This window comes from Zootoca vivipara, chromosome 7 (assembly GCF_963506605.1).
Source record: "Zootoca vivipara chromosome 7, rZooViv1.1, whole genome shotgun sequence".
Classification (NCBI taxonomy): Eukaryota; Metazoa; Chordata; class Lepidosauria; order Squamata; family Lacertidae; genus Zootoca; species Zootoca vivipara.
The window spans coordinates 88,663,238-88,781,628 of NC_083282.1; the positions used below are offsets into that span (position 1 = coordinate 88,663,238).

Genomic DNA, 118,391 nt, shown 5'->3' on the forward strand with positions numbered 1-118,391 from the left:
GGTCAGCACCAACACTTTGAACTGTGCTTGGAAATGTCCACCTCCTAGACGGGCTCCCTTCCCAGGTTGACGAGCCCCATCTGCCCCTCCCATCCCTCTACAGCATTTGCAGAAGCCATCTTCTTCACTGTTGGATCCACTCTTGGTCTCGTCCGCTCTATCCAGCTTCAGCGATGGTGCTAATGTCATTTCCTCTTAATTTAACATGGTGGCAAAGATGGACCAGAAACTGTTCCTTTATGCTACTACCGCGGCCAGACTATTACTAGCACAGAAATTGAAACCACATGAAATACCCACAGTTGAAGAGTGGCAGTGGAAACTTATGGAGTATGCAGAAATAGCAAAATTGACTGGAAAAATCCGAGAGCAGGGCGACAAAATATTCTAAAGAGAAGGGATGAAGTTTATAACATACATAGAGAAGAACTGTACACAAATAAAGACACACGCAGGATTGAAACAGACCTCATAATGTTTATTAAGAACCATTTGGTCGGACTTTGAGAATTGAAAGAATATAATACAACAACAAAGGATGTACATTAATAAAACTTAGACAGTTTTATCCTATAGTATTACATTTACATAGCATGTAAATATAACAAATGAGTAAAGATAAAAGGAAACACAGGGGAACCAGAAGGAGGAGGGAGGGAAGTACAAGCGCGATAGAGTAAAAGCATAAAGGTTAAAAGAAATAAGATATGCACTATGATTGTGAAACTTGTAAAACCAATAAAGATTGTTCAAAAAATAAAATTAAAAAATAACATGGTGGTGATTGCCAAGACCCCTGGCCCTCAAACAGTCGGTGCCCTGTGTGTGCTGGATTCTGCCGGCCTTTGACGTGACGAAGTGAGGCCGTATCATAGACGGCAGCAGGAACATCTGAGTTTTCGTGTGCTTCAGGCCTTCCTTCCTTCCTGCGGGAGAACAGCACCACACCTGGGCTCGCTCGGTCACGCTTGATTTTAAATTACTGCCCCTCAGCTATCAGGAGGCATTAAGCATAGCGCAGCTTGCTTATAATGCACATCTGGTGTTTCAAGCGCCTAAGTACCGTAGTCGACATGTTGCTGTCATCTAGTGACTTAAAACATGTATCGTGGGACATGTATCTCCAGTCAGTTCTTAATGCAGTGCCGGCCCTTTCATTAGGCAGAGTGAGGTGGAAGATCAGGGGTGGGCGCAAGGCTGGATTTAGGTTTGATGAGGCCCTAAGCTACTCAAGGTAATGGGGCCCTTTATATGCCCAGCTTTTTCCTTTGTCAGCAACAAATTCTTGCTGTTTTTGTATGTGTTGAATATATGCTATATGGTAATCTATGGAACTAATAGGTATCTAAAGCCATTTGCACATAACAAAATACGTATTTTATCAAAGTAATTGTTGAACTGAAATACAATTAAGAAGAAGTATATTAATAGTGAAATAAAATTAAGTAGTATATTAATAGTGAAATATAATTATTAAGCTCTAACTTAAAATTATTTTTCTATTCATAAGAAACTTAATAATGCAAACACATTGGCATTTGGCCATAACAAAACTTCCTTTAGAAACACAATTTACAAAGGCTCATAATCTAGTCTCTAGAAACTTGCTATAACATGAAATAAGACTGAGTTTTCTGAGTGCATGTTCTGGAAGTTGGGCAATAGGGGCAGTACAGGATTCCTTTTGGTGTACCGACCTCCCCGCTGCACCAAGGATTCCCTGCCCGAGCTGCTTCAGGTCGTGTCGGATGTGCTCCTGGAGACACCTAGCTTGGTTGTCTTAGGGGATTTTAACATCCATGCCGATACGACCTTACAAGGTGCCGCTCGGGACTTCGTGGAAAGCATGGCCACCATGGGGCTGTCCCTGAATAAGTCTGGCCCAACTCATAGCCGCGGACATGCCTTGGACTTGGTGTTTACCTCTATGGATGTTGGTGATCTGACATTAAGTAAAAGCGAAACAAAAGAAGTGCCATGGTCAGATCACTTTCTGGTGCAACTGGACTTCTCCGCAACCCTTCCCCTCTGCAGGGAGGTGGGACCGATTCGGATGGTCCGCCCCCGCTACTTAATGGATCCAATTGGCTTCCAAAGAGTGGTAGGGGATGTTTTATCCCATGTCGATGGCCTTTCAGCTGATTCCCTGGTGGCCCGCTGGAATGCGGAGTTAACCAGCGCTATTGACTGTCTGGCTCCGAAGCGCCCTCTCAGATTGCATGGAGCCCGGACAGCCCCGTGGTTTTCCCCGGCGCTGAGGGCGATGAAACAGTCATTGAGACGGCTAGAGCGCCGGTGGCGGAAAACTCATTTTGAATCAGACCGGACACGGGCTAGAGCTCAACTTCGAGCCTACCAAGTGGCAATGGCGACGGCGAAGAGGACCTTCTTCACCGTCTCCATCGCATCTGCAGAAAACAGCAGCAGGAGACTCTTCCAGGTGGTTCGCAATTTAGCGGAACCACCTGCTCCATCCGGGCCCAGTACGGGCCACATGATCTCCTGCAATGATTTTGCAAAGTTTTTTGCAGATAAAGTCGCTCAGATTCGGGAAGAGGTAGACTCCACCGTGGGAGCAGGGCCGGGGCGGGGGAGTGCTAGAGTCCTGTCTAGTCAAGTTTTGTGGGATCAATTTCAATCTGTTACCTCCGAGGATGTGGACAGGCTGCTTCGACGAGTGAAACCAACCACCTGTCTCCTTGATCCTTGCCCATCCTGGCTTATAAAAGCTAGCCGGGAAGGGCTGGGCGATGGGCTTCTCTCCATGAGGGAGCCTTCCCAGACCCGCTGAAAGAGGCGGTTATTAAACCGCTTCTTTAAAAACCATCTTTAGATCCGGCCAATATGGCCAACTATCGCCCAGTCTCAAATCTTCCATTCTTGGGCAAGGTGATTGAGCGAGTGGTTGCTGAACAACTTCAGGCACGCCTGGAAGAAGCGGACCATTTGGATCCCTTCCAGTCAGGATTCAGGCCTCATCATGGGACTGAAACTGCCTTGGTCGCACTGGTCGATGATCTCCGGCGGGCTAGGGACAAAGGTAAGAGCTGTTTCCTTGTTCTGCTGGATCTCTCAGCGGCTTTTGACACCATCGACCATAACATCCTTCTGGACCGTCTAGAGGGCTTGGGAGCTGGGGGCACTGTCATGCAGTGGTTCCGCTCCTTCCTCCTGGGCCGTGTTCAGAAAGTGGTGGTGGGGGATGAGTGTTCAGACCCCTGGGCTCTCACTTGTGGGGTGCCTCAGGGTTCTGTCCTCTCCCCAATGCTTTTTAACATCTATATGCAGCCGCTGGGAGAGATCATCAGGGGGTTTGGGCTGGGTGTCCATCAGTATGCTGATGATACCCAGCTCTACCTCTCTTTTAAATCAGAACCAGTGAAGGCGGTGAAGGTCCTGTGTGAGTGCTTGGAGGCGGTTGGAGGATGGATGGCGGCTAACAGATTGAGATTGAATCCTGACAAGACAGAAGTACTGTTTGTGGGGGACAGGAGGCGGGCGAGTGTGGAGGACTCCCTGGTCCTGAATGGGGTAACTGTGCCCCTGAAAGACCAGGTGCGCAGCCTGGGAGTCATCTTAGACTCACAGCTGTCCATGGAGGCACAGGTCAACTCTGTGTCCAGGGCAGCTGTTTATCAGCTCCATCTGGTACGCAGGCTGAGTCCCTACCTGCCCACTGACTGTCTCTCCACAGTGGTGCATGCTCTAGTTATCTCTCGCTTGGACTACTGCAATGCGCTCTACGTGGGGCTACCTTTGAAGGTGACCCGGAAACTACAACTAATCCAGAATGCGGCAGCTAGACTGGTGACTGGGAGCGGCCGCCGAGACCACATAACACCGGTCCTGAAAGACCTACATTGGCTCCCAGTACGTTTCCGAGCACAATTCAAAGTGTTGGTGTTGACCTTTAAAGCCCTAAACGGCCTCGGTCCGGTATACCTGAAGGAGCGTCTCCACCTCCATCGTTCTGCCCGGACACTGAGGTCCAGCTCCGAGGGCCTTCTGGCGGTTCCCTCACTACGAGAAGCCAAGTTACAGGGAACCAGGCAGAGGGCCTTCTCGGTAGTGGCACCCACCCTGTGGAATGCCCTCCCACTAGAGGTCAAAGAGAACAACAATTACCAGACCTTTAGAAGGCATCTCAAGGCAGCCCTGTTTAGGGAAGCTTTTAATGTTTAATGGATTTCTGTATTTTAATGTTTGATGGATTTCTGTATTTTAGAATTTCTGTTTTGTTGGAAGCCGCCCAGAGTGGCTGGGGGAACCCGGCCAGATGGGCGGGGTATAAATAATAATTATTATTATTATTATTATTATTATTATTATTATAGGTGTAAATATATGGTACAAGCTACTAATCATTATAAATAGCTTTATTAATATGAAATTAAGTGTTATAACCTGTATAAGGTTAGCATTCGGGGCCCATTACTTACATCATAGGAGCCTACACAAAATACTGTTGCTGTATGTAGGTTTTATTTTATTTGTTTTTTTATCTTATATTTTGGAAATGTAGATCCAGTTTTTAAAATTTGTTGGGGCCCCCAAGAGAGTGGGGCCCTAAGCTATAGCTTGTTTAGCTACTAATATCAGTGTACTGGAAGAAGCAAAGATCACCAGTGTTGAAGCAATGATTCTTCAACATCAACTTCGTTGGTCTGGTCATGTTGTGCGGATGCCTGATGATCGTCTTCCAAAGCAACTACTTTATTTCGAACTTAAAAATGGAAAGCGTAATGCTGGTAGTCAACAAAAGTGGTTTAAAGACCATCTCAAGGCAAATCTTAAAAAATGTAGTATAAACACTGACAACTGGGAAACCCTGGCCTGCGAGCGCTCCAGTTGGAGAACAGCCTTTACCAAAGGTGTCATGGGCTTTGAAGAAACTCGATCTCAGGACGCAATGGAGAAACGTGCTAAGAGGAAGGCACGCTTGGCAAATCCACACCATGATCAACTCTGGAAACCAATGTCCCCACTGTGGAAGGATGTGTGGATCCAGAATTGGCCTCCACAGTCACTTACGGAGCCATTGTTAAAACCGTGTTTATGGAAGACAATCTTACTTGGCTACGAGTGATCGCCAAAGAAGAAGATACGTAAATCCGGCACTGGGTGGATGGGGAGTAAAGACAGCAGCAAGATACTGGGGGAGAGAGTTTGTGAGCTATCCATGGCTCCCCCTGGAACTCCTAAGCCCACCTGCTACCTTTGGGTGCTGTGGAAGCTGCAGCATCTCACCATCAATGCTGAAGGAAGGTTCAGTTGCCATATCAATTCCCCCCCCCCTTATACTGAAGGTGGGCATCTGCAGGGATTTTTCCAGAGGGGGGTAGTAAACTCAAACACTGAAAGGGGGAGCAGGCAACCCCCCCCACAAAACTACGAGAAGAAATGTGCCGGGACATTTTGCTTCATAAAGTCTACAAATACTAGACACATTCTTTAAGAAAAAAAGAAAGCTGGAAATCGGGGGATTATTTATTTCTAAAAATTAGACACTGCTCGATTGAAAAAAACAACAACAACATACAACTCAAAAAACCCTCAAGTTGGTTAATTTTTTTTACAACAATAAAACATTTAAAAAATAAAAAATAAAACTAGCAATAAACTAAAAACAGATTAAAATGTGCATCAATATTCTAAACATCTGGATAAGCTTGTCGAAAGAGAAATGTTTTTAGTAGGCACTGAAGAGAGTACAGTACAGTGAAGGCAGCAGCCTGATATCAATAGGCAGGGAGTTCCGAAGTGCTGGTGCCGCCATGCTGAAAATTTGAGTTCTTACAAATGCAGAACGGGTATGTTGTGATTAATCCAGGGAGGCAACTGTGGTCAGAGCCACACATTGCATCTCTCTAACAGTCAAGGAGAATCCTGGCAAGTTGTTTGTTAATGCCGACGGCAAATAGAACTCTGTAAAACCAGCACCCTTAAATTATAGTATAGAGAGGGTTATCTATGACTGTTGTCTATGGAGTTTTCTTGGCAGGGATACTGGAGTGGCTTGCCAGTTCCTTCTCCAGGTGGATCACGTTTAGTCAAAACTCTCCACTATGACCTGTCCATCTTGGGTGGCCCTGCATGGCCTAGCTCATAGCTTCTCTGAGTTATTCAAGCCCCTTCGCCACGACAAGGCATTGATTGGGCTCCTTGATCACTGCAGATGGTGACAGCAGTCACGAAATTAAAAGACGCCTGCTTCTTGGGAGAAAAGCAATGACAAACCTAGACAGCATCTTAAAAAGCAGAGACATCACCTTGCCGACAAAGGTCCGTATAGTTAAAGCTATGGTTTTCCCAGTAGTGATGTATGGAAGTGAGAGCTGGACCATAAAGAAGGCTGATCGCCGAAGAATTGATGCTTTTGAATTATGGTGCTGGAGGAGACTCTTGAGAGTCCCATGGACTGCTAGAAGATCAAACCTATCCATTCTTAAGGAAATCAGCCCTGAGTGCTCACTGGAAGGACAGATCGTGAAGCTGAGGCTCCAATACTTTGGCCACATCATGAGAAGAGAAGACTCCCTGGAAAAGCCCCTGATGTTGGGAAAGATTGAGGGAACTGGGAGAAGGGGACGGCAGAGGACGAGATGGTTGGACAGTGTTCTCGAAGCTATGAACATGAGTTTGACCAAACTGCGGGAGGCAGTGGAAGACAGGAGTGCCTGGCGTGCTATGGTCCATGGGGTCACAAAGAGTCGGACACGACTAAACGACTAAACAACAACAACAATCTATGACTGTTGGCGTGGTATATAAATGGATGCTGCGGATGTGACCTGCCTTTTTTTGCAAACCCACCCCACCCCACCCCCACATGGAAAAGGAGGGGCCACCATATTGTCCTTGGGTTACTGGTTTGTTTTTGTATGTTTGCTATGTATTTTGTGTTCTCATTTTGTATATTTATGCTGTGAACCACCCTCTGATCTTTGAACGGCGGTATACAATTTTTAACAACAACAATTGTTATTATTTCTGGGGCTGGTTCTGCTTAATGTTGGACCTCAGTATTGATTAGCCACATCCATGATTTGATGTCCAGTGTCACCCCAGAGATGCACTTTATCCCGTTAAACACTTGGGCTGAGGGTCTTCGCATAGGCAACAGGTATTTTGCCTTCATGATGCTCTCTTTTGTACATGTTAGGTCTTCGTCATGCTTGTTCCTGACTGTTTCTGGATTTCCTGCATAATGCTGGCAACTCACATCACCTTGCAGGCGTGTGGTCAAGGTAAGGAGAGAACCCGACCTTTTCTTCTTCTTCAAATCATGTGCTGGAGGTGACCAAAACTGGGGTAAGAAAAAATAATCTCTCTCTTGAATTCATACCTGCCAAGTCCTGGACTGCAGAATCTGGGACCGGCAGCCGCGTGACACCAGAAGTTGCGTAGACGCAACTTCCGGTGTCGCTTTGCCCATCTATGGGCACCAAAAATGGCCGCCACCGCCACCGGAAGTTGTGTCTACGCACTTCCGGATATGCGTAGACGCGACTTCTGGCGCCGGCCATTTTTGGTGCCCATAGATGGGCAAAGCAGGAAAAAAAAAAGGCCACCGGCAAGAGCGAAATAAGGGAGAATAATGGGAGACGAACTGGTACGGGGGACCGCCGGGAAATGGTACAATAAAACGGGGGTTTCCTGGGGAAAACGGGGTACTTGGCAGCTATGCTTGAATTGCATAGTTCAAGGGTGTCTTAAAGGCAACAAGGGATCCTTTGAGCAAGGGCTGGATTTAGCTTCGTGACCTAGGCCTATTTCCCACCTGTTGTTCCATGGAGATGGACCATCGATCAGCATTGGAAGGTCTCAGGTTCTATCATGGCACCTACCATGGTAGCACAGAGATGGGCAACCTGCGGTCCTTCAGAAGTTGTTGGGCTGCCATGGCACAACCTAAAAGAAGATTTACAGGATCTCAAAGGGCTGCAGCCTGTTTACAAGCTGGTCATCGGGAAACACTGGGAAAATATATTCATTTTCATAATCGGCATCCAACATTCCTGCCTCTTCATTTTGGGGATCCCAGAGTGACAGCTTGGAGTCTGGTAAGAGCGAGCTGAGCAAAAATAGCCTCTCCTTTGATCAGGAAATGAATCCCCTCTTTGTCTGGCTTCCTGTCCCTGTTTTTGCTCCAGTGTGGTGATGCCAATGGGCCCCTCTGAAGTCGCTCCCCCAGTCCTTAAGGGGGGGGCGGAGAGAATGGAATGCCCTTCACTTCTGCTTCGGCCAGGGCGGCCTGTGAATCTCAGCTTTGTTTTCCCCCAAAATAATTTCCTTGCAGGAAGCTGGCAGTGTGTCTCGAAAAGCACACAGATGTGAGGCTTAGTTGTTATGTCCTGTTGGACCACTGATAGTCTATTCAGGTGGCACCAAGATGGTAACTTTTCTGAAGCCTGGGGGCTTCATTGCAGAACTGCAATACACCTGGATATTTCTTGCATGCAGAGATATTTTCAAAAGAGGTGTGGCTGTAGCACACGACAGTGCCGGGTTTACGTATAAGCCAAACAAGCTATAGCTTAGGGCCCCACTCTCTTGGGGCCTCCAAAAAATTTAAGGGGAAAAACAACTGGATGTACATTTCCAAAATATAAGATAAAAAACAAATAAAATAAACCTACATACAGCAACAGTGTCTTGTGTTGTGTAGGTGATGTAAGTAATGGACCCCGCCTGCTAGCCGACTCCCTAAAATAACACTGGTTCGCTCATTTCTATATATAGGGTGCCTACATTCTGCACGGACCGGTTGCATGGCAACATGTGGAAATGGCTTTAGATACCTATTAGGTCCATAAATTACCATATAGCATACATTCTACACAAAAAACAGCGACCATTTGTTGTTGACACAGCAGGACATATAAAGGGCCCCATTACCTTCAGTAGCTTAAGGCCTCATCAAACCTAAATCCGGCCCTGCTGGGGGAGGATGTGCTTGCATGCCAAAGGCCCCATGTTGCCTAGCTAGTCTTTGGCATCCCCAGTAAAAGAATTTTCAGTAGCAGAGGAGGAGTAGGAGGAGGAGTTTGGATTTGATATCCTGCTTTATCGCTACTGAAGGAGTCTCAAAGCAGCTAACATTCTCCTTTCCCTTCCTCCCCCACAACAAACACTCTGTGAGGTGAGTGAGGCTGAGAGACTTCAGAGAAGTGTGACTAGCCCAAGGTCACCCAGCAGCTGCACGTGGAGGAGCAGGGAATCGAACCCAGTTCACCAGATTACGAGACTACTGCTCTTAACCACTACACCACACTGGCTCTCAGTGGAGAAGACCCAAATGCTCTTAAACATATGTAGATGTGCATTTCTGTGTTCTTGTGTGTGCTTGCGTGTTTTCAAGCACATGATTCCTGCCCCCTCCCGCCTCTTGCACTCTCAAGAGGTTCAGTCCGGGTACAGGAAGAGTTCAAGCACATGATGAACTGTTTCTAGGGTGGCTGTGTGTCTTGTTTGAAAGAGGATGGGCCTCTATTTGAAGGGCTTCCTTGTCCAAGCTTGCCTTGAAGATAAAGAGCAGGAAAGCAGGAAGAGACTGGAAGATGCCCACCCTCAGACAGAATCAACTGGTCAGCAGATGGATCATGTCATGGAATTCTTCTCAGTATTGATCCAAAGCAGATTCCAATGTATAGTTAGCAGAGTAAAAACTTAAACATGTTGCAGGATTCCCCCCCAAATAGACCAGAGGCAATTGTATTTCATCCAGCAGAGCTTTACTGATACTGAAGGCAAATAAGCATAATGGTCACAAATCCAATACATTCAGGACTAGCACTGTCCACAAGAAATCCAGTTGCAGCAGATTTATCTTAAATTTAAAATAACTTATAATAAGTCTAAACCTTAATACTAAGCATACTATGCACAGAACACTAGAAGAAAAAGAGATAGAAAGAGAAAGTGAAACTCAGGCTCCTTCCAGCCTTATTATCATAGTCAGCATGACCTTGACAGAAGAGATAAGAGAACCAGTTTATAGCAGCTGTACTCAGCCTCTCTGAAGGTATAACCATAGCTGCCAAGTCTCCCGTATTCCCCGGGAAAGCCCTGTTTTTCCAGCTGTTCCCAGCCGAAAAAATGGATTTTTTTGTTTTCCCCCGGTTTATTCTGGCGCGACGGCCATTTTGGAACTGGGCGGAGCATGCTCAGAAGTGACTTTTGATGCTGCTTTGCCCAGTTCCAAAATGGCTGCAGCGCGACTTCTGGTGCGACGGCCATTTTGGAACAGGGCAGAGCAGCATCAAAAGTAGCTTCTGAGCATGCTCCGCCCAGTTCCAAAATGGCGGCAGCGCTACGTCCGGCCTGCACTTCCGGTCCAGTCCCTTATTTCTCAGGCCGGAACTTGGCAGCTATGGGTATAACCCAAATACCATGAACCTTCGGCTTGTTTCTATCACACAGAGAAGCATCCAGAACCCTCTTGAATCAATTAGAATAGGAAAGATCTCTACACATCAGATCAATGCTTTCTGCACTAAGAAATGCAAACTGACAGATCAAAACCCACATGCCCCTGATCGCAGCCTCCCACACTATGGAAAGATATATCATACTTACATACTTTAATTTTTGCTAATTATTTCCAAATAATTTGCATCTGTACATATAAACTTCGATTTGCACATTTTATGCAAGTCATTGCCATCTTCTTTTGCTGATGTGTGACTGTTCAACACAATTGTTTGTCCAAAGCAAAAAAAGATTCCTTATTCCCTTATCTCTTCCTTCCTTTCTCTCTCCCTCTTCCCTTTCTCTTTTTTGCCTCTGGATTAATATTTTAGTTTGGACTAAAAAAGATACAGACAACAATCTTGGTATTTCTCTTTATAAATTCTAAATAATAATAATAATAATAATAATAATAATAATAATAATAATATTGTTCAAAGCATGTATTGTAATCAGCTGGTGGTGGATTGGCAGGGTGTTGTATGAGACACAGGTGAAATAATTGTGGGGTTTTTTTTCAGACGGAGGGTAACATTCCCTTGGGGCTGAGAGGAGTTGCTCGCCCAAGGATCTTAGCAACCGGGGAGGTTCCTATAGGGAGATACAATCCTTCAATTAGCCTGGGTCCAAGCAGGGCAGTCTCGAGCAGGTCGGGCACCCTGGCGCTAAAGGGCAGAGACCACTCTGGCGCCCCCGCCCTCGCAGGGCGCAGCATGGCTTCTGCGCGTCTTTGCCGCGCAGCGCCCCTCCTATCGGCCCGGCGCCCTGGCGCCCTGCACCACCGAGAGTCTACCTAGAGCCGGCCCTGGGTCCAAGGCATATAGGGTTTTGTAATTCACAACCAGAACTTTGAAAATGTGTCAGCTCAACCATTACAGCAGATTTCCACGACTGGTCCACCCACTTTTAAACAGATGGCCTGAGATTCTCCATTTCTTTCCCAAAAGAATTTAAGAAGCCAGTCCTTTCTCTTAGCTTAATCCTGCATTTCTCGATTCAGCAGCTTTTCTCTCTGCAAAGTAGCTGAAGGGAGCTTGTGCACAGTCACGCACCTGCTGCTCTTCCTGAGCTAGAGGCTGTCGGGTGCTGTTACTTACACTTTCTCTAGTTTTGCATTTTTCCAAACAGGTGGCCTCAATGCTGCCAGCTAAAGTTGCACGCTCAGCAGGATAACTGGAACTGCTGCATCTCCCCAAAATGTTTAATTTAAAAGGATATTTTGGAATTCCTAGCATGATGCTGGTTCACCTCTTTTTCCAGGCACTTGATGCCTTTGGCCTTTTTCCTCACTCAGGTGGCAAACCTGCTGTGTCTGGGGGCTCTTGGAGCTGCAGGTGGGGGCTTCTGCAATGGAATACTCCCCTTTCCATAAATATTTCCTCCCTATCAAACCAGGATGTCTGAGAGCCTGAGGAGGATGCTCTAATAATTCTTACACAAGCTTTCCCCAGGTTTTTCAAGTTTTGAATTATTGCAACTCCACACACCTGCCTCAATGTTTGGATGTATGTTTGTATAGAGTGCTCTACTCACACATGTATTTGCTGGAGATTTCAGCTACTTCATGTTTTTACACTCCTAATTCCCTTACGACATTATAGGTAAAGGGACCCCTGACCATTAGGTCCAGTCGTGACTATAGCTGCCAAGTCTCCCGTTTTCCCTGGGAAACCCCCGTTTTTCCAGCTGTCCCCAGCCGAAAAAACAGATCTTTTTGTTTTTCCCCGGTTTATTCTGGCGCGGCGGCCATTTTGGAACTGGGCGGAGCATGCTCAGAAGCGACTTTTTATGCTGCTCTGCCCAGTTCCAAAATGGCTGCAGCGCGACTTCTGGTGCAATGGCCATTTTGGAACTGGGCACATGAGCATCAAAAGTCACTTCTGAGCATGCTCCACCCAGTTCCAAAATGGCCGCCGCGCTACTTCCGGTATGCTACTTCCGGTCCAGTCCCTTATTTTTCAGAGAGGAACTTGGCAGGTATGGTCGTGACTGACTCTGGGGTTGCGGCACTCATCTTGCTTTACTAGCTGAGGTAGCCGGCGTACAGCTTCCAGGTCATGTGGCCAGCATGACAAAGCCGCTTCTGGTGAACCAGAGCAGCACACGGAAACGCCATTTACCTACCCGCTGTAGCGGTACCTATTTATCTACTTGCACTTTGACGTGCTTTCGAACTGCTAGGTTGGCAGGAGCTGGGACCAAGCAATGGGAGCTCACCCCGTCGCAGGGATTCGTACCGCCGACCTTCTGATCGGCAAGCTCTAGGCTCTGTGGTTTAACCCACAGCGCCACCTGCATCCCATACGACATTATAGATGAGCATTAATTAAAATGCAATCTTGATGTTGATCTTTAAAGCCCTAAACAGCCTCTGACCAGTATATCTGAAGGAGTGTCTCCACCCCCATCATTCAGCCTGGACACTGAGGTCCAGCTTTGAGGGTCTTCTGGCAGTTCCCTCGCTGCAAAAAGTGATGTTACAGGGAACGAGGCAGAGGGCCTTCTCGGTGGTGGTGCCCGCCCCATGGAACGCCCTCCCAACAGATGTCAAGTAAGTAAACAACTATCTGAGTTAGAAGACATCTGAAGGCAGCCCTGTTGTTATTCTGTTTTTAGTGTTCTGTTGGGAACTGCCTAGAGTGGCTGGGGAAACCCAGCCAGATGAATGGGGTATAAATAACAAAATTGTTGTTGTTGTTGTTGTTAAAGGCATTACATGCTGATGGGGTTTCCCTCCTGCCAGCAACCATGCTGCAGCACTTTCAGATGAAGTTCAAGGGAAGCCCCACATAGAATGCACTGCAGAAATCCAACTGGCTTGGTGTCTGTTAGAACTGGCTGCAGAGAATGTCATATGCCCCCAAACTGGTTCGAGCATATTGCAGATATTAATATTGCACAGCATGAATCAATTGGATTCATAAAAAACTGACTCCTTTTTTGGAATAAAAATTGTCCAGACCCATTAGATTGATTCAAAACTTTACTTGCTGAACTTCCTTCAAACAGAACAAAAAACAGTAAATGCTACATCCAAACAGTTGTAAATATCTTGTGCATGTCCAACAGAGGCTTAGCATCTTATAAGCAGTAAAATAACTTATAATCAGAGATGACAAACATAGCTTTCTCTCTCTCAGGCTCCATTAGCCTGCATTCTAACCCCTAAGGCTGTTGAGATACTGGAGAGGAATCTCCCTCTCACAGAGCCTGAACAAAGACTAAAGGCAATTCCCTTCAAAATGGCAATTGGAAATCCAATACATTTGTATCCTGATCTAAGGTTAAACACTCACATGTTAGCTAGCAGAGAACAACAACTGTTAATTATCAACCCATCAGGGAGCTGAGAGAGCACTTAGTATACTTCAGGGGTATTTCCCCAATTAAACGACAAAACACCTCAAGGACTAAAGAGCACATGGAATGGGACCCGATTCCATGCATGTACATGCTCACTTGCACGACCTTCACCTTTAAAGGCAAGCAGCCAGCCAGCAATCTCATCCCAGGCCAAGCACACACACAGCCTTGCCTGATCTGCACCTTCTGCTCTCGGGCCAAGTTCAAGGCATTACTTTCAATATATAAGCTTGAGACCAGTTTCCCTGCAGGATCGCCTTACCCTACGCTTCCCCAGAGTATGAAAGAAAGCACCTTTCTGTCTCCAGTTTAAAAAGGCGTTGATGCTTTCCTCCCCAGGCTCAAACCGCTTGAAACTGACTGTCCTCTCAGAAGACAGGTTGCAGATGAAATGGAAAGAAACGGAAGGAAACGCCAACGGATACAAAGTCCGCGTGAAGCCCATGGCAGGTACATGGTGAGGAGGTCAGGAAAGATACAAATTGTGAACAGGGGTGTGTGCACTTGTCTGTCACAACAAAGATGGTTGATATTTCAAAACAAACAAAAAAAAAAACCCCGTTCCTGTGCACTCCTACATTTGAGCAGGCTATCGTTCTCCTCTTTCAGATCTTATGGTTTCTCCTGTGCTCTCTCGGGACTATTAAGGAAGAAGTGGCTGCATGCCCACTGTACCTTTAAAGCACATCTGAAGAACATTCCAGACCCCTCCAAGAATTCTGTGTTCTGTAGTTTGCTATTGGTTGCTGGGAATTTTAACTCTGCGAGGGGTAAAACTGCAGTGCCCAGAATTCTTTGAGGGAAGGAATGTGCTTTCAATGCATCTGAAACATATGCTGTGGGTATGTAGGGTGTTCAATGGGACTTAGTCCCAGATAAGAAAAGAATGGGTTTTGAATAGACTTTAACAGTGCTTTTTTTCTGGGGGGATGCAGGGGTATGCACACCCCTAAACATTTTGTGAATCTAAGTTTGGCCTCATATTTCAATATGAGTAGGAAAATGAGAGTACCCCAAAACATTTTTTTAAACAAAAAAGCACTGTCTTTAAAGGTATCGTGCATACATAGCTGTAGTCGGTGGTGGAATGGCTCTGTGTTTTCAAAGTTTCCCCCTATCCGCTTGGATCGTTACCCCTCCTGTTTTTAATTCCGACAAGTGTGGAAAATATGCAGGCTTGTCATTCCAGCCCCTTGAGCTAATAATAATAGGTTTGCAATATCAGATACAAACTTCCTCTGGGTGCATTCCAAGACTTTTGTGAGTGCTACCGCATTCCTGATCATTCCTGAGCACATTATCTGTGATGTAATTAACTCAGCTGCTTAATTGTGCTTGCCTTTAGAAAAAAAAATGCTTGCAAGACAGTGAGACGTGTTCATAGCTTATATCTGTCGTGTTTGCTGTGAAATGAGAAAGCTAATGGGCTTAAGAGCATAAGCATTGCAGCCTTAGGAGTGGTGATGCCTCTGAGTAACATCTGCTTAGAACTGCAAGTGGTTCTAAGTCCTTCTTGTGGGCTTCCCGTAGTAACCTAGTTGGACACTGCAAGATTTCCTCTTCTGTTCATACGTGCATCATCTAAGGCGGTAGGGTCTGTAGCTGTGGGATAGCTCTTCTCCTTTTGATGCTTTGGAATATAGGAAGGGATGATCCAAAGAAGAGTTAATTATAGTGGCCAGGGTTGCAAAGGCTGGTCTATTCTCTTTGCCTGGGGTTTCTCACAAAGCCAACTTCCGGAGCTTCAGGACCTTTTTGAAAAAGCATGTAGACTTGCAGACAGAAGCTTCAGGTTCTAAGATTAAGTCTGCGTATGTACTCCAGCCTTTGAAGCTCTGTGGTTTGCGGGTTTTTAAAAAGCGCTTTTGTAGACGTCGCTTTGGAAGTGTCCATATCGGCAAGCTCTGCGGCAGCCTGAGCAGCTGTTAAATCATTGCCTTCTTGACACAAGGGGTATGTGTCCTCTGCCGGTTTCACTGTTCCCTCCCCTTTCAATACCCCTGCATTCTTGTTTTACGTTTTCCCCATCCTCCGAGAGTTTATTGATACACCTGAAGTCTGGTAACTCAGGCTTCTCGGGTTGCACTCAGCATATGCCCAAAGGCTTCCTTCCCTTGTCTCATTCAGGTGACTTCATCACTACATTCCTCCTTTGTTTGTTTTTTTTGCAAGGCTCTCTGTGTATGCTCCTTCCCCTTTCAACACCCATCACCTTACCTTCCAAGTCCCGGACTGCAGAATCTGGGACCGGCAGCCGTGTGACACCGGAAGTTGCGTCGACGTAACTTCCGGTGTCGCTTTGCCCTTCTATGGGCACCAAAAATGGCCGCTTGTACGCATGTCAGGAAGTGCTTGTACGCATGTCAGGAAGTGCGTCGACGCAACGTCCGGTGTCGCTCTGCCCATCTATGGAAGTCGCGTCTATGCACTTCTGGACATGCGTGGATGCGACTTTTGAAGCCAGCGGCGGCCATTTTTGGTGCCCATAGAAGGGCAAATCGGAAAGAAAAAAAATGGCCACCGGCAGGAGAAAATACCAGAGAAAAATGGGAGACGGGAAAAGGTAAGTAAAATCGGGGTTTTCCCGGAGAAAACGGGGTACTTGGCAGCTATGCCCATCACATTGTTTAAATAAAAAATACTCCAAGTTGACTGATCCATCCGAAGTCCAATAGAACATAGTGTGCAGCCTCATGATTGAACATCTCTTTTCTTTTGGCAAGGCGCTCTGAGTATGCTCATAGGCTTCCTGTTCAGGCTTTTGCTCCAATTAATTCTATGGGAATCGTTGTGGTTTATTAAAGGGCAACATTCACCTCTCTTTCGCTAAAGTCAACACGCAAAGTGGATGTGCCTCAAATCTCCCACCGTAAAGAGTCAGACAATATGTTATAAAGAATTGCAGAGTTCAAAGGGACCACATGCGTTGTCTAGTCCACCCCCTGCAATGCAGGAATCTTTTGCCCAACTCCCACAATCAAGAGTCAGGCAATATGTTCCTCGTTGAAAAAAGTTCACGGTCCTCTCTTCCGACTGCTCCAGGTGACTCTGAGCAGGAAGTCATGCTGAAAACCAAGACCGCCAAAGCGACAGTGGGAGGGTTGAGTCCCACGAAAGAGTATACTTTGCAGATCTACATCCTCAATGGTTCTCATGAGGCCCTCTTTGTCAAGAGGAAATTTGTGAGTAAGTGTGGCTTTTGCTCTCTTGATCTCTCGGTGCTGCGGACTGTGATGCTCATGTCTTGGCTAGGTGGAATTTCAGGTCCAGAGCAGAAGCAAGGCTGACCTAGAAGCACAAGGACAGAGTGGGGATCCTTGGATCAAACAAACAGAGTCACTGCTTCAGAACTGGCCAATGGAGGCGAACCCACTGTGATTGGTGGGGTGGAAGGCAGGGAGATAAACCATAGGTGGGACCACAACAAAGGGTGGGCAGAGCCAATTAATTCTAGTTTGCCCCCATCCACCTCCCTGCTGGATTCTACAAGGGCAGCACTGGAACTGAGGAAGCTGTTAGGCAGCACTGCCCCCTAGTTGTATTCTTATTCTTTTATTTATACCCTGCCCATCTGGCTGGGTTTCCCCAGCCACTCTGGGCGGCTCCCAACAGAATGTAAAAAATACGATAAAACACCAAACATTAAAAACTTCCCTAAACAGGGGTGCCTTCAGATGTCTTCTAAAAGTCAGATAGTTGTTTATTTCCTTGACATCTGATGGGAGGGAGTTCAACAGGGAGGGCACCACTACCGAAAAGGCCCTCTGCTTGGTTCCCTGTGACCTCATTTCTCGCAGGGAGGGAACCACCAGAAGGCCCTCGGAGATGGACATCAGTGTCTGGGCTGAATGATGGGGGTGGAAGTGCTCCTTCAGGTATAAACAAGGAGGCAGGCAGGTGGGGGCTGGCCGAGGTTTGCAAGGCAGTGTCCCATTCTGTGAACTGCCCTGAGTCCCCCTGGTATAGGGGCAGTATATAAATAATAATAATAATAATAATAATAATAATAATAATAATAATTGCCCATAATGCACCAGGCTCCACTAGATGGAAGCAGAATCCAGGTGTGAGGAGTGGTCAAGGACCCCCACCACCATCTCAAGCAAAGACTGTGTGAAGGTGCTGTTCAGACTATGCCTGAGACCTGTTTTTTAGGGAGTATTTATCAATGGCTGGGGTCCAGCAGGAGTGGAGCCAGTGGGGAGGGGGAACACTGGGGAGTGCAGCTCCAGCCCTTTTGTCAGAGTGAGCCACTCCCCAAAAGAGCCAGCAAGTTTTTTGTTTTCCAATGCCGCCGCCACCACCGCTTTTGCCATTGCAGTTGAGGAGCTGAAGAACCTCTCCCAAGCCAGAAGTAACAGGAAGCACCCAACAAGCGCCCCAGAAAAGGCAGAGGCGCCTTTAGAGACCCCAGCAGCTGAATACACCCTGGAGACTGAAACCACGTCACCACCCGCCCGCAGTGAGACGCCAACTGTGCTAAGTATGTGGAGAGGTCAAAGAGGAAAGCAGGTTTGAACTACACCTGGGCTGAAGGTTCAAAAATTGGACATTTCTGACATTTGGGGGATAGGGTGAAGGGGAGGGGAGTCACATTCTCCTTGCTTTCTTACATTTTATGGAGGCAGGCAGGTGTATCTTGGAGGGATGAGGCAAAACTCACCATTACCCTTTTTGCCCCATGAATGCTGGCGGCCATTTTGTTTTCCCCTTGGATTTTTTTTGTGTGTGTGTGATTATTATTCTTATCATTATTTATTACTTTATGTCATGGCACAGCATTGTTGAAAGGTATTCCAGGAAAACAAAATGCCAGCGGCCAAGAGAGAGGCGTTTTTCTTCCCTAGTGTGCCCCAACTTCCCCTGAAAATCGCTTCAGATCCGGCACTGTTAGGGGGATGCCGTCCAAAGATTGTCTATTCCTGTGTGGGATAACTCTTTTTTCTTTTGGTGCTTTGGGAAACAGGAAGAGAAGAGCCAGAGAAGAGGCGGCAAAAAGCCATTTCCAAAGGGGCGAGTGAATATTTGCCAAATGCCGAGCCGACTGTGATGTTGGCGGCACCAACAACTGTGAAGACAACCCTGTCAAGCCTAGTGGAATTTGAAATGGACTATCTGGCCCGAGAGAAAACACCCAGAGAAAGCTCACGGAGAGGTGAGGTTTGTTTCTTAGGCTCCTTCACACGGCTGTTTTTTCAAGTGTAACTCTTACGTGTCGTCCAGCTCTAAAAGGTCCCTTTGATGTAAAATTGATGAGTAGTATGCACGCTCAGTGGTCACTTAGTCAACCCTCTGGCAATGCCGGAAATCTACTCCTACAGAATCCCTCCAAAGTCGCATCATCCTGCATTGATGTTCTCCTCTAGTCCCCCTTATTGCATCCTGGGTAGCTGCAGTTTTAGTGAGCCCTGGGTAAGCTCAGCCGGTAGAGCATGAGGCTCTTAATCTCAGGGTCATGGGCTCGAGCCCCACGTCGGGCAAAGATTCCTGAATTGCAGGGGGTTGGATATATCATCCAAAGGCAGTTTGAAGTCCATACTGTGGTATCAGGGACCTTGTGGTCCCTTACAGTTCTAGGATCTATACTTGCAGCCCTTTTAGTAAGTTCACCTGGTTTTCAGGAATATGCATTCACTGTAATGCCTTATTACCTGCCATAACTGGAAGAAAAAGCAAAGCCGTCAACATGCAGGCTAGAGGGTGGGTTAACGCACGGGATTTGGAAGGCACAATCTGGAAAGAGACTGGATCTGATAAGGAGAAATCACCGGAATAATTCCAGCCCAAGGGGTTAAATGATTGTTAACATTGCGCTAGGCAACCACGCAAGCCTTGCTGGGATACAGAAACAAAGAGCTGGATTAGAGCGGTGATGGAATTGACCTGACAGCAGCACACACACAAATCACATCACGGCAGATTCCCTAAGAGGTCTTTGTTTCAGGAGGTTGCCATATTGCCCCCCGGCGCACCGTTGGTCTATGCGCAATGCGAGCTGGTGCTTGATTAGGAGCCATCTGTCACCATTATTTGATTGTAAATTTCTGCTCTCCATTTGGGGGTGCGGTTGCATTTCCACCTGTGACAAGCCGTTTCACGAATGTCCCAGTCAAAGCCCCATGCCGAATCCCTACCTCCTCTTCCACATACCTGAAAGGCCATACAGGGGGATAAGGAACCCGTGGTCCTCTAGATCAGTGTTTCCCAACCTTGGGCCTCCAGCTGTTTTCGGACTACAATTCCCATCATTCCTGACCACTGGTCTTGCCAGCTAGGGATGATGGGAGTTGTAGTCCAAAAACAGCTGGAGGCCCAAGGTTGGGAAACGCTGCTCTAGATGTCGGTGGACTACAGATTAGGGCTGGGTGATATCTGGTTTTCAACATCATGATGTATCGCCAGCTAAATTTCTGAATGTCTGAAATAAGGATGGAGCTATGTAGAAGCATTGAGTGGCTCAAGAGACTGTTCTGAGATTAAAAAGGGTTCCCCCCACATTGTGATTATGGACCTAATAGGTATCTAAAGCACATAACAAAATATGTATTTTATCAAAGTAATTGCTGAACTGAAATGCAATTAAGAATTATATCAATAGTGAAATACAATTACGTAAGAGGAAGTATATTAAGAGTGAAATAATTATTAAGCTCTAACTTAAAATGTTAGAATCTAGAATCTTGCAATAAAATGAAATAATAATAGGTGTAAATATATGATGCAAACTACTAGTAATTATAAATAGCAGAATGTAGGCACCCTATATATGTTGTTGTTTAGTCGTTTAGTCGTGTCCGACTCTTCGTGACCCCATGGACCATAGCACGCCAGGCACTCCTGTCTTGCACTGCCTCCCGCAGTTTGGTCAAACTCATGTTCGTAGCTTCGAGAACACTGTCCAACCATCTTGTCCTCTGACGTCCCCTTCTCCTAGTGCCCTCAATCTTTCCCAACATCAGGGTCTTTTCCAAGGATTCTTCTCTTCTCATGAGGTGGCCAAAGTATTGGAGCCTCAGCTTCACGATCTGTCCTTCCAGGGAGCACTCAGGGCTGATTTCCTTCAGAATGGATAGGTTTGATCTTCTTGCAGTCTATGGGACTCTCAAGAGTCTCCTCCAGCACCATAATTCAAAACCCTATATATAGAAATGAGCAAACCAGTGATACTTTAGGGAGCAGGCTAGCAGGCAGGGCCTATTACTTACATCATAGGAGCCTACACAATCCAAAACACTGTTGCTGTACTATGTAGGTTTTATTTTATTTGTTTTTTTATCTTATATTTTGGAAATGTACATCAGGTTTTTTTCCCTTTACATTTTTTGAGGCCACCAGGAGAGTGGGGCCCTAAGCTATAGCTTGTTTAGCTTATACTGTACATAAATCCGGCACTGGGTGGAGCTAATGTGAATTGGAGTCCAACAACATCTAGAAACCTACATGTTCCCTGTTTATGCTCTTCAGCAAAGGTTGGTGTGCCAGAGATCACAGCCCCTCTGTAGGTTTTTCCAGAGAAGGTGACTGCCTGCGTTATCCGGTGGATAGGTTTTGGGCTGCTACTCTTCCTGCAAAGGTTAACTACGCATGAAGTTGCAGGTTCTTTTCGTTCTCGTATTTAAATGAGGAGCACACCTATGTACCCCCTTTCTCAACCCGCCCTGTCGTCACAGTTTCTCACTTTCATTGTGACACCTCTGCAATGACCGACATCGTTCTGCTCGTGGACGGATCCTGGAGCATCGGGAGAAACAACTTTGGGCTCATCCGAGGATTCCTGGCTGGTTTGGTTGCACCTTTCAACATCGCTCAGGACAAGATAAGAGTGGGTGAGGAGCCGCCATGTGTGGGGAACGTTTTCATAGCGGGACAGTTAGGGCCAGAGGTGCCAGCTTGTGAGGGCGATGGGGGACGTCATGTGCTTGAGCATCTCACCTCCTTCCCTATGCCGGGCAGAAGCTTCCTGGGCCTTGGGAAGAAGGCATCAAGGAAACATTTAGGGTTCTCACCGAGTTCCCCTAGTCCCCTGACCTCACGCCACTGGCAAGGAGCTTTTACTCTGCCAAGTATTCCAGTTCAGAGACAATGCAAAACATTGCATCCCTTTTCTATGGGAATCAGGGCTACCTAATGGTTAGCTGTGGGACCCAGGTGGCACTGTGGGTTAAACCACTGAGCCTAGGGCTTGCTGATCAGTAGGTCAGCAGTTTGAATCCCTGTGACGGGGTGAGCTCCCGTTGCTTGGTCCCAGCTCCTGCCAACCTAGCAGTTCGAAAGCACGTCAAAGTGCAAGTAGATAAATAGGAACCGCTACAGCGGGAAGGTAAACGGCGTTTCCATGTGCTGCTCTGGTTTGCCAGAAGCGGCTTTGTCATGCTGGCCACATGACCTGGAAGCTATACGCCGGCTCCCTCGGCTAATAATGCGAGATGAGCGCGCAACCCCAGAGTCGGTCACGACTGGACCTAATGGTCAGGGGTCCCTTTACCTTCCTTTAATGGTTAGCTGACCCAAAGTCTTCTTCATCTTTTTCATTTCCAAAAAATAAATAAATGTTATTGCAGAAAATATGGTCATATTCAAATATAGAACGCAGCCACAAAATTAAAAGTTAGATAAAATATTGCTAATACAAGCCATAGTAGGGAAATCTGTCTGTTTCAATGTCTCATTTTTCCAGTTTTAGATTCACTTCCTACATTTTTGCATCGGTTTGCTTTTTAAAGTTTTAATTCTCAGCATTTCAGTGCATATTCCTCCTGGCACATATGTTTCAACAAGCAACTTTCCCAGTATAATGTATTTATGTATGCTATTTTCACTAATAAATGTATTTTTGTACACATTTTTTGTGGGGGAGGCTTGGAAAACTATCACAAAATTTGGATAGGTGCAAATTTTGAAGGATGGAATTTTGGTTCAATGAAGTTCAAATTAGATAGGTTCACATTAAAATGCAAAACTCAACCAAATTCCTTCCTCGTCCCTAAGTCACAGGGTATTAAAAATACATAGACATATCAAAGGGAAGGGAAAAGAACAAAAAACAAAGGCCTACAGACATCATTTGTAGTGCAATCTGATGCATGTCAACTTAAAGTAAGACCCATTGAGCTCAACAGGGCTTGTGAGAAGACATTTGAGGATGCACTGATACAAAACATCTAGAATCTGAAATATAAAATTGAACAACAACTTCTAGATACAGATAGCTTGTTATAATGTCTTATTGGAAACAAACTTGCAAACAACTATTCCAACTGATTTTAATTTTTAAAAATGTTTTAAATAGTTGATTCTATCTGTTTTTGCCAATAATTTTATTGTTTTATTATTTTTGTAAACCATGTTGAGGGCTTTTGCATGTTTGTTTGTTTTAACAATCAGGGAGTATATAAAATTTTATGAAATAAAGGAATAAAATAAAAGTGTTCGGTGCAAAAATATAATTAACTGAGAGCTGAGCCTGCTCATCAAACTACAATTACTAGAATTCTATGGATGCAGACATGACATTTGCTCATATAGCTGTTTTGGACCCAACAAAAAATAGAGATGGAGACACTTCAGTCTATACTAGGCTTTAAACCTGAGAAACTTCGCATACTCTTGCTTGTTCCTCTCTGCAATACTTCAATGAGATTGGTTCCTGTTGCTCCTGTCTTGCAAATGATGAGCTAGAAGTCACAGATGGTGACCTCCCAAGGCCACCTGGAGAAACCACAACAATTTCCCATATTTTACAACCAAAGCCAGAGTCCTGTCTCCACTGCGCCCCCTGCAGGCTTGTTCTCTGACCACTTCCTGTCGACTTCCTTGTCCCCTTCCAGCCTTATCCCAGTACAGCAGTGACCCACGTACAGAATGGGACCTGAATACATACTCCACCCGGGATGAGGTCTTAGAGGCCCTGAGGAGCTTGCAATATAAAGGAGGCAACACATTCACAGGTAAAGCCCGCTGCCTCTCTGGGTTAGTTGGAGCGGTCCATTAGGCATCGTCAGAAAAAGAAAAGAGGATTTGCATCACACCCTCCTCACCCTGAAAAAAAAAGGATTTGCATAATATTTGCATGACACAATTTATGTGCATTGACACAGATTTGGAAAGAATTTTTTGTAACATAACAATACATTTGTACCATAATGGGTGAGATGTCAGCCACAGCTCCCCTGCATCTGGTCGGTCCATGATTAAGATGGAGAGCACATGAAGGGAGAAATTGAGTGTTGCTCCATACACCACTTCCAGTTCTTGCTTGCATCCTCTAAGCTGAGAGCCAGCGTGGTGTAGTGGTTAAGAGTGGTAGACTCGTAATCTGGTGAACCGGGTTCGCGTCTCCGCTCCTCCACATGCAGCTGCTGGGTGACCCTGGGCTAGTCACCCTTCTTTGAAGTCTCTCAGCCCCACTCACCTTACAGAGTGTTTGTTGTGGGAGAGGAAGGGAAAGGAGAATGTTAGCCGCTTTGAGACTCCTTCGGGTAGTGATAAAGCGTGTTATCAAATCCAAATTCTTCTTCTTCTTTTGTTTAACCATGTCAGCCCCCCAACCCAAGCCTTCTGCCTTTCATCTTTTCTTTTCCCAAGGACTGGCGCTGACGCATGTCCTGGAACAGAACCTGAAGCCCGAAGCTGGTGCGCGGCCAGAAGCCCCCAAGCTGATCATTCTCTTGACTGATGGCAAGTCTCAGGATGATGCCAGTCCGTCTGCCCAGACCTTGAAGGATATGGGAATAGAGATCTTTGCTGTTGGTGAGTTCATGTCTCCGACTCCGTGGCCTTCTGATTTGTTTTATTCAAAGTGCTGACCTTTAAAGCCCTAAACAGCCTCAGCCCAGTATACTTGAAGGAGCGTAGACTGGTGACTGGGAGTGACTGCCGAGACCACATAACATCGGTCCTGGAAGACCTACATTGGCTCCCAGTACATTTCCGAGCACAATTCAAAGTGTTGGTGCTGGCCTTTAAAGCCCTAAATGGCCTCAGCCCAGTATACCTGAAGGAGCATCTCTACTCTTATTGTTCAGCTGGACAGCGAGGTCCAACTCCGAGGGCCTTCTGGTGGTTCCCTCACTATGAGAAGTGAAGTTACAGGGCACCAGGCAGAGGACCTTCTCAGCAGTGGTGCCCTCCCTGTGGAACGCCCTCCCATCAGATGTCAAGGAAATAAACAACTATCTGACTTTTAGAAGACATCTGAAGAAGGCAGCCCTGTTTAGGGAAGTTTTTGCATGTTTGATGTTTAATCATGTTTTTAATATTCTGTTGGGAGCTGCCCAGAGTGGCTGGGGAAACCCAGCCAGATGGGCTGAGTATATATAATATATTATATTATTTTTATTTATTTATTTCTTAATTTATTTTTTTCTGTCTGACCCTCAGAAATCTCCACAGGCCACACACCCTCTCTCCAGGCCACACCCCTCACCTGTCCTACTTTAGGAGGATAAAAGTCAAATGACAAATTTGCATTTGTTGGTCTGCCCGCTTTTGCACCCATTACTGGCATGTGGTGAGTGTGGAGCCCAGCACGGTGCTGCTTACTCTCTTGCACTGTGGAGGAGCAAGCCATCGAACAGCACCGCACTTGGCTTCCTCTGGCCACTCAGTATCAGCCCCTGCCAGCAAATGTAGAGGGGGCCGAAGACCCCTCTACTTCCATAGTTCAGCCACGCACTGCAGTTTTAGTGAGCTCTGGGGTAGCTTCCTCCTTATTACTACTACAACTTCCTCCTTACTACTACTACAACTACTACTTCTACAACAACTACTATTATTGTTATTATTATTTGCAATTTAAAAAACTGAACGAGTTTTTTTTTAAAAAAACATTTTTATTAAGGGTTTTCTTGCTTTACAAAGATAAGAGCAATGTCTCTCTTAAGATTTTTACAACTCAGTTTCGTTTGTTGAGACATTGGTGAGGGGAGGGGAAGGATAGTAGGTGGAGGGTGGGTGGGTGGGGTGGGGTGGGTTTTTTCTTGTCAGCGACACTTGCATAGGTTCTCTGTTGTTCGCTTGTTTTCCTTTGGTGGTGAGAGATGCTGGGGTTGGCCTAGGATATGGTTGTTCCTTTGTGGTTAGCTGTGGTGGTCTTTGTTTTGTTTGTGAGCAAGGGGGTGAGTGTTGTGGGTCAGGTTAACCATATTGATTTGTATGCTGTTGGTGGTTTTTTGTCGTTGTCTTGTTGGCTGTGTATGTGATAAAGGGGAACCATACCGGGGTGAAGCCGTCTTCTTCTATTTGTCCCCGTGTCAGTTTCAACTTGTTGGTTAATTTTTCTAGTGTTTTGATGGCATGGGAAATGTCAAGAACCGGAGACTTTTAATTCTTCCTGAATGCTTTAGAATTCTAGTACCAAAAAGACGTACTTCACCAGACCCTCTGTTGCAATCTCATACTGACAGCCCCTTAGTATCCACCCAAAGTCCAGAAGGCCTGGTCATGATTTGCTATGCCTGCTCACTGTTAGCCATTACATTACAGGGCCCTGTGGACATAAGCGGAAACACACACAAGGGGGGAGCTCGCTGCAATACAGCTTCCTGCCCAACAGCTGTGGAGCGGGGTAGCACAGCAGCAGTGAGAGCTCCCGTGCGCCATTTTGGAGCCCTTAGAATATTCTTTTCTAGACTTTTCTCATCCTTTTCGGGCTTTGGGGAGGGTCTACCCACGAACCACGAGGACTTTCGAGCTCTCTTCTACCATTTCAGGTTAGAAAAACATTGAATTATTTATTTCCTGGCTCTGCACATATACACAGTTGTGTGTGAGTCAGTTGTGTGTAAGTGGGGGGAATGCCTGTATACATTTTTGGGTGTTCCAGGCACTTTTCATACAGTGTTTTCTTATACTCACAATGGCCCTGTAAGTATTATCAGTCGCATATTGTAGATCAGGGTTTCCCAAACTCGGGCCTCCAGCTGTTTTTGGACTACAGCTCCCATCATCCCTGATCACTGGTCCTGCTAGCTAGGGATGATGGAAGTTGTAGTCCAGCAACAGTTGGAAACCCAAGTTTAGGAAACCCTGCTGTAGATGGAGGGAAGGCTCAGGGATAGTGTTGTGCCCAAGGTCAGCTAGGTGACTTTGTGGCAGAGAAACCATTCGATCCAGGATGTCTCAGTTCACGACTCTTACTGCCCAGCTGTCAAGTCATTTGTGCACCTGGTACCTACTTAATTTGCACATGGGACTCAGAGGTTTACTTTGATTTTCTAGGAGTGAAAAATGCAGATGAGGCAGAGTTGCGCCATGTGGCCTCTGAACCTTTGGAACTGACAGTGTACAATGTGCTGGATTTCCCTCTGCTTAGCTCTCTGGCCGGCCGGCTCACCCGAGTCTTGTGTTCCCGGATCAAGGAGATGAATAAGGAAGAGAACACAGGTGATGTGAACACCGCTTCCTTGTTGGGTTTCACGACTTCTAAGGAAGACTCCACACTGTCAGGGTTTTGTGGGACAGATTCAAGCACATATCCAGAAATCTAGTTTTGTGTAATTTAAACAGATTCACGGGCCCTGTCACCCTAGCACAGCAACTCCACTTTAAAAAGGAAGCAGGCTTTTTAAAGGAAATTTAAATCAGACAGAGATATGCATAGAAAAGTGGGGGGACGGACGGACACATGTAAGACATGTAAACGCCTTGCAAGCAAACAAGGGTGAATGCAGGATGAATGTTCATTCACCCTTCAAATAAATCAGAACAAATGCTCAATATTGACTGGTTGGTTGATTGAGTGCTGAGATTTCTGACTTACCCTTGACCATAAGGTCCTAGGGTGGGTTGCGACAGTACAACCATTATAAAACAAATGAAGACCAGTTATAATCTAATTTGGTGGGAACAATTTGGGATGAATGCTTAATTGTCTGGAGGAACCCTTAGACAATTCTTTCTTCAAAACATTCTCTGTTCCTGTATGAGAGTCTACCACCCTTCTAGGCCATTGGCTCCATTGTCATACTGCTTTCACTGTCGGGAAGTTCCTTCTAATTTTCAACCAGAACCTACCCTCTTGTAACTTCAAATCAAGTCCTGTGCTCTGGGACAGCAAAGAATCTTTGACCTTGTCTATGTGGCAACTACTTCAGGTATGCGAAGATTGTTGCCATGTCTTCTGTCCTCCAGGTGAAACATGAATCTATCTTACACCTCCAATCTGCTTCACTGCACAACCATGATGGAAACCTATAGCTTTCCAGATGTTGCTGGACTCCATCTCCCATCAGCCCCACCCAGCAAGGGCCATGGTCAAGGGTGATGTGATTTGTAGTCCAGCAACATCTGGAGGGCCAAAGGTTCTCCTCCTTTGCAATTATAAGGCCCCCTCTCCCTTTTTAATCTCAGAACAGTCTCTTGAGTTACATTAGGTTGAGAGGTATTTACTGGCCCACAGTTTTGGCCCACAACCTTCATGTCCATGTGATGACTTCAGATCAGATCACCCTACTCCAAATTCAGAGCTCTTTCTGCTACATCACATAATAAGAAATGGTTGCCAAATTTGCAGGTGATGACCCTCTCAAAGCCATTCTGGTGAATACTGGAGCCCACCTGAGCCCAACCAATCTTGCTATAAAGGAGGTAACATCCAGAAGTATACGCCTCATCTGGAACCCCCCTGTGATACCACCTAAAAAATATAGGGTGGTCTATTACCCCTCTAGGGGTGGGATTCCCAAAGAGGTAAGTGGTCCTGTCTCTGATATCTTAAACTTAGCTGGATCAACCAGGTGGGCACTAGCAATGGCACATTCCTAACAGTCCAAATCAGAGAAGAACTCCTGGGACTGTACTGCTTGCCTCTGATTGAAGGCAAGCAGCATGAGTTGCTAGGAATGGGCAAATATGTCAGTTTTGTTTGCTTTCAGCTTCTCATCTTTCCGATCTTATAATTCAGTCCTCCACATTTCCACATCAGTTAGCGATTTCAGGGGGGTGGAATCCTGGTGAAAATTTGTGTGCGTGAATTTTGTTTTTGTGTGAATTTCTTCTGCTGTGCACATTTTTATATGGAATTTTTTTGCCAGATATGCACATTTCCCCAATGCACATTCCCCCAACTATAATGCATTTTTGGTACATGATTTCCACCAATATATGTATTCTTAACTTAGCATATGCAATTTTGTACACGTTACTTGACTGGAGAATTGTACTACAAAATTCAGAGTCACACAAATTTCTGAGGATTGCTGTGTTTTTGTACTCGTATTGCTCTGTTAAGTGTGAACTTGGTAAGCTGGCCTTTAAATGTGAATGGAATCGAGTTTCTGAAACCTTCGGGTATAAGGCAGTATAGAAATAAAATTAAAATTAATAATTCTCCATCCTTATGAGTTGCAGAGGTTTTTATGCCAAACCAGGCTCTGGCAATATCAGTACTGGAGACCACCCTATGATCCATTTGTGTATGCTGTTTTCACTCAAGTGCATATTTAGGCACATTCCCCTCTAACATATGCATTTTTGTAAACACTAGTTAGAGAACTGCATCACAAAATTAAGAGGTGTGTGATTTTCAAAGGACAGTTGCATTTCGGTTCATGTAGTGATTTGAAATGTACAAATTAAGTAATTTCTCATTGAAATGCAAACAAAATCAGATATTTTTGAAAATAAATTTATTTATTTGGTTTTTCAGATTAAAATTTCACACATAGCCAACATACAACATAGAGACAAGATTCCAAAGAATCTCCTGGACTTCCTTCCTCCCCTTTGTGGGTCCTCTTGTTAAAAATTTCCTCCTGCATCTTTTATAATAATCCAAATCTTTTGCCTATCCATTGTGTCTAAAATTCACCATTAAACTACAAGTGTTATTCCAATCCTACTAACGATTTTGACTGTTTGCAATGGTTTTTAAGATAAATTATAAATTTTCCCCATTCCTTATTAAAATTTTGGTCTTCCTGATTTCTGATTCTTCCGGTCATTTTAGCCATTTTGGCACAATCCATCAACCTGACCTGCCATTCTTCTCTGGTAGGGACTTTATCTTCTTTCAAACAAAATCAGGTTCCTTCCTCATTCCTAGACCATCCTCAGTGCAACTTCTGTGTATATTTTCAGGTTGTTTTAGATGGGGCAGCCTCGGCTGTGCAGCTCCTCAACTTGACATCCCACACAGAATATCTGGTTTCAGTGTTTCCTATTTATGAGAATGCGGTTGGAGATGGACTCAGAGGCATCACCTCAACGTGTAAGCCAGGAATTGACTGACTGGTCTTCAGCTTAATTGTGTTCCAGGTGCTAGTTTCATAGCCATGCCCCTTATACCAGCCAGAAGGTTTTGCTCTGAGATCTTGGCTCAGATTATCTTTGAACCAGACATTCATGGCTAATAAAAGACCACTATCTAATAAAGAGAATATTGAATAAAATTTGCTTAATATTCTTAGCCTTGAGATATTGTAAGCCTGTTATTTGCCTAATGGTTAATAGATATTTAATCTGCATGATTTATACACTGTGCAGATACGTCTATTTATTTCCAGAGCAACGTAAGATGTCATTTTGCTTGGCACATGTTCACATTGGGCAGCTGCTTTGGGTGAGGAAACTTACTTCCCTTTGATAATTTCTCTTTTAATGTTTTGGCCCTGTAGTGCCTCTCTCTGCCCCTGGGTCTCTCAGAGTTTCTGAAATCAGCCACAACAGCATACGGCTGAGCTGGGAGCCAGCAGATGGAGCTGGCCAATATCTGGTTCTTTGCTCCTCAGCACCCAATGGAGCAGAAGATGATACCAAAGAGGTAAAGGATATTGACAGTAATCACAATGGTTGGGTTTTTTCGAGGGGGGGGTATTTAAATGCTTGGAGATAAGATGCCTCCCCTATACCAGGCATGCCCAGCTCCCAAGAGACTACAATCTACTCAGAGTATATATAAAAAAAAACTTGCGGTGATCTACCCATTGTCATTGGAGGGAGGAGGAGTGTGCATTTTTTAGGGGGGAGTGCCAAGAGTTGTTGAACTTATTTTGGGGAGAATGGCCAAAATCGCTCACCCGAAAGTCCAGAGCTAACAATCACAAGCAGTGCTAAAGCCAACATTACTTCCACTTGCCACCTTGCCCACCTTTCACTGTTGCTGCGGTGCCGGCGGACGGACCTAGCGATGGGGGTGCTGACATTACTTGCCCACGATCGACCACGATCCTGGGATCCACCAGGAATACCAAGGCGATTTACCTTTCGATCGCGGTCGACCGGTTGGGCATGTCTGCCCTATAGAAATCAAAATTAGATTTTGATGTTGGGATCACCCCTGAGTGGACAGGTGAGTTTTACTCAGGTGCCTGGATGCGAGTGCTGTTAGCGCCTGCCTGATGTTCACTTGGGAGCACATTCCAAAGGGGAGATGCCAGCACACTAAAAGCCCTGGTCTTAGTGGACATAAGACAAACCATGAGAGCATGCAGAACTCCTAGGAGTGTCTCTCCCAAGGATCAAAGTGACCAGGCAGGGTGTGTGCAATGCAATACGGAAAGGTAGAATCTGATCCTCAAACTCCAGTTAGCAAAAAAACTAAACAAAAAGAAGAGCATAGAGCAGGCATCCTTAAACTGCGACCCTCCAGATGTTTTGGCCTACAACTCCCATGATCCCTAGCTAACAGGACCAGTGGTTGGGGAAGATGGGAATTGTAGTCCAAAACATCTGGAGGGCTGAAGTTTGGGGATGCCTGGCATAGAGTCATAGAACTGTAGAGTTGGATGGGACCAATTGGGTTGGAGTGTGGTGCTCACAATGCCAAGGTTACATAGAATCATGGAATTGTCTAGTTGGAAAGGACCGTAAGGGCCATTCAGTCCAACCCCCGGCAAATGCAGGAATCTTTTGCCCAACATGGGGCTCGATCCCACGACCCTGAGATTAAGAGTCTCATGCTCTACCTACTGAGCTATCCCAGGTTATGGGTTTGATCCCCATATCTGTGTATTCCTGCATGGCAGGGGGCTGGACTCGAGGATCCTCAGGGTCCCTTCCAACTCTACAATTCCATGATACAACTGTATCATAGAATTGTGGGGCTAGAACCCTCGACCTTCAGATTCGGAATCCCATGCTGCAGTGACTGAGCGACTTCACCAGCTACATGAGACTCTTTAAGCACAGGGCTGCATGTTTGAGCCACGTTGGGCGGAAGATTCCTGCATTGCAGCAGTTTGCAGTAGATGACCCTCCTGGCCCTTTCCAACCCTACAATTCTAGGATTCTAACCTCCCCAAAAAGTTTGGGAATCCACTGGCAGAAATCATGTGCGGTGCTCATGTAGTTCTGCCAGATGGGCAGAAGGTGGCAGCAGACTCACTGTAATGAATATTTGGGAGAGTTAAAATGCAGAAAGGCAAGAAAGGCTTTCCTCCACTCTCCAGTTTGCAGACAGATGTGCCCAGGTGAACAGGGACCCTCCTCTATCCCTTGTTTAAGGGCTCACCTTTATGAACACTCCCAACCCCTCCTCTCCTCCTGTTTGTTCTGCACAGTGCGAAATGTTTTGCATCACAAAGGCAGGGAGCGCTCTCTCTGGCCAGCTGTTCCCCTTTCCTGTTACTCTTTGTTCTTCTGTTGGGGCCTCGTTCGCTTGAGGCTGAGAACTTTCCCTGCTCCCAAGAATGCTCCTGGGAGAGCTCTTCCGTATGTTTCGCACTCGGCTCGGGTGCTTTGAAAAGCTTTCCCCTGCCCATTGCGAGGGTCAAATGCCCGCAAATATATTTCTGGTGCTTGTTAACGACTCACAACCCTTACGAGTGTCAGCAGGAGGCACTGTGAAGCTCATTGCGAAGTACAAGGAATGGTGTCAATGGCTGGAAATATCCTGGTACCAAGGATCAGTTGAATTCAAGAGTGGGGATAAGATGGTTAAACTGCTAAATTTAGAAGCTTAGGAGATCAGGTTAGATTTTTTGGGGGGGGGTTCGTTTTTGCTTTCACTTTTCTCCCCAGCATCTGGAAATCAGGCAAACTGCCTTGACAAATGGAGGCAAAAAATAGCTCCTGTGGCTAATAGCTACCAGTAGTCTTATACTCTGTGAATTTGCCCAGTTCTCTTTCAAAACCCTCCAAGCTGGTGAATGTCGTCATCTCCCGCTCAAGCCAATTCTGTAGTTTAACTGTGTACCAGGTGAAGAGGTATTTTATTTTGCCTGTCCTGAATATTTTAACATCCAGCTCCTTTTTGCCTTTTTAAATGTGCCTGACAGTGGTGCTTGGTGCTGCAAATAGCTACTAATAGTAAGCAATGTTGTCCCGTCCTGTGGTTGTCATGACAAAATGGCAATCAAAATGGACATCGGAGATTGTCAGGAGAAAATAGTCTTGTGCAAGGGGCAATTTTTTGCAGACTGCTTTAATTTCCAAACTTGATCAGCAAACACTTGGAATATATATATGTGGGCTAAGCTTTTCTGTCATCCCTTGGTTGAGTTAGATTTCCTTAGCTTTTATTTCCCCCTGAACTACTGTTGGTCTTTTTCTGTGTGCCCTGAAATTAAAACATAGGAAAGGGAGCTACCAACAGTTGTTTAAGAATATTTCAGTCCTTGTACTTATGTGAATCCCTAGTTGAGGAAGCCCAGAGTCAATATTGTTTGATTTTATTAGTATTATCATTGGATTGTTTTAACTATTACCTGTGATACATAAGTTGTGCTTTATTTTTTTGTACAGAAAACCCAATACAATTTATTTACGGGACCGCCTCTCCTGGTATGCCCTGCGGAGGACCTTAAGGTCCACAAATAACAACATTTTGGAGATCCCAAGCCATAAGGTGGTTAGATTGGCCTCAACGAGGGCCAGGGCCTTTTCAGTACTGGCCCCGACTTGGTGGAACGCTCTCTCACAGGAGACCAGGGCCCTGCGGGATTTGACATCTTTCCGCAGGGCCTGCAAGACGGAGCTGTTCCGACTGGTTTTGATTTGGGCCATTTTAAAATGAGGCTGCATTTTAAAAATTTACATTTAAATTGCATTTTAACCTGTATTTTAATTAATTGTTTTTCTTTCTTCTACATTCTATTGTAATTTTATTGGTGTCAGCCACCCTGAGCCCGGTTTTGACTGGGGAGGGCGGGGTATAAATAAATTTATTTATTTATTTATTTATTTATTTATTTATTATTAAAAAAAACAGGAAGGAAGGAAATGGGTAGACAACAGCAAGGTCAGTGTGGTCAGTAAACACACCAGCAGGAGTGGCCGATTGACTCTGCCACAGAGTTTGCACCTCACCTGGTCAGCTGCTTCAGTCTTATTTGTTGGGGTTTAAAATCACCCACGTCTCTCTTCGCACTTTCTTACCCCCCTCTCTTTCCAGGTGAAAGTAGAACAGCCTGATGTTCTTCTCGAGGGCTTGTCCCCCAACACCGAATACTCGCTGGCCGTTTATGCAATGTATGGAGAAGATGCTAGCGATCCGGCGAGTGTACAGGAAACCACTTGTAAGTCCCAGCGGTGTGATTTAACGTCGGCACGGCTGGGATAGGGTTCTCTGGAGGCTGGGGAGAAGTTCTGGCTAAGACCCCATTCACACAATACGCTTAAAGCGCTGCGATGCCACTTCAAACAGCTGTGGTTTCCCCCAAAGAATTCTGGGAAGTGGCTTCGCAATAAATCCTTATTCACAGGGGGACTCTGGAAATTGTAGCGCTGTGAGGGAAATAGGGGCCTTCTGACTACAGCTCCCAGAATTCTCTGGGTGAAGCCATGTCTGTTCAAAGTGGCATAATAAACTAAATCTAGCAGTCCAACAGAGTAGCCACTGATCATCGTTTGGTAGTCCATATCTGGATCTGTAGGGAGAAGGAGCAAACTTTGCGGCACTTTAAGGAAAACACCCTTAAGGAAAACAGGAAAACTATTAATCTTGAAAGTGGATTAACAGCCATGATTATGGGAAATGGGAATATTTTTTTCCAGGATTCTGGAAATTGTCTAAGTCCTAGGAGATGTCCCTATCCTCTCTGGGGAACAGGAATTTCCTGGTCGTTTGGGGAGAGATGCCATGAAATTAAATTGGGCTTCTGTCTTTAGTGCAGACATCCCATAAGTCCCCATGGTTATGTCTTGCAGTGGCCCTGAGCCCTCCACAGTTCTTGCATTTCTCCAACATCAGCCATGCCTCGGTCAGGGTCAACTGGGAAGCGCCTTCGCATGCCGTGAAAAAGCACCGCGTAACGTACATCTCCAGCAGGGGGAGCAACACTGGAGAGGTGAGTAAGGCTGTAAGAGCCGCTTTGCAGTACCCGAACAAGGTCCGTTGTTCTGCACCAACAACAGCTAGCTAGACATGTCGAAGGAGACAAAGAGACAATTACTCAGCGGTGCAGGCAATGCCAAAGACTTTCCTTACAGAGCAGAAGTTATTATATCATCTTCCAGACAGCGAGGGCAATTAATGGCCTCTGCTGCTGGCGTCACACAGCGAAACCCTACTAGAAGACACTCTGCAACCCTAACACTTTCTACCTTTCAGGTGGACGTTCCTGGCAATGCATCCTTTGCTGTGCTGAAGCCTCTCTCATCGTTGACGCAGTATTTTGTCAGCGTGATTTCCGTTTATGACGAAGGCGACTCCTTCCCTGTGACGGCCAACGTCACCACATGTAAGCAAGGGTGGGTCAGCTTGGGGAAATGCAGCCGTAGGAAGTCCAGGTGGTCCACAAAGCTGCGGTTGGATCCTGAAGTTCTATATAATGTTGAACCACGCATAACTGGAAACTGGGCAGCTGGAACACCATCGGAGGTGTTGTGTTCTTTCTGCTTGCTGGCAGGATGGAAATTGACCATATTAACCACAGTCGATAGCCCAGGGTTAACCACAGCCAAAGTGACACAAAGATTCTCCAGCTGGAAATGTCTATCTTGCCACAGGCTTTTCTAAGCCTTTAAGGCAGGGATGTGAAACCTCTTGGTTCTTCTGGTGTTGCTAGACGACAACTCCCATTAGCTTCACCCTCAAGCTCTGGGGCAGCAGTGGAGGCAGCGAGAGAGGCAGAGTCTTCAAGCCCTGAGAGGAAATATTTCCACCGTGTGGAGCAAGGCTTGTGTTTGTGTAGTCGCTGAAGTACTAAGGATGCCAAGAGGAAGGGCTGTAGCTCAGTGGCAGAACACATACTTTGCAGGTCCTATGTTCCAGGTTCAACCCTCAGGGATTGCTGGAAGAGACCCCCACCTGACACTCAGTGTTGACAGCACTGAGCTGGTTAGCCAAATGGTAGATGTGATTTCATACGTTCCTAATTGGAAGCGGAGGTCAAACCTCCGCCTTGGAAGACAATTAGAAGGCGAGGCTGGAAGCCCATTGCAGCAGATGCTCCGGCACAGAAGGAAATCAAGAATAACAGTTAGGTTACCAGCAGACCCTGCTGATAGGTTTTAACTTGTACAAGCAGAGGCAAAAGCAGTAGTTTATATAGGTATATGCACTTCATTAGCATAATGCCATCTTGTACAAAAATTACTTGTCAAATACAAAGTTTTTTTTAAAAAAACAAAACATTGCAAGGTGAGTTTATATAATTCCATATAAACACCACTAAACTAAATGCTGACATTCATGTGTTATATTAGTACGTGCCTACTAAGCCTAATAGAGATATGTAAATATTTTCATTTAAGTATTAACTTCAGAGCAAGAGCGAGTACGTCTTCTGCTTCCCTTTCTTTCTATTTTAATGTTGCAGATAATCTATTCCTTGTCCTGATTTTCTAAATTAAAAAAAAAATCCTCTGCGGTTCCATTTGGAAATTGGGAACAAGGCTTCTCTGGAACTTTGAGCACGAATCAGCTTGTAAAATTCCCGAGTCTCCAGCACATCCATGAGAAACAATCTCTTCTCCAACCCCCCCCCTCCCCACTTTCCTTTTTGATAATATATAATTATTTTCTCCTTGAATGCCCTTCCTGGCTGAGTTTCTTTGCAGTTGCAAATGCCAAATGGAACCTCTCTTCTCGCTCAAATGAAATAACAAGGCTTTAATTAATGGTTGCAGAAATGTGACTTACCAGCCCTTCAGGATGGGCCTTTGTCATTTGGGGTCTGGAGAAGCAAAAGATGTGATGCTTAAGGAAGCTGCCCGGTTGCCGCTCGACTCCCTTGCCATCTGCTCTGCTAGCTTGGTGGCAAGATGGCTTTGGCTCCTTGTGGCTGGGACAGAACGGACAGAAGCTGAACTTCACTTTGTTCCTTCCCTCAGTAAAGGTGCCCCCACCAAGCCACCTGAAGGTCACCGAGCTCTCGCAAGGGGAGGTCCAGCTCGAATGGGAAGCATCTGCAGCGTCCGATGTGGTTGTCTACCAGATCAAATGGAACATGATTGGGGAAAAGAGGGCGCAGGAGGTATGTCGCCACTCTGGGCAAGGCGGAGTAAGTTGAACTGGGTGAAGTCAGTCAGTAGAGCATGAGGCTCTTGATCTCAGGGTTGTGAGTTTGAGCCCCACATTGGGCAAAAGATTCCACCTGGTTGGAATAGATGACAGTTGTTACTGTCAGGAAGAACTTTCTGACAGTAGCAACTGTTAGACAGTGGGACGGACTCCCTTGAGAGGTGGTAGACTCTCCTTCCTTGGAGCTTGGGTGGCCATCGGTCATGAATGCTTTAGCTCAGGCATGTCAAACCTGCGGCCCTCCAGATGTTTTGGCCTACAACTCCCATGATCCCTAGCTAGCAGGACCAGTGGTTGGGGAAGATGGGAATTGTAGTCCAAAACATCTGGAGGGCCGCAGGGTTGACATGCCTGCTTTAGCTGATATTCCTGCATTGCAGGGGGCTGGACTAGAGGACCCTTGGGGGTCCCTTCCAACTCTACAATTCTATGATTCTAAGTATCTTTGCATGCTTCCATTTGTTAACAATACCAAATTGCCCAATATGGCGGCCTTTGCCAGTGCATTTAATATATGTATATGTCACACGGGATGGGACCCAGGTGGCGCTGTGGGTTAAACCACAGAGTCTAGGGCTTGCTGATCAGAAGGTCGGCGGTTCAAATCCCTGCAACGGGGTGAGCTCCCGTTGCTCGGTCCCAGCTCCTGCCCACCTAGCAGTTCGAAAGCACATCAAAGTGCAAGTAGATAAATAGGGACCGCTCCGGCGGGAAGGTAAACGCCGTTTCCGTGCACTGCTCTGGTTCGCCAGAAGCAGCTTTGTCATGCTGGCCACATGACCCGGAAGCTATCTGCGGACAAACGCCGGCTCCCTCGGCCTATAGAGCGAGATGAGCGTCGCAACCCCTGAGTCGGACACAACTGGACCTGATGGTCAGGGGCCCCTTTACCTTATGTCACACGGGAAGGCTCTGATTTTGATAGGCAAAGTAGACCTGTGAGAATAGGTGTATAGATCTCCCCTTTCTAAATTGACCCACCCAGATGCTATTAGGAGAAGTACTATATTCTACCCCCTCCCACTGTGGGGCCAACAGCATTGCCAAGGGGGAAGTTGAGATCTGGATGATGCCATGGGGGAAAGGGTTAAGCACCCCCTTACTCAGCACTGGCAGTCTCACCCAACTTTGAAGCTTCTTGCTAAAGGTTTTTAAGTGGCCAGGAGATCCCATCAGGAAAGGGCTCTTTTGCACCACTTGTGGTGGTTCGACTCCCAGAAGGCATTATGCACCAACAGCCTCCTCTTCATAAAAACATCGGCCAACTATGCAGATGCCTAGAATTCGGTTTGCCTTTGTTCCTCTCTCCCATAGCTGTCTGTTGCTGGAAATTTGGCGTCTTCTATTCTTCCCGGCCTGAAAAAGAACACCGAGTACCAGATCTCAATATGGGCTTATTACAGAGATGGGGCTCGGAGCGATACCATCTCTGTCCGGCACAAGATCAGTAAGTGAGCAGGAACAAGCAGTCTGTGTGATCTTGGGAGCTGGGACCTGACGGTGCTGGATAGCGTATAACTAAGCCATGAATGTGCCATTGAAGTGGAAAGCCATGATAATTGGGAGTCAGGTGCTGCAGCAGAATGCCTGGGGGCTGAGGGGGACTGGCTCTCTCGCAGCCTGTGTCTATGGCGATTTGAAGCAGTGGCTGGAAAAATGCCTCTGAGTCGCCGTGACTGTAACCATGGAGGGAAATGCTGTCATGCTGTCGCATGGAAACAGAACTACCAGCTGCTAACTCACATACGCACACATTTTGAGGGCGACCTGTTTGTTGAGGGTTGCAGCCAGTGTCGTTGGCTATTTAACTGGCATTCATTCTGATCTGTTTTGTGGGGAGGTGTTGCAACGTCATAGCAAGGGTTATCTCACACTTCCCAGTGCATCCCCCCCCCTCTTTCCTTATTGCAAAAAGTTCTTTTTGGGAGAAGCTGGTTTGTCTTGAGAGAGCTGCTAAGCAACTGCGACTGCGCTAGTTGATGCTTGGATCCTGTCTGGAAACGGCATCACAATCTACAGCTGCTTCTTTGAAACTGCACCAAGTCTGATACAACTATTTCTCTGTGAAGCGGTTGCCCCAGATCTTATTTATGCGGTTGGAACAGCCAGGGTTGATTACTGCAAAGTGTTGATATGTGGTGCTACCCTTGAAGACTGTGTGAAAGTTGCAGTTGGTTCAAAATGCAGCTGTGCTCAGTGGGAGCAGGTGTTGGGATTTTGCTACACCAGGGCTTAAAGAGCATTGCTATTTGCTTGTCCATTTCTGATCATAACGAAAAGTTTCATAGAACCGTAGAATCGTAGAGTTGGAAGAGACCACGAGGGCCATCCAGTCCAACCCCCTGCCGAGCAGGAAACACCATCAAAGCATTCTTGACATATGCCTGTCAAGCCTCTGCTTAAAGACCTCCAAAGAAGGAGACTCCACCACACTCCTTGGTAGCAAATTCCACTGCCGAACAGCTCTTACTGTCAGGAAGTTCTTCCTGATGTTTAGGTGGAATCTTCTTTCTTGAAGTTTGAATCCATTGCTCCGTGTCCGCTTCTCTGGAGCAGCAGAAAACAACCTTTCTCCCTCCTCTATATGACATCCTTTTATATATTTGAACATGGCTATCATATCACCCCTTAACCCAGGGGTCAGCAAACTTTTTCAGCAGGGGGCCGGTCCACTGTCCCTCAGACCTTGTGGGGGGCCGGACTATATTTTGAAAAAAATTATGAATTAATTCCTATGCCCCACAAATAACCCAGAGATGCATTTTAAATAAAAGGACACATTCTACTCATGTAAAAACACCAGGCAGGCCCCACAAATAACCCAGAGATGCATTGTAAATAAAAGGACACATTCTACTCATGTAAAAACACACTGATTCCCTAACTGTCCGCGGGCCGGATTTAGAAGGCGATTGGGCCGCATCCGGCCCCCGGGCCTTAGTTTGGGAGCCCCTGCCTTAACCTTCTCTTCTCCAGGCTAAACATACCCAGCTCCCTAAGCCGTTCCTCATAAGGCATCGTTTCCAGGCCTTTGACCATTTTGGTTGCCCTCTTCTGGACACTTTCCAGCTTGTCAGTATCCTTCTTGAACTGTGGGACACAGTACTCCAGGTGAGGTCTGACCAGAGCAGAATACAGTGGTACTATTACTTCCCTTGATCTAGATGCTATAGGGATCTATATATAGTTTCAGTGGAGATTACTTTTTCTTAAACCCCTACACTAGCTTTCCCCAACCTAGATCGCAAACTGGAGTATATGGGGCAATAATAATAATAATAATAATAATAATAATAATAATAATAATAATAATAATAATATATTTATACCCTGCCCATCTGGCTGGGTCCCCCCCCAGCCACTCTGGGCGGCTTCCAACAAAACATTAAAATACAGAAATCCATCAAACATTAAAAGCTTCCCTAAACAGGGCTGCCTTAAGATGCCTTCTAAAGATCTGGTAATTGGTGTTTTCTTTGACCTCTGGTGGGAGGGCATTCCACAGGGTAGGTGCCACTACCGAGAAGGCCCACTGCCTGGTTCCCTGTAACTTGACTTCTCGTAGCGAGGGAACCGCCAGAAGGCCCTCGGCGCTGGACCTCAGTGTCCGGGCAGAACAATGGGGGTGGAGGCGCTCCTTCAGGTATACTGGACCGAGGCTACCAGTATGTTTTCTGCTGATGACCTAAGTGGTCAGGCATATCTGTGCAAGGGAACTTGTTCTTTCAGATAATCTGTTCCTGAATCATTCAGGACTTTATTTGCCAGGAACAAGACCTTGAACACGGCCTGGTAGCTATTTGACAGCTGGTGAGCCATTGGCAGAATTAGTAAATATGAGAATGGAATAGGAGAAGGGGCTGGGTGAGGCCTTGTGCCACTTATTTCAGATTAATGAAATGATAGTATAAGTGTAGAATCATTTGCTGGCAGTTCAAGGGCAAAAAAAGGAGGGATAAAATTTAATACATTTTCTTTGAGCTGCTGAAGTCACACAGTACAGAGGGATAATCATGTTACAGCAACCCCCAAAAGGAGTCTTTTAAAAATAATTTTTTAAATTATCGTTGTGCAAAATATGCAAAACTTACAAAATGCATTGCATACAGTTCATGCACATTTCTCGATGAAAGCACAATAGCAGAGGAAAAAATGCAGATGGTTGTACATTTATTGTTCCAAAATGCCGCAGGATAAAATCCACTTTCTCCTGAAACCACCAGCATTTGCCTCCCCTTGATTTCTCAGACATAGCGGCAATGTGCCAAATCTTCAGATACCAATTTTTGGGCAAGGGCTGTAGCTCAGTGGCAGAGCATCTGCTCTGCATGTACAAAATCACGTGTTCAGTCCTAGCACCTCAGAGTTGGACTAGAAATGTACTGAGTGTACTGGGCTAGGTGGACCAATGGCCCGACTTGGCATCAGGCAGCTTCCTACACCTGCCTGTTCATACTTGTAAACCATTTAGCAGCCATTCTGGCATCTAATGTAGTGCCTTCCAGAGTTGGACTCCAGCTCCCACCATCCCTGACCATGTTGACTTGGGGCTGATGGGAGTTGGACTCCCACATTTGCTACTAGGGTTACCAGATCTCCAGGTCTGACCTGAAGTCCAGGTTTGCCTGTCCAGGTGACAGGTGAGGGGATTGAAGCTCCAGGTGGGTGAGAGTACCTTTAATTTAAAATAAATAAATAAAAGAAGACTGTGCACACGTTGCTTGCAAGCTTCAGCCTGGCAGGAGCTAGCTGCAAAACATACCCTGCCTACATCTGCACTCCTCCGTTCCCCTCTCCCAATTAACCTCCATCACCAGGAACCTCTTCTCCTGAAATCACCAGCTGCCACCCCTGACTCCCAGCTTTGGGCCCTGAAATCTCAGGCTCTGGGATACTCCTGACCTAGCAACCTATTCACTACCCCTACCTTAGAAAGAGGAGAGTGCAAAATATGGTCTGAAGCTCAACATCAAAAAAACTAAGATCATGGCCACTGGTCCCATAACCTCCTGGCAAATAGAAGGGGAAGAAATGGAGGCAGCGAGAGATTTTACTTTCCTGGGCTCCTTGATCACTGCAGATGGTGACAGCAGTCACGAAATTAAAAGACACCTGCTTCTTGGGAGAAAAGCAATGACAAACCTAGACAGCATCTTAAAAAGCAGAGACATCACCTTGCCGACAAAGGTCCGTATAGTTAAAGCTATGGTTTCCCCAGTAGTGATGTATGGAAGTGAGAGCTGGACCATAAAGAAGGCTGATCGCCGAAGAATGGATGCTTTTGAATTATGGTGCTGGAGGAGACTCTTGAGAGTCCCATGGACTGCAAGAAGATCAAACCTATCAATTCTGAAGGAAATCAGCCCCGAGTGCTCACTGGAAGGACAGATCGTGAAGCTGAGGCTCCAATACTTTGGCCACCTCATGAGAAGAGAAGAATCCCTGGAAAAGACCCTGATGTTGGGAAAGATGGAGGGCACAAGGAGGAGGGGACGACAGAGGACGAGATGGTTGGACAGTGTTCTCGAAGCTACGAACATGAGTTTGACCAAACTGCGGGAGGCAGTGGAAGACAGGAGTGCCTGGCGTGCTCTGGTCCATGGGGTCACGAAGAGTCGGACATGACTAAACGACTAAACAACAACACCTTAGATCATGCAGCCATTAAATCTGCTTGCTCACCACTTGCTGCAAGGCTCAATGTTGCATTTGCACTGACAGATTAGTCTTTGGACAGAGTGGACTCCTTGTTTACAATGATGCAGCAGTCTTTCAAGGCAGGGGAGCACACACACACACACACACACACACACACACACACACACACACACGAGCGCCTATCCGGAGTGCTGAATCACCCTTCACAAGCAGCACTCTCAGAAATGAAAGAGAAGTTCCAGCCAGACCATGTGTCAAGGTAGAGGCTGATCCTTGCTTGGTACAAAAGGATGAGAGGTTAGAAAGGGCCCACCCTGGAAGTCCTCCCTTAATTAATACTTCCTGACTAATGGCTTTGCTGGCAGTGAGCAGAACACAATCTACTTAATAGCCACCCTCTATTCCTCTCATTTAGCCAGGTTTTTACGTTTTGGGGAGTTAGCTGAGACTCAGATTACCAGCTATCCTGGCACCAGCACCCTTTGCTTTGAGTCATATTTACTTATCTAGATTCTGCTTTTCGACTCCAGTTCTCAAAATGGATCACGACAGGCAAAAATAGCAACCGCTGAAAGTGTCTTTTAAAAATACATATTAAAGAAGAATGAACTTTGCACAGAATCTTCAGAATAGCATAATGCGGGAGGAAACACTCTGCCAATCACTAGCAAGGCCAAAGAGTTTTCCTGTAGAACAAAGTGTTCAGAGCACTCCAGAAGGGCCAAGTATATCAGATGGGAGGGAAATCCCAGCAAGCTCTTTTACCGGTAGGTTATTTCTGATTAGGGCGCCTGCTTGCGCACTGCCAGAACAAGAGGAAATGCACCATTGAAGAAGCGGACAAAAGGAGACACCGATTTGCATAAAATTTGCACATTTTAATTAGGTGTGCCGCAGAATTCTGTCAGAAGTGCGAGTGGAAATTGCTGGTGTTCAGTTATCTGTTCCATGTCTAGGAAATCAGCCCAGTGAATATGACCGAGAGCAGAGCAGATTTTGGGGAGGTGTGGTGTGGTTAGATGGGTATAAAATTTCACTACGCGAGGATAAATCCTTGCACTAACTAAACAAGCATCCCATATACTTCCCTCAAGCGCCTACAAGTGGTTTTCTGCGCTGCTAACTCACTTCCCAACTGCTATAAATTTTTTTCTTAAAGAATCTTTTACTCTTAGTTGTGCAGCCTGCTTCTGTTAAATGAGAACTTTTGACAAAAGATTCTTTACTTCTCTGAACTAAGTTTCTTATTCTCCTGCCAGGCCCTAAAAGAGTTTTTTTTTCTTTCTTTCCAAAAGCTGTAAGCATCTTGGAATATTCTATACGTTTCTGTTTTGCACCCATTGTTTAATTTACTCTTCCTCGACCTTATAATTACGGCCTCTCCCTAAGGTTCTGGGTTGTGTCCTTTCAAAAAGGATAGTTTTTTAAAAAAAAGAAAAGAAAAGGAAAAGGAAATGTGATATCAACTTCAGTTTGCGAGGCACTTGAAAACAGGCAGAGAGATTCTCTCAAGAATTGGTGAACTTCAAAGGTCATCGTTGAAGTGTTCCAGAAGTTGTAAGCTCAGCAGGAGGCAAGACAATGCAGGCCTCCCCCCCCCCCCGCACTTGGTTGTCCCAGGAGAAAACATTTCTCACTGAAGTTTCTGAATAAAAGTGAGGGTTGCCCAAAGACTGGCTTTCTGATGTGGAACAGAATAGCTGCTCTTTGAGTCTGAAGCTAAATTCTTTGCAGGGAATTGAATTGAATCCTTGGCAATGGAGAAAGCATTTTATTTATGTAACAATATTAACATGTGGCTTACTTGACTGAAGATTGCTTAATGCAGTGTTTCCCAACCTTGTGCCTCCAGATGTTTTGGGACTACAACTCCCATCATCCCTAGCTAGCAAGACCAGTGGTCAGGAATGATGGGAATTGTAGTCCGAAAACAGCTGGAGGCACAAGGTTGGGAAACACTGGCTTAATGGTTTGCAAAAGGCAATCTGAAAGACCCAATGACCTGGCTACAAAGTTACCTGTAAGGTAGATGGAATATTGAAGAGCGAGAAGGATGATAATCACCCAGAAACATTCTCCAACCATATCTTCTCCCTTTCATTGCTCACCATACTGTCTACTTCACTTGAGGACTTGTGGTTCTTCTTGTTTGGCTCGTGAATTTGGATGCTGAGTTTTGCCTGCGAATCCAAGGGAGAAAGTTGCTTAGCCCTCCTGAAAAGAGAAGGAGGGAGAAGGGAGAGCTTGTTTGCTTTTTTAATCAAGGCAGATTCAAGACGCCTGGCACAGATGGCACCCCTTGTGCCAGGGAACATTTGTTCCCTTCTGGGCAGCCTCAAACCCCTGACCTTTCTTTCCACCTGTCAAAATCATGTTGTCAAGATTCTGCAGGGCCTGCGGGACCTTTCAGAGCAAATCCCTCTTCCAAGAGCTCTGCTTACTTTCCCTCAGCTTGTTAGGATTTCCTGGGATGTGTCTCGAGGGCTGCTGCAGATTGAGCCAGATGCCAGTTGCTGCCAAATGATCGATTTGTTCATCTCCTCCTTGACACATTCACAGGAGATGAGTGTCTCCACAAAAGTGGAAGCCACATTGTCTTGCAATGTGCATGTCACGCTATCGTTTTTACATCTTTAGGATTAATGCACCTACCATTTTGATGACTAGGATTTCCAGATATTTGATACCTACCCATGATGCTGAGGCTGGCACAGAGGTGGGATGGCGAGACCCAACAGAAATCATGACCTCTGAACAGTATGCCCTTGAATACCAGTTTCTAGGAATCATAGAATCATAGAGTTGGAAGAGACCACAAGGGCCATCCAGTCCAACCCCCTGCCAAGCAGGAAACACCATCAAAGCATTCTTGACATATGCCTGTCAAGCCTCTGCTTAAAGACCTCCAAAGAAGGAGACTCCACCACACTCCTTGGTAGCAAATTCCACTGCCGAACAGCTCTTACTGTCAGCAAGTTCTTCCTAATGTTTAGGTGGAATCTTCTTTCTTGAAGTTTGAACCCATTGTTCCGTGTCCGCTTCTCTGGAGCAGCAGAAAACAACCTTTCTCCCTTCTCTATATGACATCCTTTTATATATTTGAACATGGCTATCATATCACCCCTTAACCTTCTCTTCTCCAGGCTAAACATACCCAGCTCCCTAAGCCGTTCCTCATAAGGCATCATTTCCAGGCCTTTGACCATTTTGGTTGCCCTCTTCTGGACACGTTCCAGCTTCTCAGTATCCTTCTTGAACTGTGGTGCCCAGAACTGGACACAGTAGTCCAGGTGAAGTCTGACCAGAGCAGAATACAGTGGTACTATTACTTCCCTTGATCTAGATGCTATACTCCTATTGATGCAGCCCAGAATTGCATTGGCTTTTTTAGCTGCTGCATCACACTGTGGACTCATGTCAAGTTTGTGGTCTACCAAGACTCCTAGATCCTTTTCACACGTACTGCTCTCAAGCCAGGTGTCACCCATCCTGTATTTGTGCCTTTCATTTTTTTTGCCCAAGTGTAGTACCTTACATTTCTCCTTGTTAAAATTCATCTTGTTTGCTTTGGCCCAGAAGCAAATCACAAGAAGCGAGATTGTCCTTCCTTCCTGCTTTCAGGCTTCCCACAAGCATCTAGTTGCCCAGTGCGATGCTGGGATACATGGTCCTTTGGTCTGATTCATCAAGGCCTTTCTTATGTCCTCATGGTGAGGGTTGAGGACTATGGCAGCATATATTGAGGCTGTCTGTAAAACTGGTCAGGGATAATACAGCACTCCAGCTGAAGACTCCATAGATCACCCTTACCCAGCCAGATTTTTTGAGCGACAATTCCTATCAACCCAAGCCAGCGTGGCCAATGGTCAAGAATGCCAGGAATTGTAGGCCAAAACATCTGGAAGGCAGCAGGTGGGGAAGTCCAAAACATCTGGAGGACACCAACCTGGAGAAGACCTGCCCTAGACTGCTGGTTTTGGGGCAGAAAATAACCTCTGCTCCCTCTCGCCATTCCTTTTCCTGAATGGGAAAAGGTTAGCTACAAAGGAGCTTGGTGACCTTTGCATATTCCTCTGTGCAGATGGCGCTGTGGTCTAAAACACTGAGCCTCTTGGGCTTGCCAATCAGAAGGTCAGCAGCTTGAATCCCCATGACTGGGTGAGATCCTGCTGCTCTGTCCTAGCTCCCGCCAGCTTAGCCATTTGAAAGCACGCCAGTGCAAGTAGATAAATAGGTACCACTGCGGTGTGAGGGTAAACAGTGTTTCCGTGCGCTCTGGCTTCCATCACGGTGTCCCATTGCACCAGAAGCGGTTTAGTCATGCTGGCCACATGGCCTGGAAAGTGGTCTGTGAACAAACGGCGGCTCCCTCGGCCTGAAAGCGAGATGAGCGCCGCAACCCCATAGTCACCTTTGACTGGACTTAACCATCTAGGGGTCCTTTACCCTTTTTTTTTAGCTTATTCCTCTGTAGGAAAGGTTGCAATTTGGGATTGGTAGCAGGTATTCCATAAGATTGCTTCTGTTCAGAAGAATCGGAAGCTTAGGCACTTATCTTTTCCATTGAATGACATATTTTTGCTTGGATTCCACATTTTTATGACGACTACTCTTTTTTTTTTTTTAAAAAAAAAACCTGCTCTCCATTATTTTTTGTGTCCCCGAACTTGAAAAAAACAGAAGAAAGGGGATGCCCCAGTTTTTAATACCTAGAAAAGAGGATGATCTTCTACTTCCCCAGAAAAGGGATAAGATTATGAGAAGTTCTCCTGGAAAAGTGGGGCACTTGCAGAAGACCTTTTCAGAGGATTGTGGCATACATCTCGTGAGTTTATGTATATATTAGAATTTTTGGGAATTAAGGAGTTTGAGCTATCTACTCCAGGGCTGACCTTATCCCCTTTGGCCTGCTTCACATCAGAGAGAGAGAGAGAGGTCAACTTCTCCAGTCATAAAGCTCTTCTGCCTCTCCTTGGCTGCTTGGAGAGCAGCCATAGCCCAGAGCAAAATATAGTCAATAATCCTTTGGTTTGGCTTCAGTGAAACAGAGAACTAGCAAACAAAAGGAGGGGAATCAATGAGGTTCCACGTGGGGTATTGAAAGCTTCAGTATAACATTCAAAGATGACCTCAGGCTCTGCTGGAAGCAGGAAAGGAACGCTTATATTTCCATTTCCGTTACAGGCAAAGGTTTAGCAAGAAAATGTATTATCTCAAAACTTTTCTCCATCTCTCTCTCTCTCTCTCTCTTAAAAAAACCTCATCAGTTCAACATATGTCTTTACCAGTTTGCAATTTAAAAAATACACACCAAAGTCCCTGTGAAAATTTTTCAAGCTATTTCATCTAATATAATGCATTTGTTTTTAAGTATGCATAAAAGTACACATTTTCACTGAAATGTGTGCTTTTATGCACACTTCCCCCTGATATACACACTTTTATACACGTTTCTTGGTCAGAGAACTGCATCGTAAAATTCTGAGAAGGGACTTCTCGACTGGGGTGCTAGAACTACTATAACAACAACAACAACAACAACAACAACAACAACAACAACAACAACAACAGCCTTTGCCATAGAGTTTGGGGGAAACCCAGAACAGATTTAGGGGTCACGCAGGTTTAAGAGAAGTGGGCACAGTTCCATTTCGCAAGGAGAAAACCCACCATTGATGGAGAAATCTGCTTAGTGCTGTATTGAATGCAACCCAATGCTGTTAGGCAGGAACAAATTCTCCCAGTTCTGTTCCTTTCTTGTTCCTCTGGTTTCCGCTGTCCCATATTCTAACCATCCAAAGTCCTGGTTTAATCAAGATAACTTCCAATTTTTACTCCAGATCTGGAACATTCAAAATTCTTATTCAGCCTGAAAGCACCAGGAGCCAAGCCAAAGTCAGCACCTTGGAGAGAGATCAAAGTATGGTCTCATGACCACAAATGATGCTCCTGCAGCTAAGGCCAAGCTTGCAAGATGCCCCAGCAAGGTGCTGGACTGCTGCAACTATTTGAGGGCTAGGTAGTGATGGACAGGAGGCACCACCCTCTGAAGGCTGTGTCCCGGCCAGTTAAAAGGGCCATTGCAGCTGTTGGCTCCTTTGAGCTAATGGGACTTCCACCTGTGGAGATCTCTCCTTGGGGACTCTCTTGGTTCCCCAAGGAGACTATGGATCAACCACCAGATTCCAGTAACAGGAGGTGTCTCCTTGGGGTTCAGGAGAAGAGAGACATGCTCTGGTAGAATCATAGAATCATAGAATCGTAGAGTTGGAAGAGACCTCCAAAGAAGACCTCCAAAAAAGACCTCCAAAGAAGGAGACTCCACCACACTCCTTGGTAGCAAATTCCACTGCCGAACAGCTCTTACTGTCAGGAAGTTCTTCCTAATGTTTAGGTGGAATCTTCTTTCTTGTAGTTTGAATCCATTGCTCCGTGTCCGCTTCTCTGGAGCAGCAGAAAACAACATTTCTCCCTCCTCTATATGACATCCTTTTATATATTTGAACATGGCTATCATATCACCCCTTAACCTTCTCTTCTCCAGGCTAAACATACCCAGCTCCCGAAGCCGTTCCTCATAAGGTATCGTTTCCAGGCCTTTGACCATTTTCGTTGCCCTCTTCTGGACACGTTCCAGCTTGTCAGTATCCTTCTTGAACTGTGGTGCCCAGAACTGGACACAGTACTCCAGGTGAGGTCTGACCAGAGCAGAATACAGTGGTACTATTACTTCCCTTGATCTAGATGCTATACTCCTATTGATGCAGCCCAGAATTGCATTGGCTTTTTGAGCTGCTGCATCACACTGCTGACTCATGTCAAGTTTGTGGTCTACCAAGACTCCTAGATCCTTTTCACATGTACTGCTCTCAAGCCAGGTGTCACCCATCCTGTATTGGTACCTGTGGACCCCTACAGGATAGACCAGGATATGGTTCCATCTTCTCCAAGGAGCTGAAATTGATGGAGGACTCTTTTTTTTTAAAAAAAAAATAGAATTCCGGTCCAGGGTGAGGACATAAGTGCTCTGGGTGCCTTTACCCCATTTGAACTCGAACACTCCTTTTCTAGAAAGTAAGCACCAGAATGTAAAACAAGATAAAAGGGCTGGCTCTTCCCCCTTTGCTCAAGAGGCTGGCGGGGCTGCACAGAACCCCGTGTTGTTTACTAAGCTCCTTTCCTTTGTCTTTGATCAAATATACATGCCGCCTTAGGACACACTCTGTACAGTTTTGCACTCGTCTTTTGGGACTCCCGTCTCATCTTAGCAGTTCCTTTTCAGAGAGAGACTGCTGCAGCTTTCCTTCATTCACCTAAACAATCAAGCTCCTCAAAGATCTTGTTCTCTCCTGTACTCCCAGCCCCAGAGGTAACTTTTGCCTCCTCCCCCCCCCCCGAACCTCCTGTCTCAATTTGCAATGTTTTCTCTTATTTCTGGCAGCTGAAAAGCAAACAGTTCTCTAATGAGCTACACAGCAAGCAACTTTTGGGCATAGTGGAGGCACTATGGAAGCCTTCACTGAAATCTTCATCCAGTTCGGTCAGAAGTTGCCCCCCCCCCAAAAAAACCCCACAAGTCATGAGCCTGAATGACAACACTACAATCTTCTGCAGAATCCAAAGACCAGGCAATAAAAATTAAAAAAAGGAATAATGTCTCAGACAAGGCTATGCAGGAAAGTGGAACCGATGCTAATTGGTCATCCTTTGCTCACGATCAGAAATGATTGGTGGAGACAGGGGCGTACGAAGTGGGGGCGGAGGGGGTGGGCCACCCCGGGTGCCACTTGGGGTGTGTGTCTCTGTGTGTGTGTGTGACAAGGTGGTCCCTGCCTCCCCCCAGCTGTAGAGTGGCCGAGGGCGCGCACAGTCACTATGAGCGTCGTTTGTGCAGTGTCCATAAGGGCTGCCACTCTCTTGCGCCGTCCATATGGGCATCCATACAGGCTGCCTCTTGCACGGCGACTGTACGGGATGCTGTGCATGCACACTCCATACAGGATGCCACACATGTGCAGTCTGTATGGGATGCTGCACATGTGCACTCTGTTTGGGATGACACTTGTGCGGCAGCCCGTACGGACTGCGCATGTGCGGCATCCTGTACAGACTGCACATGTGCGGTATCACGTCCAGAGTGTGCACGGCAGCCCGTGCGGTTGTTGTGTGTGCACACTCCGTATGGATGTCACATGCGCTTCACCGGCCAGTTTGCCCCGCCCCTCGGCGTCCCATCCCGCCACGTGCCGGAGAGGGTTCCTCTGCCACTGGGTGGAGATGTTCTCGTGCAGTTTATCATAATCATGGTAATGTGCCTTGATGGTCGGAGAATCTCACCCCCTGCCTTTGGAAAGTGACACCTTTTAGGCACCAGAGGAAAAATGTGAAAGAAGTTTGTAATTTGAACTGATAATTGAGTGTTAAAGAGTGATTTTCTTCAGTGCTCTAGCCAGCTAGCCATGCTTTTATTTTAGCAAAATTTATATACCGCTTGATTGTAATAAAATGTTGGTGGTCCGAATCCACGTGACGGGGTGAGCTCCTGTTGCTCTGTCCCAGCTCCTGCCAACCTAGCAGTTTGAAAGCACACCAGTGCAAGTAGATAAATAGGTACCTCTGTGGTAGAAGCGGTTTATTAATGCTGGCTACATGACCCATGCCTGCCAAGTCCCGGACTGCAGAATCTGGGACTGGCAGCCACATGAAACCGGAAGTTGCATAGACGCAACTTCCGGCGTCGCTTTGCCCATCTATGGGCACCGAAAATGGCCACCGCCGGCTTTGAAAGTCGCGTCTTCGCATGCCTGGAAGTGCGTAGACGCAACTTTGGGTGTCACTCTGCCCATCTATGGGCACCAAAAATGGCCGCCACCACTGGAAGTCACGTCTACGCACTTCCGGACATGCGTAGACGCGACTTTCGAAGCCGGCGGTGGCCATTTTTGGTGCCCATAAATGGGCAAATCAGAAAAAAAGGCCGTCGGCAGGAGAAAATAACGGAGAAAAACAGGAGACGAAGTGATGTGGGGGACCACCAGGAAATGGTAAGTAAAAACGGGGGTTTCCCAGGGAAAGCGGGGTACTTGGCAGCTATGACATGACCTGGAAAGCTGTCTGCAGACAAACGCCAGCTCCCTCGGCCTGAAAAGCAAGATGAGCGCTGCGACCCCATAGTCTCCTTTGACTGGACTTAACTGTCCAGGTGTCCTTTAACTGTCCAGGTGTCCTTTACCTTAATAAAATGGCAAGGTGGTTTACAAGAAACATTAAAATCACCAACAAAAAACGGTTAAAAACAAGTAATTAAAAACATTCAGAAGGCAATTGAAATTGACAGTGGACTATAAAGAAATTAAACATGGCAACCACTTTTTTTTCGCACAGCTGCCAAGAGTCCACCCAGCAACCTCTTTGTGGACTCAGAAACACCCAGCAGCTTCCAGGTCCACTGGGATCCTCCCGAGGGTGCTGTGCAGCACTACAGACTCAGCTATGCTCCTGAGAGTGGTAGCAAGCACCAGGAAATGGTAAGGTTTTTTTGCAGGGGGTGGAGCTTGGGGAGATGGGGTGTGGCTTCATTGTTGGACACTTCCTTACTTGATTGATGTGACCCTCAACCACACAGGACTCAGAGCTGCCTATGCTAAAATGCAGAAGCAGTTCAGCCGTGAATAGCATGCAAAGATAACACAAATTTTAAAATGTTAACAGTTTTATTGTTTTGGAAAAATAAATGTTTTATTGAAAACAAACAAACCAAATGTTAAGTTTCAGAGCCAAAAGCCCAAGAAGAGTCACAGAAAGATTTTGCTGCCTCTCACTTTAATTCATCTTATAGGCTTGTTGTGAGGGAAAAAATAGGCGAGGGGAAACCCATTTTCTCCTCACAACCAACCCTATAAGATGAATTAAAGTGAGAGGTAACGGCTGATCCAAAGTCACCCAGTAAGTTTCATGGCTGAGAGGACATTTGGACATATATTTTGTGGGTCTAATCACTGAATAATTTGCTGGATGAAAAAAAATAAAAATTGCACAAATGATGTTTCCTTGCATTGACTTTTGAATCACCCAAAATGGAGTATTTTGTCAGGGTTGCAAAAATTACAGCTTCTGCTTTCCACAGATAACTGTTTCTGGGAGGAGCAGGTCAATCACTCTTCACTCGCTGCTTCCTAATCGATTGTACATGGTGACGGTTTCTGCAGTCTATCTCACTGGAGAAAGTGACCCTGTATCGACCATAGGCCAGACAGGTAGGCAAAACAGTGGGCTCAGCCCTAGGTTTTGGAGGGCCTTGCAGGGCTGTTGTCATGGGGGCCCCAGCTGCAGTGTGGACCTCTGGGATTCCTGGTACTTCACGCTTTTTTCCCTGCAGAGCATCCCTTCCCCAGCTGACGAAATCATCCCTCCCCTGGGCTCCCCCAGGGCGTGGCTGAACTATGGGAGCGGAGAGGTCTTCGGCCCCCTCTACGTTTGCTGGCAGGGGCCGATGCTGAGCAGACAGAGGAAGCCAAGTGTGGTGCTGTTCGATGGCTTGCTCCTCCGGAGTGAGAGAGAGTAAGCCACACCGTGTTGGGCTCCGCACTCACCACATGCCAGTAATGGGTGCAAAAGCGGGCAGACCAACAAATGCAAATTTGTCCTTTGACTTTTATCCTCCTAAAGTAGGACAGGTGAGGGGTGTGGCCTGGAGAGAGGGTGTGTGGCCTGTGGAGATTTCTGAGGGCCAGACAGAAATAATAATAATAATAATAATAATAATAATAATAATAATAATAATATCCCCACCCATCTGGCTGGGTTTCCCCAACCACTCTGGGCAGCTCCCAACAGAATTTTAAAAACACTATAAAACTTCAAACATTAAAAACTTTCATAAACAGGGCTGCCTTCAGATGTCTTCTAAAAGTCAGATAGTTGTTTATTTCCTTGACGTATGACAGGAGGGCGTTCCACAGGGCGGGCACCACTACTGAGAAGGCCCTCTGCCTGGTTCCCTTCAACTTTGTTCTCACAGTGAGGGAACCGTCAGAAGGCCCTCAGTGCTGAACCTCAGTGTCCAGGTGAATGGACCACATTTGCCTAGGCCTGAGCTTCTCCATCCTTGAGCTAAAGGTAAAGGTAAAGGGACCCCTGACCATTAGGTCCAGTCGTGACAGACTCTGGGGTTGAGTCCTTGAGCTACATAAGCACCTATTCTTATCTTTCCCATAGCTTCTCTTTTGGCCAGACTGCCCACAATAAGAGGATCTTTCCCTTTCAAAGCTGAGGGTAAGACAATTTATTTTTGCTACTTTACCAGTTTTACCTGTATTGTGATGATTTCCCCCCCTTTTTTGTGCCTTTCTCATTTTATTTTTGTTTGGTACAGACATCAAACAACTTTGACAGGAGATGGAAGGGTACCTTCAAAATCCAGTATCAATGTTTTGCCGATTGCTGGATTTTCATATTCTTTCTTCTCCCCCACCCCTTTCCTGGCATCATTCGCACAATTTTCCTGGAGCTCTTTAAGTCACAAATGGATCCCTCCCTCCTTCTCTCCCAATGCATATCCAAGGTGAAACAAATGCAAATTCACAAGGTGTAGAGTTATTTTCAACAAATGTCTGGCATCATTCAGCAAGAGGATATTTATTTCTGTGCCCTTGGCAGAATAGGAAAGCTATGAATGTGCTTCAGAAACCCTTTCAATTAATTCAACTCCTCTGTAAATTGTGTTATTAATGTACGTGAGTTTGTCATGGGTGTCTCCTCAAATGACTGGCTATAAAACACGATAGCAAGAGGATTTGTAGCAAGTGTTGAGCAAACAGGGATATTTTTTTTAAATAAAAAAGAACCAACAACAATAATCTGCCAAGGAGTAAATTGTAAAATACAAATGTTGTGGGAAAGGGTTTTTGCAACTCTTTTGGAGACTGCAAAGGTTTCGGTTGGGTGTTTTATCAGGGAACTGCAGGAAAGAATGGAAATGGAATACAGCAGCAAATTGGGGCCAAGCAATGTCATAGAAAGGGTGGGTTGTGGGTTTTTGTTTTGCCGCTCCTCAGAATTAGATTCCTTGGGCGGCAGGCAGGTGCATGCTGAACCCATCTTCACAGACCTTCTCCAGCATGTCTCCAGATTGGCTCGGGAGAACCCCCAGAACCCATAGATGGCAGGGGGAGTAGGAGGGAAATTGTTCTGCCCCGAAAGCTGAAATGCTTGCGGGGATGAAATGATGCAATGCAATGCCCAGCACCTCCATGTAGACCAGGGAAAGATCCCTGCCTGAAACTGTGGGCAGCTGCTGCCAGTCAGTGTAGACCAGACATGTCCAATGTAGTGATCGCGATCGACCTGTCGATCCTGGTCGATCGCCACCCACCCTCCTCTGGAGCAGTCTGGAGCCTGAGCAGTCACCACCTTGTCCTGAGCTCCTCTCGCCGGAGGGACTGTATTGACCCTGCCCTGTTGGCGTGTGCCCGCCCACCCTGACCCACCCCTGCCATGTTGGGGAAAGCAGCTGGTGCCTGCCCCCTGGGGGGAAGCACCCACCCCTGCCTCCCACCTTGGACCCATCCCTGCCCCCTCGGGGGAAGCAGCCATCGCTTGCCCACCCTGCACCCATCCCTGCCACCCACCCTGGTCCCACCCCTGGGTGGTAGATCACTGCCAGTTTTTATATTGGATCGTAGATCACAGCCTACTTGAAGTTGGACATACCTGGTGTAGACAAACTAGATGCACCAGAATAATAGAATCATAAGGTAAAGGTAAAGGGGCCCCTGACCATCAGGTCCAGTCGTGTCCGACTCTGGGGCTGCGGCGCTCATCTCGCTCTATAGGCCGAGGGAGCCAGCGTTTGTCCGCAGACAGCTTCCGGGTCATGTGGCCAGCATGACAAAGCTGCTTCTGGCGAACCAGAGTAGCGCATGGTAACACCGTTTACCTTCCCGCTGGAGCGGTACCTATTTATCTACTTGCACTTTGATGTGCTTTCGAACTGCTAAGTTGGCAGGAGCTGGGACCGAGCAACGGGAGCTCACCCCGTCGCAGGGATTCGAACCACCGACCTTCTGATCAGCAAGCCCTAGGCTCTGTGGTTTAACCCACAGCGCCACCTGCGTCCCGGCAATAGAATCATAGAACCCTACAATTCTATGATTCAGGCAGCTTCCTATATTCCAATGCTCCTCTTCTATAAAACTCTAGATACATTGATTGATGGTGGTATGTAAGTAAGAAAGACTTTTCAAAATAATGATCATATGCCCTAAGCAGATGCTCAGAAAGACCACCATGAAACGCGACACCCTCTCGAGTGTCCTTGCTTTTCAGGGGCACCTCTCATGTTACCATCAAATGCTCCATTTTCTCGGCTTCCAGCTTGCCCCCTTTGTCTGGGACTGTTACAGAAGCAAATAACTGCAGCGCTTGGTTCTTTCTGAAGGCGTCTGTTTTTTCACTCAACCCATTTAGATGGAGAGCACTTTCTAACTCTTCACCAAAGAGCCTTTGATTCTTCCTCTCTTATCTCTGATTTGTATGAGCTGCGGTTCCCAGTTTTTGATTCCTTGGCTCAAAGGATGAGAGAGGATTTAGCAGGGGATTTCCTGTAAAAGGTGAACTGCAGACGTATGCCAAAGTGTTTGTATTATTTTCTGCAAAACAACTCACTTTGCCTTCCGAAACGCAGCTGGCTGAACGGGCATCAAAAGGAGAAAAGTGCTCACTCCTTTTCACCACGTACAATTAATATAATGCGATGGCCCACTTACTCCCAAATTCATTGTTATGGCAGTGGTTTTCGTCTGTATGGGTAAACAACTGCAAGGTGAAAGCTGCACAGAATACGGTCTGAAGAAACAGAAAACAGTAGCAGGAAATAAATAAGAAATGAAATGAAAAACCCCCAACCTGCATGGCTGGAATCGAGTGCAACATTTTACTGTGATTGCAGTAATTCACCTTTCATAAAAATGAAAAGGTTTTGACAAGCAAGGGGGAGGGGGAATAAAGGCACCCTCATGGCGGGGAGAACAGCAGGCATGGGATAATAAGGATTAGAAATCCCTGTTCTCCAAGGCAGCTGGAAGTCAAGACGATTTTGCAGCCAGCCCTAGCAAAGTGATGAGTGGAGTTGAATGATGCAGGCATTTCCAAACCTGTTTTTCCCATTCAAGTGTTCTATTTAACAACTGGTTTTGTTTTTTAAAATTAATGTGCAGTAGATTGGCTCCCAGTTTGAAGACTAGGATATTGGACATCGCACAGAGCAACATAAGCAACAACAAAATGCTGCCTCACACTTTACAGCAGGGTTGTGGCCTTGCTTTCTGTCCGAAGGCCACATTCCTTTCTGAGCAGCCTTCTGAGGTCCACATGCCTGTGGGAAGAGCATCATATGCAAATTTGACCTTACATTTGCTGGGCTCCACACCTGCCGGAGAGCCTCTGCCTGTCAGAGTAGACCATATTAGGCTGCATCAGCCTTCCGCCGACTGGTTCCTTCCGACTGTTGTTGAACTCCATCAGACACAGCCAGCATGGTCAATGGGGCAGGGGGGGGGGAGATGGCAGATCATCAACATCTGGAAGGCAGGAAGTTGGGGGAGGCTGGGCTATAGGAGCCAATGACCTGAATCACCGTAAGGCAGGTTTGAATGTATGGACATTCAAAGCCAGGTTGGACCTTTGAAATGTGTGAAATTTATTCATCCAGTGAAGAAGGATGCTGGAATTTTGGGGGCAGAGAAAGGAAAGGACTTCTCCATGCAGCATATAATGAAACTGCAGAACTCACTCCCACAAGAGACAGGGGTAGCAACCAACTTGGATGGCTTTAAAAAGGAGATTAGGCAAATGGGTGGAGGAGAAGATCATCAATGACTGCTGGCCATGATAGTGGCTATGCTCCACCTCAACAATTCAGGGCAGTAATGCTTCCAGTTGCTGGAAACCACAAAAGGAGAGGGTGCTCCTCTGCTCAGGTCCTGCTTGCAGGCTTTTGATAATCATCTGGTTGGCCATTGTGAGAATAGCATGCTGGAACAAATGGGCCACTGGCCTGATCTCCTTCAGGTAACTAATATATCCATGCTTCCTTTCATGTCGCTTCCTTTCCACCTGTTCCATGTCATTCTGAAGACTGCCCTGTCCTGGACTCCATGGAAGGTTCTCTGCAAGGTAAGCTGCCGGCTTCTTCCTTGTTTTTTCAAAAAGAGAGAGAGCCTTCCTCTCTTGGTTATGCAGTGTCTCAAAGATCTAGGTGCTGTATAACAGATACAAGGGGGTGCTGGAAACATAATCAAACCCCCTGCAATGCAGGGATCCTACCCACAGCCATCCCTGGGTGGGCTCAAACCACCAACCTTCTGGTTAATAGCCACTGAGGGACATTAGGCCCTGCCCACAAGCTTACAACCTGACTGGAATTCTCTATAATTGACAATGAGGTCCTAATTAATGGCATTTGGTTAAGCCTTAGAATTGGGGTTCAGGACTGTTGGCCAGTGGCCTGAGTTATGCACCACTTCTCGGGGAAGCGGTGGGTTTGCTCCCCCCACCAAGGGCAGGACTTTGCATGTGGCCCATTCAGGGTGGCATCAACCCTACTTTTGATAGCTGGAAGCTACACCCAAGCCCTAGCAGCATGAGTGGAAGAGCAGAGCCATGCTTGCTATCTGCCAGGAGCCCAGGCTGCCATATTGAAAACACAGCACGCAAGTCAAAATTAGCTGGGGGATTTATTGCAATACAAATAATGAGCCTCAGACGCCTAACTGCATATCCGATTATGAATCAGTTGACCCTTCTGAGGAGTGCTTCCGGGTATGGCAGAATATCCTGGACCTATGACCCTTCCGTTTCTGACTTTGTTTTCTATCTAAGACCTTTCCCATACGTCCACTCCTTGGGTTAACTAACTCCCCTTCCGGTGAGGAACTGCTCTCCCTCCCGCCTTCCGAAACTGCCTGTGCTTCCAGAGTGAGTAGGTTTCTCTCTAGCACGCTCTCTGCATTCCTGTCAAAGTGAGGGGAAGCTGAGATACGACTGTTTGCAGCTGCCTGGGAAGAATGCAAGTCTCTCTCATTGCCTGCTTCTTAACTCATATCATGCTCTTATACCTTGGGCAGAAGTGTCCATGAGACTATCCTTGCCTAGACACCAGGTTCTGTGTTGGACTCACCCTCTGATACCCATGCAGTGGAGAGATCAAAACACATGGAATTGGCTCCCCGCTTCATACTGGGGCGGCATGCAACAAATGCTTTCTCCTCCAACATACTGGGGCTGGCAGTGACGAAATGGAGGGGGCCGGACCATTGAGCACAGCTCCACTCTTCCCCTCACACAGCTACCACTGGACTACCATATTTCCACGGAGGACTCAGGTATAGGGTTCAAGTCTTTGGCATCAACGTTGCTCCCCATTTGGGTGCGGATTTGTGCAGGCAGATTTAGCTAGAGATAAAGAGAGTGAGTTGCCCTTGCTGCACATTGGCTTTATCTGCCTGATGTGACTGATTGGCTGTGTGATGATGTTGCTGTTATTAAGGAGAGTAAGTGCTGTTTTAAGGGACGCATGTGGCGCTGTGGGTTAAACCACAGAGCCTAGGGCTTGCTGATCAGAAGGTTGGCGGTTCAAATCCCTGTGACAGGGTGAGCTCCTGTTGCTCGGTCCCAGCTCCTGCCAACCTAGCAGTTCGAAAGCACGTCAAAGTGCAAGTAGATAAATAGGTACCACTACAAGCGGGAAGGTAAACGGTGTTTCTATGTGCTGCTCTGGTTCGCCAGAAGCGGCTTTGTCATGCTGTGGCCACATGACCTGGAAGCTGTACTCAGCCAATAACGCGAGATGAGCGCCACAACCCCAGAGTCAGTCATGACTGGACCTAATGGTCAGGGGTCCCTTTACCTTTTAAAAAAATGCTGTACAAAGAGCAGCAAACTAGAATGAAAAAGGATACCCTTGTGGGGTAGGGGGTTATTTCTGGAAATGTTTTGCCATCCATTGTCCCTCCCTGTCCTGATAGCACCAAAAATGCTTGCTTGAAAACATTCGGCTCAGCCCTTGCACTAATGCCTATTACTGAGCATGTGATCCCGCCAGAGAAATCCAAGGGAGTCTTTCTTTTACGAATATTCCTCCGCAACTGAAAGGATTTCACAAACAGAATTGCTTAGTGCCTCAGCTGCGCTCCTTTGACCTATTCCTCTTGATACCAACCGTATAGAGCTACATATGGTCTACAGCTGTGGCTTCAACTTTCCCTTGATAACATTATTAACATTTAGTGCAAACTTTAATTGAGATGAGAAGATTCTGACGCCGGGGTCTTCTGCAAATTTTAATCCCCATACAACATACTGCCATCTTGATAGATCAAACGTAGAACTGGGTTATGGGGAAATGAACCTGGTGGAGGCAGGATATTGATTAAAAGCCCCCCTTCCCTTCTTTTTATGCGTCCCCTTTACTATTTATATAATTATCTCCTTTCCAGTTGTTCCTTCCTCCTGCCCGCACCCTGGCCTCAGCTTTCCATAAATTCAGATAAGCGAACGGGTGGGGGGAGATTGCTGATTGCAAAGCCTGCTTGCATTAAAGACTTTAGAAAATGACTCATAGAGCTTTAATGAGAAGTCGGCGAAGAGGGAGGAAGCTCTGAGGGACCGGGGATGAGGTTCCCCCCACCTTTTTTCTTTTTTTGTGGGAGAATATGTATTCGCCATGCAACTCAGGTCAACCCTCACTTAGCAGTTTAAAGGGTGTGGGGAGATACATGAAAATGGGAAAAGAGCAGTTTAAATTTCTGCCAGGATTTTGTTCGTTACAACGCGCAAGCTGATGCTATTTGGGAGCGACTGTGCAAATCTTTATGGCCGACTCACCTAAACTTCACATATACACACCAATTGGAACAATCCACCTTGCCCAAGAGCTGATGGAATCCCATATTCTAAGAACTGGGGTTGGAACTGGGAGCCCTGGGTTCAAATCCCACATTTGCTATGGACTTCTCACCTGATTTTCAGCCCCTCTCTCCTCCCCTCCTTTGTGGCGATTGCTGCTTTTAGTACAGACAAGGCATTCCACTATATTCCTGTTCTCTGTTTTCTCCAGGTTATGATATGATGGAGGTGTTTGGACTGATGGAAAAGGAGTATGCCTCCATCAAAGGAGTTGCTATGGAACCCTACATCTTCCTAGGAATCCACACTTACACTCTTTTCAGGGATATCCAACTGACCCGGAAGACAAGGTACTGTGTACGGCTCCCAGTACGTTTCCGAGCACAATTCAAAGTGTTGGTGCTGACCTTCAAAGCCCTGAATGGCCTTGGCCTTGTATACTTGAAGGAGCATCTTTAGCCCCATCGCTCAGCCTGGACACTGGGGTCCAGCTCCGAGGGCCTTCTGGCGGTTCCCTCACTGCAAGAAGTAAAGTTACAGGGAACGAGGCAGAGGGCCTTCTCGGTGGTGGTGCCTGCCCTGTGGAACGCCCTCCCATCAGATGTCAAGGAGATGGGAGGGCGTTCCACAGGGCAGGCACCACTTTATCACTCCTTTATCATGGAGATAAAGAACTACAGTGGTACTTCTACTTACGAATAACTCTACTTACGAATGTTTCTACTTACGAATGGAGCTCCGTCCGCCATCTTGGATGCGGTTTAGATAGGATTTTTTCTGCTTACGAATTTTTAGATAGGGTTGCTTCTACTTACGATTTTTTTTCTCCCAATGCATTCCTATGGGATTCGACTTACAAATTTTTTCGACTTACAAATGTGTGTTTGGAATGCATTAAATTCGTAAGTAGAGGTACCACTGTATTTGACTTTTAAAGACACCTGAAGGCATCCGTGTACAGGGAAGTTTTTAATGGCTGATGTTTTGTTGTGTTTTTAAAGTTTTGTTGGTCAGAGTGCCCAGAGTGGCTGGGGCAACCTACTGAGACGGGTGGCATATAAATAAATAATAATAATATTACGTGGGAAACTGGATTAGGAAGTGATTGCAAGGTTTATGGTGCACAAAGGTTTCAATTTTTAGCAGCGTGGGGTGACAGAACCACTTGCTGCTGCTGTTTCTTAAGCCTGTTTTATGGGTGATTGCACGGTCTTTATCATAGCGGGTTGCTCCTTTTCTGATTTTGTGTCATGCCTGACACTCTTGAATTTTGCAGGTCACTTAGGGACTTTGGGTGGAATTCAACTAAACAGCCCTGTCAGCAGAAACTCTGCAGAAGGACTTCCACTTGCACAACAGGGCTTTCTCCCCTTCCCTTGTGCCCTCCTTGAAATTGGCTCCGGCAGGGGTCAGGAGGATGCCCCCCACCCAGAACAACATGTGAGGGGAGGAGAGGGGAGATCATTCTGTCTGGGCAAGCTGAAAACCTTTCACAGACAGAGTGATTGGAAGGGGCCAGCGAGCTTTACTTAAGAACATAGGAAGGTGTCTGATATCAAACCAGACCAATGGTCTATGTAGCTTAGAACTGTCTGTAACCAGGGTTTCCGACAGGAATCTTACCCAGCCCTGCTTGCAGAAGCCAGGGATTGAAGCCGAGGCCTTCTCCATGCCAATCAGGTGCTCTGCCACTGAGCTACAGCCCTCCCCTCTCAAGCAACCTGATAATTATTAGTATCATTGGGTGGGGGGGGTGTTTCTGGGGTTCTGGCAGAAATGATCTCCGCTGCACAGAAAAACAACGACTGGAGTTTGAGGCTCCCACGCTGGTGGATTCGGGTGGAAGTTCAGAGTTTCTTTCAGAGGACAAAGGAGGTTGTTGCTTTTCATGGAATCGTCTCTGCGCAGAGGCCCATAAATTGATTTCTGAAATGCCTTGGGATAAATTGAGGAAGCCGCTTAGCTATGCCGCCAGAGCTAGCTGAGGCACTGGAGATGTTTCATCAGCAGGGCCTGATTCGAAATGCATAGATCTCATCTCAGTGCTTCTACTTTCGCTATCTCACACTCAGTGGTAACATTAAGCAGCCATCTATCCGGCCGTCAGATAAGGCAAATGGATCTCTGCCATGTGCAGTTTTCTGATGACATGCCTAAGAATTCCCCTTCTCCTTGCAGTCACTTTGGGAGGAGCAAACAAACTTTCAACCCTCTTTTAGAGGAAAGCATTGCTGGGAGTGCCCTGTGGCTTCCTCCTTGACATGGAACCAAACTTACCTTGTAACTTTCATTGCACGGTCAAAATTAAGGGTGTCTGATTTTCTAAGTTTAACCAGCAGCCATGGAGAGGGGGCAATCAGGATTGGGGCCACGGCACATGAGGAGGAAGTTAACCCTTACCAGAACCACATGAAACTCCACCCTCCACCCTTAATTCACCAGGGTATTCTCTTACATTGCGTGCCTAGGTGCAGATCCCCTGCCCCTCCGGGAGTCAGTCTGAGAGCAATGATTACACACGACAACGTATTTTGGGATTAAAATGGCCACAACTTTATTAACAATTTCAGATGTAGGAAACCTTGGCTTAGGCACTGGGCGTGTATTCCTCTCAGTCCCCCATGCTGGGGCATTGAGGCACAACAGGGTCAATCAGAACAAAGGGGGGGGCACTGCAAAACGTGTGTTTACACAGCTGGGCTCCCCTTTCCGTGCAGCTGAGGGGAGATCACCGACCGCCATTTCAGCGTTTGGCCAGGGACTCCCCTCGCAGCTCCCCCTTTAACGGGGAACCCTGTAACGTCACTGCAGGAGGGGTGAGTCACCATTTCACACACCCCTTATTCAATTGATAGACGAAAGGATTCCACCCAAGGGCCAAAACCGCCACCCAAGACCACAGAAATCGCGGTCTCGCCACCAAGAAAGAACCTGCTAGAGGCTTGCCAACCACTCCTCCAGGCCATGCTTAACATCGCAGAACCAGTGTTCATTCCCGCACGGGGTCATGTGCACCCCGTCAGGTCTGAAAACTTGGATTGGTATTATCAGGGTTTTAGACTAGGATCTATCCTAGCCCTACCAGGAGATACCAATGATTTAACCTAGGACCATCTGCATGGACACCAAATGCCGGACCTGTGAGCTATGGTCTTTTCCTACAAACCTAGTGTGCTTGCTTGTGATCATTCTGTAAGCTGGCCATCCGATTACCCTGAGGACATCTGCACCTGTTCATATATACTGGGTCAACTTTGCCACAGTTTTATGGCCTTCTGCAAGTTGTGCAGGTCTCCATTAATCGATGACTTTGGAGCATGACTTTGCTTGTCGAGTTGCCTCCCAGAGTCTTCTCCGTAATCTGGGGTTTATAATGGCCCGGCATGTATCCCATTTGATTCTATTATTGACTACAGCTTTGCAAAGCAAGACAGACTGGATTATGAAGAGGCAGGCTGTAGCTTCCTTTTTAAGTTTAATTGCTGAAACATAGGGATAATTTTAATCTTGTTTAAAGAAGCAAAGCTTCTTAACATCGAATTGTGAGATTCCACAGAGTACCCTTAGTCAAAATGTTCAGAGACTCAAGTTGGTTTGTTCATGTAGCCAGAATATGTGAAGACAAAGAAGAAGAGGAAGGCTTGCCCTTTCAAGGGCATGGTGCCATTTTTAAAGATGGAGAGGAAGCATGAGCGTAAGACCTGACCTTTGGGTTACATCCATGCATTGTTAATTGAGCATGGGTCCCAAAAACACCCACGGGACAAGTTAGTCACAATTCAAGCACCACTGATTTAAGTGCAACTAAGATCCACTTGCTTAGTCTGATTGAACTCATTGCCATGAAGTTAAGAACTAGCAACTATCACATCAAGGAAGCCGGTACATGATGCTCATCGTATAGATTACTATTATTTATTAAATTTGTACACTACCCTATACCCATAGATCTCAGGGTGGTTCACAACATAAAATCACAATATATATATGGTATATAAAAACAAAACAAAACGCTGCACCCCGGTGCTCACCACAATTCTTTGATTTGATGTAGTCATAGAATCATGGAATTGTAGAGTTCAGTTCAACCAGAGCAAAGACAGTATAAATTCAGCAAAAGAGGCGGGTCCCACAGAACAAAATACCTTGATGGCCAAGGGCAAGGGTAAAGAGGTGTGTCAACAACAACAACAGCAACAGCAACAACAACGTTATTATTTATTAACCACCACCACCACCCCCCAAAAAATCTGGCTGGACTACCCCAGCCACTCTGGGCGGCTTCCAACACATATAAAATCATAAAATCATGCAGCAAAAGTTGTACAGTGAAGATGCAGCTCTGTGGGGAGGGAGTTTCACAGCTTATGGGCTGCCCCAGAGAAAGCCCTCTCTCGGGCCATTGGCACCCCACACTTCTGAAGGCTATGGGAGCAGCAAGAGAGCTCCCCCTGATGATCTGGGCATGCAAGATGGTCTGTGAGGATGGATATTTCGGGCCTATGCCGTTCAGGGCTTTCTCCAAATCTGGCAGCCAATTTGGTTCCTTTTGGGTAACTAAAACCTCAGGTAGGTTTTAATTGTGTTCAGTCTTGCCATGGCACCAGGGATTAACTCTTGGAGGCCACTCCAATGTTCTCTGCTTAGAAGAGCTTTTTGTGTCTTCACTTATTTCCTCAGTGAAGTGTTTCCTTCTGGGATGCCAACTGAATACACTATCACTTTCCTCCTTCGGCTCCTGCCAGAGAGCCCCCGGGAAGCCTTCGCTGTGTGGCAGATAACAGATGAGGACTTCCAGCCTGTACTTGGCATCATACTTGACCGTAAGGAGGTTCATCGATCATTCAGCCGGGAGATCTGGTTGCTACCAGGGGTGGGGAGCTGAGCCAGAATTTCCCGGAAGACAATTTTCTGAGAAAATTCCAGACATTTTTCTTTTCCTTGTGTCACCTAGACAAAGCAGCCGCTTGGCCAAATTCTCTCTGAGTATTCTGCACTATTTGTTTGCCTGTTATGATCAGGCAATGCATGAACAGGCATCACATCAGCGCCAGACATCGAAAGCGCGTTTAATACACCTTTAAAGCACACGGCTTCCCCAGAAAAAAACTGGGAGCTGTAGTTTTGTGAAGGGTGCTGGGAATTGAAAGCTCTGTGAAGCGGTTCCCATGATCTTTTTTGGGGGGGTGGGTGGGCAACATGCTTTAAATCTGCATTAAATTTGCTTTAAATGTTTGGTGCGGACGTGAGCCTAAACTGCCCCAGAATGATGGCTGGTTCAAGATGCAAAATGGCAGCCATCTGCATACATGATTGCTCTTTGCTGGCACTCTTTGCAGCATCAATGCCCTGCTGCAGGTCGGGAATAATGGCATCAGTGAATTCTTTATTCAAAGAAACAAACAGATCAGGAGGCCAGGCCTAGTGAGCACAGCAACTCTTCCCAGCAGATCTTGCCCCAATGAAGCAGTTGCAAGGACTGATGGTCTCCACCTTCCCACAGCTCTCCTCCTTCCCTGGGTCTTTCCCAAGCAATCTGAGACTTCATTGGAGTGGCTGTCTCTGCTCTGCCCACTTCATACCTCTTCTGGTCCTGGGAAACCAAGGTGGAGGGGAGCTGGTTGCAGCAGGAGCAGGAGACCCCCCTGGCTTCTTCAGCAGCCTGCCTGATCTCTGCATCTTGGCCCTGTCCTCTCCTGCCTCCACTTCTGCCTCTGATTCTGGACTGCTCCCTGCTACAGCCTCTTCCTGCTCACTAAACCCTGTTACCTGTTAACTTCTGGCATCCCTTCCCCTCAGTCATCTGCCAATCTTCTCCCTCTGACCACCACCAGTCCCCAGGCTCTGAGCCTTCATCCCTTGGGGGTTCCCCAGTTGGTGCTCAAATGCAAGATATTTTTATTCATTTTGCAAAATATGTGCCACTTAACTACAATGGTAGTTGTCAGTCTTCAATTAAAATGCCTCCTGGAATTTTTAAGAAGAATTCAGTAGGCACTGGAGGTTCAATAGGAAACATTCTAATGACTGGTGTACATGATTCATATATTTTCACACATACAATATGATTCCTGTAGCCCAGGGGTGCCCAAACCTTTTTCAAAGAGGGCCAGATTTGATACGTGAGGGCCGACCAAAGTTGTTGAGCTTTATTTTTAGGATTGAAGTTGTTGAGCATATACTGCCACAGGCGCTGGATTGAATCGACCGGCAGGCCAAATTAGGCCCCTGAAATGGACTTTGGACATGCCTGCCATAGAACATCTCTTGAGATGTTGTTCCATTCACCCAGATTTTCGGTTCTCAAAAGTGTGTTTTCCTATTTTTCTGTTGTTACTTCAGCATGTGCAAAGCCTATAGTCCACTGTCCTCTTTGGTTTTCTTTATAACCCCTGGGTTATTTGTCATCTTTTCCCCTCTATAGCCAACAAGAAATCCTTGATATATTTCCACCGTGACTATGAAGCTGATGTCGAGGAAGTCACCTTTGACCAGCAGGAAGTGAAGAAGATATTCTACGGCAGTTTCCACAAGGTCCTTTATCCAAAGGAGAAACCCATTCAGGATATATATATATGTATATATATATATATATATATATATATATATATATATATATATATATAGTCTTCCTTTCCTCTCTAAATAACGATTCTAGAAATATCCTTGGGACATTTGCTAACCTGTTGGTGCCGAGATACTAATGAACAATGGGGTGTGTGCCAGCATAATAATGAATTACTAAATCACTTCCTGTCTGCATGCATTAATCTAGGTAAAAGTACGCAATAAGTTTCCAAGAAGATATGCAGTAAGGACACAGGCACAACCTGCAAAAAGAAAATAATAATAAGGATCCTGTGACTCAGGGATTTAAAAATGACCTGAAAAATTAAACTGACGCAATTAGCTGGACCTATAAAATGACCTTATACTGAGTCAGACCACTGGTCCTCTGAAGCTAGAATTGTTTGTTCTAATTGGCAGCAGATTTGCAAGGTTTCAAGCCAAAATGTTTCCTAGCCTCGCTGTTTGAGATCCGTTTCAACTGGGGGTGCCGTGGCATGAATCAGGGGCCTGCTGTAAGCGTAGCATGTGCAAAACACTGCCGAACCTTTTGTTACGTAAATACAATAATTCCATAGACCAAATTATCATATGAGTGGAACATATTCTGAGAGATTAAAGTCCAGTGGATAGATCAAGAGATACAGTCTATTCAGTTCTTATATTAGCAATACCCACGATGTGGAATGCTTATATCAATCTTGTAGTGTTCCACGTGTCTATGGAATTATATATTGTGACATATGTTGAATTATTTTTTGAAATAGAAGTTATACTGTTAGATACAGCCTGTTACGTCGTGTGTCTCGTTACCAGTAAGCATAGCATGTGCGCTACCAGTGAGCTGTAGCTACTCAATATTACATGTTGTGCATGCACTGCCTTTTTGTTTTTGTTTGTAAATACATGCAGGTCCTGCTATCCAAACACTCGTTTTACGAAAACTCACTTATTCAAGCACCAAGCATTAGTACCTAAACCTCGCCATACACATTGCAGATTCAGATAGCCAAACGGTTGGACCTGCGTGTAGTACTCTAAACAAATAAGCAGTCTTAAACAAGCCTTCCTTCTTTGTGTTTTGCTGGTGGGAGACGGGGAGGAAGGGGGGAGAGTTTGGTCAAATAAGAGAGCATTTTTTACTTCATTGTTTGCCTCTTGCAAGGTTTGAGAGAGTTTTCCTGCTTTTTAAAAATCATTTTGGGTACAAACGTCTATGGTTGGGAACACATTAAAAAAAATCCCCATAGGCATCAGTGGAAATGGCTGACTCGTTATGTGAACACCCGCCTAACGAATTATTTCCTGAGAACACACTATGTTTGGGGAGCAAGATCTGCATGTATATACATACATGCACATTGCACACTATATTTGTGGCATGCATCAAATGCAAACTTTCATAGGTCTTTGATTGGATAACCCGGGCCATGACCCTCTGCCTTCTTATTCCATTTATATTATTTGCTTCTGGAGTGTCATAACACCTCTCTTTTGATTTCTGGCTCTCTTAGCCTTTTTGCTTTGGCAAGTCAATGACCTTCGCAAGGAATATCATCTGTGAGTCCACTTTGGTCAACAGCCGTGATTTAAAGAGGCAGGGCCCAGTATTTCTGGGCGCTTCTCAAGCTTAGCTGGGTTTCAACTGTGAATTATTTAATGCCTTACTGAAGCCAATTGGTTCTCATCTTACTGATCTTGAATTGACTTGTGCCTTTGACAACGCCTGCTTTACAGAATTGGCAGGCTCTTACTGAAAGGAGGGGTGGATGGCAATGCTCTCTCTGTTCCCTTCTCCTATTTCCAATGTTTTCATCTCTCTGCCTGGAACAGGCACTTCCTCTATCTCCAACCGTCCACATTCCTCTTCTACTTCCAACTTCTCCACTAAGACATTTCCTTTTAGAAAAAACCTTTCCTGGACCACCACTGCCGCTTCACTTCCTCCAATGTGTTGCACTCTCAGTTTAGGTGAGACCCACATCTTGTTTGCTCATCCGGAGGTTGCAAACCACCTCTGCACATTTTCTTTTCCATGCATTACACCAGAAGCACCAAAGATGAAAGCATACAGTAATTCAGTTCCTCCTGCCTATTATGCATGGTTTCATTTTTTGCGGCTTGTTACATAAACTCGGGATCAGATGAGCCGAGATTTCTGATACACATCCTGAAGATGTTTTTTTTTTGGATGAACTCCTCATGAACATTTGGAGAGCTTTTGTCCTTCCTTAAGAACGTTTTGCAAAACGATCTCTCAAAATTATGTATTTCGGAGCCCTTCGATAGCGTGGAGAATTCTGGGTGCAACTGTGGATCCTGTTTTAATATTTGTGAATATTATTTTAATAGGGTGGCAGGATACCATGCTTTGTCTAGTTTCTCTCTTAGTCCATCATTTCCAGTATGAAGTAAAAAAATACTGATTCATGCAGCATCAACTGAGACAAACTTTTATTAGAATTTTATTCTCGCCCCCCTCAAGGGAAAAAAAATCAGGAAAATGCTGCCTCCATTTTTACACCCATAAATAGCACAGATAATTTTTGGAGGTTGTTTTTGGCCATAAGCTTTGAGTGGACTCTCTTCTCAAAACACACATCCTTTCAGGACTGAAACTCTCTCCTTTTCCCATTGGCTTGGGCTGTGGCCCATTTGTCAGAGCACAGCATTCGTCTGCAAAACAAAGGCCATTACATTTTTTCTCAGCGATAGAGAAAATCACAGTTTCTTCCTCTCCCAGTTTGCTTTCCACTGAGTGCCAGTGACCAGATTGCAGGAAGAAAAAGGCATTTGGAAATACAACTGAAATTTTCTGTTTAAGAGCCCATTTGACACAAAATGCAGTTGGCTACCTTTCCCTAAAACTACTTCTACTGCAATTGGTAGCCACTAGGGATTATTATTATTATATTATTATTATTATTATTATTATTATTATTATTATTATTATTATTATTATAAAAATACATATCATGGGACAAATCTCATTTATCTCCTACAAAAAACAACTCCATTGGAAATGGCTTAGACTGGAGCCTAGTTCATACACTAGGTCAACAATATCATGGACTTCAAGACTCTTGATTGCAACAAGGAAATCTATTGCTCTGCCATAGATCATTAGATGTTAGACAGGAGTTCTATCCTAGCCTTCCTGGTATGCTGCTTTTCTATGTGCAGGGAAAGTTTGCTTTTAATAGGGAAACACTCCACAGCGCGCGCGCGCACACACACACACACACACACACACACACACAGAGGACACATTGAAAGTGCTATGGCTGCCAGAGTTTCCCGTGAAGAAGGACCAATGGTTAAGCCACTCTAAGAATTATACCTCTCTGAAGAGAAATAGGGGGCATCTGAACAACTCTTAGCACCCAAAACGAATGACAGCTCCCAGAATTCCTTGGGGGAAGCAAGCCACAAGTGTTTAAAGTGGCATTGTAGTGCTTTAAATGCATGCTGTGTGTGTGTGGACTGGTGCTGTTCTACCCCAGGGAAGGGCAGACTCCTGGTGTGAAGGATCTCGTATGACTTTTACTTGAACCCTAAGATCCACCAACCAGAGTCTCGTGCAAGAAACATACAAATTAGAATTAAAGAATTCTGGGCCGCAGAATTTGTTTGGAGTCCAAGAACTAAACAGGACACACAGTCCATGCAAAATATCTTCTCATGGTGACTGCCATCCAGCTTTCTTCATTTCAGCAGGATGATTTGGGACGTGGAGAGCAATTAAACCATTAGCAGAAATCTTTGCTGATCTGCCAAAAAAATTACCTAGGTATCTGCTTTCTGCCACCCCCTGCTCTAAATCGTGTCGTGCCCCTTATTTTGCCAGGTTGTGTTACGGTGCATCTCCAGGCCCCGTGGTGCAGCTCAATGAAACTATTCTTGTCTGCTGAGCAGGTGCACCTATCCGTGAGCCGTTCCAGGGTCAGGCTCTATATCGACTGCAAGAAGACAGCGGAGAAATTGCTTGGGACTTCGGAGAGCATTTCGACGGCTGGCTTTGTCATGCTCGGGAAGCTGACCAGGACGCGAGGGCCACGGAGCGGGTCAGCAGCGGTGAGTTCCGTTTCATGTGAGGGACCCTTCCTTGGTCCAGGTCAACATGTGCTCTTGGCTGAAAGATGTAGAAGCACAGGGCAGAAATTGCAGGAGGGAAAAGTGCAGGGTGATGCCCGTTCATCATGTGGCCCTCCTTGTGGATTCGAAACCAAGAATTATTCTGGCACCCCTGTAGACTGACTGAGTTGGGGCTCTTTATTCCAGAAGGGGGACCAGTGTCCCCAGTGAGGTGTCCCTAAAGCTTGTGGGAATCCTTTCCAATGCTCTGGGTTGTGTTTTGGTTGCATTCTGCTATAGTAGAACCCTTGTTTCCTACTAGGTTTTACTCAGAGTTACCGTATTTTTCTGTGCATAAGACTAGGTTTTTTTCTTGAAAAATTAAGCTTAAAATTTGGGGTCGTCTTATACATGGATAGTGGTGAGATTTGACGGGTGATTGGTGGCTGCCGCAAGCTGGAGATTGTCAGTGGCGTTTGGGTGGCTGATTGGTTGTTGCGGCAAGTTCCACAGGCTATTGGCTGCTGCGACAATTGGGCGGGTGATTGGCGTTTGCTGTCAGCGAGCAATCAGACGATTGGTTACTTTGTTGAAGTGCGTGCAATTGGCTCTTTTGGTCCCGCAGGTGAGCGATTTTTGACAATCCCCCCCAAAATTCAACAAGTCTGGGCAACCCCCCCAAAAAAAGCTCAAGAACGCTGGGCAATTCCCCCCCTTTTCTCAATTTGGAGTCCCCCAAAAGATGTTATAGATGGAAAAGTACAGTAATTGACCTAAGTCAGAGTCTCCCATCAGCATGCGGATCTGTGCTTGTGCAACAGAACTTTCCCCACTCTTCTCCCCCAATGTACACCCTGTGCCCTCCCCTCCCTGAATCTGCTCTGGAGATTTGGGGGCACCTGTAGAATAGCTTTTGGCGATATGTGGAGGGTGGAGAGAGGGGAAAGTTCTGATGCACAAGCAGAAATCCGTGATAATTATTATAATCAGAGCAACCACTGAAAAGGCCCTGTTATACCCTTCACTCTCTGACAGTGACTAATAGGAGGCAGGGGCAGTAATCCACATAAGAGTCGCAGTTCCTCACTAAATCCATTAGTTGTGGGATACGACTGATTTTTGTAAAAAGATTTCTTTGATTCAAGTGAGCTATTAAGTTTATCTTGTAAATGAATATTATTCCAAAAAATTGCTATGTGATGCTGATTGACAGCAGCCTTGTTAGATTTGCGGTGGGGTGTGTGCAAGGGGAGCCTCAATCATTTTTTTCTTTTTCTTTTGCATCTGTTAAATACATATGCTGCATATTACTTTTTGGCATCTTTAACAAATCTGAATCACTGAAAAGTAGCTAAGGAACAGCTTTCCTCAGAACTACTGCCCCCAGATAGCCAGAGTGCCTGCCTCATTATTAGGTAGATGTAACTATTAAAATACCCCTTTGAGCTGTAGAGCTTGTTTTAAGTCCATTTGCTACTCAATACTTACCCTTTGTCCACACAGTCAGTCTACTGACTCATAGTGAAATGCACAATTTTTTTATTTAAAAACAAACCTTGATTGGATAGAGAGCTTTTATGTTACAATATTTTTAATAGGGCTTGCGAAGCTGCCCTCAACTTGATTCGCCCTCAATATTTCTTGGCAAACTTTCCGCGAGTTATCATGCTAGTGGTACTCATTCTTGCATGATGCACATTCTTGCCTTGCCCTCTGGGAACTGTAGTCTAGTTATAGCATCTACCACACATCCCCAGCAGCGGTGGAAAGATGCTTGCAAACTCAACCACAATACTCAGATCATGCATAGCCAGGAGAAAGGGAGGTCTCAGACAGGAAGATGGGATGAACTATGGAACAACATTTGTAAGGTGTGGCCAAGATTCAATGGGGTGGTGGTGGTCAAGAGTCAGTGGGGGGGGGATCTCCTCCAGCTGAATTGCAACAACAGCATAACTAACTCCTGCTATTGCCACCTCCAAATCTCACTTTTGAGGGTTTGGGGAAAACCCAGACCAGTTCTGGGGACACAAGGGGTGGGGGGCATGTGTGCGAGATGCAGGTTTGGGACCCAAACAGTCTAAACCACCAAGTTTCTTGGGCTTGCCGATTGGAAGGTCAGCGGTTTGAACCCCTGTAGTGGGGTGAGCTCCCGTTGCTCTGTCCCAGCTTCTGCCAACCTAGCAGTTTGAGAGCATGCCAGTGCAAGTAGATAAATGGGCAAGAAGGTAAACAGCGTTTCCGTGCGCTCTGGTTTCCGTCACGGTGTCCTGTTGCGCCAGAGGCAGTTTAGTCCTGCTGGCCACATGACCCTTGAAGCTGTCTGCGGACAAACGCTGGCTCCCGTGGCCTGAAAGCGCTGCACTCCATAGTTGCCTTTGACTGGACTTAACTGTCCAGGGATCCTTTACCTATGTGAGCAAGAGGAGAGGGAGGGCGGATTCCATTGCCCTTCTGGAAGTTCTTCTGTAAGCACAAGGATTAAGTTGGATGCAAGCCAGAGCATTTCTCGAAAGCTGTCTCTTTTCTGGTACCATTTTGTTTGCTGAAACCGTGTGGTTTCAGCACACCTCTACTCTCTACACATAACTGGGAACCCAACAAAGGCAGGGCTCCCGAGAGCCCCCTGCGCATGCAGCTGTGTACATGGAGTTCCTCTACACCAGTTTTCACTGCCCTGCTGGCTGGGTCTGAAGAGAGCTGTAGTCTAAAACATCTGCTGGGCCCAGGATGGTGAAGGCTGTTCAATGCTAGAGAAGTTGTCGGAAACCTTTGACCCTCCAGTTGTCGCTAAACTACAATTCCCATCATCTCTGGTGATTGATCATCCTTACTATGAGTGATTGGAGTTGTACAGTGCTACCTTGGTTCTCAAACGCCTTGGTACTCAAACAACTTGGAACCCAAACTCTGCAAACCCGGAAGTAAGTGTTCTGGTTTGCTAACTTTTTTGAGAAGCCGAATGTGCCTCGTTTAGAGTGTTATGCTTCTGATTTGAGTGCCATACTTCCATTTTGCGTGTTACGCCAAGCTCTGTCTGTTTTGGCTATTTATTTTGCGTTTTTGTTTTTGCGGCTTTTTCTTTTTCTTTTTGTGACTGTGTGGAACCCAGTTCAGCTACTGATTGATTGATTGTGTGTGTGACTGCAGTACATTGTTTATTGCTTACATTTTATGGGTTAATGGTCTCATTAGAGAGTAAAATTCCTGTTAAATTACTGTTTTAGGGGTTGTTTTTAAAAGTCTGGAATGGATTAATCCATTTTGCATTACTTTCTATGGGATAGTGTGCCTTGGTTTTGGAATGCTTTGGTTTTGGAACAGACTTCCGGAATGGATTACGTTTGAGAACCAAGGTACCACTGTAGCTCAGCAACATCTGGAGGGCCAAAGATTCCACCACAGTCCAGATGTAGAGCATAGACATTCCAATGAATGCACATCTGTTTGGCATGGAACCAGCATCCTTCTTTTGTAGGTATATAAATTCTCTTCCACTGGGCTTGAATGCATGCAAAGGGCTAGTGTCTCCAGCTGTTATTGGGTGGATAGTATGACGGATGGATCTCTTCTTAGACAGGCTGGCTTATTTATTTCAGGTAGTTTCTTATCTTACGTATCACCTCCTTTGAATGGCAACAGAGTAAAACTTTCATTTTGTCTCTGAAACCAATTACTGAGCCGCCAGGAGAAGGTGTTGAGGAAGAAGTGAGAACTCCAACATTGCTGTTCCTAAGACTGACGGGCTGAATTTAAGTAGGAAGGGTCTTCCAGCTTGGTCACTCTGAAACCACTGGCCATTTTTGCCATTGGACCAACACAGCTCACAGACATTGGGATTTATTTACTTATTTTAATCACCATCATTATTTTTTCTTTAAAAAAAATAAGGCTTTCAAAATTGAACAACAAACAAACAAACCTCAGAGTTCTGGCTTGGGGAAAACAAAGATGCTAATTATGTTTGCTGCCTCTGTGCGAACAAGCTGGAGTTTCACAGCAGACAGAAAAATCTTGGCAGATACACATCCGTGGGTTGGAGGAAGAGGAGATGTTATTCTCAGAGGTGCCTTGCTGAGGCTCGGTAGGAGGTGATTAGAGGTTTTTTTTTTGCTTCCGTTTCCATATTTGGAAAGATTTGAGGCGCTATTTCAGGAAACTGAAAGTTTAGTTATCTGTAGCTCTGTCCTTCCTTAACCTTGTTCTTCGTCCATTGCAATCTCTATTCATATTATTATTAATAACAGAGGTGGGCCAAATGAAGCCATCAAACCTTGCTATGTAACCTCTGGGCTCTCCCCAGCTGCACCCCTCACCGTCCTTGATTTGCACCCTCCTTGGAGTGTTTTTTTTTTTTTTGCCAGGCTGGAATGTGTCCTTGGACTCTGATAATGTGTCTTGCCTAATATTATCATCATGCCCCGTCTTTGCCCTGATGGCACTTAAGGTGGCTTACAGATAAAATTAGGACCTGCTGAAAACGCAGGGAAAAAAGACTAAAAACAAAACAAGACACACTGATAATTGCAAATATATACATATGTAAAATCTGTTAAAACCATACAAATAATTACCATAAAAACAGCACAGCCACAGCCCCTTCATTAAAAGCAGTTAGTTCCCAAAGGCCTGTTGCAACAAGAAAGTCTTCACCTGCTAGCTGAAGGACAGCAAGGACGGAGCCAGTCTAGCATCTCTAGGGAGAGAGTTCCAAAGCGGAGCCACCACCGAGAAGGCCCTCTCTCCTTGCTTGTCCGGATGGAGGATAGAGAAGGGTGTGTGACTGTGTAAAAGTAAGAACATAGAATCATAGAATCATAGAGTTGGAAGAGACCACAAGGGCCATCCAGTCCAACCCCCTGCCAAGCAGGAAACGCCACCAAAGCATTCTTGACATATGGCTGTCAAGCCTCTGCTTAAAGACCTCCAAAGAAGGAGACTCCACCACACTCCTTGGTAGCAAAAGTACAAAAGTTTAAAGTAGCATTATTTGCTTCACTCACTTTTACTTCTTGCCCTGCCCGCTGCTGTTGTGTGGCCCCCAGAAGGTTGCACAGAAGGGAATGTGGCCCTCCAACTGAAAACGACTCCCAGCTTCTGCTATAAGAGAGACCACGGCACATATGGGCTTTGCTGCAACTTTAATTTCCTTCTGTTTTGTTCTTCCATTTGTTTTGCCCCTCCCTACCCTCTGGGTAGGGACACAGGTGGTGCTGTGGGTTAAGCCACAGAGCCTAGGGCTTGCTGATCAGAAGGTTGGCAGTTCGAATCCCTGCGACAGGGTGAGCTCCCGTTGCTCTGTTCCAGCTCCTGCCAACCTAGCAGTTCGAAAACATGTCAAAGTGCAAGTAGATAAATAGGTACCGCTCCGGTGGGAACGTAAATGGTGTTTCAGTGCGCTGCTCTGGTTTGCCAGAAGTGGCTTAGTCATGCTGGCTACATGACCTGGAAGCTGTACGCCGGCTACCTCGGCCAATAACGCGAGATGAGCACTGAAACCCCACAGGGGACGCACTGGCAAAGCAGCACCAGGCAGGATTGGTGTCACTTAGCACCAACAAGCGGATGAATTTTCATAAACGGTTATTTTTTTAAAGTAACATAAACTGTGGAGAAAGGAACTTAAAGCCAAGAAAATGATAACTGAGATGAAGCAAAACTGAAACTATCCCTTGCGCTATGCAATAACTCTGCAAAACTAGGAAGGATTAGCGAATGCAGCTAAACCTCACCCTTCTGCACTGCCCTTCCCCCCCAACCCCCCAACCCCCAATTGTGAAGATAAAATGGGAAGGAGGAGAACTATGTACTTCACCTAGAGTTCCTTGGCGGAAAGGTGCAATACAAATGCAATCATCATCATTATCTAACTCTGTTGTATCTATAGTTCCAGCTGCAGTCACTGCGGATTCTGTGCACCAGTTTGTGGCCTGAAGAGGACAGATGTTGTGATGTTCCAGCAATGGTAAGTTTGGATGCTCCACTTCTTCCCAGCATGGGGATTTATGATGCATCCGCACTACAACAGCACAATGGTTTTATACCAGTTTCATTGTGATTGCTGCCTCCACCAAAGAATGTTAAGAGAGGAGTAAGCTGGTAAGGCATGGAGAGAATCATAACTGCCCCCCCCCCTGCAAGAAAAGGGTTTGTTTTCGCAGGTTTAGAGTTCCACTTGTGAGTTCCATCTTTTTTTTGCTGCTGTTTCAGAGAGATGAAGAGGTCTGCCCTAGCTTCCTCCCGTCCTGCAGCTGCACTTCTGAGATCCTGGGCCTCCCAGGGCCTCCAGGGCCTCCGGTGAGTTGAGCTTTTGTTCCCAGGAAAATGGCATTGCGCATAACCACCCAGGGAACAGAATCGCACCTGCAATTTGCACCCACTTCTCTTTCCCATTTAGGAAAGCAGAGATGTGTTAAGAGCAGGCATCCCCAAACTGCGGCCCTCCAGATGTTTTGGCCTACAACTCCCATGATCCCTAGCTAACAGGACCAGTGGTCGGGGAAGATGGGAATTGTAGTCCAAAACATCTGGAGGACCGAAGTTTGGGGATGCCTGGTTAAGAGGGTACATGGCTGTGTTCTTTTTCCTATGTCAAAGACCTCTGGGTACCGGTGCTGGTGGGAACCCCAGGAAGATGAGCATTGTTGCACTCAAGTCCTGCTTGCAAGCTTGCAAGAGGCATCTGCTTGGCCATCGTCAGAACAGGATGCTGGACAAGATGGGCCTTTGCTCTCCCCCAAAATGGTTCTTCTTATGTAGCATCCTCCTTAGGGAATGCTCTCCCCAAAGAGCCATGCCTGGTGCCTATGCTGTGATCTCTTAGGTGCTAAGTAAAATACATTCCTGTTCACCCAGGCTTGCTCATTACAACATATTGGGTGCTTCGGTTTTTGCACCCAGTTCCCCCATGCAGAATTTATGCTGGCTTTTAATGGCTTTAGCTGCTGCGACTGCGTTGTCATTTTGCCGATTTCAGTTGCTTTCGTGGCCTTGCGATTTAATTCCAAGTTTCAAGGGCTTTTATCTTGAATTGTATTTTGTTTTGTTTCCCTGTGTAAAAACCACCCAGATGGTCAGTATGTAAATGTTAATGTTCATAAGTCCTGTTTGGAATTTGTTGCCGTGCAGGAAACATTCAGTCTGTACCCAAAGCTTTCTCTGTTTGTACTGCCTAATCCAAAACAGTAATCCAACGGATTAAAAAAAAAGGAAGAAAAATGGGGGGGGGGAGCAGAGCACTGTTTAATCTGTCAATAGTTCATGCATCACCTGGGCGTGCTTGCAGTTTATTATGTTTCTAGATCCACCGGGGATGTGGTCAAGTCTGGATGGATTCATAGCGACCATCCTGCTTCCCACCATACGTCTGTACTCCGTCACAGCTGGAATGCCCATGTGGAAATTCTACATACCCAAACCTTTTTTTTCCAGTTACTTTTGATTCAAGGTGGCGCTGTGGTTAAACCACTGAGCCTAGGGCTTGCCGATCAGAAGGTCGGCGGTTCGAATCCCTGTGACGGGGTGAGCTCCCGTTGCTTGGTCCCAGCTCCAGCCAACCTAGCAGTTCGAAAGCACGCCAAAATGCAAGTAGATAAATAGGAACCGCTACAGCGGGAAGTAAACGGCGTTTCCATGTGCTGCTCTGGTTTGCCAGAAGCGGCTTTGTCATGCTGGCCACATGACCTGGAAGCTATACGCCGGCTCCCTCGGCCAATAATGCGAGATGAGCGCTCAACCCCAGAGTCATCCACAACTGGACCTAATGGTCAGGGGTCCCTTTACCTTTTACCTTTTGATCCAAAAAAAGGATGCGACCCCATCACTGGAATAAGATGTTTCCCTTTGTAGAGCAGTGTTCCCCTTTAACAAGGTTTTCTGCTGTTAACCTACACAGGTATCTGTTCTCCATCAGTGGGCAAAGTGGGTTGGGTGACTGGCAGGTGAAGCTTCGCTCTCAAGCTGCAGGACCACTTGGCAGCTGCTTTTCACCTGTTTTGTTCTCCCTTAGGAACATCAGATCTAGGGCTAGACCCAGATTTCAGGAGGTATTGGGATGGTCCCCCGCCCCACCCCACTGGACCCCCCACCCCGCCCTCCTCTTTGCAGTGGCACTGCCACCTCTTTCCCTCCTGCTACCCCAATTATCCCCATTCCCACTCCCACCACCACCTCCCCGTCTCTTATTGTTACGAACAAAATCTTTGTTGCCGCCTGGTGGCCGTGCTGACATCTCTACTTCTGCTTTCCAAGAAAGGGACAAATAGGGGTCCATCGTCTTCAGAGAATGCCTTTGCCACCACTGCTGTTTACTGCGGTGGAAAGGAAAGCTTTTAGGAATTGGTTTTGTTGTTTTGTCACTTGTTCTTCAGGGTAGTCCGGGAAGGAGAGGACCTCAGGGGGAACAAGGCGAGCCAGGCCCCAAGGTAAGTGGTGTGAGTGTGGTGTAGTGGTTAAGAGCAGTGGACTTGTAATCTGGTGAACCAGGTTCGATTCCACGCTCCTTGGGCTAGTCACACTTCTCTGAAGTCTCTCAGCCTCACTCACCTCACAGAGTGTTTGTTGTGGGGGAGGAAAAGAAAGGAGAATGTTACCCGCTTTGAGACTCCTTCGGGTAGTGATAAAGTGGGATATCAAATCCAAACTACTCCTCCTCCTCCTCCTCCTCCTCCTCCTCCTCCTCCTCCTCCTCCTCTCCTTCTTCTTCTTCTTCTTCTTCTTCTTCTTCTTCTTCTTCTTCTTCTTCTTCTTCTTCTTCTTCTTCTTCTTCTTCTTCTTCTTCACCAGCTGGTGACTAGAGGGTCAGACATATTCATGGAGGGTAAAGCTATTAGTGGCTACTATCCATAATGGCTATGTTCTCCCTCCACTGTAAGAGGCAGTATACTGGGGGGACTGTGATGATCATGCTTAGTGCTCATCGCCGCCAACATTTTATTTGTATGCTGCCTTTCCATACTTAAAACCATGCTCAAGGCGGCTTACAACATGACAAGGTTGACATAATCACGAATACAGCAAGATTAGTCACAGACAATAAATGAAATACGTGAAAAGCACACAACCAAACTGGACCATTTCCACATAAATCGCAATAAGATCTAAAAATAAAGATACAAATAAATTAATACTAATAGCAGCTACAACCCCTCACCCCAAAACTCCCCCAAACAATATCCTGACCTAAGAGTCTAGTGCTGTTTCTGCGTTGATCTTTTGGGTGTGTGATAGAGGTATTGTTAAACTTGATGGCTGTTTTTTTCACTCACATAGGCAAGTTGCCTGAGAGATGTATTTAGCATTGGGCAACAAATAAATCAAAATAGATGAGAACATTATTATCCTTTGCATTTCATACTGCTCTGAATTTTGCGATGCAGCTCTCGGCTCCAAGAAGCAGAGTGTGCGAGTCTCCTGCTGGGTGATGTATGATCCCTCCCTATAGCAGTGAGATGTGACCAGCGAAAGAGATCAGGGAACTTCCTCCTCATCAGTGCTTTGCAGTTTTGCACAGGGTGCTGTTCATTGACCATGACAAGAAACAGTTGATTTTGCAGTGGCATAAAGATAACTGCTCTCCCCCACCCCCCGGCCGCCTTGTACCTAAATGGCTTATTGTCAGGGCAGTTGGAGGGAAAAAAGACAATTAAAAGCAAACCACCCCACAGTGGCCATTTCTGCATTGAACCCAGAAAAGTGAATTGTCAAAGGGGATAGGCAATATAACTGAGCATGAGGTCAGAGAGCTGCCACATACTAGGGACTGGAAACCTGAGGCTAATGTTACCTGTGTTTCTTAAACTTCAATTACTTGCCCACAAAACAGGGTGATTCCAACATGACCCCTTTGAAACCCCCCCTTTAGTTTTTGCTCTGGATTATATTTTTCATGCAATAAAACGTAAACTGACAAAGGTAAATGATTACAAATGGCAATAATAAAGTAAACAACTACAATGGGTTCGTATACTGTATTTTTCCGTGTATAACATGCCCCCATGTATAAAACACCCCCAATTTGGGGGGATGACTCCAAATTAAGAAAATGGAGGGGAGATTGCCCAGAGTTGCTGAGCTTTTTTGGGGGGGGGATTGTGGCCCGGAGTTGTTGAGCTTCTTTTGCTGAGCTCACCCGCCTGACCTATGCTGCCACTATGCTGTTACGGAAAGCCACCAATCATCCGTCCCCTCACCGGCAGAAGCCACCAATCACCTGCCAAATTACCGCAGCGGCAGCCAATCAACAGCAGCCCTTGCCGCAGCCGCCAATAACACGCCCAATAGCCGCTCGCGGCAGCGACCAATCCCATGTCTCCCCCAATGCACTATCCGTGTATAAGACAACCCACAATTTGTAACATAATTTTTAAATAACAAAACCTTGTCTTATACACAGAAAACTATGGTATATCACTCTATAGGAGGGCTCTGAAGCACAGGCCTGCAGCGGGATTTCTCCTTCTCCAAGGGATGAGATCGAGGAAGGAGGCTGGGCTGCACTTAAGAGGGCAGTGTGCAGTGTATTGGTGATGCCTGAGTGCAAAATATTGTGATTATATCAGAGAGCAGGTGCCTCTATCTTAAAAGGCCTAATAACACTTTGCTGTCCAGAATGACAAGGTCTTTCCCCTACTTTGTGTTAGATTTTGCACTGCTGTTTATTATGGGCATGGAAGATTTCTCTCTCTCCCCCACCCCAGCCATCCCAAATCACAGTGACAGCCGCAGAAATGAGCTACCTTTCTGCTATAGATCAACAGACGAAAAGAGCCAACAGCTTTGATGTGCAATGCGGAAAGCTTTGGGAAATGTTAAAATCCACCAATGTGGCTCTGGCGGCTTTATCCGTTCCCTTTGCCTGCTGCAGAGAGTGACTGACACAGTCAAGCAGAGATGCAGCAAAATGTAGATTTGGACTTCTCATCCAAAGCAGAGTAAACAACTTGCAGCAGTGGCAGCCTTTTAACAGGACCCCTTAAAATAGGGGGAGGAGACTGTTGGGCAAAATACCCCCAGTGCGAGATTTCAGTCGTGACGCCCACAACACCACCTCCGACGCAGGCGCGGAAGTGGCTTTCCTGCATTGCAGGGGGTTGGCCTTGATGACCCTTGGGTGAGATGACCCAAGCTATGGCTGTGAAACAGTGACCCATATGGGTGGGGGGTGGGGGAGATTTGGTTCACATTTTTATGCAAACCTACCACTTCTGCACTTTCCGAAACAATACAGGAGCCAAACCACAGCAGTCCTTCAAAATTCAGACTTCTTTGCATTTTGCAGTGCAGATCTCCACCCCAAATGTGCATAAAAATGTATACATTAGTGAAGATGACATACAAAAAAAGTATATATATTTGATGTGTGTTTTTAGTGGCATCTAATTTATGTTGTGAGCTGCCTCAAGCCCTCCTCTGGCAGAAAGGCAACATGAGAATGAAGGAAGGAAGGAAGGAAGGAAGGAAGGAAGGAAGGAAGGAAGGAAGGAAGGAAGGAAGGAAGGAAGGAAGGAATGTTTTCATTCCTTGCTCTCTTCTGGCTTTGACTTTGTTTTTTGTAAAGGAATACTCTTGTGCTGGGAATCTGAGTACCTGCAAGATACTGATATGTGAATGCATTTCCTTGTTTCCTTGGCATCTGATGGCTTTAGGGTGAGCCAGGCCCACCTGGGCAAGTTGGGCCAGAAGGTCCAGGAGGACACCAGGGGACACCAGGCACCCAAGGGATGACTGTGCAGGGTCCCATAGTAAGTCTTTTTCTTATTCTCTTATTTGCCCATGTGGGTTTTGCTAACACACACACACACACACACACACACACACACACACACACACAACTTCAGAAGGTGGTCCAAGACAACATGTCTTAAATTTAGGTGGGCTGCAAAGATTAGAGCAGGACAAACACTGTTTCTTAAATTAGTGCAAACAGCAATATTGGCATTGGCTACTGCTGGAAGATGTGCCCATCCCAACTCTGGCTGAATCCCTCCTCCTCCTCCTCCTCCTCCTCCTCCTCCTCCTCCTCCTCCTCCTCCTCCTCCTCCTCCTCCTCTCCCTGGTCCCAAAGACCCAACAGTAACCTTGGGGCAAGAGGAACTGGCAGAGGAGGAGGAGGAGGTGATGGCCTCTTCCATTTCCTAGCAGAGCACCTTTTCCTGCTGAGGACTGCAAGAATCCCTGAAAGGAAACTCAGGGTTGTAGCCATGAAGTTGTCCCATGAGTGTGCAGTGGAACTTCCTCACCCACTCTTCTTCCTGTGCACCCCTCAACATCTGTTCTGGCAGTTTCACCAACCATTTGGAACAGATTTGAGTGGGCACGAAGGGGACAAGGGAGAAGACATGGAGAGGAAGTCTCCTATTATTATTATTATTATTAGTAGTAGTAGTAGTAGTAGTAGTAGTACATTTATTGCCTGCCCATCACCAGCAGTTAAAGCTGATCTTGATCACAGGAGTAGAGTGGGCTCTGAAAACACATTGCACAGGAAGAAGACCTCGGACTAACAAGATGACTCAGCTGGATACAACCCTCAAGCTCTGTGTGTTTTGTTGTTTTTGTTGTTGTTGTTGCATTCAAAACCTTGATTCGTTTTGGGGGCAATGGAAGGGCAATGGGCCGTGCCCACCCCTAAATCAAATACAATGAAAAACAAGCAGAGAATAGCCTTCAGGAGGGTAGCCACTACATCCCCAAGGTTTTGTTCTCGGGACATGATGTCAGGGACTGGGCAGAGGAGGAATGATGGAGACCGCCTCCCCAGCCTGACCCTTCCAGAGAAGAAGGAGACAGTTCAGAATTACAACAGGGGGTTGAGGTAGATCACAGCTCAGAGGCAGATGAGGGGAAAAGCTGGGAAATAATGGGAGAGGAGGAAGAAGAAGAAGGAGGAGGAGGGAAAAGACAGCTGACGGACTTAGGAAGCATTCCAGACTTAGGAATGCCTTTCCCAGAACCCAGCGGGCATTGAAAGTAGGAGAGCAGAGAGCTCAAAGGCAAAAGGCCCTGTCCATCACCTGTAGTGATGACTCATGAGGAAGTATGAGAGACGGAGTGGGTGAGGTTTCATGCGGAGCAACACCATTACTCCAAGAGGCTGCATTTCTAAGCCTCTCTCTGTGAATATTGAATAAAAGGCATTGGTAAGAACTTCCCTTGTCTTATCCCTTCCTGGCAATTTGCTGTGGGAGGATTGGATCCTCTGACCCCTGACACATGAGCACACATGCGCAAATCCAAAGTGTACAAATTCCCTCTTTTTCCTACCAGCAACTTAGATGCCTTTAAAAGATGAAATAAACAAGTCCTTGGAGGACTCGATGAATGTGTGCTACCTCCACTGTTGGAAGGAGTATGCCTCTGAATACCATTTGCTGGGAATTGCAATTGGGGAAGAGTGTTATTGTATTTAGGTTCCGCCTGCAGGCTTTGCGTGGGCACCTGGTTGGCCCCTGTGAAAACAGGATGCTGGACTAGATGGGCCTGATCCAGCAGGGTTTTCTTACATACGTATGTGAGTGGGCCTACATTTACAATACCTCTTGGTGTGAGAAAAGGAGTTTTACAAATACATAAGTGTTCCTGTTTATATCTGTGAAATGCTCGATGATATAAAGATATAGGCTAGCTCTGGAACTGTGCAGAAAATATACATTCAGTCATTTCCTCCCCCCCTGCATTCAAATTCTAGGGACCACCAGGTATTAAAGGAGACAAAGGAGACAGTGGCAGTCCAGGGATGCAGGTAATTATGACACACACTTTCCTCTCTCACACTCTCTTTTTGTAATTTCCACCCATCTATTATTATGATCTGGCAGCTTTCCCAAGCAGGATTGCAGACAGTTCTCCTGTTGCTTTGAGCTTTGCTTTGAAACTCCGCTGCTTCTTCTGAGGTGGGAATCCCATAATGGTGTTTCTCCCCCCCCCCCAGCTAGCTCCGTATTCCCTTTTCTTGGGCCCTGCAGTTTGGCAAACATTAATTATCTGAAGTCTCAGAGCCGCTTTAGGAGGTCAGCAAAAGAATTATGGAGATTTTGCAGATGGATAAGCTAGTTTAAAGAGAGAAGCTTACGTGACCTTGGCCAAGGATGAACAGGCTATATGTGGGAGCGAGAACAACGGAACGTGACAGCTCTCAAACGGTCTCCCGGATGGAAAAGATCGGGAGTGGAGCAAGCTGTACGCTTGTACTTGGAAGAAAGGAAAAGGGATTACTTTAATGTGTTCTTATTGGAAATGATGGCAACTTCTTTAAACTAAATTGAACTGCATTATGACATCATAAGTTTGAAAATAACCAGAATTAGGGGACAAAGCTATGCCTTGACTTAATGGTCTTGCAAGGGCTGCCCCCCACCTGCCCTGATGAAAATGCTTATTACTTTACTTGCTTTAAAAAAAAATATGGGGAGGGAATCCTGCTGCCTTTGGGGTCCTCCTGTTCATTCAGCTGGCTGCTCCCCAAACTGACGGCACCCCTCCCCTGTTGTTGTGGGTCATGCCATCAAGGGCTGTGGATCTTCTGCATAGCCATCATTGCACTGTACCAATAACAGAGGGTCACATGCATATTTAGCAACCCCTGCAGTGCTACTGAAATTTTTCCAGACTGCTGAAACCTGAAATGCATAGGATTGCAGACTGCTAAAACCTGAAATGCATAGGATTGCAGTAAGTCGTGAGTGATGAAAATGCATTTTCAGATCCAGAATTGGCTGGAGGGAAAGTGAGGGTGGGTGTGCAAACACTACATTACACTATAAACACTCGCAAGTATACCTATTCCACACCTACATAGTGACAGTATATTGGCTCAGGTCCCCTTTCTTCCAACAGGGCTGGCTTTCCTCCAGTTTGGGGCTTGCATGCTCGCTCCCTCACCCATTAGCAGCACATGGGATCTGGGAAATATCATTTCCCTTTTCCCCAATGCCCTGGAGTGACATTAGATCAGCCACTTCAGGCCATTGTGGTGTGTGGCTTCTCAGAGAAACCCATAGCTGGGGCCTTGGCATTTGCCCAACTCTTCTGCGTGCTGGTGCCAGGCCTAAATAGATCGACAGGTAGGGAGTGTGTGAGTGCATAGGCCTCCTGTTACAGGTACATTGCTATGTCCATGGCACACCCTGACTTCAGGTTGGTTCAGGAGAGATAGAGAGGGGACGGGCAATGGAAACTATGTCTGCAGGAGGGGAGGCATAAATAAATTGAGGTCTTTTCAAAGCCGTTGTTCTTGGCTTCATCGGAAAAAGGTCCTGAGATTCTGGCTTAATCATGAGGTGCTCTTCATTGATTTGACAAGGGATATGCTTTCTGAACAACAGTTCTGTTTGTCTGTAGGGTATGATGGGTCCTCAAGGAGCTCCAGGGAAAGATGGGATTCAAGGATCAAAGGTAAAAGCACTGGGCAGTCTGGCAACCATCAAATGTGGGCTCTCAAATGGCCCAAATCGCAAGTTGAAGAGAGAGTGCAATTCTCCATGAACGTGAGAGCAAGCACAAGTGAAATTTCTTCCCCATTGCTCAGTGTTTCTTTACAGCACCTGACATGATGCTTCTGGACACAGATGCTTCATTTAGCTATCAAGGATAATAACACAATTAGGATAGAACAATCCTCAGTCGGTGCAGCACGAATAATTTGGTTGCAAGCAATGATTCAAGGCACAGTCCCAAAGGAAAGGCCCAGACTCCCTTGCAGGCTGCTGAGAGAATGCCAGAGCAGAACTCTTGTGTGATCGTAGGGAGGCAAATGCCTCACCTGAACATCCTTTTAAGCTTTCTCATTGAGAAATAAGGTTGCCTGGTCCTCAGGTGGGCGTCATGCTTGCCCCTTCAAATGCTGCAAGACCGCACAATATTGGCCGTGGCTGCTGTGACTCCCAACTTTTCCCACTCCCCTTGCTAATTAAAAGGCAAAGCTAATTAACAGAATTGTAGTCTTGGAAGGGATGCGAAAGGTCATCTAGATAGACCAACGCCCTGCAATACAAGTCAAGCAAAAGGATTTTGCACTCTGCTGTATGATTTCATTTACGTGCAAGAGTCCTTTTTTTTGCAGGGTTTTTCTATATTTGTGGGTTGGGGGGAGTCAAATAGTTAAGTTCAAATGTTTCCTTCCCAACATTTTTTTTTTTTTGGCAAGCATTATTTTGGGGGCGTTCACGAAGAGCTTGAATTTTTGGAAATGCTTAAAAAAATCTTTACTGAAGTGTTCAGCAGAAAGAGAACAAGTAACCTACAGTGGCTCCCAGTACGTTTCCGAGCACAATTCAAAGTGTTGGTGCTGACCTTTAAAGCCCTAAACGGCCTCGGTCCAGTATACCTGAAGGAGCATCTCCTCCCCCATCGTTCTGCCCGGACACTGAGGTCCAGCGCCGAGGGCCTTCTGGCGGTTCCTTCTCTACGAGAAGCCAAGTTACAGGGAACCAGGCAGAGGGCCTTCTTGGTAGTGGCGCCCACCCTGTGGAATGCCCTCCCACCAGAGGTCAAAGAGAATAACAATTACCAGACCTTTAGAAGGCATCAGAAGGCATCTGAAGGCAGCCCTGTTTAAGGAAGCTTTTAATGTTTGATGGATTTCTGTGTTTTAATGTTTTGTTGGAAGCCGCCCAGAGTGGCTGGGGGAACCCGGCCAGATGGGCGGAGTATAAATAATAACATATTATTATTATTATTATTATTATTATTATTATTATTATTATTATTACAGCAACCAGGGATAGCCAAACAAGAAATATATCCTGTGATACAGGAGCTCATAAGTCATTCTGAAATTCAGGGTTGCAGCCTCTGCTGCAATTCTGCTCAAGCAGCAGATTTCTGCTTGTGTACCAGAACTTTCATTTCCACCCCACTTCCCTGAAATGCTCCCCACGCCCTCAAAATCTGCTCTAGAAAGCTGAGGGACACCCCCAGGGAACCCGGGAGAAGTCCTACTACGCAAGCAGAATTCTGTTAGCACAGCACTGGATGCAATCTGCAGGGTGGAACTGATTCATATATTTAATTCAATATTTGAAGATGGAGATTTGACAGAAATACAAAGGGAGCGGGAAAGGGGGAGGTAATTCTTTTTGTAAACTCCTTGATGGTTTTTTTTACGTTTATAATTTTTGCGGAATAAATATTATTAATCGAATTTGCTTAAAAACTGCTTAATGTTTTTAAAAGAACCTCTGAGCAGTGTACAATGTAAAATCAATATCGTTAAGACGAAAAACAAAGCCAATTAAAGCATTGAAAAGAGGAATTCAGAGAATTCAAATGCATAAAGCCTGGGCAAAAAGACACGTAGCCTCAATCAGCTCCCAGTCCGTACCAGGAAATGCTTTCATATTTTGGGGAAACTGGTACATGGCCTGCTCACAAAAGCCTTGATCAGTTCTGAGATGATGATGATGGGGATGTTTGTGCATCCACGATAAGGCAACCAAAAGTGATCAAAGGGGTGGGACATCAACCCTACAAGAACAGCTACAACATTTGGGACTTCTTTAGTTGAGTGAAATAGCAAGTAAGAGAAAATACATCAGAAGTTTATAACAGTATGCATCGTATAGAGCAGGGGTCAGCAAACCTTTTCAGCAGGGGGCCGGTCCACTGTCCCTCAGACCTTGTGGGTGCCGGACTATATTTTGGAAAAAAATATGAACAAATTCCTATGCCCCACAAATAGTCCAGAGATGCATTTTAAATAAAAGGACACATTCTACTCATGTAAAAACATGCTGATTCCTGGACCATCCGTGGGCCGGATTGAGAAGGTGATTGGGTTGCATCCGGCTCCCGGGCCTTAGTTTGGGGACCCCTGGTATAGAGAAAGTGGGTAGAGATAAGTTCTTCCCCCATCTCTGCTACCACAGGAACTCAGGGGCATCCAACAAAGCCAAATGCTAGCATCTGGCCCCTACAGGATGTAGAGATGGCCACTCAAAAGAGGATTAGACACAATGCAACTGTGGTGACTGTCCTGGATTGCTATTTATTTTTTTATTTAATAACAGGTACGCAGCACTTGATTGTAAAAAAGAAACCTCAAAGCGGTTTGCAAAGATTATTGGAGGCAGCAATGCATCTGAATGCCCATTGCTGGAAACCACAGGATGGGAGAATGCCTCTTTCGCACCCAGACCCTGCCTACAGGTTTTCCCAGAAGAGGCAATCTAGATGGCCACTGTGAGAACAGGATGCTAGAGGGGCCACTGGCCTGATCCAGCAGCAGGACTCTTCTTATGTCTTTATCCCTAAAAACAGCACACACACCCCTGAGCTCTCCCTCCCTGTTTTAGCCTCAGCCTTTCACTCACTGTTCGGACTTGATTTGCAGGGTGTTCGAGGCCTGGAAGGCACGGCTGGACCTCCTGGACCACCAGGACCAAGGGTAAGAGATGCCAGCCATGTGGAAGGCAACTTTTTTCCCACTCCAAAGGTCTTGCTACCAAGAATAGGCTGAGCTCAACTTCCCTCAGGTTAGCAGGGACGGCAGGCAAAAGGAACGGCATGCTCTGTGTCTTCATTACTGTTGCATCTTCCTCCGGCTACTGTTCAGCAAGAGCTGGAGAGCCACCTGCTTCCAAATCCTGCAGCATCTCCTCTAAGCCAAGTTCTGTGGTACCCAAGTCGCAGCAGAGTGTCAGACGTTGACGTCTTAGTAGCCTCTTCTCCTTTCATCAGAAAAGGCAGGGATGCCATTTAAGATTTGCGGGAGGAGAAAGGGAAGCAATTGCAGCAGCGGAAGGCAAGAATCTCAGCCAGATTTAAAGATCTACTCCTGGCTAAATTCTAGATTTAAAGTGTTTTGGCGGTGTATTTCAAGATCATTTGTTTTGGTTGCTTTTCAACTCCTCCTTTTGCGGTTGTTAACATTTTATTGACAAGGATAAACAAAGCATTTCCAACCATCTCAACCCCCCACCCCCCGGTCCCTTGTTTCGTAAAGCAGGGATCACTTATAACACAGTATACATTTTATTAACAGTTGTTGTTTTTAATTGGACTTGTTAACTGCTTTTTATCCAGAGATACCCAGGTGACTTGCATTTAGAAACATAAACATAGATACATTCATTATACCATTAATAAAAATCACACACACACTTTCATCATAGGAGAAAAACATCAGCTTGTTTATTATTACATTTGTATCTTACTTTTCCTCAAAGTGGCATACATGGTTCTCTCTTCCCAAGGCCACTTACTAAGCTTCGTGGCTGAGCGGGGATTTGAACCCTGGTCTCCCAGGTTCTCGACCGATACTCTTAGCTACACCATACCATAGCTGCCAAGTCTCCCGTTTTCCCAGGGAAACCCCCGTTTTTCCAGCTGTCCCCAGCCGAAAAAACGATTTTCTTTGTTTTTCCCCGGTTTATTCTGGCGCGGTGGCCATTTTGGAACTGGGCGGAGCATGCTCAGAAGCGACTTTTGATGCTGCTCTGCCCAGTTCCAAAATGGCTGCAGTGCGACTTCTGGTGCGGCAGCCATTTTGGAACTGGGCACAACAGCAGCAAAAGTCACTTCTGAGCATGCTCCGCCCAGTTCCAAAATGGTCACCGCGCTACTTCCGGTATGCTAATTTTGGTCCGGTCCCTTATTTTTCAGAGAGGAACTTGGCAGGTATGCACCATACTACGGTAACGCAGGACATCTTTATTCTCCCCAACTGCAGTTGCTCAGCAGAGTGATTTCCCTACCCATTTTGTCCTCACAACAACCCTGTGAAGCAGCTTAGACTGTGAAGAAAGAATGGGAAGGGGGGACAGGAGGGAAAAGTCAGAAGGAGGCAAGAAAATGCAAGAGGACAGGAAAAAAGTCAGGGGATTGGAAGGGGGGGGTAGGATAAAGTAACAGAGTGTGTGTGAGAGAGAAGTAGGAAGAGAGAGCGCCAAGATTCTGTCTGCATAATAAAGCCATTAAAAACAGAAGGGAGAAAATAACACCGTTCTGGGACTTGCAGTTCTGACCTACTATTGTGCCCATAAATTGTGACATTAATTGGAAACGAAGTGAGCATGAGCCATGCACAGTACGGCCTTCACATTTTGTCCCCCCGACTGGGTGGGGCGCCGACTTCAACCTGAAGGCCGTAATTCCCACACTGGGCCTTTTGCAAGTTGGTTTTTGCTGGTTTCCCTCAAGCCTCAAGTCGCAATAATTTTCCGTCATCTGACATCTTCAGTCATTGTGGCTCTCCCTGGCTCTCTGCAGGGTTTCCAAGGTGTAGCAGGCACCCGAGGCAGCAGTGGGGAGAAGGGTCCCCCAGGAGAAGTTGGCCCAACGGTAAGTCTTCCCCTTTTCATTCCCACAAGTGCACACCAGCCCAGGAGTATGTAAAACTTGTCCTTTCCCCTCCCTCCCTCCCTTCCTTTCCTCAGGACGACAAACATTTTGCTGCCTGCCCCCAGCCATTGGAATAGGGCAGTCTGAATAACCTAACAAAATAAATAAATAAATAGCTGGCATCTGCAAAACTGGATCTGTCATTTTTTCACAAAATGCTGTTTCCCCAAATTGTTATTTCGCGGCCTCGCTGCCCTTGGAAATCTGTAATTGGCTTAATTGTGCACCATTCTTCACTTATAGGCACATATTTAATTGTGCATCGTTCCTCATTTGCAAGCGCAGACGTCTGCTTTATTGTTTCAAAAAGTTTTGAGATGCGTTCCACGAGAAAAGCACTCGGTGCAGCGCGCCGAACTGTAAAAACTTGTACAAATCCGATAAAATACAAATAACACAGACGCATCCATTCAAGGGCAGAGTAAGTAGCATTATGTTTTAACAGGAGACCAATGAATAATCAGTACCTTGAGTACCATCCCTGTGAAGAATCAATTGGATTCATTTCTTAATCCAACAAGGTGTTACGGAAAGGTCATCAATTTTATTTTATTTTTTTTGCAGATGCAGCTATTTATGACATTTTTATCTCACCTTCCTTCCATCCTAGAACCCAAATTGGCATTCTGAACATTTCGCAGTGGTCTTCCATCCAGGTATGGACCAGACCAGATTTCCCTTACTAACCAGTATCCTGCAAAGTATCACCTACCCAGATGATGCTATGCAAGGGGATGAGTTATGCTTTTGGCCAAACATTCCTGCTGTGGAAGGTCTTTGTCCACTCTTTGCAGGAAGGTGCTTTCGCTCGAGAGACGGAACCAAGCCGTAAAGGAGACTTATTAAATGGATAATACCCTTGCAGGTTTTGCTGGAGAATGACCAGACTAGACTGCTGTAACTGTCAGTTCTCAGAGTGGCCTTTTCATTTACTGCTTCCAAAGAGAAGATAGATTTGTAATTGCCTTTTGCTTTGTTTTCTCCTCCAGGGGCTGCCTGGTCCAAAAGGAGAAAGGGGAGAGAAGGTGAGTCTCTTTGGCTTCTATTTTCTTTGGATCCCATCCTTGGGTGGCCAACAGTCATCTCAATGGACCAGTGACCTGACTCGTTGCAGAGCATCTTCCCATGTCTCTCTGCTAAACTGGTACTTGAGCCTACACAGCATTATCAGCAGTGATGGCACCAGAGTGCGTAATTGCTTAGTTTGGTATACAAATTCCTTTCACTTGTGAAACATGAGAAGCAGAAGTGACCCAGGAACTAAGGGAAATGTTATTTTCCCAGGGTGCCAGAATCCCTGCTGTGCAATCCTAAATGGGCATGTGGTGGAGTGTTGCATTTGACAAAGTCCTTTCCCTTGGATGGTTATGTGTCATTGTTTTGAAATGAATGGGAGACAAATTATGCTGGGGTGGGTAGTGAGTCAGATCTAGTAGATCCAAAACCACCTTTGACCCCCCCCCCCACCTCCTCCTCACTCCCCCATTTCAAGTTCCAGTGTTGGTGGTGTTATGTATTGGTTTAATTTGTGTACATGAGTTTCTCTGCTAGTCCTGTAACTACCTTTCCCGCTCTTGGGCGATTCAAATGGGTGCGGTGACAGTTGCTATTGGTTAACTTGCTAGCACAATTTGGATCCTCACTCTGATAGGTTCCCGCCAAAATCTAAATGTATCCTTTCCCCAACCCCTGCTCCTGAGAGTATAAAAGGAGCTCACCCTTTCCCTCCAGTCAGTCAAGATTCCTACTGCAATAAATAAGACTGTTCTTGTTATACCTGACTCCTAGCAGTTCCTTGCTAGTATGCTGAATCACTATTCTGAGCTCACTTCACGGAAGAGCTGAAATCACACTCACGACATAACAGGTGGTAGACTTTTTATTTATTTAGTTAACTTTCTATCTGATCTTTTACCTGCTTTTGCCCTTAAGGTCCCAGGTACAGCAATAGAACATACAGTTAAAACCACTACAATTATACAAAAAGTGAAACCATTCCAAATGTCACAGAACAGTGTAAATTCAGAAGAAGTCCCATGAAACAAAAGACACCTTAGCAGTTTAAGGCCAGGGTAAAAATATAGCCCACAGAGTTTCCCTGGATAGATTGTGAACCCCCACTTTGCATGGTGGAGTCCACTTCCCCTAGTGGCAGAGCTGTTCTCCAGTAGAAGTGGCTTGACTTCAGGAAGCAAAAAACAAAATGCACTAGGATGCCGCTCTGCACATTAGAATCATAGAATCATAGAGTTGGAAGAGACCACAAGGGCCATCCAGTCCAACCCCCTGCCAAGCAGGAAACACCATCAAAGCATTCTTGACATATGCCTGTCAAGCCTCTGCTTAAAGACCTCCAGAGAAGGAGACTCCACCACACTCCTTGGTAGCAAATTCCACTGCTGAACTGCTCTTACTGTCAGGAAGTTCATCCTAATGTTTAGGTGGAATCTTCTTTCTTGAAGTTTGAATCCATTGCTCCGTGTCCGCTTCTCTGGAGCAGCAGAAAACAATCTTTCTCCCTTTAGTGTGTAACATGTAGTTAGCCCCTTAGAGAAGCCCACCCCGAATGAAACATTCTGGGGAAATCAAACTACTAAGAATAATGATTAGTTAAAGCGCATTCCTCTGCTCCAGTTTTCCCAACTGCACTAAGGTGTGCTAAACTTCCTGTGAGGTTTGTTTGGTTTTTATTTTTTAAAAAAATGGACTGGTTGATGGGTTTTAAACTTTTGCTAGATTCCCTCTGCAGCTATCACCAGGGCCCAGGTGCATGACTTTCTATCATTTCCCCCTGCCATCTGACTTTTCAATTTTATTTTATTTTTAAACCCATTCTATTGCGCTCCTACTAGGCTTTCCTCTCTGTTTTTTTTTTAATGTGGTAGCATTTTTCACTTTTATTTCCTGGGCACCCTGCCCAGTTCTTGCTTAATTTTGGGTAAAGACTGCACATTGATCCAGACGGTGTCATCAAAAAATCTCACTGTTTGATGCAGGGCTCAATTTTCATTTCGTTATGAGCTTTTATGGATAATGGCAGTGACTATTTTCAAGTTGTTTTCTGCATTTTGATTGCTTTATTACCTGTCGCAAGGAAGATATATCTATATCCAAAGATATATATATATATATATATATATATTTGCGTATGGGTAGATAAATAGATAGATAAATAAACAAACAGAGAGGTGCCATTTCAAATAGAGTGTGGTTATTCAATCACAAAGGAATGGCCGGGCTTCTTTAAATATTCAGAAATGAATGCATTTTAATAGTGTCCCCATTAATTTTCAGCATCAGAAGTCTCTGCTTGTCAGTCTCTTCAGGATCTGTGCTTGTGTTTAGATTTATTGTTCCTTTGCAGAGCAGTTTAATAATACAGAATTCTTACTGCAGTTTGGGAAGGCCATTTACAGCCATAAGTGGAAGGCTTTGTTGATGTTTTAAAATTAATATGTGCCAGAGCACAAAGAAGAGAAGTGGTGATTCCTATGTTGCAGGAGGTTGGACTAGATTACCCTGAGGATTGCCTCCAACTCTACAATTCTTTGATTTCATTGTTAGTTGCTAATGTCCGGCCCGCCTACTCTGACTCTCATCCACTATTTTGTTTATTTATTACATTTTATCCCACCTTTCTTGCATTGAGATTCCTGCAATGCAGGGGGTTGGACTAGATGACCCCTGAGGTTCCTTCGAACTCTAGAATTCTATAATTCCTCCAAGGAGCTCAAGGTGGCATGCATCCTTCTCCTCCTCCCCCATTTTGTCCTCACAACCAGCCTGCGAGGTAGGCTAGTTTGAGAGTGAGTGGCTGGCCCAGAGTCACCCAGTCCAGCTTCCTGGCCAAGTGGGGATTTGAACCCAGGTCTCCTAGCTCCTATTCCAGCACTCTAACCGCTACACCACACTGCCTCTAATCTGGAGGATACGTCTGGGAACAGGTGGGAGTTGTCGCACAAACTCTGCTTGTGCTGAATTCTACTTTGTGGCAACCTGGTTGACAGCGAAAAGGAGGCAGGTGTCTGGATTTTCCCCATCACCCAATTGACTGTGGAAGCCGACTTGTTCAGTAGCTGTGAGTGCAAATGGGAAAGCATGTGAATTTCTGCTACAGGGGCCAGTGGCGGCACTGGGAGCTGAGAACAGGCGTGGCGTGGTGCACGCCTGGGGGGGGGGGTGTTTCACGGTGCACATTCCAGGGGCGGCCACAATGGCACCCCGCCAGGGATGGCACCCAAGGCGGACCGCTCCCCCGCCCCTCCTTCGTGCGCCAATGACAGGGGTCAATTTCCCCTCCGCAAGCCTCCTCTTCCACTGCTCTTTGGTGGGAAAAAGGCTAATAGTGGAATCGATACAGCAAAAAGCAACAGGAAGCTAGTCCATTGCTGTCTACACTGACCAGCGACAACACTCCAGGGTTTCAGATAGGGAATCTTGCACCGCTGAGACGGCAGCGGTTGGACTTGGGGGCCTTCTGCATGCAAAGCAGATGTTCTACTGGTGAGCTTCAGCCTTTGTGCTCACAGAAGGCCTTTTTGTAGAATCGTAGAGTTGGAAAGGACCCCAAGGGTCATCTAGTCCAACCCCCTGCAATGCAGGAACTGATGTAGGCATCCACAAGCAGAAGAGAAGGGGAGGGGTTTTTCTGCATACAGCCACTGCCAGCGTGGGTGCAATAAAGCAATAAACAAGGTGGTGATAAGCTAGCGAACTGCAATATATCAGTTACAGGTAGGTAATTATAAGAATGTTAAGTCTATGGTGGTTGTATTGTAAGAACCCTCTTCAATCTCTCCTCACCCACAATAATACAACCACCAGACTTAACATGGACACTGGTACCAGAGCCTGCAATAAACCCAGATGCCAACTTTGCTGCCACATACACCCGGACAACACCATTACTGGCCCCAACAACATCTAACATACCATCTCAGGACTATTTAATTGCTCATCTTCTAACATTGTGTATGCCATCAAATGCCAACAGTGCCCTTCAGCTCTCTGTATTGGACAAACAGGCCAAACCCTACGCCAAAGGATAAATGGACATAAATCTGACATCAGGAACCATAAGACAGAGAAACCAGTAGGAGAACACTTCAGTCTCCCAGGACATTCTATACAAGATCTCAAAGCAGCTGTTTTATTACAGAAAAATTTCAGAAACAGACTGGAAAGAGAAGTTGCTGAATTGGAACTCATTACCAAGCTTAAAACCATGGAGCCACCTGGGATGAACAAAGACATAGGATTCTTATCTCATTATGCACGATCAAGCTTTCTTTAGCACCTCAGCCCTTGCTTTTTCCCCTCAGGACCAATTGCAGTCATCAGCAGTCGTTAACAGCCATCAACAGCTTTACCATTCCTATCAGCCCATCACCCATTCCCACCCCCCCACCCCCCACCCCCCTCTGTATATACATAAGGGTCTGGCTCTTCTGTTTCAAGTGTATCTGAAGAAGTGTGCATGCACATGAAAGCTCATACCAAAATAAAAACTGAGTTGGTCTTTAAGGTGCTACTGAAGGAATTTTTTTATTTTGCATTATATCAGATTGTTTTGCATGGCATACTCCAAAGAACGAGAGATGTGCAAAACCTGACTGACTGTTTTTACTCTTCTCATATGCTGGCATTGATCTTTCCACCCGCTTTCTCCCGCCCCCCTTTAGGGTGAAGCCCAGTCTTTAGCCACAATCTATCATCTGGTTAATCAGGCTTGTGAGCGCCTAATTCAGTGTAAGTACATCTCTGTCCAACAACCTGAACAACTAACTGGCTTCCTGTTTCTACGTCTCTTTTCTCTGAACAATTTATCTCCTGCCGCTTTGCTGTGCTGCCTGACCCAAAGTTTGCTGATGGTGTCAAAATCCACCCCATAATTCAGATTATGAGGAGTTCCAATGGTTAATCTGTGGATAAGGGTGAAAGGAAATCAATTCAGTTTGCATTTAAAAGTGTATCTACTTAATTTGAACGTCCAAAAACAGGCACATGCAAACTGACACTCACCTTCCTTCAAAATTTTCACTTTTCTGGGTTTTGCAATGCAGCTATCCAACTAAAACAATTATTCAAAAAACCCCACATACGTTAATGAACATAAGATACAAGAATGCACTGTATTGGGGAAAAATTGCTCGGCAAAATATATATAAAGGTAAAGGTAAAGGTAAAGGGGCCCCTGACCATCAGGTCCAGTCGTGTCCGACTCTCGGGTTGCGGCGCTCATCTCGCTCTATAGGCCGAGGGAGCCAGCGTTTGTCCACAGACAGCTTCCAGGTCATGTGGCCAGCATGACAAAACTGCTTCTGGCGAACCAGAGCAGCGCACGGAAATGCCGTTTACCTTCCCGCCGGAGCGGTCCCTATTTATCTACTTGCACTTTGATGTGCTTTCGAATTGCTAGGTGGGCAGGAGCTGGGACCAAGCAACGGGAGCTCACCCTGTTGCAGGGATTCGAACCACCGACCTTCTGATCAGCAAGCCCTAGGCTCAGTGGTTTAACCCACAGCGCCACCTGGGTCCCCAAAATATATATACATTAGGCAAAATTGCCTGCAAGAGAAGGGGTATATTAGGAGACATTTGCACCAAAATGCTGGTGCAATTTCATGAGGACCTTAAAAAAAACCAAAACTGATCTGGAAATCAGTTGGAAAAAATGGGAAAGTGGGAGAAACAAGAAGGAACAGATGTGCCCATCCCTCTCTCTGGATAATTCAGCTACAGAGCAGAGCTGTGATAATACTCTGACCCTGGCCACTGCTCTGTTTTGAAGTAATCTGATCAAATTCAGGATTAACACATTATGTGATTATGTTTTTGTAGCACATTCCCACCTCTAGATAAATAGTTACAGCTTGGGGTAGGTGGGAGCAGAGCATTCCTCAAATGTGTAAAAAGTAATGCACTGTTTTCCATGTATAGCTAGTGACACATTGGATGTGTGCATATTTCACGACAGGTCCCTGTATAGAAAAAAGAGAGAGAGAATAAAATGCCTATTCCTTTAAAAATGCAATGTACCTGTGTTGATGACCCTGTAATATATCTGTCATATTTCAAGCATCCTCCATGCACACAGATTCAAATTGTTGTTGCAGCTGTTTAGTCGTGTCCGACTCTTCGTGACACCATGGGCCAGAGCACGCCAGGCACTCCTGTCTTCCACTGCCTCCCGCAGTTTGGTCAATCTCATGTTCGTAGCTTCAAGAACACTGTCCAACCATCTCGTCCTCTGTCGTCCCCTTCTCCTAGTGCCCTCCATCTTTCCCAACATCAGAGTCTTTCCCAGGGAGTCTTCTCTTCTCATGAGGTGGCCAAAGTATTGGAGTCTCAGCTTCACGATCTGTCCTTCCAGGGTGCACTCAGGGCTGATTTCCTTAAGAATTGATAGGTTTGATCTTCTTGCAGTCCATGGGACTCTCAAGAGTCTCCTCCAGCACCATAATTCAAAAGCATCAATTCTTCGGCGATCAGCCTTCTTTATGGTCCAGCTCTCACTTCCATACATCACTACTGGGAAAACCATAGCTTTAACTATACGGACCTTTGTAGGCAAGGTGATGTCTCTGCTTTTTAAGTTGCTGTCTAGGTTTGTCATTGCTTTTCTCCCAAGAAGCAGGCATCTTTTAATTTCGTGACTGCTGTCACCATCTGCAGTGATCAAGGAGCCAAAGAAAGTAAAATCTCTCACTGCCTCCATTTCTTCCCCTTCTATTTGCCAGGAGGTGATGGGACCAGTGGCCATGATCTTAGTTTTTTTGATGTTGAGCTTCAGACCATATTTTGCGCTCTCCTCTTTCACCCTCAGTAAAAGGTTCTTTAATTCCTCCTCACTTTCTGCCATCAAGGTTGTGTCATCTGCATACTGTATCTGAGGTTGTTGATATTGGACCAAAACAACAGGCATATAAAATATTCCCCATCTCTGATGGTCCTTTTACAAGAACGAAGTTGGAAATATTTCTCAGTTCTTACCTTTCAGTTCCTGAGTGGAGCAGCACTCTCTCTCTTCCCCCCCCCACCGCCCCCATGTTGGGCATGGCATGTCCCAAGTGCCAAAACTCTCCCCTTAGAGTATGCCCACACCCACATAGTCACACCTAATAGAGCAGAGCTTTCCAAACTTTCCATGTTGGTGACACACGTTTCAGACATGCATCATTTCGTGACACAGCAATTCTGTTTTTACTAACAAACTGCAGGTTAAACTAATCCCTTTCCAGCCCCAGGAGGAGTGTGGGGAGCGTTTGCGCGACACACCTACACACTGCAACCGACACACTGATGTATCACAACACACAGTTTGGAAAGCTCTGTAATCCAACTTCTCCATCAATAGCCTCCCCTGATCCTGCAGGATTAAAATATGGGAATTGTCATTGGTCTTCTGCTAGACACCATGGCTGACCTTTGTCCCATGCAAGCAAGCCTGAGATTCCTTCCTAAGATTGTGAAGCTTAGTTTACTGTGACTGTGTACACATTGAAAGCACATGGCTTTCCCCAAAGAACCTTGGGGGATGTAGTGTATCTTTTACAGAGCTGCAGTTCCCAGGATTCTTTGGGGGAAGTCAAGTGCTTTCAATGTGCTTTAAATGTAAGGTGAGTAAGCCGTTTTGTTTCTTTCCTATGCTGTATATCAGCTCCCCCATCCCCAATCTCAATCAGGCTTCTTAATTTAGAACCAGGTTTCTGTGTATGCTTCTGATAATTCAAGGATATTTTCCCTGCATGCCAGACCTCACTTATTCTTTATTTATTTACGTATTAAATTTGTATACCACCCTTCGTCTGAAGATTTATAAAAAAAATATATGTCACAAAAACATAAACTTATATCAAAACAGTTTACATTAAACATTTAAAAATTACAAACCATGCACTAAAAATGTGTAGTCACACTACATGCCAGACCACAAGAGTGTTCACAGAACTTCCAACAAGTGTACATTCTGTGTACATAATTCACACGTGACATTTCAGGGGTCGTAGCATCTGTATCTGCAATAATATTTGAGCTGTTCAGAGCGGCAAGAGTATACCCTCTCACAAAAGCACAGGTACATGTGTAGAGGCAGATGTGTTGGTAACTGCACCGTGTGAATGTGTGTCCAGGAAAAACCCTGACAAATGCAAGAAGCAGGGTGCATCATGGGAAATAATGGAGATGGTAAATCAGAGACTCCACTTTTCCCCCTCCCCTCCCCTTTCCTTTTACTTCTTCAGCTCACGTGTTGAAGTTTGACTCATTCATCCATGAACATTCACAGAAGCCAGTTCCCATTTGGGAGGATAAGCTGAAGGCTGGAGAACCTGGTCCGCCTGGTCTTCCTGGGCCTCCTGGCATGAAAGGAGAGAGAGGAGAAGCTGGGATGCCTGGCCAGCCCGGCAGAGATGGATACCCAGGAGAAAGAGGTATCGAAAGAAGTGCTTAGACCAACCCTCTTGTAACCTGGTGGTGTCCATGTGTTGTTGGACTACAACTCCCATCATTCCCTGACCATTGGCTGGAGCTGGCGGGAGCAGTAGTGCAGTTATAATGTCTGGAAGGCACCAGACTTATACCGCAGTTTCTGCATGCCTTCATATCTCTCTTCCCTTTCGCTCAATGCACACCTGTGCAGTTGCACACCACAGTTTAGCAGAAGTGTCTCCAAGAGTCTTCCTTCCAGGCTTTGAGAAGCAAATCTCACTGGGCTCATAGTGCTTGCCTCAAAAAGAGAAGGGAACAGTATAACCTTGAAATTCTTCTCTGTCTCGGATTTTAACTGGAGCCGGTGAAGAATTCCCTACTAGCCCTGCTGCCATCTGTCCAGCTCCCAGACCCCTTCCCTTGTCACTTACTGGCAGCAACAATAACAATGATCCATTGGTTGTAAGACATTGGCAAGTGGGAAAAGAGGGGATGAGCAACATCTGATATTTCATTAACTTTATGTGCACATAGAGATGATCATCAAAAGTAGGTTGCATATTTTTAATCAGCAGGGCAGACCACTAAGCCCATTTTTAATAGCTTTCTTCATTCAAGGCAAAAAAAGAAAGTACCATATTTTTCCGTGTATACGATTGGTTTTTTTAAAAAAACCAAAAAATTAGGTTTAAAATTGGGGCTCGTCTTATACACGGGTAGTGCTGAGGGATGTTTACTTAATTTGGAGTCCCCCAAAATAGGGGGCGTCTTATACATGGGGGCGTCTTATACACGGAAAAATACAGTAGTTGGGCTCTCACGTGTGGGGGAAGAGGAGGGGTGGCTGTAGCTCAGTGGTTATACTTTGGGTGCAGAATCAGTGCTGGATTAAGACCTTTAGAGGCCCTAAGCACTTAAAAGATTTTGGTGCCCCCAAATATATCTAATTAAAAATAGGAGCAATAATAAACCATAAAAATTTTGGTTGTTGTTGAAATGAAACGAAACCTACAGTAAGATGGAAAGTGTAAACTTTTGTATACTTTTTTTACATTTGAAAAACTTTCCCCTACTTTTTCTAATTGCAAAGTCTTTGATCCGCAAAACAAATCTCATGCAACACATCAGCTTCTATACTTAGTAGAGATAAGGCACCCAGCCTTCCTTGTTGCTTAGTTGTTCTGTTGGGATTTTTCATATACTTCTACTGAGAAAATGCACGCTCTGCTGAGCAATTTGTGACCATGGATGTTAAAAATCCAGCAGTGGGAAAATTATCTGATGCCCCCCCTTCACTTGATGCCCTAAGCATGTGCTTATTTTGCTTTGTGCAGAAGGCCCCAGCTTCACTCTCCAGTTCCTCCATGATGTCCTTGGGAAGACTCCTTCCTGGAACAACGGGGAGTTTCACTGATGTTTGCCAGGCATTGTAGACAGTACTAGATGGACCAGTGGTCTGGCTTGAGTTCCCTTTGTTTCTGTGAGAATTAACATCTCACACAGAAGGCTTCGGGTGGAAAGTTGGCTACTTCTCCATGTGAGATGCTGCAGACCTGGTGCAGCCAAAATGATAAGCTCCAGATATTGTTGAGGCACTTATCTAATCAGTGCTGACCATTGGCCATGTTGTTGCCGACATCTTAAGGGCACCACATTCGCTACCCTTGCTGTAAACAGAGGGTACCCTGTCCTGGGGAAAACAGGGGGAAAGGCAGGACTTTGTGTTCTTTCCACTGGTCTCCACATTCTACAATTCTGTGCAAAGACTGTCATATTCTTGGCCAGTAGTTTCCCCCACCCAATGCAGTGAGGAGCGACGCGAGAAGAAGCTTATCGCACCACTCAGCAGGCAAACACACACTCCTTGGTTTTATTTTTGGCCAGGCTCTCTTCTGGGCTTTAGAAAAAGCACAGGCTTATCTCCCTGCCCTCTTGGCCTGGAGCTAAAAGCTGCCTTGTTTTGAGGAAAGGCGGCATTACGGCAACTCTTTGTTTTATGGTGAATGCCGAGTCATCCTGGCAGCTCCCTTGGTTTTAATGCAAGGATTAAGCCTCCATCTGTTCAAGGACCCTCCTTTAGATACTGCTCCAGAGTGGCGCAAGCAGCATTATCATTAGAGATGGAGAGGGAGGGAGGGAGGGAGGAAGGAAGAGGGAAGCTATCTGAGTGGATATTTAAGCCCTCTCCTTCAGTGATGGTTTCCTTTCTACTTACAGCCAAGAGTCAAAGTTCTTGGTTTAATTGGCAGGCTTCAGAGAGTAAATTGCACACCAACCTGAATCTGTCAACCTGCCTTTTTTTTCCTTCCCTCTCCCTCCGGTGCCCAGTCTGATATTTGAGTAGTTCCTGGAGCTGCTTGCAGATCCAACTGATTATATTGTGCCCCAGCAGGAAACATCCGGCTGAGCTCAGAGAGGGAAAATTAGGTAGCATGTAGTTGGCCTCTTGTGGTCTTGCAAACTGATGGCGGAGAAGAGGATGGAGAAATGGGCCTGACAGCTTGTCAGATTAGAACTTAATAAACCATCGCTGATCTTGGAGATGGTTCCCCCCCCCCTTAGTGAGTTAGATGTCTAGCCATGGATCTCTACCCAGCAGGAAAGAAATGGGGACCCTGCATTTCTCAATTTAACTATAGGGGTTAGCTGACTTTTAAAGGTAATTTGTGAAATGTTGCGCATAAGCGGGGAGAAGAAAGGGCATGGGTTGCACCTTAGAAAATAAATTGGCCAAGATGGCTCACAGATGAAAAGAATTGAAGGATGATAAGCTGAAAGGAGTCAAAAGTGAAGATGGTACAATGCAAAAGTCTGGCGCCACTTTAGGATGCGTTAAGAGAAGCATTCAGCTTCACCTGTGCCACAAGAAGCTGCATATATAAGTGGCCTTCTGCAAGTATTGCCAAAGCGAAGGGCATATCAGGTTGCCTATGGGCAGCTCTATGATAGTGCTCAATGGAGTCACGTTTAACTCCCTTTTGAGGAAAGGCTGCAGTGTTTTGGGCTTTTAATTTGGAGAAAGGGCAACTAAGAGGTGGCACTGTAGAATAAATTGTGTCTGGCATGGAGAAAGCGGATAGAGATAAGTTTCCCACGTCTATTTTGTAACACTAAAACTCATGGGCATCCAGTGAAGCCAGATGTTGGAAGGTTCAGGACAGTTCAAAGAAACTTTTTTATACAGCACAGAGTTCTACTGTGGAACTCCCTCCCACAGGAGGCAGCGATGGCCACCAACTTGGATAGCTTTAAAAGAGGATTGGATAAATTCATGGAGGATGTGGCTGTCAGTGGCTACTGGCCATGACTATGAACTGCCTCCACCCTCTTCCAAAACAAACCTCTGTGCTGCTATTAACATTGAGGAAAGCTCTATATTGGCTCCATGAAAAGATTTCCCCTCCCAAGACTTTCATAGAGGGGATGCTGTGGGCCACATTCGGAAACTGCATGGGCCACACCAAGCTCACAGGCTGGTGGCTCCTCAGCCCTGGCACCCTCCAACTGTTTTTTGACTACAGAACTCCCAATGCTAGCAATGACAGGATTTGTAGTCCAAAACAACTGGAATGCACCCGGTTGGGGAAGATCACTCTGTGCTGTAGCCTTGGTGGTTCACCACAAATAGAGGCCATTTCCAGATCTGTGGCTTCCTAATTTCAGCCCAATATTGCCTGATAGTCTGTGCATTGTGGCCAAGATTCTGGTGCTTTTAATAGCATTTTGCTAAACACTGGTCTGGCTTCCCTTTGAGTAAAAGAGGATTCCAGAGGAGCTCTACATTCACACTCACAACCATGAAAAGAAAGAAGCTGCTAATCGCTTGAGCTGTCTATTATCTTGATGCATATTAGCAGCTGTTATGTCTTCTTGTTTGCTAGCACTTCACCTGGAGCACTATTTTCGGGTTTGATTGCCACATTTGAAGAATAGTAGTAAAGACGGTAGATAAAAAGCAGGGTTTGCCACCAAGTTTTGCCTAAAGCAAGATCCGAGGCAGAATTGGGCCGGTCTGCTCAGGCAAAAACACCTGCAGGAATTTTGAGCAAAGCTAAAACAGCTTCATTGACATGAAATTTATTGGGTTTTGTGTGTGTGTGTTGAGGAAGAGGCTTGTGGGTCTGGATTTCACCTAAATCAAAATTGGGAGGCTCCGAGTCAGGAAAAGCAGCTGCAAGTATATAGATGTTAAAAAACATTTTGGTAAAATTAGGGGAATTGGGTCGTTTAGTCCAACTCCCTGCTATACCAGAATCACAGCTAAAGAATCTCTGATAGATGCCCATCCAACCTCTGTTTAAAAACCTCCAAAGACTGCCAGGAATCCCAGTAGGAAATTAGCAACGGAGCATTGCTAAGAGACTCATGCCCAAACCTAGGAATCCTTACTCTCTCATCCAACAGGTGCCTCTGGACTCAAAGGGGAGAAAGGTTCTCCTGGAACAAACGAGGAAGGTTCTCAAGGACCTAGAGGTCGAACAGGTACAGTACATTTTACTGAATTTATTTTATGTACCACCTCTTAGGGTGTTATTGCCCATAAATGCATCACTGGTGAAGAGAGAGAAGGAAGCATTCCTGTCCTATCTCAAGAAAGGGACCTTGCCTTCTTCTGCAGCCTTTGTCCCCTATGGGTCTCGGGTGGCAAGGCTGCCTTCGGGCATCCGACCCCTGTATCAGAGGAGGGCAGCAAAGTTGTGGCCTGCAGTCAGGAGGGTCCTGAAGGCGGTCCCGGAAGTTCTTACCCTAAGGACAGAGGGGGAGCCTCATCCTCCTTGGAGTCTATCACACAGTGCATGATCCTAAGCCATGACACTGACATGCTATAAGGCCTTTAGTACTGTAGCACTAAGTGTTGGGTGTACATTCAGCCAGCCATGGCTCTAGAGTCATGTGGTAGAGAAGCAGCATGAGCTCCTCCTGCTCTTCAATGTGCAAAGAGCCTTCATTGAAAATCGAACCCTCCACATGAAGCACGCCGGGGGGGGGGGAGTTAAATGAGCCGCCTTCTGCTTGGCAACTCACATGGGTTGACACCATGAACTATCTGTATGGTAGAGGGCATCCAGTTCTAATCCAATTCTGGATCCCATGGGACAAGCTAGTTCCAGGACCACGGACAGCTCTGCAGTGAGCAACTTGCTCCAACAAAGGCTCAGAGCAGACGGAGCCTCTTTAAGTCCTTGTCCCCAGACTACCACCCCCAGTTTCAAGAGGTTCACCTCCATGGGCCAATTTGGACAGGTGAGCAGGACTCTGAGTAGTAGCAGGGCCAATGCTGGTCCTCTCCCATGCTGCTACACCCCGTCTGGCTGAATGCATAAAGCGCAACAAAGCTGTTAGTTCTGTGTGCCTCTTTTCTTTCTCCTGGTGGTTCAAAATCCATCAGCAATCTAGAATGAGGGTGTGGTACTTCTGGTGTCCCTCCCCCCACAGGTCCAGCAGGAGAAGAGATGCTTGGCAAGCAAGGCTCAAAGGGACCCCCTGGCAGCACTGGTCCCCCTGGGTTTCCTGGAGCAAGAGGTCAACCAGGAGAGCCTGGCCATGGAGGCGGTTGTGTCCTTTCAGGGTGCTATGAAGAGAGTACAATAGGTAAATGCTTTTTTGAATCCAAGAAAGATCCAGAGAGCAGGGTTCCCCTTCTGCCACAAGGCTTTTTCAACTTCTCCTTCCCACTTGGGCCTCTCCAAAAAGTTGTGCTTCCAAGGGGTGTGACAGGAGACCTTTCATAATTCTGGGGTATGGATGGGGGTTCTTCAGCTGGAGAGGAATGGAGACCCTCTGCACTTGCAAGAGGGGATGCGTCTTCTGCTTACGCAAGATATTCTCCAACAGTTTTAGCAGCAGAAGCAGCAAATAGAGACCTTACAGCAGGCATAGGCAAACTCGGCCCTCTGGATGTTTTGGGACTACAGCTCCCATCATCCCTAGCTAACAGGACCAGTGGTCAGGGATGATGGGAGTTGTAGTCCCAAAACATCCGGAGGGCCGAGTTTGCCTATGCCTTCTTTACAGTGTGAGTCTGAAACAAAATCTCCCAGTGACAAGCCTATAACAGGAGACTGGAGGGCCATAAATGCAACAAGGGTAGGAAGGCAGGGAAAAGAGAAGCCCAGGGGAAGAGTCCAGTGATGAAATCTCAGCTCTTTGGCAGCAGCCCCACCAGTATACTCTGAAGTAAGAATTTATTGGCACCCTGAGCATCCTCTGGAATGTGGGGCAGGGTGGATGAACATAGAGACTACCTTAGCCACATATAAGGAAGAGAAGCACACACCTCAGGGATTTCCACCCTCTGCTCTTTTGTGTTTCTTAAGCACCTTGTCCTGATTTTGTCTCCAGATGCAGGGTTGATCCCCTAATGGCTGGTATACAAGATGCTGCAGACTGACCTTTGGCTTCCCAGGACCCACTGCTGTAAACTTCTATTTACCTATAGGACAGCTGTGACTTGAAGATTCACATTTCCTCTCCCCACCCCCCCACCCCCCCACCATAAAATGGCACAGTTTTTGTCTATTTGTTTTGTCTCTTCCTTGGCAAAATTGCCAAGATGCCCTACGTAGAAGACCCAGACCTGCATCTCTGTAGCTTTTAATTAGCCACTAGCTAATTAACCACAAAGTGGTTTAAGCAAGGCTCTTGCAGAGCAGCCCTAAACTCCTGAGAAGAGTGGCTGGATGCTGTGGTCCTCCCTCTCTGCAGCCAGAAAGGGACGCTTGCAATTGAAGGAAGGGGGCTGATGTCAGAGGTCTCCCCAATATGGCGGTGGACAGTTCCTCTGCTGTTGCTGATCCAAGGGTGATAAAGTAGAAAGTTGGGGTGGGTGCACGTTGAAACAGATCAAGCAATGCAGCGGCAGACTGAGAGTTGGATCTGCCGGATCTAAGGTGTCCGACTCCCCCCCCCCATTGATTCATTGAGCATTTTAATTAATTTTTACTTGACAAGATTTGCATAATGCTTAATTGATTTTTTTTCAAAAGCCCTCCAACCGTTTTACACGGCAACAGAGAAAATCTTCATGAAAAAACTGCTCAGGTCCAGCGTTGAAAACAAAATGATGCAACATCCGTCACCGTCGTCATTACAACCAGCAGTTTTAAAATGGGCATAAATAACAAAATTGTGTGTTAGAATCCCACATTGAAACATGTCTCCTGAATTGGGGCGGGGAGGGGGGACACACGACCTGTGTCTGTCCTGGACCAGGAGCTATTTCCCCTCCCATTGCAAGAGAAAACTGACAAAAGGGGGGGGGAACCAATGGGTGGAGGAGAAATACTTCTCCCCCCTGCTTCAAAAGAATTTAATAATGCACAAGCACACTCCTTCCAGCTTGGCCAGAAGAGGTCTGGGTGGGCTGTGGAAGCATCAATTCCTCCTGCAGGCTTCACAGGATTCCTCAGCCTGGAAACCCACTTTGTAGCATTGCAGTACATCACTTGGTGCGATCCAGCCTTCTTAAGTTCAGTTGGCTTCGCTCCATTGGCTATCACAGGGGATGAAGTGCAGGTACTGTTTGCACTCTAACACTCTTGCGGTCAAAGAGGAAAACTAATTGCGCAGGTTCCCTAATGGTTCCCCTGCTCAGCACACACCCACCCCCTCCAGCAATTACACATTCTCGAAAAGATCCCATTGGCACCCACGGAAGCTTTTAAAGGTATGATTAAGGCATGGGGTGGTTTCCAAAGAAGTCACAACATACAGGGAAGAAAGGTTTAGCCCTCCCAACTTCCCCTTCTCCACCATCAGGTCTCACCAAAAGAATTGGGCCTTTAAAAAGGTTTCCATTGTCGCTGCTGTGTTGAGTGTGGGGCAGAGTTGAGAAACCAAGGGCTGGATGGTGAGGCTTCCCCCCCCCCCTCCCGTGACCCAGAGGCTCTCCATCCCATTGTGGCCCCAAAGAGATTGCTGCCCTCTCTGTGGACCACATGCAATGTCGTATCTTTCAGGCAAGAAGTGGGAAGGGGGGGGGAAGTGTCCCCAAATATAGGTAACAAGAAGTCGCAGGAACCCAAACCCAAGTGACTGAAATGGTATCATTTTTTTATTTTTTAGTATTATTGTGGATCTTGACATATGTAAATATATGAGTACAGAATGCAATTTATGAAATAACGATTTACAAAAGCTAATTCTCCATTATATTAGAACAGGCATCCCCAAACTTTGGCCCTCCAGATGTTTTGGACTACAATTCCCATCATCCCTGACCACTGGTCCTGTTAGCTAGAGATCATGGGAGTTGTAGGCCAAAACATCTGGAGGGCCGCAGTTTGGGGATGCCTGTATTAGAAGCAATGAAGTTCTCTCCCATGCTTTTTAACATCTATATGAAGCCGCTGGGAGAGATCACCAGGGGGTTTGGGCTGGGTGTTCATCAGTATGTGGATGATACCCAGCTGTAACTCTTTTTTAAAATCGAAGGCAGTGAAGGTCCTGTGTGAGTGTCTGGAGGTGGTTGGAGGTTGGATGGCGACTAACAGATTGAGGGTGAATCCTGAGGTCAAGACAAAAGTACTATTTGGGGGGGACAGGGGGAGAGTGTGGGGGGATGACTCCGTGATCCTGAATGGAGTAACTGCACTTCTGAAAGACCAGGTGCCCAGCCTGGGAGTCATTTTGGAGTCACAGCTGTCCATGGAGGCTCAGGTCAATTCTGTGTCCAGGGCAGCTATCTACCAACTCCATCTGGTACGTAGGCTGAGACCCTACCTGCCCGCAGACTGTCTCGCCAGAATGGTGCATGCTCTAGTTATCTCCCGCTTGGACTACTGCAATGCGCTCTATGTGGGGCCACCTTTGAGGGTGACCCGGAAACTACAACTAATCCAGAATGCAGCACCTAGACTGATGACTGGGAGAGGCTGCCGAGACCACCTAACACCAGTCCTGAAAGATCTACATTGGCTCCCAGTACGTTTCCGAGCACAATTCAAAATGTTGGTGCTGACCTTTAAAGCCCTAAATGGCCTCGGCCCCGTATACCTGAAGGAGTGTCTCCACTCCCATCATTCACTGAGCTCCAGCGCTAAGGGCCTTATAGTGGTTCCTTCCTCGCAAGAAGTGAGGTTACAGGGAACCAGGCAGAGGGTCTTCTCAGTAATGGCGCCCGCCCTGTGGAACAGCCTCCCATCAGATGTCAAGGAAATAAACAACTTTCTGACTTTCAGAAGACATCTGAAGGCAGCCCTGTTTAGGGAAGCTTTTAATGTTTGAAGTTTTATTCTGTTTTTAGTGTTCTGTTGCAAGCTGCCCAGAGTGACTGGGGAAACACAGCCAGATGGGCGGGGTACAGATAATAATAATAATAATAATAATAATAATAATAATAATAATAATTGTAATAATTGATGATATCTGGGATAGTTGGAATACTCTCCCCAGGGAGGCTTGCTTGGACCCATCATTGCATATCTTGGGGGGGGGGGGCGGGCAGAATTTTTTTCATCAGGCCATTGGATGTTATCTATATGGCCTTTGTGTGGGCGGGGTGTTTTTATGTGGTTTCTTAAAATACTGGTTTCAAAGTATCTATTTTGGTTGAATATACTTTTCTTAAAATATTTTAAGTTGCTTTGAGTTGCCATGGCAGAAAAAAGCAACTAATAAATTTGATAAATAAGAGTGGCTATAACTTGTTCTATGCTTCTTCAGAAACAAATTGGAGAGCTACTCCCAGTTGACAATGAAATTGAGGAACTTCATTGTTTCTTACTGTATATATAGTGGGTATAGTCTGGAGAATTTGTTCTTGTAAAAATAATTGCTGTCTTTACTCATATCTGATATTCACCTTTTTGGCCAAATTGGGTTGCGAAAATTAAGGTGCAAGTTAGATTTAATGGCACATTTACATTTGCCACCAAATACTTTTTTTGTTTTTTGTTTCAAGGTTCTGAAAATTGAGGTGTGAATAATAATAATAATAATAATAATAATAATAATAATAATAATAATAATAATTTTATTATTTGTACCCCGCCCATCTGGCTGGGTTTCCCTAGCCACTCTGGGCAGCTTCCAACAGAATATTAAAATACAATAATCATATGTATAGCAATAATTATTCTTTTTGTACCATTTTTACTGTCCCTTGAATTCCTGTGGCATTGGCTTGCATGCATCCATGGGCCAGGGCCCCTTAGTGAATTGCACATGTTTTTAAACCTTTTTTAAAACCTCCTTGCCTGACCCGATATGCCAGTTTTGTTTTTAAAAAAAACACCACTGGGTCTTCACTTTTGGAATCCGATCTTTTATGAGCTGATAATTCCAAAGCAATTACTGGCGAGCGCTTAGAGTAGTATAAACACAGGGCTGGACCAGTGCAAGTTGGCCGAGCAGCAAATAACTGCCCATGATTACTGTAAAAGGTGCTGAGCAGTCTGTGCTAATAGCTTGGCAATCTGGTGCTGATAGAGACAGGGGATTCCAGCCAATACAATTAAATTGTCATGTGATAACAGAGGCTTGCTTATCAGAGAGTTAAAATTGAGGAGATCCGTGCTACTCTCTTGAAGGCAGGAAAGGAAAGATAAAGATTAGGAGGAGGAGGGCAAGACGGTTATCTGGCTCATCACCTGTCAATGCAAGGGCAAATTATAATTTTTAGCATTTTGAAGCATTTTAGATCTACATAGTTCAAGCAAGTTCTAAGGCTGGAAGAAAGTAAAAATTCACAAGGGTGTTCAATGATACTTCTAGAGTGAATGAATCTCTCAGTTTCAGTTTCTCTCAATTTCTCATTTTTCCAGTTTTATGTTTTGGGCTCTACATTTCCAAATAAGTTTGCAATATCTATCTATCTATCTATCTATCTATCTATCTATCTATCTATCTATCTATCTATCCTCATGAATATCCAGTAGCATCTTAATTTCTCCTTTAATACACTTTTTTAATGCAACTTTGCTTAATACACACATTTTTGCAAGCAATTTCCCCCAGTATAATGATTTTTGTGTGCGGTATTGTCATCAATACTGTATATGCATTTTAGCCTAGTTTAAAATTTTTTTTTATTTTTTTCCTCCACGTTACTTGGCTGGAGAATTGCATTGCAAAATTCAGGGGAGTGTGAATTTGGCAGGACAGCTGTGTTTCAGTTCACATATTGTTTCAGGAAATGTGAACTGAACTGGATTCCTCTCCATCCCTCAGTACTTCATGGTAATAATTTTACAATTGACTGTAATATGCCTCTTCCTACTTGTTATGCTCCACCACTTCTTAGTAATGAGAGCTTGCCAAGTATAAAATATCCAGAGGCAAAAGTAGAACAGGATTTTAAATAGCATAAACCTTGTCCTATTACTGCCTAACACGAAAAGTGGCCCTTTGTTTTTCCTAGACATTTCTCCACCAAGTTGCATCCCATGTTAATGGGGAGTCACTTTACAAAGCATGCCACTGGTCAAGGAACGAGGCAATTTGAAGCTTTATTTTTGATAAGACAATGAATAGTGGTTGGAATTAAGGGTGGGGGAGAAAATGGGTTCAGTTTTTCAGTTTGCCTTCTAAAGCAAACCTACCTAATTTGCAACTTGATCCAATAAGCAAATTAGAAAAACAAACAATCTTTTCGAATTCACACATCTTTGTCAGGTTCATGGCATTCAGTGGGGCTTGTTCCTAGAAGGTGTGCAGAGGCTTGTAGCCTTATTTCTGGAGAGGGGAATCTATGGGTCAGATCCTTTTCAGGATCAGCCTTGTGGGCCAGATCTGACAGGTGAGAGGGGCTGCCCCCTGTCAATCATGTGGCATGACAGTGACATCATGTGCAAACTGCTTTGAAGTCCTGAACTTGGGACTTTGCAGCTGCTTACAAGGCACTGCTGAAAAGGCAGCTTTCTTCCACTGTATTATCAGGGTCCTCTGCTAAAATGATATTTTAAAACCCATCTGTTTTAGCAGGAGAATGTTACCACCCCAGCCCTAGAGCAGTGTTTCTCAACCAGTGTGCCTCCAGATGTTTTGGGACTACAACTCCCATCATCCCTAGCTAGCAAGACCAGTGGTCAGGAATGATGGGAGTTGTAGTCCCAAAACATCTGGAGGCACACTGGTTGAGAAACACTGCCCTAGAGCATGTTAAGAAGGCACTCACCCATTCCCACATAACCACAACTTGTCTCCACTCACTCAGAATTAAAGAACAGCTATCATCTATCTATCTATCTATCTATCTGTCTGTCTGTCTGTCTGTCTGTCTGTCTGTCTGTCTGTCTGTCTATCTATCTATCTATCTATCATCTATCTATCTATCTGGGCATCTCTAGGCCCGGGTCCGGTGGTGTGGGGCACCAGGCCACCAGGGGCACTGCTACGCCTGCTGCGCACGCTGAGAGGCGCGGCCGTGCCTCTCAGCTGTTCAGCAGCTTCAGGCCGCTCTCCAGAGGCGCGCGGGCCTGGGGCCGCCTCCACCGTGCGCAGGGGCGTCGCAACAGGGGGCGGGCAGCGCCCCCTGGCCCAGGGCCAGCCCTACGGCCAGGCTGGGTTGTGCAGGGCTCCGGCCCTCCAGGCAGCAGCCAGGAAACTGGGTGGGGGCGCCGGAGGGATCCGTCGCACCACGGCGCCAGGGCACCAGGTATGCTTAAGACGGTCCTGCTATCATCTATCTATCTATCTATCTATCTATCTATCTATCTATCTATCTATCTATCTATCTATATCATCTATCTATCACCTATCATCTCTTTACATCAAGCACTGCCCAAGTTCATCCCTCTGCCACGAAAGCAGTCAAAATTTATTCCGACACCCTGACAAGTTTTCAAAAGCTTCTCGGAATGGAAGACACCCTTGTCCTTGCGATAATAAGTTTCATCAGTTTCTCATGTCATCATCTTCACTTTGTTGCCATCGTGGTCTCAAGCTGACAATTTGCCCAGGACATGAATCAGTCCCCATTCTGTGAAGAGTTGATGGAAGAATGTGTGGGTATTTTGTGAACTCCCCCCCCCCACCCGGTTACATCTTTGACATCACAGGACCTGAGAACAGGGTTAATTGCGTTCCTGTGTTTACAGCTACTCCAAGTTCCCTGGAATGTATCGTACCAATTTGTAGTCACTGCACTGGTGGTTTCTGGGCCACATTACAACTTTCCGGGTGGGTCAGTGGAGGACTTCAGCATCCAGATTGAACAATGGGGGTGGAGAGACTCTTTCACAGAACTACAGTTCCCAACCCCACCCCAAACAAACTATAGTATCCGGGATACTCTGGAGGGAGTCGTGTGCTTCAAATGTGCTTTCTGTGTGTGTTATAGGCATGTTGTAGATCTGCGACAGCTCAGTTGAACTGTTAGGTGCTGGTTCTAGTTTTATCCAGAATCCCGAGCGGTGACACTCAGCCTTTGCTATCGCCACCCCCTCCATGTGTTCTGGAGGAAAGGAGGGGGGGACCCCTAAGGACTTTGCTGCTCAAACGGCACATTTATTTTCATTTGATGGCACATGAGCCATCAAGTCCCCTTCTTCCCTCTTATGAGGAACTGGTGTCCCTGACCCCATTTGGATGAGTCCTTGGTACCATGAGGTGGAGTTATCTCTCCTCCTCTTTCATGCATATTTCATCCGGGGGCTCGAGAGGTTCACAGTCACAGGAGGAGCAAATGTGGTGGAGGGGAGTCGCTGTTTGCTTTTGATGTCAGATTTTCCTGGCAGGAATGCAAAGAAACAACCTCTGATCCAACCGTGTTGGGCTTTCTTGTGGAGTTCAGCAAGCGTTAAGCACACACAAAACACAGTTCTCCACATAAATATATTCATACTGCTGTGCATGCATTATGCAACTGTTGCAACAGTCACAGAATATGAGCAGACTCTGGCTCCTGTTAACAAAATTCTGCTTCATTGTCATACACGGCTGAGCCAGCCAGCATCACCCAGCCAGACCTACCTTACAGGACTATTGTGAATGTTAAAAGAGAGAGGAAGGGGGAGGCAAGGAATGCATGTGTAACTCAACAGCTACTACACTTTCTAGTGCACTTCCTAGCACCAGGAATTTGACAAACTTGGTTCATGTTGAGGCAGATCGGATAACAGCAGATCAGAGCAATTGACTCTAGGTGGGCTGGGTATTGCCAGCAATTTCCAGAGCAGCATGTGGGGCAGGGGGGAGGACGCCGGATGGTGGTCCTGCTGTTCCCAACCCATCACACTGATGGAACTATAAAGAGTTTTGCAGGAGTCCTCTTGGCTTAGCTCTGTGACCTCTTTTTGCTGGCAGGCCTTACATCTGTTCACACAGCAATGCGATGCTGGCATGGTGTGTGTGTGAGTGTTCAGCAGAGCAATGCTCTGGCTGCAGAATAACATCAAGCTCTCCTGCTGCTGCCCTTGTATTTTACTCCTGTAGTCTCTCCGAGCCCCCAGAGATGCCTGTATTTTTAGATTTTCCTCTTTTTGCTCACACGCTACAGCAGCTGTTTATGCTCGCTGTATCTAGGAGATTTCCTTGGATAATGGAGAGCTCAACACTCAGCGGTGGATGCCAGAAATATCTGGGGTAGACAGAATCCCAGTTTCCCTGTGCCAAAGTTCTTTTTCTCCACTCCTCCGATTGGAGACGGCAGGACATGATAAGTTTAAGGCAGTCTTGTCAATTAGTTTGCAGAATGTTATTAGCCTGCAATAATATCACAGCCTGCAATAATATCACAACATAGCTTGCAATAATATCACAGCAGCATCAGGGACCTCCATCCTCTTGCAGAGGCCGACGGCACTTCTGAGCTGGATGCAAAGGAGGTAGCTTTTCTGGGTTTCTCTGCGCTGGGTGCATACCTGCCAAATTCCAGTGGGAGAAATAAGGGACCGGACCAGAAGTAGCGCTGCCGCCATTTTGGAACTGGGCAGAGCATGCTCAGAAGCGACTTTTGATGCTGCTTTGCCCAGTTCCAAAATGGCCGCCGTGCCGGAAGTCGCACTGCAGCCATTTTGGAACTGGGCAGAGCTGCATCAAAAGTCGCTTCTGAGCATGCTCCGCCCAGTTCCAAATGGCCGCCGCGCCAGAATAAACCGGGAAAAAACAAAAATATCTGTTTTTTTCAGCTGAGAACAGCTAGAAAAACGGGGGTTTCCTGGGGGATACGGGAGACTTGGCAGCTATGGCTGGGTGTGGAGGAGGGATGGAGAACTCTGCCCCTAAGAAGAGCCTGCTGGATCGGGTCAATGGTCCATCAAGTCCAGCACCTTGCTCTCGTGGTGGCCAACCAAATGCCCGTTATGGGAAGCCCACAACCACAAGAGCATCCTCTCCTCCTGCGATTTTCAGCAACTATGGGGGCAGAGCATGGCTAATAGCCATCGACAGCCCTCTCCTCCATGAATTTGTCTAATCCTCTTTCAAAGGCACCACCACCACCTATAGTTGAACCATGAGCTGCATGAAAAAGTGCTTTCTTTTATCTCCCTCCTGTCACTACTAGGGATGAGAAGGGGTGGAAAATGGGGCCCCATTTGCATTTTAATGGGGAACTATCTAATTTAAACTTCCCCAAACAATGTGTGAACTGAAACAGCTAGCTGTCAAAATGCACATGTGTCTGAATTTTGCAATGCAGTTCTCCAGCTGAGAAACATGTATGGAGTTGCATAGATTTGGGGAAAAAGTGTGCACAAAAGCCCATATAGTCACGAAAAGAAAACATTTCTATTGCATCAGGTGAAATTGCTTGCAAAAGCTACATATATTAGGAGAAGGGTAGACTAAAATTCTGGCCTTTTTAGGGAGGACTTTTTCCTGCCTTGTCGTACTTTCCCATTTTAGTTATATTGATATTGTGCTTATGATTATGAACACTGTGTGTGTATTTGCTTCTCTTTTTTTAGTGCAAAACATTTGTCAATGGTGCATTTTTACCTATTGTAAACTCTATAGGTAAAGTCTATAAAAAGGAAATAAATAGCACACACAAAATGTTGTGGAAATGTGTGAAACTGAACTTAGGATTTCAGACATGAAAAACAGAGGGAAGCCAAAGCTGGCAGGTTCACCCACCCATCCTCAGTGCCAGGCAAGAGCTGAAATTCAGCCAGAGCCACCACTGGCATCCTCAGAAAGGGAGAAGATCGGATGCATCAAGGTGGGGTGGCCTTGATCTGAATTGAGACCCTGGCATGGGGACAAGGGAGACTTTAACCCTTTCCCATCTCCCCACTGTGGTCTGGATTCATAAGCCCCTCCTCTGGTGCCTGCAATCTGCTTTGTGGGGAGGAAGAAACTCCAACTTGCTTGGGTGAGAGCCAGTGTGTGGTGTAGTGGTTAAGAGCAGTAGACTCGTAATCTGGTGAACCGGGTCTCCGCTCCTCCACATGCAGCTGCTGGGTGACCTTGGGCTAGTCACACTTCTTTGAAGTCTCTTAGCCCCACTCACCTCACAGAGTGTTTGCTGTGGGGGAGGAAGGGAAAGGAGAATGTTAGCCGCTTTGAGACTCCTTCAGGTAGTGATAAAGCGGGATAACAAATCCAAACTCCTCCTCCTCCTCCTCCTCCTCCTCCTCCTCCTCCTCCTCCTCCTCCTCCTCTTCTTCTTCTTCTTCTTCTTCTTCTTCTTCTTCTTCTTCTTCTTCTTCTTCTTCTTCTTCTTCTTCTTCTTCTTCTTCTTCTTCTTCTTCTTCCCCCCCTGCCCCACCATGGAAACTGGGGCATGCAGACTCCAAATCAGGAACAGATCGTCACCACCCTACACTGGCAATTAGTCTCCAAACGGCCCGAACCTAAAGCCACAACTAACATAATGCTCCATTAGCTAGGACCTAAGAAGGGATTCATTTCTTCCCAATTGCAATTTTCATTTCGGGTTGAGTTCCTGAGCCGAGCTCATCCATATTCATCAGCTTCCTTTCTGCTGCTCTTCCACTGCCTTTGCTGGCAGGAACCGCTGGCTCAGCATCGGGTTTCTCTCTTATGTGACACTGAGCTAATATTTGCAATTTCCCCTGGCCACTTTGAACAAGCTCATAAAAACGGGGGAAAGGAAAGCACTCTAAAAATCCCAGTAGATCCCAAGGAAAGCCCCGCCACACAGGTAGCCTGCAAGTCCTGCTTAGCAGATCTCTATCCTCTCTGCTTCCAAACTGCTGTGATCTCAGGTTGTGACTGATGCCATTACTGGACCAGTCAAGCACCCTGGGTGAGGCTCCTGCCATGAGTGGGAATTACTCAAAAT

At 46.0% G+C, this 118,391-nt stretch overlaps 1 protein-coding gene across 1 annotated transcript; it reads left to right on the forward strand.

Annotated features, from left to right (window-relative positions):
• Window positions 1–7,168: 7,168 nt before the first annotated feature.
• Window positions 7,169–107,682, forward strand: COL20A1 (collagen type XX alpha 1 chain). The gene is made up of 39 exons (XM_060277347.1): window positions 7,169–7,247; window positions 14,173–14,283; window positions 16,876–17,019; window positions 18,155–18,316; window positions 18,800–18,988; window positions 21,504–21,659; window positions 23,661–23,780; window positions 24,418–24,582; window positions 27,052–27,216; window positions 28,346–28,521; window positions 29,911–30,040; window positions 30,447–30,592; window positions 34,163–34,286; window positions 34,918–35,057; window positions 35,321–35,450; window positions 37,045–37,187; window positions 38,549–38,681; window positions 52,277–52,419; window positions 53,019–53,148; window positions 54,110–54,166; window positions 58,028–58,066; window positions 61,008–61,146; window positions 65,477–65,619; window positions 67,221–67,330; window positions 71,279–71,437; window positions 77,325–77,402; window positions 77,648–77,734; window positions 79,807–79,860; window positions 83,083–83,178; window positions 85,125–85,178; window positions 86,777–86,830; window positions 89,766–89,819; window positions 91,643–91,714; window positions 92,764–92,799; window positions 97,456–97,522; window positions 101,017–101,205; window positions 105,608–105,685; window positions 106,640–106,795; window positions 107,546–107,682. The coding sequence occupies exons 1-39, from the start codon at window positions 7,172–7,174 to the stop codon at window positions 107,563–107,565; spliced, it is 4,425 nt and encodes a 1,474-aa protein (XP_060133330.1). The 5' UTR covers window positions 7,169–7,171; the 3' UTR covers window positions 107,566–107,682.
• The last annotated feature ends 10,709 nt before the right edge of the window (window positions 107,683–118,391 follow it).

Coding starts and splice junctions, on each gene's coding strand:
- COL20A1 (XM_060277347.1), top strand. CDS start 7,172: ATGCTTGTTCCTGACTGTTTCTGGATTTCCTGCATAATGCTGGCAACT. Junction 65,620..67,220: donor ACTTGGCATCATACTTGACC/GTAAGGAGGTTC, acceptor TCCCCTCTATAG/CCAACAAGAAATCCTTGATA. Junction 83,179..85,124: donor TGACTGTGCAGGGTCCCATA/GTAAGTCTTTTT, acceptor TTCAAATTCTAG/GGACCACCAGGTATTAAAGG.